This window comes from Lissotriton vulgaris, chromosome 9 (assembly GCF_964263255.1).
Source record: "Lissotriton vulgaris chromosome 9, aLisVul1.2, whole genome shotgun sequence".
Taxonomy (NCBI): domain Eukaryota; kingdom Metazoa; phylum Chordata; class Amphibia; order Caudata; family Salamandridae; genus Lissotriton; species Lissotriton vulgaris.
The window spans coordinates 877,715,841-877,860,019 of record NC_141697.1 but is presented as its reverse complement, the minus strand read 5'-3'; the positions used below and the strand labels follow the sequence as shown (position 1 = coordinate 877,860,019).

At 44.3% G+C, this 144,179-nt stretch overlaps 1 protein-coding gene across 1 annotated transcript; it reads left to right on the top strand.

The window, feature by feature from the left end:
- The first annotated feature begins 46,762 nt into the window (after positions 1–46,762).
- Positions 46,763–129,275, top strand: LOC147692415 (uncharacterized). The gene is made up of 2 exons (XM_086939528.1): positions 46,763–46,939; positions 128,775–129,275. The coding sequence occupies exons 1-2, from the start codon at positions 46,763–46,765 to the stop codon at positions 129,273–129,275; spliced, it is 678 nt and encodes a 225-aa protein (XP_086795654.1).
- Positions 129,276–144,179: the final 14,904 nt, after the last annotated feature.

Sequence of the window (144,179 nt, the reverse complement as noted above, 5' to 3'; positions counted from 1 at the left end):
TTGCAGCCACGCGGACCAGAAGGCGTCGAGGATGACCAGGTGCTGGAGAGGAGCTGTCCCACAAAGGTTCTCGCAGATGGAGGGGCCGACTTCAAGATCAGAGCCAACAAGCCTAAGCAGAGGCAACCCAAGCGGGATACACAAAGGGTCTGAGGTACTTTACCTTTTCAGGGAAGCAAGGGCCAGTCTGGAGCAAACAGACCAGCAATGGATTTTCAAAAGGATCGTCGCCACAGGGATACTAGCCAACTGGCCAGCAACCGGACAACGCGTCGAGCAGAACACAAGCAGAAGGGCCCCACGCAAATCTCGTGGAGTGTGGAGGGCTGGTCTTCGGTGCAGGTGGAGCTCGGTGTCGGGGTGTCTCAGTCTCCAGTGCACAGCTTCGAGGATGCCTCAGGAGCTGCGCTGTTAGCAAGTTGCAGGCTTTCCAAGATGTCCGGTCCCACGGGTCTCCATGCCTTCCACGGTGCTCAGCTGTGCTGGAGTCGTGCAGTGGGGTCAGAGAGGTCTGGGAGTCGGGGTCTTGTCAGGCTCTGTGCTCGGGTTCCAGCGGGAACAGGGACAAAGCAAGCCGTCAAGTTGCTGATGGTGCCTGGTTGCCCAGGGTGGTCACTCCTTGGCCACAAGGGAGATTCTTCAGTCTTCAGCTCTGGTGAATGTCGAAGGGTCCGGAGTTTCGTTTCAAGTCGATACCAGGATTAATCTAAAGTCTCCGGGGTCAGCTCCTACCTTTATACAACTAAAGGGGGCTGGTTTTGTTTCTAGGTCCCTCCTATGGGTGGGACCAGGAAGGGGGGTGGTTACACCCCCAATCCTTTCTTCAGTTTTGTGCCAGAGCTGGGGCTGGAGTGCTCCAGCAACCGGTTTGAACTGGGGTATGCATGAAGCACCAATGTGCTCCAGGCAGTGTCTCAATCTATTCAGCCCTTCCTGTCCCAATACACATCCTCCTGTCTGGGGTGGTGCTCGCACCTCCCCAAGCAGGAAACCTATTGTCCAAACCTCCGTGACTGGAAGGACTCCCAGCAGCAGGAGGTCAGACTTGTGTCTGTGGCAGCAGCATCCATATTGTGATGCTGGGGCTCTGGTTAACTTTAACCGGGTACAGTAGTTTCAACATGTCTTCTGCCTCTAGAAGGGTGGAATGCTACCCCCGTCGCCAGAATTGGCGAGGGGGTAGTATTCCAAAGCGTATGACACCTTACACGACATCTTTGGATAAAGCCAAACCAAAGTTAGCATTAACCGCGAGGATTATAATGCACTTAAAAGTATATGGTATGGGAATATCATAGAACAGCTATAAGGACATGGTTCCGAAAGCTGCAGACAGGCTCAGCTCATGCTAGAGCACCATCTCACACATAACCAAGCACTCTGCCTCCAGGATTGTTAAGGCCTGTCATAGGAGTGACTTATAGGTTACTATGTGTCCATATAAGGTTAGCTATAAGAATACTATATCTAAGCAAAGGGTGATTACACCACCTTGCCCCAGCTGAGTGATCAGCCAGTTGTGTCAATTTGGATGGCCAGCCAGGGTTGGCAAAATATATGCTGCAGCCCCTGGTATGCCTTGGATGCACCTATTCCCTGGGTATCTATAGTAGACTCTACAGGGGCTCATAAGGTGACTCAATATCCAATTGGAGATGTACCTTAGGTACATGGAGTCCATTTTACGAGAGCAGATAGCCTGGGGTCCTGATTAGCAGGATCCCAGGCCAACTAAGTCGAAGTACAGAGAGAGCAGATAGCCTGGGGTCCTGATTAGCAGGATCCCAGGCCAACTAAGTCGAAAACCAGCTAAACACTAGGCAAAAAATCTGGGGTAACCATAGTCAGGTATCCACCTTCCTACACAACCCCCCTCCCCCAAAACGAAAGGAGATAAGGCTATCCTTGTCCAGGTAAGCCTATATTGCCTGAGTGGCCATATAAGGAAGTCCTTGCACCAGCATGGTTACCCCCTGTCTCATTGTCCACTAAGCAATCCCTTACCTAAGGGTATCATAGGGTCTCCACCATAGGGAATCTCTACCTGTGGTGTGTTTTGGCAAAGTAAAAGGCTGGTGTTGAGATGGAGTACTGAAGTCAGGCTCCTCTAAGGTAGGGCTCAGCTTCCGCCAATCATCTTCCACCATGTATGCCTTTCTTTCCTTGACTGAGTTGCACTGTGCTTTCAGGGTCAACCTCTGGCTGCCTACAGCTGGAGGCTGGGTCCCTTTTGTTGGCTTACTGGAGGGACAGGTCAGGATTGGGGCCCTTAGGTCCCAGGTTTGGCTGTGCCCAACAGAATCCATCTGGGGGAGGTTCCTAACTAAGTGTAAAGGAGATCCCTCAGGAGTTTTGGAAATTTTCACCTTGCTAGGGCTGCTAGCTTTGGTGCCCCTAATCGGCTGATGGGGTGGTTCTTGTGGACAGGGGGCCCTTTGGGGTTCACCAATGGCCTCCCTGACCTCTGCAGCCCTGGGCTGACTGAGGCAGGGTAGAGAGGGGCATTTTACCTGCTCCAGACTGGGTCCCACCTTGGAAGGGTCCACTGACATCCGGGGTTCTGTCAGGCTAGGCCTGACTTCATCTGGGGCAGTTCCTTCACAAGGGGTAGGGTCAGTTCCCTGAGGAGGCTGACTCTCACCTAATGTCTGGTGGGAGGGAGACTTTTCCCCAATGCTCTCTGTCTGAGTGAAGTGATCCATTGTTTCAGGCTTCACAACACTAAAATCTGTTTGAGTTTGGGCTGTGACCATCACAGTCCTACCAAACCTTTCAGGAAGGAACTCTGTTTGGGTGTGGGCTGTGACCATCACAGCCCTTCCAACCTCTTTAGGAAGGAATTCTGCTTGGGCTGGGGCTGTGCCTATCACAGCCCCACTAACCTTTTGGGGAAGGCCTACCATTTTGGAATGAGTTTCCTGTTCTACCTCAGCCCAGGCTGAGGTCTCTAGATCATTCCCCAGTAGACAATCAACAGGCAAGTTCGTAGACACTGCCACTCTCTTGGGGCCAGTGACACCTCCCCAGCTGAGATTTACTACTGCCATGGGATGATCTTTCTGCACTCCATCAATGTTGATCACCTGGTAGGTGAACCCAGGTAAAAGTTGTCCTGCGGGAACTAGACTGTCAGTCACCATAGTGATGCTAGCCCCTATATCTCAGTATGCTTCAACTTTCTGGCCATTGATGTAGGGCTCCTGCCTGTACTTGCCCAACGTGTTGGGACAAGCAGTGAAGTTGGCAAACCCCATGCCATTTTCACAGACAAGAGTAGCTGTGGTAGGGGACCTGGTTAGGCCAGAGTCCACCTGAGTTCCCCAAGTAAACCCAGCCAAATTCTTTTCTTGTAGGAATATTTATCTCATTGCTGGCCTTGGGGCAACTGCTGTCAGTCTTCCAGTGGCCAGGCTTTTTACAGGCATGGCAATAAGGTTTCTTAGGGTTAGAGGAAGTGTGTTGGGACCCACCCCCATCATTGGAATTTTGTGGCCCTGGGGAAGTCTTGTCTTTAGATTTATCCCCACCTTTCTCTTGAGGCTTGGCAGAATCTTTCTTCTGGTCACTACCCTTATTCCTAGGCCTAATCCTGGTTCTGACCCATTTATCTGCCCTCTTACCCAATTCTTGGGGAGATGTCAGATCAGAGTCCACAGGTGCTGGTGTAGAAGCTGGTTTTGACAATTACTAAGGAGCTGCTCCTTCATAATCAAATGATACAATCATGTATAGTCATGTACTTTGCTGCCCAATAGCCAGCCCTCCAGAGCCTTAGTAGGACAATCTACAAAATCAGTTCAGTCCTGAGTCTGTGTCTTCTGGGTATCTATGAACAACAACCTATATTGTTCAGAGGTTAGGCCAAACCCATCAATCAGAGCACTCTTCAGGACAGAGTAGTTGTTAGCATCCCCATCACTAACTGTGAGGAGCTTGTCTCTACCTTTTTCTGAAAAAGAGAGCCATAAGATTGCTGCCCACTGACTTTGGGGTACCTGCTGTACTTTGCAGGCCCTCTCCAAAGCAGTTATCCACTTGTGGATGTCATCCCCTTCTTTGTAGGGGGGCACAATCTTGCTTATGTTTCTATTCTCATAGGGCCTATCTGTATCCTTAGGGATATTGCTGCCACCAGTGAGTTCTAACCCACTCTCTCTGTGCTCTCCAGCACAAGCAAGCTTCTCTTTGGCCAAGGCAACTTCTAATTCTTGCCTCTCAATCCTTAGAGCAGCCTCTCTCATTTTTGCCTCATGTTCTGTCCTTTGAGGGGAGGTCATCCCTCTCTGAGTAGGGCCATGAGAGCCATTTGAAGCCTGAGACAGGAAAGATTCCCTGGAGTGGGATCTTCCTCTTCTCTGCCTCTGGTTAAGCCCACTTGGGGGTCTGTATAGGGGCTGCCCATACTGATTCCCATGTATGCTTAGGTTAGCCCGGCTAAGTCTTCTGACTGGGACCTGGCTGTTTGCCTCTAGATCAGAATCTTCCTCTTCTACTCCCTCTTCTTCTTCTTCCTCTGGTACAACAGAATTAGCATTATCATCTGAGGAGGGAAGGACTTCATCTGCACTACCTGAACCACCTGGCTTAGGTGGCTGTTGAGCATCATACTCTTCTAAGAGCTCAACCAGGAATCTGAGGGTAGGGTTTGAACCCCGTTTTAGCCTTCTAGAAGTACACAATTGTCCCAATCCTTGGAAGGCTAAGGCTTCATATCTTGAAGCAGTCATCAAGGGATCTACCCATGCAGGCAGAGAACCACTGGGGTTCCCTGTCTGAGACATGGTTTCTAGTGAGGTGGGGTGTTGCACCTAACTACACTATTTGTTTTCCTACAGAACCTTTCTAGGAGTTGTAGTCAGGGTGTGCTAGCCCAGGCTCTACAACAGCTAAGTTCAATAGAACTTAAGTATACTAAGACTTGTTTTTATATGTACCTATGGGTACCTACGTGATCTTTCAAATGATATCTCAAGATTACAAGTGGTAAAACAACAGCAAGCTCTAATTCCAACCGCTGCACACAAATGTGAGAAGTTGGCCTGGTATATGATGTTCACTATTCTAGTGAACACCGTGCACCAGTCCAAACAACCCTTATGGTGATGGTTGTAAAGTCAACCTTATAGACCAGCTATCCTAGAGGTTGCCTGGACAGAACAGTCTTAGGCTAAGACTCTTGAGGGCGTGTAAAGCCAGCTGTTTTACCATATGTAACGCCTTGAATACCAAATGAAAGGGCACCACACAGGATATATATAAAATATATATGTATTTATTTACTAACACACTCCTCTGAACTCTTTATGAGGTCAGAGGCAAAAGCACATAACAAGTTACTCTCAGAAATACTTTAAATAGCACAATTTACAATTAGGCCCTAGGGGCGCGTAAAACCATATACTAAGTAAGTGGTATAAGAACCACAACTTGGGAAAGGAGAAGGCCTAGGGCCTAGGGAATTGCTGGGGCTACACTATCTGACCCTTAGGGTAGGAGTAGGAGGCCCACAGGCGGCGCGTGCAGTGTAAGTACACTCACGCGAGAGTCAATAGAAAGTCAATGGGTACTTAAAAGGTAAGTAAATGGAGATTTATGACACTTCCGGTCTATCTAGGAAGATACAACTAACAAAGCTAGACACTAGGATAGTCAATCCCTACAGGAGCACCGAAGTACTCGCGTTACCTCACTGACGGGCTGCGGATGCAGAGGTGTCAAAGTGTGTCGGGTTTTCTCGTTGATTCCTATGGAGCCTTGGAAGAAGATGCTGCAGGCGACCAGGAGGAAGATGTCCGGGTGGATCCAAGGGTGGATCAGAGTTGAAGAAGACCTGAAAGCAGAGGGGACAGAGTCTAGGTCACTAGCCAGTGACCGGGTGGAACCAGGAAGGAACCAGACGTCGTCGAGGAGCAATCAGGCGCGGTCATGAAGCTTGTCTTTGCAGCCACGCGGACCAGGAGGCATCGAGGACAACCAGGTGCAGGAGAGGAGCTGTCCCACGAAGGTTCTCGCAGATGGAGGGGTCGACTTCAAGATCAGAGCAAACAAGCCTAAGCAAAGGCAACCCACGCAGGATACACAACAGGCTTCTGGTGCAGACCAGGAGGGTCTGAGGTACTTCACCTTTTCAGGGAAGCAAGGGCCAGTCTGGAGCAAACAGACCAGCGATGGAATTTCAAAAGGATTGTCACCACAGGGCTACTAGCCAACTGGCCAGCAACCGGACAACGCGTCAAGCAGAACACAAGCAGAAGGGCCCCACGCAGATCTCGTGGAGTGTGGAGGGCTGGTCTTCGGTGCAGGTGGAGCTCGGTGTCGGGGTGTCTCAGTCCCCAGTGCACAGCTTCGAGGATGCCTCAGGAGCTGCGCTGTTAGCAAGTTGCAGGCTTTCCAAGATGTCCGGTCCCACGGGTCTCAACGCCTTCCACGGTGCTCAGCTGTGCTGGAGTCGTGCAGTGGGGTCAGAGAAGTCTGGGTCTTGTTAGGCTCTGTGCTTGGTTTCCAGCGGGAACAGGGACAAAGCAAGCCGTCGAGTTGCTGGATGGTGCCTGGTTGCCCAGGGTGTACCTCCTGGAATTTTTTCACAAAGATGGAATACCCTAGGCGTGATTTCACTGGTTCATTTGATTAGTTGAGATTACTCCATCTTCTCCTATACAGATACTTAGTTTGTTGTTTCTTTTTTATTGACCCACTGCTACATTTCGTTGGTGTAACTGTTATGTTAGGGGCGGTAGCAATGTTTGGTCGTTAAACATCCCCTAGGACCCTCATCTCTCCTGTTGTGTTCATGTTCTTGTGCAGCCTTGGCTGCGGGTCCTTTTAATTTTTTTAATATTCTGACCCTCATTGGCACTTTTAGTATAGAAGGGCCTTGGGACTCACTTCATAGCTGTTCATAGGAATGACTGACGTGTGGCGTAATTTCTCAATTGTGGCCACCAATTCAGGTTTGGCTTTTGATGAAGCAGAAATTCAATCTATTCTATCTGAGAACCCCAGTATTCTAGATCTAATACCATCTACCCAGGTTAACAGCGATGAAGGCTGGGCAAAAATCTTAATCCTTAAAAAGAATCAGGCCAGAGTCTGTGTTCACAGTATTTCCATGGTGGAGTACGTGCGTGGCAACTGTGCCCCGAGTGGACTTATCGTTACGAACGCTCCCCGTCTGTTCCTAGATGATAAGGACTTCTTGCGAGATTGGTCCTTAATCGCTTAGAAATATACTCGCGACTGGCTTGTACTCATTATAAAAACAGCTAAGAAAATGGCGGACAAGATTCTAGTGGAAATCCAAGACCTTGATGGCCAGATCAAGACGACCATTTCAAGCAAGGCCTTCTCTAAGAATCAGGATGAGGGAAATAAATCGAGCAAGGAATTCAGAGACTCCATCCTCTTTACCAAATTAGAAACATTTTAAAAAGATCTTGCTAAATTTTCAATGGAAAAGGTTTATCCCTACACAAGTGACACCTATGTACCTGTGCCATTCAATAAAAACGGGCGGAACGGAGGTTCAACATACGGCACCTCCAGCTCAGAAGATGGGTCAAGCGACTCAGATTCATCCAACCCTGGGAATGCACGGAATAGATACAGAGGGAGGGGAAACAACAGGAGAAACTGGAGAGGTTTCAGCCAGGGCTTTGGCCAACCCCCTTTTCCACCCTGGTGGCAACCAACCCCCTGGGAAGCCCCAGCCTACCCTCCACCAGCAGGGCCCTATGGTCCACAACAATTCTACTCAGACTATAACCAACAGCCTTTTTTAGGGTTTGGTCGAGGGAGGACAAGGGGACGGAGGCAGACACAGCCACAAGGCCAGGTCCAGGGGAATCTTCCTCCACAAACGATGGACCTGAGGAATGGGAAGAAGATCCCCCAGGAACAAGCGGGGATATCGGCAGGGCCAGCCTCGTAATCAACTTGAGCTCCCTTGTGCTGACTGATACTGAGGAACAGGTCCTAAACAGAGGGTTAGGGTTTGTTGCTACCAATACCGGGGACCCATTTCTCACACAGATTGAGATGGGTACGTTTTTCAATAAGATCTGGCTACACTTTCTGTTCTCTAACAAAAATGGAGAAATCACAGATACTTTGACTACTGATGAAAATACAGGTCTCAAGAGACCATCTACTTTCAATCCCACTACTGTAGGACTTCCGGCGAAGGTTTTGACCTTCGAGGAAGCAGTAGACCATGACCTGAGAGATTTATTCCAACAACATCACAAGCCTTTTATCAATCTGTGTAGAAGAGAACAGGAGGCCCTGAAGGGCTTGGCAAACAATGAATCAGTGGTAGTCAAACCCGCGGATAAGGGCGGGGCCATAGTCCTTTTGGACTCTGGTACCTACCGCGATGAGTGTCTACGGCAACTCAATGACACAAAGTCCTACAGAAAACTGACAACTGATCCTACAGAGAGGCTTTCAATTGTGATTGGGCATATTGTGGAGAAGGCTTTGGCAGAGGGATGGCTTACTGTGAAGGAGGCCCACTATCTGTGTGCAATTAACCCAGTAATGCCATACTTCTACGTACTGCCTAAAGTACATAAAACACAACGGCCACCCCCAGGGGGCCCCATCATATCAGGCATAGGTTCACTGTTAGAACCTTTGTCAACTTTTGTCGACTTCTTCCTCAAACCAATGGTGAGAGCGATGCCGACTTTTTTGAAAGACACCAAAGATGTGCTCAGGATCTTACCCGACATTGAGTATGACAGAGACCTAGACCTACTTGTATCCTTTGACGTAGAGAGTCTATATACGTCTATACCTCAAACCGAAACCTTGGAGGTAGTAGAAAGTCTCCTTGTGGCCAGGAATTGGAATTCTATTACACCAGTCAGACTAATCATGATGCTGGCTACACTGGCTATGACGGAAAACTTTTTCCAGTTTGAGGACTCTGTCTACTTGCAGATTAGCGGGACTAGTATGGGCAGCGTTTTTGCCCCTAGTCTCACTAATCTGTACGTACACAGGTTTGAACAAGATCACATCCTCACTGACATTAATCCCTATCTTGAGTGTTTGCGTCTCTGGAAACATTATATAGATGACGTGCTGGTGGTATGGCGAGGGACAGTTGAGGATTTAAAGAACTTCCATGCATGGCTGAATGGGAGAAACCAGTTTTTTAAATTTACCATCGAATACAATAAACACCAGTTAGCATTTCTGGACCTATTGATCACGTCAACATCGACTGGCTTACAATCAGAGCTATATCGTAAGCCCATGGCCAGAAATTCCCTACTGAGCTATGAAAGCTGCCACCTGAAAGCATTGCAGGATACTTGCCCTACGGGCAATTCTTGCGAATACAGCGGAATTGCTCCACTACATATGCTTTTGAGAACTATGCCAAGACTCTTGAAGCAAACCTGGCAGAGAAGAAATATCCAAAATGGTTGATCCACAGGTCCAAGAAAAGGGCTTCCAACAACAACAGGGAGAGCCTGCTCGAACTTCTGCCTCCTAAGCCAAAACAAGAGCGTATCACATGTGTGAACACGTTTTGTACACAGTCAAATCAGATACAAAAAATCATCAGGAAACATTGGGGAATCCTAAACACCGGAACAGACACACTACCACCTCCACTGATCGCATTCAAACGAGGGCAAAACCTGAAGGACCAATTGGTCCATACAAGACCCAAGGGGAGCATCCCCCGAGCAGTAGGGACACTCTGGGATATGCCAGCCGTCATGGGTCATCATCCCTGCGGCAATTGTGCAGCCTGTCCCCAAACAGCAAAAACACCCAGCATTGACATTGGCACCAATCGCACGTGGCAACAACGACGGTTCACTAATTGTAACAGTCAGAACCTCGTGTATTTAATCACCTGCCCCTGTAATATGAAATACGTAGGGATGACCACGAGCAAAGTGAAAGTGCCGCTCGCTAAGAGGTTTTCTGATCGTGCGTCCTGTGTCCTGCTTTCTGCTACAGGAGTAGCTTTGGAGACTGTTTGCTGCCCTTTTGTTTCCAGCGAGGAGGAGACCAGCTTTGGCCGCAGTGGAGGCGAGAGGCGCAGCACCCGGGACTGCGAGGACCAGCATACAACACCTTCAGCTGGGTCCTCTTCCCGCGTGAGCCGCGCCCCCTCCCAGTGCCACGCCTCCAGTAAAACACTCTTTACCTCTCGCGGCCCCCGCTACGCGGGAGCCGCTCGCTAAGAGGTTTTCTGATCGTGTGTCCTGTGTTCTGCTTTCTGCTACAGGAGTAGCTTTGGAGACTGTTTGTTGCCCTTTTGTTTCCAGCGAGGAGGAGACCAGCTTTGGCCGCAGTGGAGGCGAGAGGCGCGGCACCCGGGACTGCGAGGACCAGCATACAACACCTTCAGCTGGGTCCTCTTCCCGCGTGAGCCGCGCCCCATCCCAGTGCAACGCCTCCAGTAAAACACTCTTTACCTCTCGCGGCCCCCGCTACGCGGGAGCCGCTCGCTAAGAGGTTTTCGGATCGTGTGTCCTGTGTCCTGCTTTCTGCTACAGGAGTAGCTTTGGAGACTGTTTGCTGCCGTTTTGTTTCCAGCGAGGAGGAGACCAGCTTTGGCCGCAGTGGAGGCGAGAGGCGCGGCACCCGGGACTGCGAGGACCAGCATACAACAACTTCAGCTGGGTCCTCTTCCCGCGTGAGCCGCGCCCCCTCCCAGTGCCACGCCTCCAGTAAAACACTCTTTACCTCTCGCGCCCCCCGCTACGCGGGAGCCGCTCGCTAAGAGGTTTTCTGATCGTGTGTCCTGTGTCCTGCTTTCTGCTAGAGGAGTAGCTTTGGAGACTTTTTGCTGCCGTTTTGTTTCCAGCGAGGAGGAGACCAGCTTTGGCCGCAGTGGAGGCGAGAGGCGCGGCACCCGGGACTGCGAGGACCAGCATACAACACCTTCAGCTGGGTCCTCTTCCCGCGTGAGCCGCGCCCCCTCCCAGTGACACGCCTCCTCGCGTTCAAACAGCTCATAAGCAAGCCTAGCTACGCGCACCGCGGGACGCGCGCGGGTCGCAGCCCGGGCTAAGCCCGGGCCAAGGGCGGGCCCGTTGTTGCCCGTTAGTGACCGGTAGAGACCGGACCGGGCAACCCCCTTTGACTGTTACCCTCAGTTCGTTCCCCACTTTGTATACGGGAATTTCTCTATGTCCACCATGCCTGGAAGAACCAGAAGTAAAACAAAAAACGCGCAGGCATTAGCCCGAATCACCGGCCCAATAGATCAATTTATCTCAAGGACCACCGAGGTAATTGATCATAGCATATCTCTTCTGGAGCGCAGAGTGTCTCTTGACCTTATGAACGCTAAACGTTTGTCTCTCGATCTTATGAAAGTCAAACGATCGTCTCTGGGCCTTTTAGCATCTGCAGCTTCCCCCATTCAGCAAACTTTATCTACCTGTTCCCCGGCCCGACCTGTTACCATGGCCGACATTAATACAGTGCCATGTTTAGTTGATTTATCTGTAACACAATCAGAATCACTATTATCCGATGGTCTAGAGACTACCCCGGACCTAGAAGCCTGCCAAAGTCTAGAAACAACTATAGATAAACACCTTCGAGGTATAAGGGAAGGAGCCATCCCCAAACAAGCTAACCCCCATTCACCAGCAAATACACTAGTTCCTGTTCCTTTTATGGGTCCAGAGAGGGAACCTGGGAGGGATCGTTCTAAACAGTCAACACAACCCGGGCGATCAATGACTACTACCTCAGTAGAAAACAACCTTTTACCACTTCCTATCTTCGTTGAGGACGCAGATAACCCCTGTAAAACTTGTAAAACTTCATCGCAATGATTTTCCTTAATCAAAGACCTACTTTCACAACAGCTTAAACCTATACAAATTAGTATAAGAAATCTGGAAGCCCAATTAGCAATTCTATCACAAACACATCCCAGCACAAATAATAGACGATCACCTAAGCAAGGGACACAAAACGTCACTCATCCCCCAAAAGTATCTCATCAGCAACAACCAGCTGTAGCAACCAAACAATCTGTCCCGACTATTCCACCTTCCAAAAAACCAAAATCCAATTCTCAAGTACAAAACCGGCAAGCTTTAATGCCTAGTGCACAAAAGACCAAATCCAATACGGAGCTCCCCCAACACGCCTCTACTACTGGCCGGGAAAAAACAGGTAAAACTGGGAAACTACCAGATAACGTAACCATAAACCATTCAACAAACAAACTGGCATTCACTTCCCCTAAATCAATAGTGAAACAACCTCCGTTGACATCCAAAAAGACATTAAGATTTAGGCGCCCGCTCCATCTCCCACCAGAGGCAACCCCATATACAATCATTCTCACAGGTGTACCCGAATTAACGGAAGGCATGACAGAAACTGCCTGGTCACTCAAAAACAAGGTAATGCAGTGGCTAAGCATAAATAGACCACTAGAACCATACCACTCTGGAGGGATTTCCACTGTCCGCAGAGTAATATGGATAGGGGATGAACCCAAGTCGATCCACGGAGACTGCATTATAGTAACTTGCAGGGATCCATCTACCGTGGACCACATTTGCTCATGGCCCGCTTTGGAGAAGAAAGGCGGAATAGATGTCCAACACCTTTCTTTCTTTTACCCTCCATTGAACACTTATCAATATACCTCTATCCCGAATTGGCAGCATCCTCAAGAAGATCAATGGAAACATGTGGGACTTAGATACGGTCGTGGAAACAGAGATAGAACTAGAGAATGGCACAAGCAGCCTTGGCAAGGTAGACCCTATCATCCATTGAAGGGCTGGCAGGGTATCCCAACAAGAAACCGTTACGACTGTCTTGAGATGGTCGATTGACCAATAGGATCCCAAAAATTCAAGAGTAAGAATGCCCAAGCCCACAACAAGCCCTCTCCATCAAACCTCAGACCGCAGCTATCACCCCCCAAACCCGGAAGCCAACCACAACAAATTTCCCCGACTACTATCAACCTCTACCCTGAGACAACTGTAGATACCTACCCTATTATTTCCAACGGACGGATGCCCATAACCAAAATTTTGGCCATCCCTACGGACAGCATAGATCTAACCTTTCACCAATCAATTGATCTGAGAGACACAACTAACCCTCCTCTGACCCCAATAGAGAGTCTTCCAAGTGAACCCCATGTTACACAACTACCTCCTGTCCCCAATAAACTGAACCTCTCTATATTGTACTGGAACGTTGCAGGATTGCTTTCTAAATTAACGTTAGAATCATGGTCCGAAACAGTAACGAAACACCAAGTATTATGTTTCCAGGAAACATGGTCCACCACTGCAAATCATTTAACGGGATATAAAACTTTTTTCACCCCAGCAGTACAGGGAGCCCTGGGAAGCCCTAAGGGGGGTCTTGTGATCTACGTCGCTAACACTCTTCCCTTTACATCCATCAAAATGCTAAAAGACTTCCCATCATATCAAATCATCCAAATAAAGTTCAGTAATGACTCTACTTACATACTTATCAACTATTACAACAACCTAACTACAACAGACTGTTTGACAATCCTAGTGGAGATTGCCACTTTCCTATTATCCCTGCTAACTGAATCCACTTCCAATACAGTACATCTATTATGGGGTGATGATTTTAATCTTCCACTCTGTCCCAACCACAAGAATGGCAACTGTGGATTGCACAACGAACTTGGTACTCCTATCCCTCATTTTGCTCATTCGACCTGTGGAAGCAAGTTAAACGAAATTCTATTTTCTCTAGATCTGGACTTTGCAAATGAGATAGTAGAGCCACAGAAGGACTTTTCCCCCACTTTTCACGGAAGCGGATTTTCAACGACCATAGACTATATACTATCCTCCCATTCACTCAAGGGACAACTAACTAACTTTGAAACCGGGACAAATCTCTTGAGCGATCATTATCCAATTAGCGTAAGAATCACTCCAAAATTGACTAAAGTACATTCTGTAAAAACGAGTCTTTTAAATCAAAACTTATTAGCTATGAACAAATTGAATGGCTACACAGTCAAATGGGCCACGATTGACCCGGTGGCAGTAACAGAGAAAATCTTGGAAAAATCTAAGCCCTGGATACTAGAATGTCTATCCCCAGACACCACACCCCGGTCAATTATTAATAACTTCAAAAACATCCTGGAAGAAATCGGTAAAGAACTCTTTGTCAAGGTAAAGAACGTGAAGGCCCCTACCACGAGATGGTTCGATTCAGCTTGCCGCAAAGCTCTTTCGAATTTAAAAGAAGCCCTACATAGACCCACAAGAAACCAATTGGAAATTTCCAACCTAAGAAAACTTTATAACTTAGCCAGAAGGGAACGGAAAAAAGAAATTTAGAAAGATCTATGGTCACAACTCCATGACAGTTCCCAAAGAAAGGATAGTACCCTATTTTGGCAAGTCCTGAGATCCCCTTTTCTGGCCGACAATGCAAAAGGACAACATCTGGACGTAGCAGTCACAGAAGATGACTGGGTCACACATTTCTCTAAAACCTTTGGCCCATCCTCACAAAGTGCCACAGAAAAAGGAACAGATCCAAGTGAATCCAATATATCGGAGAACAACATCTACCCTATAAGTATTCATTTCCTACATAGTGAAGTTGTTAAAGCAATTAAGGCATCAAAATCAGGAAAGGCTCCGGGCCCTGACGGAGTTCCAATGGACATTTTTCTACACAATATAGAACTTTGGTCACCGATAATTACACAGGTCTTGGCAGCAGTAACATCGGATGGACTTTTTCGATCCTGGTCTACGTCAATCCTACTGCCCATCTTTAAAAAAGGTGACCGCAACGACCCAGCATGCTATAGGCCAATCTCCCTTCTGGACTCCTTGGGCAAAATTGCAGGTCGAGTGCTCCTGGACCGATTGCAATCCTGGGCCTGGGAAAACAACATCATGACTGACCTGCAATACGGTTTCCAGAAGGGGCTCGGGACCGCGGAACAGGCCCTGAACCTTGCACTCCTGACTGGGAAATATGCTGGCGCCAAAGGAGGTAACATCTTCCTCGTCTATGTCGACCTGAGTGCGGCATTTGACTGTGTCCAACATGGTAAACTCTGGAAAATCCTCAGTGATCTCGGAGTCGATCCTCCCTTAATAGCTTTCCTTCGCGAACTATATTCTAATGCCTCTGGTCGAGTCAGATTCGGCACTAACGGTGAGCTGTCTCGCTCATTTCCAATAACAAAAGGAGTCAGACAGGGTTGTGTACTGGCTCCCTTCCTGTTCACCCTTTACACCAATGGACTAGAGCAGGCTATGCTGGAAGGGAGCCAGGATCTACCCCAGATAAACCACCGACAAATACCAACACTCCTATATGTGGACGATTGTGTCATTCTGGCCCGCACACTAAATCAACTCCAGAAGCAAACCAACAAATATAGTTCTTTTATGGACTCACTAGGCCTGAAAATCAACATAAAAAAGACCTTTACAATGCATATTGGCCCCAGGGTTAAAAATCCTAAACCAATACTGGTGGATAATACAAAGCTGGAAAGAACATCTGTGTACCCTTACCTGGGAATTCTTGTGGATGACGCTCTGAATTGGCGTCAAGCTACGATTACCAGAAATCTTCTTTTTCGGCGCACAACATCGGCCTTGATGTCTTTCTCGAGAAAGCTGGGGAAACCTGCTCCATCAGAGCTTCTGAAAGTTTACTACGGGAAATGCCACAGTGTGGCCACCTATGGAGCAGGCGTGTGGGGGCATGGCCATATTGATCATCTACAAATAACCGAGAACATTTTCATCAAATATCTGCTGGCCCTCCCGCAAAGCGCCCCGAACTTTGCTTCCCATACCGAGCTTGGCATGGATTACATCGTAGACACTATCCGTTCCCAACCTATTTTATTGTGGCAACGAATATGGTCCAAACCCGAATGCCACTTGACACAATCTTTGATCACTGACTGGTTAGCTTTAACAAACTGGCATAAGATCCCTTGGTTGGTCTATGTACGGAACTTTTTTAACGACCTTGGCCGTAAATCCTACTTCGATGATCCCCCTACTGTTGAAGACATTTCCAGGCAACAGCTAAAATTGATGTGCTTGACCCACCTGAGAGAGTTGCGAAATCAGTCTGAGATCATGAAATTTTCCAATATCCAGATCTGCGCAATACAACCCCTTACAGGTATGCAACCCTATTTGTCGTTTTTTCTGTCAAATCAGGAAAAAAATTTATTAACAAGAATCCGCTTCAATACCTTTTTTCGTTTGGTCTCTTTTCCCGAAACTCACAACTGGTCCCGTTTGCTCATGAACTGTCCATGTGATGGTACATCTCAACAAACAACAATCCACATCATTTTTTTTCTGTAAATACTACAAAATTCCTCGCAAATCTTGGATACTTCCACTCCTTCAATCTGCTGGTCATAGGCAGTGCTACCCTGCATTCTTGTTTTTGCAATGTCTGAACTCTCCGCATGTAGCTAAATCTGTGGCAATGTTCTTAAAGGCCTCCATTATAATCCGTCAAAAACTCGCATACTGAACTGAAGTACCTAAGCAACAAGATCTCTCTCAAGCACCTCTTAAAAGTTCTTCTTTTTCACTTTTATGTATGTGATGAAATGATTTTTTAAATATGTACTTTTTATGATTATAAAAATTGTAATCGAATAAAAGTTATTGAACATGAACATGAAAGTGCGCATTTCGGAGCACAAAAGTTCAATTAGATGCTGTAAACAAGCGACCAGAATGACTAACCATTTCATAGAGGTGGGACACCAGCCCACCGACCTGAGATGGACAGTTATTGAACAACCACTAATCCCCCCTCATGTGACTGACGTCAGCAGTTTTCTGTTCAAAAGAGAGCAGAAGTGGGTGTATAGGCTAAACTCAGACAAGAATGGGCCTAACGAAGATATCCCATGGATGTCGCTGTGAAATCATACGGAGATAGGCATTCATGCTTGTACTCTGACATCCTCTGGTGCACCTCCATCGTCTGGAGTCGGTCCTCTGCCCTGCCAAATTCTGTAAAACTATGAAGATCACTGACTGATCGGCATTATCTGTAAGTCCTATAAGGAGAATACCTCACTACATACCTTTGCCCTCATTGATGCACTATAAGTAAGTAGTTGGAGACTGTAGCTCCATGCACGAGTGTCCTTGGGCACTTATTTATGCAGAATGATCTTGTAATTTTTGATATACGGTAATCATGATGTCAAGCAGGGTTGGTACGAACGTGATTTAAAGTGCCTTACATTAGGAGAATATGCACTGTTCACCAACCTCCCTACTACACTATTCTAGTAGTTAAATATCATTGATGCCGAAAGCTATCCAATCTGAGAGGAAAACAGCTGCGTCCCGTGGTTTTGTGCACCTTTAGTGTAATATTACGGACACCCTCTTTGTCCACAACACTTTATTCTAGTGGCCTCCACTGTACACAATTGCAGTTGCTAAATATCTTTGGTGCTGAATAAAGTTTTTCAATTTGAAAAAACAGCGACCGCGCTCCGCGGCTCCACGCATTGAGAGAGCAGTGAGACAGACACCCTCTTTTACTGTTTATTCTGGTGGTAGCAGGAAGTCAAATGAGTCATGCCACTGAGTAATCTTTATGTATAACAATATTACACTACACACGATCGGGATGTGGTGTATATACGGGCCCAACAACGAAGGGGACTATTACCCACAAGACCTTCTACGGCACAGGCCAGTGCCGCGTCATACGCGACCCGGACCTGGAAATGAGTTTAAAATGCCCGACAGTTCACCGCGTCGGTACCTCCCCAAAGACAGCCCAGAAGGACGTCTGGAGTACCGACGGGAAGGTGAGTACGGGCGAGAGCATAGTTTTAGCCTCGTGTACACTTTTGAATACCGTTTGCATGCGTGTTGAGTACATTTGATTAAGCAGAGCTGCGCTGCTAGTTGGCTAAGCCTGCGCCAGCAGAATAGCTGTAATGTGCCTTAATGATGATATGCTCGCAGGAATGCTGTTATACCCCTAGAGAGCGGGCAGCGAGTATGTGCCAGAAGCACTTGTGTCAGAACGGGCAGCGAGTATTTTCCAGAAACACTTGAGCCTAAGAATTTGATACACTGTCGAAACCTCTGGCAGTGTGCTGGGGTCTCCGGCGAAAATGTGCACATGAATGCGGGGTGGGGTTTGGTTGCTTGATGGCGATATCGGCACCCATGGAAATAGAATCACCCACGTGTGTACCTACAGAGGCACGCTCAGCGTGTTGTTTGTAATCTAGGGAATGGGCAAGAAGCATATATATGGATCACGTGATTAAAAGCATACCGAATGAAAACGAGCACATGAGGGAATTGGTAAACAGTATGCTGCCACTGATCAAGACTACCCTGTGACCGTCTAGGGTCAGGAGGATTTATAATATGAGTACTGATGAAAAACTGTTAACAACAATAAGATTTATTGAGACTAGTTCACTGCACTACTTGTTGCCATGGGCGGTTGTGTGAAATTGACAATCTTTACGTCCCATATTAAAACCCCTTATTTTCTATATTTGTCTATCAGAGCGGTGCTCCCATTACCTGCGCTGTGGCCAGGTGAGGTGGAGCTGTTCTCTCCTGCCACATAGGTGAGTGAGACTGTACACTCGGTGTATATGTTTGAGTGTATGTGTGTCTATCGAATGAAGGTATACATATAACCTGCTCTAAATAGGAGCATTGATCCTAAAGGGCTTGGACGCAGCAATCAAACTATGACTAATTGTTGTGTGTTTTCTTTCTATGTATCTGTTCATGTGCTCCCTGGGAAATTTGGCGCACTCTTTGGACCATGAAGTCAGGGGAAGGATGATCAAAATCACATTCAGGTGATAAAAAACCTTTTTACACTTATTATATAGCAGTAGCGCTAATGGTCCTGATGAAGCAGCAGGATACCTCTTGGCTCCATTTAGTCTGCAGAAACATGTTGACCTAACACACTCACTAGTAGTCATTTGTTTATACTACTATTTTCTCACTCTTTTAATGATTTGGGAGTGAAGAGGTGCACATTAAAGTTCCTTACCCCTTCACCCTTTCACTATCCAATTTTACCTGCTGAAACACATTTTCTCACTTATTGATTTCTCCACGTTCTTTGCACTGCTATTCAGTTGTCACCTGACACCCTCATATACCATATAGTTCACTGGGACTCAAAGGGTAGATTAGGCTTATACATCTGCCAATCTGCTGTGGGTATACAATCTTACCTTCACGGCGTGAAGGATACCAGATGATGAGGGGCGTTCTCGGTCGATGACTGATGGGAATTTTTTCACAAAGAAGGAATACCCTAGGCGTGATTTCACTGGTTCATTTGATTAGTTGAGATTACTCCATCTTCTCCTATACAGATACTTAGTTTGTTGTTTCCTTTTTATTGACCCACTGCTACTTTTCGTTGGTTTAACTATTATGTTAGGGGCGGTAGCAATGTTTGGTCGCTAAACATCCCCTAGGACCCTCATCTCTCCTGTTGTGTTCATGGTCACTCCTTGGCCACAAGGGAGATTCTTCACTCTTCAGATCAGGTGAATGTCGAAGGGTCCAGAGTTTCGTTTCAAGTCAATTCCAGGATTAATCTAAAGTCTCCGGGGTCAGCTCCTACCTTTATACAAATAAACGGGCTGGGTTCGTTTCTAGGTCCCCCCTATGGGTGAGACCAGGAAGGGGGTGGTTACACCCCCTATCCTGTGTTCAGTTTTGTGCCAGAGCTGGGGCTGGAGTTCCCCAAGAACCGGTTTGAACTGGGGTATGCATGAAGCACCTAGTGTGCTCCAGGCAGTGTCTCAATCTATTCAGCCCTCCCTGTCCCAATACACATCCTCCTGTCTGGGGTGGTGCTTGCACCTCCCCAAGCAGGAAACCTATTGTCCAAACCTCTGTGACTGGAAGGACTCCCAGCAGCAGGAGGTCAGACTTGTGTCTGTGGCAGCAGCATCCATTTTGTGATGCTGGGGCTCTGGTTAAATGTAACCGGGTACAGTAGTTTCAACATGTCTTCTCCCTCTAGAAGGGTTGAATGCTACCTCCGTCACCAGAATTGGCGAGGGGGTAGTATTCCAAAGCGTATGACACCTTACACGACATGTTTGGATAGAGCCAAACCAAAGTTAGCATTAACTGCGAGGATTATAATGCTCTTAAAAGTATATGGTATGGCAATATCATAGAACAGCTATAAGGACATGGTTCCGAAAGCTGCAGACAGGCTCAGCTCATGCTAGAGCACCATCTCACACATAACCAAGCACTCTGCCTCCAGGATTGTTAATGCCTGCCATAGGAGTGACCTATAGGTTACTATGTGTCTATATAAGGTTAGATATAGGAATACTATATCTAAGCAAGGGGTGATTACACCACCTTGCCCCAGCTGAGTGATCAGCCAGTTGTGTCAATTTGGATGGCCAGCCAGGGGTGGCAAATGATATGCTGCAGCCCCTGGTATGCCTTGGATGCACCTATGCCCTGGGTACCTATAGTACACTCTACAGGGGCTCATAAGGTGACCCAATATCCAATTGGAGATGTACCTAAGGTACATGGAGTCCATTTTACAGAGAGAGCAAATAGCCTGGGGTCCTGATTAGCAGGATCCCAGGCCAACTAAGTCGAAAACCAGCTAAACACTAGGCAAAATATCTGGGGTAACCATAGTCAGGTATCCACCTTCCTACACCCATTCTGCCTTCGCTCAAGGTAAATAGAACATCATGTGCTATTTACAAATAAGATCACAATTTACTTTTTTGACGTGATCTAAAGGCTTCTCTGAAGAAAGAGTTTCAGTAAATGCAAAGCGCCAAGACATTGCTTTGGGCCGAAGGACTGCATTATTTACATTCACTATTAGATTAAGACCTACCAATTTGGAAATCATTTCCACTGTGTGGCTGTATGGGCAAGAAGGAAGTTGTTTCATGGAGAGGCCGTTCCATGGGAAATGGTGCGGTTTTGCAGCCACAGGACTGCTGCATCACAGCAAACTAGAAGGGTCATATTTACGGCCACGTCACTCAGTGCATCTCAGCAAATCACCTTGCTGTGCTTCACTGGGTAACGGGGAAAGGGCAGGAGAATGTCATCTTTAAGTCAATACAACATATTTCTACCTTTTCCCCAATGCTGGTGCCCTTTTGGCTGCCTAGTGCCAATGCAGGCACACTTACACCAAGGTGCAAAGTTGCCTGCGTTGTAAGGAGGTTGTTTTTGTGCAGGAATGGGCACAAAAACAATCCCCTGTGTCTTTTTCCACTTTCTGTAGAAAGAGGAAAAAGGAGGAGAAATAAGCATATATCTCATTGTTATGCCTCACCTGGGGAGGCATAGGTTTTTGGCGTGTTCCCATGTCTACCACATCTGGTAAATCTGTGAATGCGTCAAAATCCTTGGATGTTGCATGGGAACACCCATGCTACACTCACAGAAATGCCTCTCTGGCACAGAGTGCAGCAACACAGCGATTTGTGCTGCATTGCATTACTCAAGATTTATGAAGCCACTCAAGGCAACGCAAGGTGGTCTTGTGTGGCTTCATAAATCTCCTTTTTAGTTTTCGGCGCTCGTGCACCACGCAATCCTGGTGCACGAATGAAGCAAAGGGGCTCATAAATAGGCCCCCAACTCTTCTTGAGCAGCTCTCAATGCATTGGGGAGTTGTTAACAGGCGCGCCCGGCATGGCTCACGGGTGGGGCGGGTGCGGGGTGGTGGTGGATTGGGTTTTTCATGGGGATGTGTGGGGGTGGGATTCGCGCAGGGGTATGGAGGGAAATCGGTAATAAAATAGCTTCCCTCGAGGCCCGGTACTGCATCTTCTCTGGTCCTGCTCTCCTTCCTCCACCCTATGTGGGAAGGGTATGCCCAGACGTGGGTTTCGTGCTCACTACGCCACTGGAGTCCAGCTATCCTGCCTGAAGATGGCTGATAGCCAGAAACCGGTCCTAGGATGCTTGATTCCGGTCCAGGGAAGACATGGCTTAGCAGTTCGGGCTATACTGTTCCCATGAGGCACAGGGTCAAGACTGATTTGCATATGGCCATGTCTGAACTGGGGTGGCTTGGTGAGCAAAATAATGATGGATTAAACCCAGATCAGACTGGAGGTGAATGTTTTGCCATTGTGCAACATTCCGTCCATCATCTTGTGTGTTTTGCTGTTCACCCTATGTGGGAAGGGTATGCCCAGACGTAGGTCCCGTGCTCACTACGCCACTGGAGTCAAGCTATCCTGGCTGAACACGGCTGATAGCCAGAAACCGGTCTTAGGATGCTTGATTCCGGTCCAGGGAAGACATGACTTGGCAGTTTGGGCTGGACTGTTCTCATCAGGTTCAGGGTCAAGACTAATTTGCATATGGCCATGTCCGAACTAGGGTGGCTTGGTGAGCAAAATAACAATGGTTTAAACCCAGATCTGTGACTGGGGGTGAATGTTTTGCCATTGTGCAACATTCCGTCCATCATCTTGTGTGTTTTGCTGTTCACCCTATGTGGGAAGGGTATGCCCAGACGTCGGTCCCGCGCTCACCACGCCACTGGAGTCAAGCTATCCTGGCTGAAGATGGCTGATACCCAGAAACCGGTCCTAGGATGCTTGATTCCGGTCCAGGGAAGACATGGCTTGGCAGTTCGGGTTGGACTGTTCCCATGAGGCACAGGGTCAAGACTGATTTGCATACAGTCATGTCTGAACTGGGGTGGCTTGGTGAGCAAAATAACAATGGATTAAACCCAGATCTGTGACTGGGGGTTAATGTTTTGCCATTGTGAAACATTCCGTCCATCATCTTGTGTGTTTTGCTGTTCACCCTATGTGGGAAGGGTATGCCCAGACGTGGGTCCAGTGCTCACTACGCCACTGAAGCCAAGCTATCCTGGCTGAAGACGACTGATAGCCAGAAACCGGTCCTAGGATGCTTGATTCCGGTCCAGGGAAGACATGGCTTGGCAGTTCGGGCTGGACTGTTCCCATGAGGCACAGGGTCAAGACTGATTTGCATATGGCCATGTCTGAACTGGGGTGGCTTGGTCAGCAAAATAATGATGGATTAAACCAAGATCTATGACTGAAGGTGAATGTTTTGCCATTGTGCAACATTCCGTCCATCATCTTGTGTGTTTTGCTGTTCACCCTATGTGGGGAGGGTATGCCCAGACGTGGGTCCCGTGCTCACTACGCGACTGGAGTCAAGCTATCCTGGCTGAAGACGGCTGATAGCCAGAAACCGGTCCTAGGATGCTTGATTCCGGTCCAGGGAAGACATGGCTTGGCAGTTCGGGCTGGACTGTTCCCATCTTGTAGATTTCACTGCGCCACCACAGCAAGCCTTTTTTGCTGGGGAATGCCCACCCTGCATACATTATACCTGACGCAGGTATTATGTAGCGCAGGGGTTTACAAAGTGACGTATCTGCCTAGATGCATCACTTTGTAAATATGGCGCAGTGTGGAGCATATTTTACACCGAAGCACCGTCACAAACAGAGATGCAACAGTGACGCAAAGGGCTCATAAATAAGCCCCAAGGTTCCTTGATATAGCATGTCATATAGTTTCAGTGTTTTTCCATCTTTCTTTAGGAAACATGCATCAGGTTGGCTGAATAGATTATAAAAACCCAAAACTGGAACATTCCTTAAACAAAGAAGCAGGACTGGAATTATCTATCAACCTGAAGAATATTGTATTTTTTGTACTGTAGCATGTGTATAGTGCTTACTACCCCTATGTGGGGATCTGAAGCACTTACCCAGTAACATGACAAGCTACCCGTGTCGGGTGTGTATTTGGGAGTGTGTTAGTTTTTTTTGTTGCAAATGTATTACTCAAGCATCGGGCATTAGGACTCGGTCATTTAAGGTCAGCACATTTTCTATTGAAATAGCCACAAAATTCCTACTGACAAGCAGTTTTACTGATAAAACTTTATAGTACATAAATATTGTACACGTTTGCGTATCACAAAATAAAGTGTATTCATTTGCTTCGATCATATTACAATTTCGGTTTCCAAAACACGTCAGAATTACAAAAAAATGTATTTTCATTTGTGCTTTCCTAACTGTTGGCATATTCAAAATATTTTTACAGTTCAGTTGCAGGTATTTAAAAGTTGTGCGATGAAAATAAACGACAACCTACTGCCTTTCCTTTCACGCTCCCTGTAAGCCAGCAAGGTTGCCAGATAGTCACTGTACAAAATCCTTTCAATTTGTAGTCAGAGAAAGAAAAGTAAACACCCTGTTAAAAGTACAAGCAGCATTTTGTCAAAAGACATAGCCTGACATTTGACTTCAATCCTTGATTGTACAGCAAACATAACAGGATGAAAATAACATTTAAAAGCATGTTTATTACTCATTTGCCTTCCAAGCAACCGCATGGTCATTTTGAGGATGCTGTAGCACCCCTACTTCCAGCACCTATGCCATCTCGAGTTAGGCTGAAGGAAGCCAACATTTTTAGCAGGGGTTCAAGCTCCAGAGCCCCTCTCAGGCTCTCTCATGCTCTCAAAGGTCGACGAGCACCAGGGCCGGACTGGGAACAACAACCAGCCCTGGCAGATTGCTGCTTGACCGGCCCTGGGAGCGGGAGGGAGGGTCCTAGCAAGAAGCACCACTCCCGCTTTTGTTACAGGGGGCTGATATTTCAGCACTACAGCAAAACTGGCCCCCAGTGACAAAACCTGCCCCCACGGGCAAAAAACTGCCCCCCAGCCTTCTGACCCAAGGTGAAATGGCCTTTGCCCGCTACGGCCAGTTTAGCCCTGACAAGCACCAGACAGGTGAGCCCTAGCTGGGATATAGCTCATACCTCAGGTAGATGGCCACACAGCTCAAGTGAGGATGAGAGCCAAAGTGCTTCATAGGTTGATGCTCTTACAGCGCAAGAGGGAATCTGCTTGCCTTGTGTTACACTTTGGTCCTCACTGCTCCATGTGCTCCAATACTTTTCTTGGACCCCAGAGACCCTTGTTCTTTCTAGTTTACATAAGGAGGCATCCTCCTAACCTTCTAGTGCTTCCTCCCAGAACCACTTCCATGTTTATTCTTAGTTGTGATTGACACTTCAAGGTAAAAAAAAGAGACTATATGGAGAAAGGAGACTTACCCTGTTTCTATTATTTCTCTAGGACAACATCATGGCATCAATTTGGCAGTTCTCAGTTTGTTCAAGCTTAGTTAGCTCTTCTCCTCTGTGCACCTCACAAAAAACACAAAATATCGCAGAATTAATGGAGTGCATTTTCGGTGACAATAGGTCACAATTGATAAGGAAATCCTGTTGCACTGAATCATAAAATGAAAGAATGCGTCATAGAAGCGGCAGCATTCAGTGCTAATCAGATTTTATTTCCATAAAACACTGGAAAAAGGAGGAGATAACCGTAATATCACCAAATGTGTCAGTGTTGTGTGTGACCTAGTTAACTTCAAGTAGTGAGTGTATAGTGTTCCAACAGTAGAGATCTACATGCTTCAAAACAAACCACTGAAACCGTTGAAATCTGACAAAATTGAAGGCTGTTTTCAGTGTTTAATTCATGCACGAGTTTGCAGGTGGTGGACACCAGCATTCCTTTTCAGGGACCGGTCCTTATTTTTCAACATCATGCTTGTACCCAGAGTAAGGCACAAAAGGAGAATGAAGTAAAAGATAAAGTTAGGAACACAGAGTCAAAGGGAGAAAGTAGGAATGAAAAGTGACCTGCATGAGTAATATAGAGAGGGTGGAAGTGTAGGGTGATGGATAGAAGAGGCATGAGGCAGAATTACGACTAGAAAACCTCTGTATTCTTTACTTCCAGAAGTTGTGGCAAGTTCTTCTGAAATCCTGGGCCTCTGCAATTTTTACACATTGAGCACTGATTAAGCACTGATTAACCTGTGAGCCTAGGACATACATTCATTGATGATGAGCCACCAACATGTGAGTGTATAGTGTAAGTTTTACCAGCCTTTGACCTCTTGATGACATCACAGATCCAACTATGCGGTCCGGAGGTTGCAGTGTAGGTGAATAAGCCAGCGTATCTTATGAGCAAATTCAAGAGATACCAACAACTCTTCGCGACCATGGTGCAAAGCTAGGTGCCCATTAATATACTACGTGACTATCAATATACGTATGTACTAACGCATGCTTTACTGTTACAGCATTTAATTATTAAGAATTTACCTCACTTGAGCACAACTAGAAGTGGCGAACACAGGGCTGGTCCCTGTGTAGTCCTGACGAAGAGCTTGGGTGAACGCTCAAAACATGTTGACTCGAATTACTAGGTACACTTAACTCATTGTAATTAGGCCCCCTAGTGTTCGACCCCGTTTTTAATCATACCTTCTAGGATCAAGAATAAATCATTGTCGCCCACTAGATAGGTAGTTTTAACTCACTTCTAAACCCACTCCACTTCACTACACTGACTGCACTACACATAGTCCATCACTTCAGTGCTCCTACGTAATTCTGCAAGTCGTAGCACGCCTCAGTCCGTAGAGGATTGGGATGGCCCCAATGATGAAGCATGTCACCGTGGGGAAACCCTGGTGAGTGAGGGGACTCAAGAAAGAAAACATTTTCTTTCTGACACTTAACTATTCCAACTACAGTGAGTGTTGTGAATACCAGTCATCCAAGGGCTAGGTTCTTGATCCCTAGATTCAGGGATTTGCAGGTCTACAGACCTTTTGAAGGGTGAGCCTAGCCGTCTTTCCCTCTTTCTCTCCCTTCCTTTTGAGTACATCACAGATCCAATCCCATGTCCCAACCTTGACCGCTCAACAGTCTTCTATTCCCTCCTGGGTGGCCAATAAAGGGGCAAGGATTGGGAACTATAGACAGTAAACTGGGCATTCAGAGCCTGTCAAAGGCGAATCAAGTCTACCTGCTTCAAACACATGCTACCCTACTTGGCGACCATGCCTCTACATGGCTTGGTGTCATGCCATTTCCCTCTATACCAGGGCATGAGTCGGGGGTACATGGGGGTGGACGGCGTCCACCCACTCTTTTCACTGTGTGGACGCCGTGCACCCTACCAAGAAGTTGGGTCCCTCTGAAAAAGAGGCTGAATTTGTTCCGGTGTAATTTCCAAACATCGGAAAACTTTCAGCAGTGCCTGCATGTTGTTATCTGCGTTCGATCTGCAACAATGTGCAGGCGGGGACGGGACAGGATGGGGCTCTCTTATTTATAACTCCTGCTGGGCCCATAACAATGGCCGAATCTGAGGGTCATCAGGCCTCCTTTTGTTGGAGTCTCCTGGCTGGCAGCAGTCAGGAGCCTCACACCTAGTAGAAAATACAGCAGAGGGGAAACAAAGGCTCACACCGTGTTAGCACTTCACACATACCTAAGAGAGGAAGTTTTTCACTTTGTTCAGTCCCTGTTTAGGAGATGTGCATGCACAGTAAGAACCTCAGATGTGTTAAATAGCATTTAAGTAGCGCATTCTTCCTCTGAGAAAGCCTTGAAAGAATTTAAATATCACTATTTTTTCTTTTAAAGCACTATGGGTAGAGGAAGCTTTACGCTGACAAAAGGTAACATTGGTTCATATGAAGCTTACAAAAGTGTGAATCTTCTGCCTAAATCAGGAGGGTTTGCAAGTAGACTCGAAATGTGCTCAAATGTACTCATGACAGACCTGCTAAACATATATGTGAGGGCTTAAGATCTGATGTCACTTCCTGTGATGTCACTTCCTGTGATGTTAGGCGATGTGATGTCACCCGCTTCACGTGTCGCTATGTCACACGCCGTGAGTGACGTCACATGCCCGTGATGCCACTTGCATACTGATTAATTAGGCTAGTCCCCCCACTTCTTTTTTTAGGACTTGTGCCCTGCTCTATACCAAATACATCCATTTACTCAAAATGATTCCATTCCTATGAAGGACGTGCATACAAAATAGTCACACTAACATAGGGTGACCAGGTTTTCAAAAGCAAAAACCGGCCGATTTCATAAATAAAAAAGAAGGACTACAATTTTGCACCAACTGCGGAGCACAGAAGGAACGCGCTCATCAATTTAGACAGCACAGACAACAAAGCACTTATGGTGAATTATATGTAATCTTTACCCACAGTATCACCTTTGTAAATTGTATTCCTCTCTTAGGGATACTAATAAATCTCGTACTGGAGCACAGAAAACACTTGCTTCTGTGTTCAGTCAATCCTCACTGAAAACCGGGACCTGAGCTACATTTATACATAGATGATCAGAGGCCAGGGCTGTCCCAGCAAATCCTGGACGCCTTGTCGCCCCAATCTGATTTGAATGTGACGCTAAGGAACAAAAGCGAATACAATTTTTGGTGGTTACATTGTACATCCTCAGAAACCGGAATGTACCTCCCCGCCTCACATGGCAGTTGACCAATTGACGAAAGGGCTCACAGAGGACTCCTCCCGGGCAGAGAGGTCACAAGGATGCAGCTGCTTCCGGTTTTTCCGGTCCCCAGACAGCGACGCTCTGCACATTGAGGAAGTGATTTCTTTCTACAGCGAATCGGCCTCATTTTATGACCTCCCCAGGGTTTCCCTATTCTCGAAATGGAAAGTTGTCAGGCTCGAGTCAGTGGGGGCTATAGAAGGGACCGGCCGCGTTGTTACCTGTAGCCCAGAGTCTGGAAGGAAAGGGATAACGAAGGGCAATTATCCGTCCTGGACAAGTTCTGACAAACAATGCCTGGGAGGCCGCAGATAAGCATCAAGGAAACAGTTATTCATATTGACTCAAAGCCAAAGATTGAACAAATGGGAGGCAGATTCTGAGAAAACACATTAAAAATCTGGATGAACACTTGGCAAGTGGATGGTGGGAGGCAGTCCTTTATTTGTGAATGAATAAGTGCAGGGGCCCAACGTTTAAGCCTCTAGCTATTCAATATGTCAGCATCTCACACCTCGTTAAGCCACCACCAGACACTCCCTGTCCCTTTATCTTACTCACGTGGGTTCTTTCTCATCCCAGCGTTCCCCTGTGCCATGGTTTTATTTATTTTTCTCTTGTCTTTCCACCTTGTAAGTTGTTGTCTCTCTTGCCCTGTGTCGAAGTCTGATGAGGAAATAAGGAATAGCCCCCAAAAAGGAGTATGGTGGTCCCCATCTGCACCCACCAGCTCAAATTAAGCACCCATGGAGGATATTTCAGACCATGGAGGATATTTCAGACTTAGAGAGAAAGAACGTGAGACACAAGAAGGGAGCCATTTATATGGAGAGAGAGCAGGACAGAGAAAGACGAGTGATTTGTCTGTGCACATAGATGTCTCAAAGTACACGCACATATGAAAGCACACACGTTTGATGAAAAGTTACTAGTAGCAGTTAGTCATTCATCAAAATCAAAAAAGTAAAGAAATGGCAAGGTCAAAATTTGCCCCAGTAAACTTCTCCTATCCTCAGACATGGTTTCAAAGATGACAAGAATGTGACTTAATACAGAAAATCACTGTCATCCTGTATGACACCTCCAATCATCATTAGTGACTTCACTGATGACATCACACCCAAAAAGCCACAGGATCGTTTTTGAGAAGTTTCTGAAGCTGTGCATTCAAACTAGTTACACTAAGGTTCTGCTTGTGGTGGGCCCAGAAAAGGGGGCGATATTCATCTAACCATTACAGGGTTCTCCAAAGTCAGTCCTGGAGGGCCGGATCCATGCCAGATTTTTAAGATAACTACATTTATCTAAATGGGCATATGCTAAAAAATCTGGCATGGATCCAGCCCTCCGGGGCCGACTTTGGAGAACCCTGAATTCTAACCAGATATATTTAGACACTGAAGGGATATAAATTTATCGGGCATGATAAATAGCAACCAATTACAACACTGCCCTGACCATCGGGCATAACATGAGGATTTTGGTGCTTATGGAAAAAAAATCAACAAGTCCTTTTATTCATCAGACATGCTTCCTATTATACATTGTGGCAGGTTTAACCTTCCGAAATGGATGCTGGGTATTTGTTGCTTATCATACGTTGGTGTGTAATGTCGAAGTTGTTTTTTAAGTATAAGTGTGTCAATACTTTCAATGTTCTGATATAAAACGTTATAAATAAATAATAAATAAATCAAACAACTTGTATGATGTGTGCAGTAACCGATGTTACTGCATACTTTGTCATTAATCGAACACACTTTAATCTGGGCCTAATTTGTCTTCATGACACCGATCCATATTTTGTAGACAAACAGACACACACACCAATGACACCCATAGTTTGCATTCACATAGCCCCTCCATACACACATTAAAGGTAATCACAGAATCCTCCTAAATATCCCTGTTTTCGAGCATTCAGTCAATCAATCAAGGTTTGTAAAGTACAGCTACTCACCCATGAGGGTCTCAAGGCGCTGGAGGGGCAGCTGATTCGTCTGAGCACTGGGGTTCAGTCGAGGACCAAGGTCTTGAGTCAGCGACGGGGATTGTTAGCGGTGGCGAGGCAGGGTGTTCTAGGTCTTGGCGGCGAGGCAGGAAAAAGGATCTAACTCCGGTTCTGGTCTTGAAGATCCTAGGGACTGTGGTCAGGGCCAGCTGGGCAGAATGGAGGTATCTGGTGTGAACGTGGTTCAGGTATGCTGGTCATGCATCGTGGAGGGCTTTGTAGGCGTGCAGGAGGAGCTTCAAAGTGATTCTTTTGTTGACTGGGAGCCAGTGGAGTTCTCTGAGGTATTCAGTGATATGGCTGCTGCAGGGAATGTCGAGGACCTGTTCAGCTGTGGCATTTTAAACATTCTGTAGTTTTCTGGGGGGTTTCTGGGTGACGCTGGCTTAGTGCATTGCCGTGGTCGAGTCTGCTGCTGATGAGTGCGTGGGTTTTCCTGGATTCGGTGGGGATCTATCTGATTGTCGTTGGATGTAGGCAAAGCGTGTGGAAGCATGATGAGGAGATGGCGTTGATCTGACGGTTCATTGTGAGCGAGGATTGCAGTATATTGCAAAGGTTTTGTGCATAGTGAGAGAGGGTGGGCTTGGTTCCCAATGCAGAGGGCCACCAGAAGTCATGCCAGGCTGAGGGGGCGGGTCCCAGGATCAGGACTTCAGTCTTGTCCGAGCTGAGTTTGAGGCAACTGTTTTTTAACCAGGTGGCAACGACCTTTATCCAGCTGTAGAAGTTGTTTCTGGTCATTGTGGGTTTGTTGCTTTGGGAGAGGATCAGTTGGGTGTCGTCGGTGTAGGCGACAATGTTGATTCTGTAGTTCCTGAAGATGGCTGCAAGAGGAGCTATGTAGACGTTGAAGAGGGTTGGGCTCAGGGAGAGATTAGCATTCTTGACACACACCACGCTGGAACTTGTATGTACTCAACACATCAACATAGCATACGTGAGTGCTCGAAACACGATGCATTACATGCAACCACACACACTCCCACCTGTTCTCTGTATACACAATACAGTGAGTATAACCAAAAACCTATTGACAGAAAAACAGAACCAAAAACCTATTGACAAAAAAACATGGCAAGTACAGATATAAAAAAAGACACAGTGACAATCTGGATCCTATCTCCTGTATCTCTGTGGGGGTACAACCATGACAATTTTACAGGAAGTGATATAATTTCTCATCAAGCAATAGACACTTTGACCAGTCGCATAACACCATGTTCAAATAGTGTTGTTTGCTCTCACCTAATAAGTCATTAATTGTGCCAATTGTTTGATGCAATATGTATTTGTTTTGTGTTGTGTTTATATAATGCCTTGCAAAGGCTAACATGCTTTTTGAATTCGTTGAGCAAGTCTTTCCTCCATATCTATCATGTGTGAAACAATTAGTGGTACGACGAGGTATTAGAAGCACTCCAAATTTTATTTGTTTCCTTGTCACCATTTTGGTATATGGTTGAAAAGAGGTTGGTAGCAGTTTGGCAAATGTGGGGAAAGCGCGATACCGTGTGCAAGTTTTGGAGTCAGGGTAGAAGCGTTGCATAGGGTTTTTTAGCTGTTATTCATGAAAGTGCCTTTAGTGTCATTGATTGGTTCAAGCACTCAATAAGTCATCATGCATGTACTCAGTAACTCATGTTGAGACTCACACAATTATTCATCTATCCACTGACTCATTCTTGCATTCACCCGGTGACACAAACGCAATAAAACACATACACACTGAACAACATATGGAAGATATATTAAAAATATACAAGTAGAAAAAAGAAAAAAATGCTGCTGTCTAAACACCCATCTCCTTGTGTTTGCTTTGTTTGCCCTAAGTTGGCAGGGTATGCCCAGACGTAGGTCCCTTGCTCACTTTGCCACTGGATTCAAGCTAACCTGGCTGATGAGGGGTGTTACCCCGAAACCAGCCCCAGGATGCTTGTTTCTGGTCCATGGAAGACCTGGCTTGGCAGTTTGGGCTGGACTGTACCCATGAGTCACAGGGTCAAGACTGATTTGCATAGGGCTGGGTCTGAACTGGGATGACGAAGTGAGCTACAGAATGATCATGGATTCAACCCAGATCTGTGACTGTCTGAAAAGTTTCAGCACTCCGTCCATCATCTCCATGTGTTTGCATTATAAAAAGAATACATCATTATTAGCCATTTGCCTTTAACACATGCTTTTCCCAATTAGTAAGTCAGGCCTTCTTGCATTGCCATAATGTTTTTACAAACAGATCACTCCTAAGGAATCTGACATAACTTTTCAGAGTGAACAGACAAATCCTGTAGCATACAGTTAGAACATTACAAATATGTACAGAGTGACAGTTGTCAAAACAATATACAGCTTCTCTAAACAGAGCCTAACAAGAATAATCACAGTCAAAATCTAATCCTTGGGTTTGTAAGAGAGGGTTGTTAACACCAAAATACTCGAATACTTATTAGATTTTACTAATACTTTTAAACAATCCACAATTAGAGATTTATCAGATTTTACTAATACTTTTAACATTAAATTATCGACGCCCACTGCCTGTGTCATCATTTTTCATAATACACAGACCAGACTTATGGCTCCTTGTGTACATTTTCCCTGAATGCCTATCATACCTATATGTGATTGGTTTTTCACCATAAACAACTCAGGCATACTGTACTAAGCATAAGCTTTCCCACAAGGCAACCATCAAGCATAAAGTCATACAATTACAAATGTATAAAAGATTACAGTTGGCAAAGTAAAGTACTATCTCTGATAAGAGGTTTTAGCACAGATTGTTACAGTGCAAATCGTCTATACCTGTGGTTTGTCAGAGGGGGTAACCAAAACCATTGCCTACTACGGTGATCTGTGAGATTATATGCAACAAAATACCTATCTGTTGGCTGCAGTACACAGTAATAATAACAATCCGCTCTTAAATACCTAACAATTTTAATCAAGTTTTTGAAAATTAATATGTTAGGCCTACTGCCTTTATCCTAAATTTTCATAATAAACAGGCAGGCTTATATAACCAACTCAGACCTACTGTGTTAGTCATAAACATTCCCACAAGGCAACCTCCAGGTAAACTGTAATAATATTAGAAATATGTACAAAACTACAGTTGTCAAAAAATATAAAATCTCTAGAAATAGTATCTATTAAGGATTATCATACTGCAAATCTTCTATCGCTATGAGTCTTCCAGGTGGGTCACCAAAACCCTTGCCTACTACGGAAATCTGTGAGCTTTTGTGTAACAGAATACCTGCCAACAGGCTTTAGCACAGCGTAATAAGAATCCACTCCCTAAAACCTTTTGCTTTAACCATGTTTTTCACAATAAGTAAGTCAGACCTACTTGTTTTGTCATACGTTTTCCTCATTAAAAAATCACTACTAAGGAATCTGACATAACTCTTAAAAGTGAGCTGATAAGGCCTAGTGCCTTTACCATTTGCTTTACACAGTAACTAACAAAAGCTTTCTGTGGTGCACATCAGCTAGCAACCTTTATACATACAGTTAGAAAATTAGAAATATATACAGAATAACAGTTGGCAAGACAGTATACAAGACCTCCCAATAGGGGACCAAGAATCATCATAGTGAAAATCATTTACTCACAGGATTTGGCAGAGTTGGTGGCCAACACCAAATCACTTGCTACTATGGGAATCTGTGACATTACGTGTAACCAAAACACTGCCTGCAGCCTGTAACATAGTGTGTTAACAAACACTTTTCTATAACTTTTCATTATATACAGATCAAGCCTTAAGCAATTGTCATTGCCTTGCCATCAGAACCAACTCAATCCTGCTTTACTGAGTACAAGTTTTGCAACAAGCCAAAAGTGCAATACACGGACTCTTTTTTGATTAAGCACACAACTTTGTCCCAAACAAACCTTCTACTCAGGGCAACCAATATGTGGGTGGTGTTAAAGTCCTTCTCTCAGAAGAACTCTGAAAGCTCATTTTTGTTGATCATGTGAAATACATCAACAACTACACTGTCAAGGCAGACTTGAAAATCCACGTGGATTACCGTAGCCCTGGGTATCTTGTATTGCTCTCAAACACGCAACTGCACTCTAAAATCTAAAATTAATGATGTCAAAGGAAGAAGGGGATCTGTTCTGTTACCAGAAATAAAAAACAAATATTGTAAATTATTTACTTATCTAAGATATTTTAATAGATCCATGTGTGGTGCCTCTGAGCGTTCAATCTCCATTCCATTGTAAGGTGGATATTTTATGTGTTAGTGAGCCTTCTGTAGGTGGCCATATTGCTGCTGCTTCATGCCACTAGATAAACAAACATATCAATCAAAGCTGTTTGCAGGGAACATACATTTGTCTGTGGAAGCACTTTTGCCTATACAAAAGTGGATCTTTTGGAGCAAAAGATCCTCAATTTAGTACTCCTGAAATATCTTTTTTAGGTTGATCACTTAAGGCATGGCGGCAGCTGCACTGACGAGCCGGACCTAAAGTACGGTTGTGGATAGGTAGTAACCTTTCAGGAGGTTCAATAGTCTAACTGTCATTGTCTTATCAATGACCACTGTTGATTAAATATATTCACAACTAAAAGAGGAAGACTGCTGGGGTAACGCAGTAGGGCAGTGTACTGGTTATCAGGAAGAAGATGGGTTCAGATTATTGGGACAAAACAACTTGTAAAGGCTATTGTTGGTCACAAAAGAAGCAATAAGCACTAGTACGTATTACACTGTAATAGTGCAATATGATGATCATATGAATAGGAAGGCGAACTTCCAGCCAAATTAAGCCGCCCCAAGAGAATGTTGTTAGGTGGATAGATTACACAGTGTGCTGTAATTAATCAGAACTACATTTGCTGCTGAATGGGGATTACAGTAATATTTGTAATGAGGACCTATTGTGTTACTGAGTTTACACCATCATTCCTGGACTGCCAGTTTTATTTCAACTGGAGCATTTGGAGACCATTTTGTTAGGGCATTGGGACGCTGTTGGCATCTTTGTCAGCTAGACTGCTAAACTTTGTCGGCTAGGCTGCCGACTTTGGTCCTGGAGACCAGGGTTCGAGCCTCGGGGTCGTGTCCACATCCTGTGATTCTGGGCAAATCACGTAATCTCCCCATGCCCGAATGTGTAATGTAAATACGGTGCTCATGTAAAGCTCTCCAATACCTTTGGTTCGAGTTCGCGCTATATAAATATGCAAAAAAAGAATCCAGGTAATTACAGTAGGCAAGGAGCATTTTTTTTGGGGGGGGGGGGCGTAGTGGAGCAAACAAAGCTGCTTTTTGAAAATTTTCCCTGGGCTACTGTGGTTCTTAGTCTGGCCCCTACATTGTTCCCAAAGCCTCCCAGCTGTTGCAGAGTTTCGGTCGCTTGGAAAACAATTCAGATAAGAAGTCTATTCAAAATGGTCTGTTTTAAAACTATCAACTAGACAGGCGCTGGTTATTTGAGAGAGATGATGCTCTGGTACCGCCTGAGTAGAAATCGAATGCGTCAGGGCCCCTGTTAATGACAGCCTCAGTTTTCTTGCTGACACAGAACATGGAGAATTACATAGGGGCTTTCCTTTGCTTACCTGTGGAGGACTAATTTCTATTAAACTTAAAATAAAGTATGTTTACGGGGCACGCAGCGGCGGTGACGCAAGATGGCTGCCCCTGGAGACGCTCCGCGTCATCGAGCTCCGCTTGTTAAAAATGATTCTTTTTCCAATAGCGGAAGCGCACTAAACGCTAAACGCATGTTTCCTGGCATCGGAAGTGGCGAGGCACATTGAGGCAAATTTTGGGATTTGGAAAACGGTCCTTTTCACTAGTTTTTCTTCATGTCCTCAGTAACCCTGCATATTGTGGCTGCCATTTTGTTCGCTGTCTGTCGAAATGTCTCTCTTACAGCCTTGCCTAAATGCACACTTTTTTGAGTCTGCAGCACATAGCTCATTATTAATCCGTTTATCTGGCATTTATTTACCAACATGGTTCAGCCCCCCTCTGCATAATGGACTATAATGTCATGCTGCATAATGCTTGAGGGCAGGCACGCGATGATAAAGGCAACTCATCACATATATTTTTTGACACACCCTGACGCTTTGCTGCTTATTTTTTAGTCTCATTTTTGAGAAAACGCTCAGCTGTCTGGTCAGTGCAGTTTTAGTCATTGTGTTTGGCAGTTACAAACTTTATCACGTCTGAGAACTGTTTATTTTCTTCTTTTTGGATCCTGTTGTCCTTCACGTCTTTAACATGGATTCCTCTCCTTCTAATAAGTCCTTGGGAGCATCTGGTTCTACTGTGTCTGGTCGAAAAGACTCTGGCAATGCAAATAAACGTCCCAAGAAAGACCGGTCTTCTCATACAAAATCACCTCTCTCGCTGTCTTTGGAGGATATTGTTGATGAACTTTGCAATATTCTACCTTTTTTTACAGAAACCACTCCGACACTTCAACAAATTGAAGAGAAAAAGGGCCTAGACTTGAGGGTCTCGGATGTCGAGCTAAGGATTAGTGATGCGCAAGATGTTGCTGCCAACGTGGTCACTCTTTCCCGTGAGGTGGAACAGTTTTAGAAAACCACTGAGGATTTAGAAAACCGAAATAGGTGCAACAACCTTCGTGTTTCTGGTGTTCCGGAGGGTTCTGAAGGTTCAGGCAGGATTTCCTTCCTGAAGATTCATATCCCTCAGATCATCGTTTTGCCAAAATCTACGGATTTTAATATTCAACGGGCCCACAGGATTAGTCCTCAGCATTCTGCTTCCTCTAGCAAACCAAGAGGAATTATTGCCTATCTCCTCTTATATTCTAATCTTATGGCAATTCTTAACATAGCAAGACAACACAAACATATGTTCTGGTCTGGTCATAAATCTTTTTCAGTTCTGATGTCTCTAAACTCACCGCTACCCATCACAAGGAGTTTCTCAACCTTAGACCATCATTGCCCTCCATGAATGCTTGCTACAGCTTGATTCACCTATGTTTCTTCAAGGTGACATACAAGGACTGCACTTAAGAAATGTATTCATACTCACAAGGAGGATGCCATGAAATTGAGCAAAATACGACTGTTCTCTTTTATGTTTATAATCCATAGGCTTCCTTTCTGAGGTATGTTGGATGTTTCCGCTTGCCATTATACTGTTCCTTTGCCCTGTTTTGTATGCTTATAGAGCGCTTCATGTTGCCTGTTTCATGCATGTTTCTTTAATGGTATTCACACAGATTGCCTTCGTATACATATTTATTTTCTCAGGCAGATTTAGCTGAATTGATTATAACTTGTATTGTTTTCTTACGCTTTCTTTTTTTTTCTTCACAGGCTCCCCCCCTTGTGTCTTGTTGAGTGGTGCTGTTGCATGTCCCTACTGTTCATTGATTTTGTTCTGTAACACTCTATTCATTGTGTTACTCCTTTCATTGTTCGGTAAGTTCCCTTTTCTTCTATATGTTTTCATCTCCTTTTTACAGTTTTTGGAATACTTTTGTAGTTATTCCATCTATTCTTCTTGATGTCCCTCTTGGGGTTTCCTCTATATTCCTCGCCCCCCCCACCTACTTCAATGCTCTTCCTTTTTTTGGTCATTGTGACTGAAGTCTTCTGGCTTCCTGTCATGTCCTCTTTGACTATCGTTCCGAGGAGATCATGTTCTCCTCTCACACTCCTTCTCTTCTCCTTCTTTTCTTCCCTTTCTTCTATATCTTTTGCTCTATACTTCGTTGCAGCTTTTTTCTGGTATTTTGTCTCTTCCGCTGTTGTAGTTCTTCATTCCTCGTTCTCCAATATATTTATCTGGTTCCTTCGGTCTTGCTTTTTCTTTCTCTTGTCTCACTTTCAGGTCCCTTTTTTACCCATTATTGGCCTGCTTTTCTTCCTCTACTTTTCATATCCTTTCTCATTCGACGTCTATACTTCTCACTATTATCCTGCTTTTCCTTTTTGTTTTACTTTCTTCCTTTTAATTTTCTTATCCTGTTTTATTCACTTTGGAATAGGCTTTTTTTATTGACTGAAATGCGCATAATTTCTTGGAATGTTAAATGTATTCGTAATCCAATTAAAAAACAGCATGCCTGTCTCATCTTGCTAAATTGAAAGTCAAGTAGCGTTACTGCAAGAAACGCATCTTAAAGAACAGGATATATATTTTTTACGTAAACAATGGGTGGGTGACTTTTTTTGCTCCCCAGCAGTTAACCACAAAAATGGTGTAACAATCCTGTTCCACAAATATTTATCTGTTAGTTTACAACATGAGGCCAAAAACAACAATGATAGATGGCTCCTTATGAATGTTACTGTAATAATACTCCACTTTTTTTTTGTAATGTGTATGGTCCCAATGGTATTGATTTAACTTTTTGGAATGATTTCTCCAATCTTCACTCTTCTCATGACAATAAGGACTTGAATTTGGGTGGTGATTGTATTCAGTTGATGAACCCCTTTTTAGATCGTAATTCCCAATCTAAATTTATCTCCAACAAAATGCAAAAGCCTTTTCACAGAGCAATTACTTCTAGAGGGCTGTTGGATCCTTGGAGAATTGCCCAACTGGATGATTGGGGATTTTCTATTTTCTCCCCTGTCCACTAAATCTCATTCATGAATTGCCTATCTTTTCCTTACCCAATCATCTTTTCAATGTATGACACACATTGAAATTGGTTCTCTTCTGATCTCTGATCACGCCCCTATTATCATGGATATGGATTTTCCCTCACATACATCAACCACATGCAGATGGTGTTTCAATAATGCTCTTCTGTTGGATACTCTCTTTGTTCAACAATTCTCACAATACATGCAGGATTTTTTCGATAATAAACTTTCCTCTGTGACACAATTCCACCTTATTTGGGACACTTTTACAGCCACCACTAGAAAGTTTGTCATAGGCTATGTGTCCCAACCTCCCCCCCTGGACACCAGGACACTAAGGTTAATCGAGGATTTACAGCAACCTACCTCTGCAGAGGAGAACCAGGGGTCCAATGCGCCATCCGGACCTCTGGACTGCCCAGGCGATCAATGGCGGTGATTTTGCTGAAGACACATGAAGGAGAGTGATGACTGAGGCCACCGGGAAATACGCCGGACCGATCGCAGCGGGTGACGAGCGAGGAGCGGAGAGCAAGGACCTATTGTGTGTCAGGGGTGGCGAGATGACGAGGATTGAGAGCGGAGGAGGAGCGTCGCCGACGAGTGCATGAACCAGAGGGGACCAGCCGATCTATAACGCAACGTAGGTGGCGATCGCAGGAAGAGAAGGAGTTAAATAATTGTTACTCGGGAAATGGTGTGGAAGTGCTCGGAGCGGCGCGCCTGACCCTAAAATGGCGACCGCTTAGGACGTAGGGGCACGGGAGCGCGCTTGACAACGAAGAAAGCGGAGGGGACCCACTGCACTTCACTTAGAAGCAGGGGGTGGCCTCAAGGAGAGAAGGAGATAGACAAATACGACAGTAGAAGTGCTGTAGAAGTGTCCGGAGCGGCGCGCCTGACCCAACATGGCGGCCGCTTAGGACATTAGGATGCTGACTCACTTCTATGCCCTGACAACGAGATAAACGAAGGAGATCCACTGCACTTCAGCTAGAAGCTGGTGATGGCCTCAGGAAGAGAAGGATACCAATAACTACAACTGTGGAAGTGTTCTGGAAGTGTTCGAGGCGGCGCGCCTGACCTAAAATGGCGGCCGCATAGGACATTAGGACACTGATACACTGGAATGCCCTCGAAGTTCAACCATAACAGCGGACATCTTGGAATGGTTAGCTTTGCGCAATAAGAACACATTTAAGACTAGTCCTACTACCCCTATCTAAAACTGCAACTCCTAGGCGGCTTCTTAAGTATATTACTCAAAATAGATAATTACATATTTAAACATACAGCTTCAGTACTGCAACAATCTAGGATTCTAACGGAGAAAAGTCAACACATATCCCACAACGCAGAGCAAACATGGACGTAAGAGACCGGGAGGCTCTTGGCTCGAAGGCTACGAGCATAAAATATCCAACTAAATTATCCAAAAATGCAGCAAAAAAGTATAAACATAATACTCTAAGGAAAACCCCTGACACTCTGTTCTCTGACCCTTACTTTAATATAGATAAAGGCATTATAATGAATGACCTAATATTCTTCTCAAATAAAACGGCTAAATGGCGCAATGCCTTCACAAGTATGCTTAACATAAAAACTATGAAAAACATCCCTCATGGCACAAAAATAATGACCTCACCCTCAAGAAATTGTGAAGCCGAACTATGCATTACAATATATAAAACTGGTATAGTGCTGATACAAGCAGCGAATAGCGAGCAGCTAGATAAGTTCGACAAGGTATTCCTAACCTTAAAAGAGATGCTAGAGAGCCCAAGATACCAACTACATCTGACCTCTGCAGAAGTTCCTCCTGTCAACAACAATACCATTACCAGAGACGCCAATCGAATTAGAGGTCACCAGGATCAAGCCATTAACTCGAGACTTAATAGCGAAACAGGCCTGACAATATCGGAGAATGAGACTGAAAGGACAGGATGGTCGTCTAGTTATGAGAACAATGAACAGGACCAACCCCAAAAGGAGGAGTCGCCGCCACTCCCAAATGTTAAGATTTCTTGTACGGAACACACATCAACCTCGAGTGAATCACTCAATGAGAATCGGGAAACAAAAAAGGTCGAAGGTATCAACCTCCCTTTACCTACACTGGAACCTCCTGAGGCTCAGCCGGGAGTAGTTTGTCTTAAAACTTGTCCGAATTTTAATGCACTTACTTAGTTTGTAGGCACCCAATTTCACTGGTGCAGGCACCCTCACAACAGCGGATTTTAGCGCTGTAGAGGGAGAATCGCAGACCAACTTCTGCCACCATCACACACGCCCAGCTACAGGACACGCCCACCGGAGGCCACGCCCACCTTAACATCTACAAAAGCGCGCTGAATACAAACGTCGCTTATTAACACTGGAACCTCCTGAGGCTCAGCCGGGAGTAGTTTGTTTGCGCTTGAAATATCCACCTTATTCTTAAAACTTGTCTGAATTTTAATGCACTTACTTAGCTTATAGGCACCCGATTTCACTGGTGCAGGCACCCTCACAACAGCGGATTTTAGCGCTGTAGAGGGAGAATCGCAGACCAACTTCTGCCGCCATCACACACGCCCAGCTACGGGACACGCCCACCTGAGGCCACGCCCACCTTAACATCTACAAAAGCGCGCTGAATACAAGCGTCGCTTATTAACACTGGAACCTCCTGAGGCTCAGCCGGGAGTAGTTTGTTTGCGCTCGAAATATCCACCTTATTCTTAAAACTTGTCTGAATTTTAATGCACTTACTTAGCTTATAGGCACCCGATTTCACTGGTGCAGGCACCCTGTAAACAGCGGATTTTAGCGCTGTAGAGGGAGAATCGCAGACCAACTTCTGCTGCCATCACACACGCCCAGCTACGGGACACGCCCACCTGAGGCCACGCCCACCTTAACATCTACAAAAGCGCTCTAAATACAAGCGTCGCTTATTAACACTGGAACCTCCTGAGGCTCAGCCAGGAGTAGTTTGTTTGCGCTCGAAATATCCACCTTATTCTTAAAACTTGTCTGAATTTTAATGCACTTACTTAGCTTATAGGCACCCGATTTCACTGGTGCAGGCACCCTCACAACAGCGGATTTTAGCGCTGTAGAGGGAGAATCGCAGACCAACTTCTGCCGCCTTCACACACGCCCAGCTAGGGGACACACCCACCTGAGGCCACGCCCACCTTACCCTTCCTCCGCCCTATAAACATGTGTATCTTCCGGAAGCGCAGCGGACAAGCGCAGCGGGCGCGACGATTGCGCGCCGAAGGTGCGCTTAAGGCAAGCTCGTCTGCGCCGAGTCCGGGCCCAGGGCCATACCCCCTATACCTTAGTTACAAGAGCCCAGGTACTACAGCGCCGAAACCCTTCATAACCTCAGGCCCCTGAACACGATCTGCCGATTGCATCCCCATCATGCTGAAAATATCCCACAAACCTGTTTAACATGCAAATCCAGCCTTAAACCTAAACCCGCCCCGGATCTGATACATGACTACCATATGCTTTTGTTAAACTGCAGATCTCTGCCAAAACACAGAGCGGAATTCGCCTTACTTCTAGAAGAATACATGCCGGATATAGTATTCCTGACGGAAACATGGCTCACCACAGACTCTGATCCCGCATTAGTAACTGCCCTCCCGCCAGGCTTTCAAATTATTCGACAGGACCGACCAGAGGGGAAAGGAGGCGGCCTAGCAATTATCTATAAAGACCAGTTTCACAGTCGAGTCATCTCTGAAACCATTCCCGATTGCGAGAGCTTAGCCTTCAGTCTAGAACTTTCCCCCAATAATTGCTTCTCAGGAACACTCATTTACCGTCCCCCAGGCCCTTCCAAGCAATTTCACAATCAGCTCCCCTCAATCGTGGCGGAACGCGCCTGTACTACATCTAACTTCACCCTGTTAGGTGACCTTAACCTTCATTTCGATGTTGCATCGAATCACATTGCCCCTACACATGTAGATGACCGAGCTGCTTTGCAACTAACCCAACATGTTAAAATGCCAACTCATGTTAAGGGCCATTTGCTGGATCCCGTGTTCAGCAATTGCGCAGACTTTGAAGCCGGATCTCCAATCTCTCTTCCATGGACGGACCACCTACTGATCCCCTTTATTTAGACCACACTTAAACCCCATACAAAAGGGCCTACGACAAGAGTCACGAGAGCCTGGTCGCACCTCCCAGTCAATGAATGGTCCATCAAACTTGTCAGTAACCCACCTATCTATAACGAGGATCCATGTCTAGCCAATCAGGCTTATGAAGACTGGATCACTCATTCTCTCGAGGACACCCTCCCAAAAAGGAAAACCACGCTGAAACGCTCCCACAAAACAGCCTGCTGGTATTCAGAGACTCTCAGGGAAAAAAACCCCAATGCAGACAAGCCGAAAGACGATGGCATCTAGACTATTCTCTAGGGAATAAAACTCATTACAGAGAGTCAATTAATAAATATAAAGCAGAAGTCAAAGCCGCTCAAGCTGCCTATTTTTCGAACCAAATCATTGTAGCAAAATCAAAACCAAAAGAAATCTTCCAAATTGTTAAAAAACTCACTAAACTCCCATCGAGCCCGCATGAATCAAAATCCACAACCCATTGCAATAAAGTAGCTGAATTTTTCCATCAAAAAGTTAATAAAATATATTCATCCTTTCCCTCCATTAATACTCCCTCAGTCCATACCAATACAACATGGCCACCCCCCTCTTCAGCCTCATCCGACTCTGGATCATTTCCCTCTCCTTGATCTGGCATCCCTGGAATCTGTGGCTCGGAAAGTCAAATCCGGCTCTCCCGATGACCCAGCTCCACCTGATATCTTATTAACAGCATCCCAGATCATTTTGCCAATTATCAAGGATGTCCTGATTGCATCTATTATCTCTGGCACTGTCCCTCCCGCCTGGAAACGGGCCATGGTCCGAGCGTTACTAAAGAAACCCAACCTGGACCCTTTAGATTTTAGTAACTACCGGCCTATCTCCCTGCTACCGTGGGCAAGCAAAATTCTGGAGAGATATATCAATCAGCAATTGGTGAACTTCCTAGAGAACCATCAACTGCTAGACTCCACCCAGACGGGTTTTAGACCCAAACACACTACTGAAACCGTCCTCCTCTTGGTTACCGAGGAATCCAGAAAGATCCTGGATCCGGGAGGATCAGTGGCAGTGATCCTCCTTGATCTCAGCGCAGCATTTGACACGGTCAGCCATGACATCCTGCTGAACCGTCTGGCTAGTGTCGGAATCAAGGATAAAGCCTAGCTTTGGCTTAAATCCTTCCTGGAGGACAGATCCTTTTGAGTTTTCGATGAGGAATCTGTGTCCACCAGTAGACCACTAAAGTGCGGAGTCCCTCAGGGTTCCTCACTAAGCCCTGCCCTTTTCAACGTCTATATGAGGCCACTGGCTGAGGTTGTCCGTCTGTTTGGGGTTAAGATCATTTCCTACGCGGATGACACCCAGCTGGTGGTCTCACTGGCGCAGGAGGCCAATACGCCAATGAATGGCGGACTCAGAGAGTGCCTACAGGAAGTAAAGCGCTGGATGTCTTCGTCATCTCTTAAGTTAAATGGCGACAAAATGGAGCTGATGCTCCTGGGCTCCTCCGATCCCAGCTTCTTCAATTCTCTGTGGCCCCCCTGTCTGGGCACCCCCCCTGCACCCAAGGATAGCATCAAGAGTTTAGGAGTGTGGCTGGATAGATCCCTTTCTTTTAACATCCAGGACACAAAACTTCCGGCCAACTGTTTTGGCTTTCTCAGGATGTTAAAGAAAATCCTCCCCCTCCTACCCATGGAGGCCAAGCAGGTGGCCATCCAGGGTTTAATACAGTCCCGCTTAGATTTTAACAACGTGCTCTTCCTTGGCGCCCCTGATTACACTTTACGCAGATTACAAACAGAGCAGAACTGCGCGGCCCGCACCTTGCTGGAGCTTCCTCGCAGGCAATCAGTGAGAGCCGGTCTGATCAGCCTTCACTGGTTGCCATGTGCTTTGCCCATCAGGCCTTCTGGGACACAGGTCCTGTGATTGCCCGGGACTTAATCACCCACTACCAACCCAATAGAAACCTCCGCTCAAGCCAGACCTGGCCGCGATTCCAAGAATAAAAAAGTCTAGGTCTGGCGGCAGGACGTTCGCCTACAATGCCTCCAAAACCTGGAACACTCTCCTCCTTCAGCTTAGAACCAACCCCAATCTCTCCTTAATCCATAAGCAGCTAAAGACATTCCTTTTCAACTTCCCTCTCTAAATCCCCTGCCAGTCACTTATGAGGTCTCCTCTGTTACTACCAGCGCTTGGACGCCCCCGGGCAGCAATTCGCGCTCAACAAATTCACATCCATTTCCATTCCCATTTCCATTTCCTTCTAGCACGGTACTAGAATCACTCAGATCCTCACCGACAGAAACACTCCCAGCATCTCAAAACCCAGATAGCACTACTGTCATTTCAAACAGAAACGGAACAGACAATCAAACAGTGGACATAAAGAAAAAGACTGCGACATTAAGAACTGACCAAAAACAGAGAAGAGGAAAATGCAGAACACGGATCGACAGATTAGCCGTTTCTAAGAAGTCACGCCAAAATCAGAAAGATATTAAAGAGCTCCAGAAACTAATCGGCAACATGGCACAAGATACAATTAGTTCTCTACAAGCGATTGAAAGAATACTGGAAATGACGATGAGCACTCACTCCAAGGTCACGCACATACAAAATCTGGTACACTCCTCACAAAGAAAGAGCAACGAGATAGCCATGCCATTAACAAAAAGGCACAACAGACCATAGAACAAAATCCTTGTCGAAGGAGGAAACTCTTGCCTTACTCCGAACTTATGAAACCGCGGACAGTAAGAGAGAGGAGAGAATCAAAACAGTACCAGTCGACTCTAATAGATCATCCAGAAAGAATGATAGGAAACCTGACCTCAACAATTTACAACAAATTCAGCTTATATCTGAAGCCGAAGAGATGAACCATAGTAACTCTGGGAAGTCAATGACCTGCCTCTTACTCAATTGTCGATCGGCAACCAAACATGCCTCAGACATAGCAGACCTCATCATCAAAAAGGAAATTGATCTGGCAGTCCTTACAGAAACATGGCTCTCAGAATCATCTTCGCCAACAATGGATCTATTAGTACCTCCTCAATATAACATTGTGAGACTAGATAGACTAAAAAAGACTGGCGGAGGGATAGCCTGCATTCACCGAGCGGATATAGAGGTCAACCAAATACATTCTGATCCACTAGAATCTTGTGAATACCTAGGTCTTAATATAAGATCAGCAACTAATCAAAGATGCAACCTACATGCGTTCTACCACCCACCCGGAGAGAACGCAGAGTTCACAGAGCAGTTAATGGAGATCGTAACGGCCAACTCTAACACTGATGCTAAGAATATATTCCTAGGTGATTTCAACTTACACTGGGAAGACCACATTGACAAACTAGTTAACTCGCTTAAAGACTTCCTCACCGAGCTAAACCTCAAACAAGCATGCAACGTTAGACTGGATTATTTCAAGAGACAAGGATACATCAATCCTCGCAATAACACCATGTGATTGGTCAGATCACCACGCTATAACATTCATGATACCTGTAGTGAAAAAGGGCAAGACCACCCAACCCTACAAGGTCAAAAAATGGATTTGAGACACAAAGAGGCTAATATTGAGCTATTCGTAGAAAGCTGTGAAAGAGACCTAAAGACACCTAGCAACCTGCAGAATGTAAATGAGATGACAGATCACTACATAAATTCAGTCGGGAACATCGTCAATGACACCATGCCATTAAAACTGAAAAGAATCACGGAGAAGGTAAAAAATCCATGGTTTAATGAATCACTGAACGAAGACAGGCGCAAACTGAGGATGGCCGAAAGAAAATGGAGACAACACCCATCATCACCGGAGCTGAAAGCCCTCAGAAACATCAGAAACCAATATAACAAAAAGGTCATCAACTCCAAAAAAGAATTTATAAGATCTGAACTGGACAGTGCCAAAAACCGACCACGGAAACTCTTTGAAATCCTAAAGCAACAATCAAATAAACTAGCCAAAACCGCCCATGAGAACTCAAAGACTCCTCTAAGCTGCGAGGAAATCTCGACATTCTTCTCGGAGAAGGCCAAATCGCTGGAAGTAGAGTTAACTAGCGCAGCGGCTAACATTCCCATCCAATCTCTGGCTACGAACAATTTCGACTCGACAACAGAGGGTAGCAAGACGAAAAACAAAGCATACTGGGACACTTTCGAATTATATGACCAGGACAAGGTTGCCAGAACGCTCTGCGTAATTAAGCCTAACAACCACTATCATGACCCCTTACCCGCGAAGTGCTTAAGAGAAATTAGCCATATTGTAGTCCCAATCTGGACCAAAATAATAAACGCATCACTGTCACAAGGGATCCTCCCCGACTGTCTAAAAACAGGGCAAGTTGTTCCCATAATCAAAAAACCTACAGCGGATGCAACAGATCCGAATAACTTTCGCCCAGTAACCAACATCCCTATACTGGCCAAACTAATTGAGAAATGCATGCAGTGCCAACTGAGCCAACACATCACCAAGTTCTCCCTACTAGATGAATGCCAATCAGGATTCAGATCTGGGATTAGCACGGAAACAGCGATCCTCCATATTGTCGATGATGCACTACAGGCCCTAGACCAAAACCAAGCATGCTTACTGATTCTCCTGGACCTGTTGTCGGCATTTGACACAGTAAATCACAAAGCTTTGCTGACCAGGCTGCAGGACAGGATGGGACTAGCGGGAAATGTGCTGAAATGGTTCGAGTCTTTCTTACGGAACAGATCTCACGATTCCTGGTCAACCAATCAATCTCATCTATATGCCCTAATTCAATTGGAGTTCCACAAGGATCAACACTATCCCCTGACTTGTTTAACTTGTATGTCGAACCTCTCACAGAAATTCTCCGAAAATCACAGATATCCTATCACATGTATGCGGACGACACGCAGATATACATAAAGATCGCCTCCCTTGAAGACATTAAGCTAATGAATGGGACTCTAAAAACGGCATTGCAATGGTTAACTTCCAATCATCTGAAGCTAAACGCCCACAAAACAGAGTTCCTTCTGATTTCACCAACAAGGAGCCAGGCAGAAATAAAGGAATGGACCAAGCTGGTGACGGCGCTGAACTGCACCCCTACTCTAGTCAATTCAGCGAAATCGCTAGGAATCACTTTAGATGAAAACCTTGACATGAAAGCTCACATTCATTAAATGGCTAAAAGTGCCCGCTTCCACCTGAACTACTTAAGAAAATTGAAACCATTCCTCTCAGAGACAGATCTCAAACTTGCAATCCAATCCCTAGGATCGAATATGGCTGCACCTCCCTAGCTGGCCTACCAAAAACGTCCACAGCACCTCTAAAAGCTTGCCTCAAAGCAGCTGCAAGACTCATCACGGGTTCAAGAAAATTTGACCATATATCCCCTCACCTGAAAGCTTTAAACTGGCTACCCGTTGAAGCCAGAATTCATCTAAAGATAGCGTGTATCACCCATAAAGCGCTCCACTACAACACGCCAAGATACCTAGCCAAAAAGATTAAGCTATCGGGAGGTAACAGACCAACAAGCCTTTTTCAGAAAGAAATAAACTTATGACAGAGCGTTCTCAGGAGCCGCCCCTAGAATTTGGAACTCACTCCCTCCAAACATCAGGAAGATTCAAGATATTGGAACATTTAAGCGAGAAGTGAAGAGCTTCATGATGTGTAAATATCTTACATAGGTTTATTGATCACGGTTACAAACAAGTGCAGCTCTACTTCAGAACATTCCCGCCATCAGTAAAGTGAAGCCTCAACGGGAATAAGTTGTAGGATTCAACGATTTGAGACTGGCTTCATTACTGAGGCAGGCATCACTACCTCATGTCAATGTTAATTTACATATTACCTCACATCGTAAAGCCATATAATCTTCTACCTCATACTGATTTGCTTAAATAGATGTGATGTAAGTTAACCGTAACTGACCTCATAAGGCATAATGTTCATACTGAGGTATTTATATCTATACGCTCCTCCCAAAGCCTTATAATTATCTACCTCTTACTTGTGTGATGTGGCTATCTACCTCAGTTCTATGTGATGTTATCTATATGTCTTTATATGTTAATCATTAACATGCTCTCTTTTTGTATGTGAAGCGCTCTGATACCCATGGGTCTTGTTCGCGCTATACAAAACACTATAATAAATAAATAATAAATAAATAAGAAGGCACTTTCAGTCACCAGTTTACTCCTCAAACAAATTAGGACCCTAGAACATGAATATTTTAACACAAATTCTGTCACTACTTTGTCTACTCTTATTCAAACTAAAATGCAATATAACAAACATTCCTGGGATTCCGTATGTAACAACCTACTTAAATTCTTTATTTTTTTTTTTTTTTTTTATTTGGAACCAGTATTTAGCAGAGGGTAATACAAAATACAAACTTAATATAATACATCGATTGTTTACATTTCAATTCAGAAGAAAAAAAAAAAAATAACAAAGAGTACATATGAATCTTCAGATTTCCATTAACCAATTCCACTGGGACAGAGCTCTTCTTTCCATAATGATATAGGGTGCCACAATTCTTTACCACGTAATTTTGTTTTGATTCCGCTAGTTGCATATATTGCAAATTCAAAAGAGTAAACTGCAAGAAATCGAGCTAGCCACATTTGAAAGGTAGGGGGAAGAGTATCCTTCCAGCGCGCGGACAAGATTAATCTCAGTACAGCTGTACCTATAAATAAAAGTTTTTGTTCAGATTTACTTAGTTTTAGCGAGCTATCATATCCCAACACAAACAGGGTATCAGACTCTGGAAGTTTGTGATGGAAGACTTTCTCCCAAAAAGTGGCAATCATATTTTTTAATATACGTAGCTCGGGGCAGCTGCTAAAGAGGTGAATTAAGGTCGCTGGACCTTGTGAACAACATGGGCAATGATAATTTTCCCCTTTCCCCCATGCAAAAAGTTTGGCAGGGGTAAAATATAAATCATAAATGGTTTTGTATAGTTGTGCCTTTAAATTACTAGCCATAAATAATTTCTTGCTCATTTCAAGTGTTTTATCTATATCAATATCAGGATTATTTAATTTTACCATCCATTTAGTTTCTGTTTTCTCGAGATCATCGTTGATATTAGTTAATAAGATATTGTATAATGTTCCAATCCTAGTTTTTGCAAAATGGCATGCTTCTATTAAATCGTTCTTCTGAAGATTAATAACATCTTTTTTTGCTTTTAATTTTGCCTGTAATTGTGCAAATGTAAGAAATTCACCTTCTGGGAGATCAAATCTTATTTTAACATCTTGAAATGTAGTTTGTGGCCCATTTATCCACACTTCGTTAATTGTTTTTATGCCTAGACTATACCATTCTTAGCTGTATGTTCAAAATCAAGATCAGAAGTAATGGTAGAATGGAAAATGGGCGTATATCGGTTGATTTTGCCGATCTGTGTGTGTTTAAGTATCCTATTCCAGATCAGCCAGGCACTTTTAATAATTTCACCCTTAGTTTGATTATAATAGGCTTTTTCAGTTTTTCTTAGTAACAAACCTTTCGCTTCTTGCCCTAACATTAATTCATAAATTGTGGGTATAGTAATGTTAGAAGTATCCAAGGTTAAGGGTGTTTCTAAAATCATAGGTTTTAGGTGTTTTAAAAAAGCTGCCCAGTAGTATAGAGTTAAATTCGGAGCAGTGAGCCCACCTCTGTTAAGCGGAGTGGATAGATAAAGTAGAGATCGTCTGATCTTCCCATTTTGCCAGACAAATTTGGAAGTAAGTTTATTAATTAAATTAATTATGTTAGAATCTATAAGTAGAGGAATGGAACGAAAGAGATACAAACATTTCGGTAGTATATTCATCTTTAAATAGTTCACTCTACCTATAATGGAAAGATGCAAACCATTTACCCTATCCAAGTCGGTCTTGATTTTATCTATTAGTGGTTCAAAATTATTTTTGACTAATTTCTTTATGTCGGCAGATAATATCACACCCAGATATGTCGCATTGTTTGCTCTTCTCGCATCTAAACAAATAGTGTTGTCCGTGCACAGCACAATGGTCTTTCCCCTATTCAAAGAATAACCCGAATATTTACCGTATTGCAGAGAGAGTAGTTCAATTTTGCGTATAGCTTCGATCGGGTGAGATGTTAATACCGCGATGTCATCAGCATAGGCTAGAACTTTAGTTTCAAAGGGATTATATACAATTGGCTTTATATTATTACTTTCTAATAGTTTTAAAATAAGAGGATTAATATAAAGAGCGAATAGTAAAGGAGAACAGGGACATCCTTGTCTTGTGCCTCTTGTTATATTAATAAAATTTTAATCCAATCCTGAGATTGAGACTTTTGCTTTGGGTTGGTGGTACATAGATTTTATAGATTTAAGAAATTTGGGGCCGAAATTAAGACGTGTCATGGCAACCCACAAAAAGCTCCATGAGACGCGGTCGAAGGCTTTCTCAGCATCAAGCAAGATCATAGACATCTGATCCCCCGTGGCCGACATGGCATCGAAAAGAGCGATGGTGCGGCGAATATGATCCGTTGTCCCCTTACCCGGAACGAAACCATGCTGCCACGGAGAGACCAGATGCCCAATGACCCCGCTGAGTCTGAGAGCCATCACTTTAGCATATAATTTAGAGTCTGAATTTATCAATGAAATGGGTCGATACGAAGTTAGCTGTTCGGGCGATTTTCCCTTCTTGGGAAATACTATAATACTAGCCTCATCCCAAGAAGGTGGGGGAATGCCATTGTACTGTACACCTAAAAATAAGTCCAGTAGTAAAGGGCTTAGTAGGGGGCTAAGAATCTTATAAATCTCGATTGGCAATTTATCCGGGCCTGCAGCTTTGCCCGAGGATAATAGTGATAAAGCTTCTCTAACTTCATCTATAGTAATCTCAGCTTCAAGTATTTCTCTCATCTCATCATCTAACAGGTTAATAGTTGCCGTATTGTTAAGGAAACCCGCCAAAAACATATCTATATCTTGTTCGGAGTTAGTCCCTTCTTCAGAATTTAATTTTTGATAATACTGGTGAAACTGGGCAATGATATCTGAAGATTGAACATAAGTACGTCCACCTTCTACAATAGAAGTAATATTATTATGCACATTTTTCTGGCGTGTACGCAGGGCCAGTTGTTTGCCAATTTTTTCACCCGTTTCGTAAACCTTCTTCCTATAAGCTCTGTATGTTTGGGCGGCCTTTTGACTTAATTCAGAATTAAGCTCAGTTTTCAGGATCGCCACCCGGAGCCATTGATTATGAGAATCTTTATTCTGTTCTATTAAGCACATATGTTCTATTTCAGCTTTCGTTAAGTCATTTAACTTTGTTTCGTACAGTTTCCTAGCTTTGAGGCGTGCTGCATGTTGGAAGCTAGAAATCTACAACCTACTTAAATTCAATGCAAAAATGTACGGTGGTCATAATACATTCGACAAATCCCTAGCCACTTACCTTAAAATTAAAAAACGAAAATCCAAGATCGCCGCTATCACTGACAGTAATGGAACTAGACACATTACAGATACAAAAATTCTTGAATGTTTCACTGATTATTACTCCTCCCGTTATACCCCTGAAACAATCCCTTCTACTGATCAAATTGATTCTTTCTTTCAGTCTATTTCTAAATCCTCTGATAATCAACAAGATCTCGCATCCTTAGATGATCCATTTCAGAACAAGATCTTATCACTGCTATTCTCCATCTTCCTAATGATAAAACTCCCGGACCGGAGGGATTTACTGTACGTTTCTTTCTTCAGTTTAAACAATCCTTGGTCCCTCACTTGTTGTCCCATATAAATCATTTCGTAGCTTCTGGTTCTGCTCACTGCTCTTTCACTCAAGCTATGCTATGTTTATTACCTAAAATGGATAAGGACCCTTCCTTGTGTAAAAATTATCGACCCATTTCTTTAATTAATACTGACTGTAAGGTTTTTGCCAAGTTACTAGCCCTTCGTATCAATTTGGCCATTCCAGATTTAGTCAACACATACCAATCAGGATATGTTAAGGGGCGGTCCATTACAGATAATTCTCGTACACTCCTCAATATTATTCGTTTGGCTTCCAAGGTGGCCTCACCAATTGCTGCGGTTGCGTTGAATGCTGAAAAAGCATTCAATAGGGTAAATTAGGATTTTATTTTTGGAGCACTCAAATGGCATGGTTTAGCCCTACTGTTCTCAGATACATTCAATGTCTTTATTCTACAACTTTCACTTCCATTTGGGTCAATGGTTGCCAATCTAAATATTTTCCACTTCACAGAGAAACCAAACAAGTTTGTACCTTGTCACCCCTTTTATTCATTTTGACTCTGGAACCATTTTTGGAGAAATTGTGTCGCTCTCCCCAATACACAGGTTTTCAGTTCAAACATACAGAAATTAAATTTAGTGCTTACGTTCACGACATTTTATTTTATCTCTCCAATCCCACACTTCTTTGTCGACCTTTTTTTCTATTTTAGAAGAATATTCTCTAGTTTCTGGTTATAAACTCAATCTTGACAAGTCCGAGGTTATGCCACTAAACAAACACTGCTTCTCCTATTTTTGTTCATGACACTGATTTCAAATGGAGCCCTAAACATATCAAATGTAGGTGTCCTCCACAATAATAAATTAAAGAAACTATTAAAATCAACCTTGCTGATATCCTTAAAAAACTCTCTGCTCTTACTGATAACTGGTCTCCACTTTTTTTGTCTTGGTGGGGCAGACTGGCTACGATTAAAATGATGTTACCTCCGATGATTAATTTTTATCTTTCCATGCTCCCAGTAACTCTCCCACTCTCCTTTTTTAACCTCATTAAGCGTTCCCTGACCAAAGTTATTTGGAATAATCGTAAACCTAGGATTTCCCTTGCTAGACTTCAACAGCCCAAAGATTCATGCGGGGTACATTATCCTAATATTAGACGTTATCATTCTGCATTCACCCTTAAACAGGTGTGGATTTTGGAATTCACTGGAACAATCTCAATATGCCCCATTCTCCTTCCCTGTTTTTTCTCATTTATCTCAACCTCCCAGACGTATTATATCACCTATTCTCACACACTCTATTTCAGTTGTGAATTCTCTGCTTAAAATTCCTCCTTCCCATTTCAATACTTTTTTACTTACTTCTATTTGGTACAAGAAACACTTAAAGATTAATAATCAAGCCCTGTTCTGGAAAGAATGGATCGATGAAGGCATTTTTATATTTGAGCACATCATGTGCGATGGGTCTTTCATGAATTTCGCGGAAGTTAAACATAAATATGACAAATCTTGTTCCCATTCTGCTCCTCATTCTACCCTCCTATCAGTCCTTGCTCATATCCAATCCCAACACTCTTCCTCAATCTCTAATTCTCAGCCATCCTCTCTCTCCCTGGACTTCTCTACTCAATTTAAGGGCTCACACATATACAAGATGCTGTCCCATCCACTCGTTCCTAGAACCAAAACCAGTGTTAAACTATTATGGGAAAAAAATCTTGCACAAGAATTCTCGTTTTCCACTTGGAATTTTAGTTGGACAAATATTCACACCTCCTCACGCTCTGCAAGTACCACGCAGACCCTCTATTATTTTTACAATAGGTTTTTCCTCACTCCCACAGAACTGCATTAGTTCAAATTATCTGATACTCCAAAATGTTAGTCTTGTACTCACACTATCAGCGATTTGTTTCATATGTTCTTTATTTGTCCCATGGTTTAGACTTTTTGGTCTCTCATCTGGAGGAAGTTGAATGAGATTTTATCCACTTATGTTCCTTTTGTGGTTGTTCACATTTTTCTGGGCAGCTCATCTCCTGTTTGGGACTCTCAGGGAAATCTTGGTAAGTTCATTGATTTATTTATAGCCATTACTTTTCAGAATATCACCACCAATTGGAAGGACACTTCAAGAATTTCATATCAAGCCTGGTGGAACCTGCTATGCAATCACCACAGACTGGATCGTGCGTTTGCTATTTCTACACCCCTATTGATGAAAAAGAAAATTCTTTGGTTACCACTTACTATGTATCTTTCAAGGTCACATGTTTAATTTTATTTTTACTTATACTGTTAGGAACTGTTTTAACAAGATTATGTTCTATTTATTTCGTATTGAAATGTTCTTACTTTACAACTTAGCTGCTGTCTTTCTTTTCCATCTCTCTTTCTTTCTTTCCTCTCTTTCCCCTTTCATTTCCTCTTTTATAAAAATCCTAAAATTGCATTTGTCTAGGTATTAGCTTTGATAGTATATTTTGTTATCGTTTTATACTTCTAACATTGTCATTTTGTCCTTCTTGCTACTCCAAATTTTTCTGATTATGTCCTACTTTGACCTCTGATGTTGTAAGATATTTTGTTCTTTATACCTTGTATTTCAATGTAATAAAGCATTTTAAACTTAAAAAAATAAAATGAAGTTTGTTAGGAACTTTTTACATGAATGTGGTTTATTACTTCATTAATTCAGTCTTTATAAAATTGTTTATCAAAGTATACCAGGGCAGCAGAATACATTTTGCATTGTATCAAAGGTCCTAGCAGGTTTCAAAGTTTGGATTGGACCAAAACACGTGCAGCTCCACAGCAGTAGAAGCAACAGTTTGGTCCTCAGAAACAACTATCTTTTGCTAATACTGCATTCTCTCCCACCGTCACCCAAACCTTTTCTCATGTGTCAGGAGGTGCTATTGAAAAAGTAGAGAGGAACTTTGGGGTAGTGCCAACATCTGGGGTTGTATTATAGAGAGTGCCCCAGGGCGCAATGGGCATTTTCACCCGCTTTACAGAAGGGGCAGCAGACGCTTCTGCGTCCCCTTCTGTAATACCGATAGCGCTGGCACACATGAAGCGCCAGCACTGTCTGCAGGGGGGCCTCATTGGTATGGGGGCCCATGCAAATGAGGGAATCTCTTTGGTCTGCACCCACGATGTATTACCAACGCAGAGGCAAAGAAGCCAGAGGAGGCGTACTGACAGTGTGCCACCTCAAAGGTGACGCACTGTCATGTCGCCCCCTGATGGCAGCCCTCTGGGGGGAGGGGGTCCTGTGGACCCTCAAGCATCATTGACTAACATCCTAATATTCTGCTGTATCTGGCCAGAGCAGATCAATCACTTGCCTGACTGTAGGATATCTTCCGGATATATGGTACATACTCTGGCTTCACGATAAATTGTGAAAAGTCCCTGCTCTTCCCTTTAGAGGAGTAGGTGCAAGACAGAGGATTGCCATTGCCTCTTAGGATAGAACCCCACAAATTCAAATACTTGGGCATATGGATCACCAGGTAGGCCGCGTCCCACTATGAGGCACATCCGCTGCCAATGGTTAAGGGGCTGGAGGGAGATGTAAAACTTTGGAGCACGTTGCTGTTATCTATCCTTGGCAAATTCACATTGTTTAAAAAAATTATTGATCTCCCCAAGCTACTCTATATTCTTAAGAACAGCCCAAATAAGATCCCAAACTCCTTCTTTTGCCAGAGTCGACACACTCATGAGAATACTGCTTTGGGCGAGGGGGGGACGGGCCCGAATTCCAATGCGAGCTGTAATGCTCCATTTATGAGGGTGGTATACCACTCCAGAATGTCAGGAAGTATTATGAGGCATCCCAGGTTAGCATTGTAAATGACTGGTCTTACGCGGCCTGGGACGACCTAGCCTTTCACATGGACAGATGAGGAATGGGCATCCAGAGCTACATTCTTGCACTATATGGGTGGAGACTGAGTCCCACGGTTAGGCCGACGATGGCGACAGTAATAACAATGTGGCACAGATTGCATAAGGAGAGATGCAGTGGAATAAGGAACTTACTCCTAAAATTGCCATTATGGGAAGGGACTTGATTGGGCCAGTGGTGGCACTGGGAGGTTTCTGTTTATGGTACAACACAGGCCTCTCCACATTGGCAGATGTCTGGGAGGCAAATGGCATTTTCCCATTTTGAATATCTGAGGAGATAATATCAGATACCTGCATTGCAGTGGCTGCAATGTGGCCATTTGAGGGATCTATGATGTTACAACGCGTTATTTTACAACGCATGCTGTAACATCGCAACTTTTACAACGCAGGTTCCATTACAACGGATGTCATTACAATGCAGGATATTACATAGCAGATGGTATTACAACGCATACCATTACATCGTAAGTATAGGTAAGTTTAATTTATTTTAAAAAATGAAATTAAGTTAATTTTATTAATTTTATTTTACTAATATAATTAAATTAATTTAAAAATGTAATTAATATAATTTATTTAAATAAGTTTAATTTAATTTTAAATAGGAATTAATGTAATTTAATTAAATTAATATAATTTTATTAATTTAATTTAATAAATTTAATAATAGTAATTAATTAAATATAATTAATTTAATTAAATTAATATAATTGTATTAATCTTATCTTTATTTAAATAAGTTTAATTTAATTTTAAATAGGAATTAAAGTACTGTAATTAAAATAATATAATTTTATTAATTTAATTTAATAAATTTAATAATAGTAATTATTTAAATTTAATTAATTTAATTTAATAAATATAATTGTATTAATCTTAAAATTGTAATTAATTTCATTAAATAAATTTAATTAATTTTAATTTAATTAATTATTTTAATTTAATTAAAGTCGTACTTTAAAAAAAGAAAGCCTAAAAATACCCCTGAACCCCAAAACCCAAACTCAGCTCTAAAACCTAAAAATACCCCTGTACCCCAAAACCCAAACTCAGCCCTAAAACCTAAAACACCCCTGTACCCCAAAACCCAAACCCTGCCCTAAAACCTAAAAACACCCCTGTACCCCAAAACCCAAACCCTGCCCTGAAACCTAAAAACACCCCTGTACCCCAAAACCCAAACTCAGCCCTAAAACCTAAAAACACCCCTGTACCCCAAAACCCAAACCCTGCCCTGAAACCTAAAAACACCCCTGTACCCCAAAATCCAAACCCTGCCCTGAAACCTAAAAACACCCCTGTACCCCAAAACCCAAACCCTGGCCTAAAACCTAAAAACACCCCTGTACCCCAAAACCCAAACCCTGCCCTAAAACCTAAAAGCACCCCTGTACCCCAAAACCCAAACCCTGCCCTAAAACCTAAAAACACCCATGTACCCCAAAACCCAAACCCTGCCCTGAAACCTAAAAACACCCCTGTACCCCAAAACCCAAACCCTGCCCTAAAACCTAAAAACATTCCTGTACCCCAAAACCCAAACACTGCCCTAAAACCTAAAAACACCCCTGTACCCCAAAACCCAAACCCTGCCCTAAAACCTAAAAATACCCCTGTACCCCAAAACCCAAACCCTGCCCTAAAACCTAAAAACACCCCTGTACCCCAAAACCCAAACCCTGCCCTGAAACCTAAAAACACCCCTGTACCCCAAAACCCAAACCCTGCCCTAAAATCTAAAAACACCCCTGTACCCCAAAACCCAAACTCAGCCCTAAAACCTAAAAACACCCCTGTACCCCAAAACCCAAACCCTGCCCTAAAACCTAAAAACACCCCTGTACCCCAAAACCCAAACCCTGTCCTGAAACCTAAAAACACCCCTGTATCCCAAAACCCAAACCCTGCCCTAAAACCTAAAAATACCCCTGTACCCCAAAACCCAAACCCTGCCCTGAAACCTAAAAATACCCAAACACCCCAAAACATATACCTCAGTACCCCAAAACATATACTCCTATACTCATACTTATTTTAAAAATTACTTAAATTAATATATTTAATTTATACATTAAAAAATATAAATAAATATATTTATTAATAATTAATATTAATTAAATTAATTAAATAAAATTAAATAAAATAAAAAAAAAATTAAATACTTACCAATACTTACGATGTAATGGTATGCGTTGTAATACCATCTGCTATGTAATATCCTGCGTTGTAATGACATCCGTTGTAATGGAACCTACGTTGTAAAAGCTGCGTTGTAACAGCATTACGACGTAAAAGTTGCGTTGTAACAGTAAAGCACCCCATTTGAGGCATGTAATCAAGGGTGGACATCCAGGGTTTAGAAGACCCAAGATAATTCCCCGTTGGAGGGGAGGATGCTGGATGGACACGTTCACAGAAAGCTAATCTTGGCGACATACGGAACATTAATGAGGAACACACAGGGACTACTGATGAGACTGCAGGGATGCTGGGGGTAAGATTTGGGGGAACTGGATGAAGAGGGCTGGCAAACAGTGCTCGGATCCCTATAAAAGTGCTGATCAAGGGGAGCGACTGATTGATCAAATTAAAAATGCTCCATAGAATATACTACATGAGAACTCTGTTACATAAAATAGGAAAGGTAGGGATGCACTCTGCTTATGGAAATGTGGGTGTATGTATATGATATGGCTTTGTCTGAAACTGCACTGCTTGTGGGAGGTGGTCACCACAACACTGGAGGAAGGCATTAGGGTGCGAATAGAACTTTAACCCAAGTTCGTGCTACTTGGAATTTTGGGGCCCTCAGTAAATCCTGGTAAATATGGGGTGCATTGTAGCAAAGAAGAATATAGTCCAGAAATTGAGTGGCGGGATTCCCCCTTAGTTCCGGGGCTGAGAAACTGGCATGCAATGCTACAATCTAGTGGAGAGGGGAGTATACAAAGGTAGAGGCTGCCTACAGAAGTTTGATCAAATTTGGGGGAGAAGGGAAACAGACTGTAAACACTATGGGCAGACTGGAGTGTGGAGGGGTACGCCCATCAGGTTGGGGGGTGGGACACTGGGACAACACTAGCATCAGAGTGTCAGGAGGAGGCACACATCTCATCTGCGTGGGGCAATGATGATAAATGGAATAACCAGTGACAGGAACTGCATATGGGTTAGCTGTATTGGTCCAGATTTATTTTTTGCTGCGGGGGATAGGGCGGTTCAGACCTGGTCCGAGCAGGGGCCAGGTCATTGTGTTTTCACATGTTTGTACTGCTATTTGTTCCTATAAAATAATAAAACTATTTTTTAGAAAATAAAATCACACAATGAATATGAAATTAAAGGTTCTGGAAACTTTGATCCAGCAACTCCTTTTGGTTGAAACCTGTATGTTCTCATCACCAACCAAAGAGGCACACAGATGCACATCCTTGGAAAAGTAGAGATGTACCGGTTTGTCTGCTACAAAAGGCTCTTTCACATCCCGCACGCTGCATGTTCACAGCAAAGTTCTAATTACTATTCTAACTAACAAAGTAGCTACGACACCTGAATTTGAAAGACAACATGGGATCGGCTCAAGAGCAATATTTATTCAGAATCAGAAAAAGATCTTTAAAATATCTGGTGAGGCTCAAGGCCTAACCACTGTAACGCTAAGGGTTAGAAATCTCCATTATAATTTCAATCAGGTTATAATATGTTAATTATACTTTTATTATATGAGTGCTACCTAATTAAACCATTATGCTGCCACACATTAACACACAGATTAACATATGAACACGTTGATTAACATATGATTAGGAATGGGGTGGAGCTCTTAATTATGGTGCTCCACACCTCAATTACAGAAAGGTACATGTCTCCAGTGCATCCCTTAGCCATGCTAAACCATCATTTTAAGATCTTTACAACTTATTTCAGTAACATTCCAGACCTAGCAATAATGAGCAGAGTTACTGTACAGTTTTGCTTCCCCACACACAGTGTAAATTTGGGAGCACATCACATTACAGTAGATATTTTCAAGGAGATTTAATCCTGGCCCTTTGTAATATATATATTACCCAGACGTGGTCACCACTGGGTAGTTATAGTTAACACCTTGGCTGCTAGAGGTTTTCCCCTCCTGTGCTGCATATGCATGATCCCCATTGTTCATGACGAGCTCAGCTCGTCATAAGCACACGACCAGTATACTGCATGACAAGCTGAGCTCGTCATGAGCAGCGAAGGGGTTAAGATTGTGTTTCCATAGAAAATACACTTTTTATGTTTTCTTAATAACTTTGGCACCGCTGGACAAATCTTCATGAATCTTTCTCCCAAAAATGTTTCTTCTACCTCAGCTCCTTCCTGGAAAGTTTTAAGGTGATCTGTCAAGTGGGGGCTGACAAAAACACAGAGACCCGTAAACATGTTTTCCCCATTTTTTTATCCATGGAAAATTAGACACATCTGCAGCCCAAACGACTGAATGGATTTACAGCAAATTCGGCAGAAAGCTAGATTTTAGTATAAAATGCATGCGTTTTGTGATTTCATGTAAATCATTTCAGTAGTTTGTGAGACCCGTAGCCTTGAAAACGTTGTATATTTATTGCTGTTGAGGATTGGCAGGGTCGGCAGATTCCGAGACGAGATCTGATTAGCTGTCACAACATCAGTAATGATGTGGTTGCAGCCATCTTAGGACTCAGAGTCCTGAAAAGAAAGGTACCAAAAAATATATATGGGAGCAGGTTAGGGATACTTTTCCCCACTAGACCCAGTATCGGGATACAATTGGGAGCCTACTTATTTTTTTATTTTTATTTTATATTTGTGGTGAGTCCGTGAATCTGCTGTAAATTTTATTTCATAAAAAAGTGCAGGCTTCCACAGTATGAAACAAAGAACCACAGGGTGGGCCAGGGGTCAGAGCTTATTGGTAAATGAGTGGAGGGTTACATGTTGCCCCTTCCCCTAACCTTGCAAAGACCCCATAGACCTCATCCACTGGGTCTGGTTCGATGTGGAGGAGGGCATGCGGTTCTCTCATCCCAAGTCTTTTGCAAGCCCAGGGGACCCCACCCCCCAGGTCTGCATTGAAGTTTAAGGGAAAGGGGGAATGTGGCCCACTTCCCCAAGCCTTATACATGCCCAGGGGACCCCCTCCCCCATAGACAGTAATTTAGAAGAGGGGAGGAGGCAGTGCGCCCCTCCCCAATGTCAATGATCAACCCTGAGGACCCCACCCCATGGGCCTTGTATGACTGCAGTGTTATGGTGACACAACACAGATGTTTTCTGCCTGGCAGAGTACGGACAGACGCTACCTTCTCTCTCCAGGGTAATATGCTGGGAGCAGCAGAAAGGTACCAGCTCCAGCAAGCACCTCTGGCTGGGGAGCTGCCTACTGCCACAGGGCTCTGTGGACGGCCCCCAACAACCCCTGTAATGTTGGGCCCCTGGTGGGCAAAGAGCAAAATATTAAAAAATTTCCAGCTCCCGCCAAAAGAGACGGCAGGGGCCCGGGGCTCTGGGTTCCCTATGCACCCCCCATCAAAATCTAGAATGATGGTGCCCGGGATTGGCACCCACGATAAAATAACAAAGTGGCTGACTCGCACGACAATGGTGGCTGGGGAACTGGCAGAGGCTGCCGGTCTATGATATACTTGATAGTATGACTGCAACATTTGAAATGACATCATTGATGCCAAGAACCCGCCATGCATAATTTTGCAATGTCAGCAAAGGTGATTTTATTAATAGTGTCATAAAACATATCATTAATGATGTGATAAGTGAGATAATTTGAAGTGCATGATGAGGGCATGAGTTATAGTTAATTTAGGGCATGAGTTATAGGCACTTGAGATAACTATAACTGGTGAATTTCATTGGTTTTGTTTGTTTAAAACAGTATGTTTTAACTGACATTTTCATCTAACTATAACGTCCCTTTGTCAGTGAACATATCTATCTATCTATCTATCTATCTATCTATCTATCTATCTATCTATCTATCTATCTATCTATCTATCTATCTATCTATCTATCTATCTATCTATCCATCTATCCATCTATCTATCTATATATATATTCACTGAAAAAATCAGTGATGTCATCAGTAATGTCACTGACCATGTCATGAATGATGTAATATGTAACATCATCAGCAGTGGATTGCGGGTGCGCGATATATAGTTAGTGCAACTAACTATATATGCGAATTTCAATGGTTTTGTGTGAGTAAAATAAGGTTTTGTAAATGCTAATCCCTAACTATAAATGGTCTATAACCTATGTTTTTTTAATTGAATTTTCAAGATTTTGTAAATGCTAATTCCTAACTATATATGGTCTATAACCTATGGTTTTTTCAGTGAATTTCAATGGTTTTTTAATAGCAAATATCAAAAGCTGTAAAATGTATTATTCTTTTAAATGAAAAATATATTTTATATGTTTTTAATAAAATAAAATTATGCATCTGCCACACCCTGACCTCTTAATAGTGCACTGTGGTGGAAATGATTTGGGCACTATGACTGGGGTTGGTCTGGAAATGCTTTTAAAGAACACCTTTCATCAATTGATGACACTTTTTCCCCAAACTGCCTTGGTATATTCCAATATATGCCAAAGACAGAAATGGAAGTGGTCCAACCAATTTTTTCCACAATTTGAGAAAGCACGGAAACGTGAATAAATCTGTTTCTGCTTACATGAGAGACTATGGAATGGGTTTAATATACAACAATAACTTGCGTTACACTTCTCCGATGAAGGGAATAGAATATTCGTCCTTTATTTAAAACTGTGCATTGTAACCTACTTGTAGGTACCTAAATTAGCCACAGAACCCAATAGGTCTTTTCAGAGCTACCCTACCTCTGATCATTCAAAACGTTTATCTTTTTCTAACTTTTTTTTTTTCACCAAAGTACGCTCCCCGGTTCGCTTACCGGTGCGCGTACCGGGCGCTCCCCCCGCGAAATTTTCCAATTTTTTATTTATTTTACATATTTCAGCGTCCTAAGCCCCCCTCAGAAAACCTAGAGGGTCACAAAGTGTCTACCGTGCCCCCTTCTACCCATTCCGAACATTGTTTGTCCTCCATCTTGTGTCTCAATTCTACCGATACACAAAATGGAGGACTCCCGTAACGCTGCCGGTTCGCGTACCGGGGAGCGCACCGGTAAGCGCTCGATAAAAAAAGGTGGGAAAGTAATTTACAGAAAAACCACTACAGACACTTTCATCAAATATAGAATAGGCCCTACTACATAGCAGTCCCTACCATTTACCCAATTCCATTGAGAAAATTATGCTGTAAGCCTGACTAAATATCCTGAGGTAAATTACCTAACAAAAACACTTATGAAGTGTTAGAATTGACAACCAATTAAAATGCTACTTTCAATATCTTCTATTATTTCATTACATTTGATTGGTTATGTACCTGAATATATATAAAGAAAGAGAGAGAAACACAGCCATTTTGACTACTACTTCCTGAAGTACATATCAAGTGCATTTCAACTGAGAACTTAAACTTCTTTTTGAAAGGTAAGATGTTATTTTAAAAACTGAAGTATGTTCTGCACTTTAAGTTAATTAGGAAAACATTTTCTGATAGGTATATACTATCCCTCTGTAATAGTTATAGAATAAGATAGACTTCTCTGTTTTAGTTATGGATGGAGTTAGGCTTGTCTTGTATAATTAAGAATTTACTTAGGCTTTATCACATACATTTATTTATATTTCTACTTCCAGTCTGATACCATACACTGCCCAAAGATAAAATCACTGTTTAAAAAACCAAACTACCTGTCTGTACTTAAACCCAACAGTGCCCTTTCTGTACTGATATATTTTTTTTAAAATTCAATTTACAGCACAAAAATGGAAGGAGAGCAAAAAAATACCATCGAAATTGTTCTGGAAAGCAACAAAGATACAGAAATTGAACCCAATGACTCTGAATTCTTTGATGAATCACAGGACTTTGAACTTCTGCAATGTGTACAATCAGTAGATTACCTGATTGAAAATGAGAACATTTCTGACAATCAATTATTAGAATTTCTTTTCAATTTTGAAAACGAATCAGAGAAATAAATTTATATTTAATAATTCAAACATTTTTGAGACATTATTCATTTTTATATGTATTTTTTAAACTAGTACCAAATTGATTATAATGTAAAATCAGACTTTAAATATACTGTGCAACTTTTTTGTGTTACATAGTAAGTTTGCTCATAGTTACTCCCACTATATTATCTCCAATGTGTATTTAACATCTCTTTATCATCTCCTGCCTCCATGGTGTTTCTGCTTTCCTGACAGACTACGCTATGAATTCCATATACCACAATAACTTCTGAAACAACATGCAAGATATCTACAAAGGAAACGGTGTATTTTTATTTTTAGACTCTGCATTAGTACCTACATGTTGGTAATTAAATAAAAAAAATAAAAAAAAAATACAACAAAAAGAACAATCAATATACATACATTATTTGAACATTCTTTCATCCTATTTTCCCTATATTACGCTTCCCGGACCGCTTCCCGGTGCGCGTACCGAGCGCTCCCCCCGCGAAAAAAACGATAATAATTTTTTTTTTTTTCCCAGCGGGGCCCTTTTAAAGCCCCCTCATCAAACCTAGGGGGTCAGGGAGGATGTACTCTGCCCCCTTATGCTCATTTCCCCCTTTGTTTTTGCCACATCTTGTGTCTCGATCCTACTGAGACACAAGATGGCGGCCGCTCCGGACTGTTTAGAATGTTCACAGTCACCGGGGAGCCAATCCGCTTCTCCTAGCGAAGTTCCGTTACGCGTTAGGTACGCGAACCGGGGCGCTAACCGGGACGCTGTCACAGATATATCTGTTTTTTAAAAAATTAATTTCTCAAAATCCACTGGAGCACATATTTTAAGACATAGCAAAGGCACGTCGGGCAAACCATATCTACAATTTTGCCAAGTTTCGTGTAAATCCATTCAGCCGTTCGAGCTAAAAGTGATTCCAACCGCCCTATGGAAAAATGAATGGTGCTTTCTCGGATTTAAAGGGGTAAGACGAAACCACGTTGAGGCCCGCCATTATCAAAGAGGCGCAGGCAAGAACTTCGTCAGCATTTTGGAATAATGTATATATATATATATATATATATATATACGCTCCAAATATCCCAGGAAGATCAATCCTTTAGGAAAGTAGCACACACAGGGGAGGTTCCACAAAGATTTTAATGAAAGAACCAACAGCAACGACGCGTTTCGCCTTGGGGCTTCGTCAAGTTGTGCAGAGAGCCGAGGCGTACGTCGGATTAAAAAGACGTCATGCAACTCAATGAAAGCAAAGTAGGACTGTGCAGTGCTTACATGGCCGCCATTACGGAACGGTGTTCAAAACATGTCATTTACAGGCAGTTGAATTACATTTCAACATAAATGAGTGCACATGTAAACGATTATGTGAGATATATAAATCAAGCAATGCATTTGACGATATCCATTATCCTCCGTGAATCGAGAATGCACAGTCACATACATATTAATGCGAAATGAGAATAATATTGCCCTGGATGGGCGTGCGGTTAGAACTAAATATAACTTCATAATGCTAAATAGTAGCTTGCAAGGAAGGGGCTATCGCAGCAAAATGCCGCCCGATGTGCATGCCCCGCACCTGTCTATAGAGTGCATATATATGTATATATGTATATATATATATATATATATATATATATATATATATATATATATATATATATATATATATATATATATATATATATATATATATATATATATATATATTACCTACTGGCGGTCGCCAGTAGGAAGTTATAGTTAGGATTATTTTGTATAGGGAATGTGCAACATTCTATTGGGAATAACTTTGGTGGCGGTTGAGGAATCTGCCTGAAATTTTCCTCAAATTTGCCTCGAGAAGCTCCGCTCCTTCCTTGAAAGTTTGGGGGGGATTCGTCAAGTGGGGGCCGAGATAAAAGGGGGTCCCAAAACATGTTTTCCCCATGTTAATTTCCATAGGGTGGTCAAACTCACTTTTAGCCTGCACGGCTGAATGGATTTCCACCAAACTTGGCAAAATTGTAGGGACTGGTAGCCCGATGTGCCTTTGCTATGTCTCAAGATATGTGCTCCAGTGGATTTTGAGTAATTTAGGTTCAAAAAAATATATATATCTATAGGCGCGCCCCGGTCATGAGTGATGTAATATGTGACATCATCAGCAGTGCATTGCAGGTGCGCAAGTTATAGTGAGTCCAACTAACTATAACGTGGGAATTTCAATGGTTATATGTCAGTAAAATTTCCAGCTAACTATAACTGGTGTGAAACCTATGTTTTTTTCAGTGAATTTAATAGGTTTTTTAAATGCTAATTCCTAACTATAACTGGTGTGAAACCTATGGTTTTTTCAGTGAATATATATATATATATATGTATTTATATATATTACCTACTGGTGGCCGCCAGTAGGTAGTTATAGTTAGGACCTAGTTACCACAGGAAAATCGCAACATTCTATTCCCAATAACTTTGGCTCCGATTGACAAATGTTCACAAACTTTTCAAAGCGTATGGCCTGCTCCGGCCCTCTCCTATCTTGGGGTGATTCGATAAGCAGGGGCCGAGAAAGGGGGTCCCAAAATATGTTTTTCCCATGCAATTTTCCATAGGAATCTTTAGCCGTGGCTATAGCCCGAACTGCTGAACGGAATTCCACTAAATTTGGCAAAAAGGTAGCCCTTGGTTCAAAAAGAACTCTTTTTTTTAATGGTGTAAATCCGTTCAGTAGTTGCTGAGAAAATCAAAATTAAAAACAAATACCGATATCTAGAGGCGCCAGGATCTGCGCACCCTCCCGGTCATGAGCTGCATGCTAATTGGCGGTCAACACTCCGAACCAGGAAGTGTTGGCAGCCATCTTGTGCCTCGGTAGAACCAAGGCACAAGAAAACAGAAAAACAAACTCAGAAAAAAAGAAAAGGGGGCAGGGTAGAAACACCCTGACCCCCTAGGCGTGCTCAGGGGGTCCCACAAGGACCCCAAGGGCCAAAAATATACATATATATATTTTTAAAAATCACGGGATGCGTGGAGGATCCACGGTCCCCAATGGATAGGGCTGGCCCCGGGGGATGGTGTCCCCGGGACCATAAGTGGTCCGGGAGGGAGGCCACGCAGCCCCTCTCCAATAATTAAATTACATTTAAAAAACTGCCCATGCCCCGGAGGATGGGGTCCCTGGGGCCGATTATGGCCTCGGGAGGGGGGCCACCTGGCCCCTTTCCAATTTAACAAATAAAATAAAATAGGGAGAAGGCCCTGGGGCCATTAAAATAGGAAAAGAAGGGGGGCCACACAGCCCCCTTCTTAAAAAAATAAATGTAAAAAAATGATCGGCATCGTGCCGGAGGCCCCGCCCCCTCCCGGCAGCACTCTGGACACTCTGGAAACACGCCCCTGCCCCCTGCCGCGTTTCCAAATGGGGAACTAATTCCCCTTGAATACTGGGGGTCCCTGAGGGCCAACTAGCCCACCATGAACTTCCAGTATGCGCCAAGGAGCTGCATTGCAGAGAGGTGTTCAGAGGCCATGCCTCTTTTTACATCTCTTTGCAACGCAGCGCTGTGGCGCTTAATGGAGGTACCTGGTGGGCTAGTTGCACCCCAGGGTCCCTCAGGATTCAAGGGGAGTTAATCCCCCAACTTAAAACGCGCCATGGGGCGTGTTTGCACATTGGTGAATTAATTCCTCTTCAATCTTGAGGTCCTCTGGGGGCCAGCTAGCCCACCAAGTACCTCCAGTAAGCGCCACGGAGCTGCGTTGGAGAGTGTTATAAAAAGGGGAGTGGCCTCTGAACACCTCTCTGCAATGCAGCTCCTTGGCACATACTGGAGGTACCTGGTGGGCTAGTTGGCCCCCAGGGACCGTCAGGATTGAAGAGGAATTAATTCCCCAACTTAAAACGCGTCACAGGGTGTGTTTGCAGACATGTCACGTCAGGCCGCGCCCCATTCCTTCACCTATGTGCAAACGCACCCCCTGGCACAGTGGTGAAGGGAGGGGACAGGGCCTGGGGCCTGGGGTGACGTATGAAAACACGCCCTGTGGTGCGTTTTAAGTTGGGGAATTAATTACTCTTCAATTCTGGGGGCCAACTAGCTCACCAGGTGCTGCCAGTAAGCGCCACTGCACTGCGTTGCAGAGAGGTGGTCCAGGCTGTGCCCCCTTTTACACCTCTCTGCATCAGCGCTTACTGGAGGTACCTAGTGGGCTAATTTGACCCTAGGGACCCTCAGGATTCAAGGGGACTTAATCTCCCAACTCAAAATGGCCACAGGGCGTCTTTACACAGTGGTGAAGGGAGGGGACGGGGCCTGAGGTGACATATGCAAACACGCCTTGTGGGGCATTTTAAGTTGGTGAAATAATTCCTCTTCAATCCTGAGGGCCCCTGGGGGTCAACTAGCCCACCAGGTGTTTCCAGTAAGCGCCACTGCGCTGCGTTGCAGAGAGGTGGTCCAGGCCGTGCCTCTTTTTACACCTCTCTGCAACAGCGCTTACTGGAGGTACCTAGTGGGCTAGTTTGACCCTAGGGACCCTCAGGATTCAAGGGGACTTAATCTCCCAACTTAAAACGGCCACAGGGCGTGTTTACACAGTGGGGAAGGGATGGGGTGGGCCTGAGGTGAAGTGTGCAAATACGCATTGTAGGGGGGTTTTAATTTGGGGAAATAATTCCCCTTCCATCCTGACGGCACCTGGGGGCTAACTAGCCCACCAGGTGCTTCCAGTAAGCCCCACTGCGCTGCGTTGCAGAGAGGTGGTCCAGGAGTGCCCCTTTTTACACCTCTCTGCAGCGCAGCTCTGTGGCACCTACTGGAGGTACCTAGTGGGCTAGTTGGACCCTAGGGATCCTCAGGATTCAAGGGGACTTAATCTCCCAACTTAAAACGGCCACAGGGCGTGTTTACACAGTGGTGAAGGGAGGAGACGGGCCTAAGGTGACGTGTGCAAACACTCCCTGTGGCACGTTTTAAGTTGGGGAAATAATTCTGAGGGACCCTGGGGGCCAACTAGCCCACCAGGTGCTTCCAGTAAGCGCCACTGCACTGCGTTGCAGAGAGATGGTCCAGGCTGTGCCGCTTTTTACATCTCTCTGCAACGCAGCTCTGTGGCGCTTACTGGAGATACCTGGTGGGCTAGTTGAACCCAAAGGACACTCAGAATTCAAGGGGACTTTATCCCCCAAATTAAAACGGCCACAGGGCGTGTTTGCACACGTCACCTCAGGCACCCCCCTCTCTTCACCAGTGTGCAAACACTCCCTGTGGCACGTTTTAAGAGGTAGTTTTAATCCCCCTGCCCTATTACGCAATGGGGTTTTACAGAGGAGGTCATGGTAATCACAGGGGTACCCCAACGCATCAGGGCTAACAGGGGAGCTCCTAAACAACGCTGGTGGGACGTGGCATCGAAGACCACAGTATGGTTTTCGCAGGGACACGTGATCAATTGACACGGATGACCCGTAAAGGTTTGTGGGTATGCTGTAACTTCGCAACCTCCAGGTGTTGAATATAAGCACAAAGTGAATGAGTGAGAAGATGAACCCCTGCTAGCCCTGATGAAGTTGCATATTGGCAATGAAGTATTAGATTTGGTGTAACAGGAACCAATTTTAGTTTGGAAGGCTTGAGCCCAGAATAAAATTGGAGTGGCCAGCAAGCATTACAATTTTAATGGAGAGAATTACACTTATTATTTCTCACTGGGGTTTTTTTTGGTTGACTATTGCACGAGTGAGCCTCACTAATGGTGTCTTTCGATAAGGGGAACAAGTACTGGTTCCACTTACTTTTCTTTCCCTTTTCTCTTTTCCTTGTTCACTAAAGAGAGAGAGTTACCAATGATGATAAGTGGGTAAACTGGTAATTGTTAGCCAGTAACGGCGTTGGCGGTTCTACCGTGAGGTACTCTCTCTCTCTCCTCACATTTTTTCATTGAATGAAAGGCGGGGACGGTAGATGGTAGCGGACATGGTGTTTCTTTCTAAATTTGACACTGTGACCTAAATGAATAATTGAATTCATATACATAAGGGAATGGAATAATATTGAAAACCCGGGTGTGTCATGTTTAATGGGAATAAGTGTCTATAAGGTGGGGCCCTGTTTTGTTTATAATGGTTTGAGTGGTGGGTTGCCTCTTCCTTTTTTTCCCCTGGGCTCCGAGTAGATTGAAGTCTAAGCCTGGTTAGTCAGATTCAGTTAGCATCAGTTCCCGTCAGAAAAAGTTGTGGTTACTGGAGGACTTTCTCCTCCTCTGTTGGTTCTTTCTGTACATCTCTTATTCTTGCACTTTTCTTCGTCTTTGTGGACTTCTGTTGGTTCTTTCTGCATTTCCTTTTTTTTGTTTCTGTGCATTTTTTCTTCTTTCTTCTCATGTCCTACCTCTGTAGGCATAGCTAGAAACTAGCATTTAAAAAACCTTTGGAATTCACTGAAAAAAAACATCGGTTTCAGGCACTTTATAGTTAGCAATTAGCAATTTAAAAACCTTTGAAATTCACTTAAACAACCATAGATTTCATGCACTTTATAGTTAGAAATTAGCATTTACAATACCTTAGAAATTCACAAAAAAACATAAGTTTAAGGGGCGTTATAGTTAGTTTGACATTTCACTCACATAAAACCGTAGAAATTCCCCTGTTATGGTTAGTTCAGCTAACTAGAACTTGCGCGCCCACAATGCACTGCTGATGACGTCACATATTACATCACTCATGAGAAGGTCAGTGACATCACTCATGACATCTCTGATGACATCATCGTTGTGATAGAGTGGCAGACATCCTCTCACCCTAATATAACCTTTGATACACACACTCAAATATACAAACTTACATTTTCAAAACAATGGACATACCAATACCACTTACAACACACCTATTCAGTAATTCCAAGATCTATACACACATCCACTCATTCACCAACAGCCCTATACAGTCACTCATACATGCACTCACTCATCATGTGTACTCATACACCTATACATCCTGTTACATACCGACAATCATCAATAGTTACTCACACACATAGTCACACATGCAAACAAAGTATCAAACATTCATTTACTTGCGTATACAGTTATACACACACCGCCACACTTACTTATACAGAAACTTACACATACTTACTCTCTTAAGCAATCACTTATAGAAACACATACTAATTTATACAGGAACTCTTCCAATCTCTCACTCTCACATATACTCACTTATAAACACCCATACTCACATATACTAGTTTAAAACATATGTAGTTACTCATAAAGACACTATTGAGACAGTCATTCACTCACTAACACACCCATACACACACTCATCCACCCATACAGTCCTGCACACATGCTGTGTTCAACACATACAAACAGTGAGTCACTTATTCATACATCTATGCACTACGTAATACCCCCACCGAACCATATAGGCACTCATTCTTATACTCAAAAAACCAACTAATAATCTATATAGACACTCGTGTAGCTACTCACCAACCCATGCTGCCACTTATACACAAAGTGAGAGACTGATACAGAAATGTACATATTTAAACATTACTCACTAATCCATGTATTCACTAAGATACACTTAATCAGACAGTTATACAATCAATTTTTCAACAAAAAAATCATCAATTAAGACACTTATATACCCATTTATTCTTCCATCGACCTTGAGATATACATATATAAAACATATTTAATTTTCAGAAAAACACACATGCGCTGGATGATGTCATCAGTGATGTCATTTGAGATGTCATCAGTGATATCACTGACCATGTCTTGAGTGATGTAATATGTGACCGCATCAGCAGTGCATTGTGGGGGCGCTCGAGTTATAGTTAGCTGAACTAACTATAACAGGGGAATTTCTATGGTTTTGTACGAGTGAAATGTCCAACTAACTATAACGCCCCTGAAACCTCTGTTTTTTCCAGTGAATATATATAAATATACACTAGTGTTTTTTTCACGTTACGTAACAAATTAATACCACTCCTAACTATAATGTCACCTTTGTTTTTTTCCAGTGAATTTCTAGGGTTTTTTAACGTAAAGTAAAACATTACTAACATACCTATCAGTACGCAGTAGGCGTTTCACTACGTAAGGAGGCTTGAGTATGTGGCGGTAGTGAGCTCACTATGAAGAGCTGCACAAAGAGTGCAGCTTCTCCCACCTAATTGGGTGTCTGTTGGGAGTGGGCTCTCCATGAAGAGCAGTGCAGACTGCTCATGCTGTACATAGTAGTGGGTTGCCCATCTATTGGGGCTTGGGGGCCTGAAAAGGTGACTCTGTGCACAGTCTGTACACGAGCATAGACTATGCATGGTAGGGGATTCCCATCCAAATTGGGCTTGGATCTCTGGAGTAAGTGGTCTCTATGCACAATGAGCACAAACTGTGCCTAGTAGGTACTCCATCACTTAGTGGGGCTTTGGTCTGTGGAGGGAGTGGGCTCTATGTACCTTCTGCACACAGAGCACAGACTGTGCATAGTAGAATCTTGCTCACCTACTGGGGCTTGTGTCTTTGTAGAGAATGGGCTCTATGCACAGTCTGTGCACTGAGTGTAAACTGTGCATAGTGGGAGTTTAGCCACCTAATGAGCTTGTGTTTCTGAAGGGAATTGGCTCTATGCACAGTGTCTGCACAGAGTGCAGACTGTGCGTAGTAGGGGCCTGCCCACCTAATAACTCTTGTGTGTCTGGAGGGAGTAGACTCTAAAGACAGTCAGCACTGATCACAGACTGTGCATAGTAGGAGCTTGCCCATCTAATGATGCTTAGGTCTCTGGAGGGTATGGGGTCTTCCCACAGTCTCCGTACTGAGCACTTACTATGGCTATTACGGTCTTGCTAACCTAATGGGACTTGCTTGCCTAGTGGGAGTAAGCTCTCAAACAGTCTGCACAATTGTTTCAGGTTGTGCGTAGTAGTGGATTGCCCACACAATGAGGGTTCATAGTGTTTTGGGAATGCACTCTCCGTAAACAGTTGATTACTTTTTGTGTGTCTCATAGTTCTGCAGGACTCCTGTGGGGTATTACTATAACTTGTGCCCAAAAGTAACTATTACTCGCAACCCTCCCATGCATTGCTAATTACGGTACATAAATCTCTAATGACATAGTCTGTGAAATCATTGATCGCATCACTGCAACATCTGAAATGACATCTTTGATTACAGTGCATGGTGGGGCACGAGTTATAGTTACTTTAGGGCACAAGCAGCCACGGCCCGTGGATGGAGTTCCGTGGGGCAGACAGGCGGGACTGGGGAGGGGCTGTGTGGGGGGTGGTAAACACCAGAATATGGATGATTGGAGGTAAGTAAACAATTACATAAATTAAACGAATTTCGTTGCGCTCCCTGCATTCCAAAATGCGATGCGGGGCACGCTACGAAATTCGTTTTATCAATGTAATTGTTTACTTACCTCCAATCATCCATATTCCGGTGTTTACCACCCCCCACCTGGCCCCTTCCCCGCTCGCCTGTCTACCCCACGGATCTCCATCCACGACCTGCGGCTGGACACAAGTTATAGTGACTTGAGATAACTATTATAACTGGTACATTTCAGTGGTTTTGTTAGTTTAAAACATGTTGTTTTAACTGACATTTCCATCTAATTATAATGGCTCTTTAACTTTTATTTCTTTCATTGAATTTCTAAGGTTTTTTTATGTACTGTAAGATCTTATTTCAATTCCAATACATAACATCACTTTAACCTTTGGGTTTTTTCAGTGAATGTCTATGTTTTTTAATGTAAAGTACAGTGTCTATCACTTTTCAAACCCCATGCAGCTGCCAAAACTCCCAAGCTTATGATGCGCTGCACACGGCCAAAGGTTGTGTATGGGGTGGGGTGGGACACATGGCCTGGCCAAACACCTGCGGTCACCCAACACCCCACCATGCATGGCCTTTGGCCATGCGCAGCACAGCACAGGGTTGGGTGCAGCCGGGTGCCTGGGAAGCCAGCCAATTGTATTGCTGCCAAGGATGTCACAATGCCATCTGGGGCTCACTCAACTTCGTTCAATGTTGGTGGGTGTGGGGGGACCTGAATGCCCCTTCGGTCCCTGCTGGCTCCCGAACTAGCACCCATTCATATTTTACCAATGCAGAAGCTCCACAGTCGGAGTAGAGAACTCCACCCATAAAAAGATAGGCCTGTCATATCTTTCTTTGTGCATAGTTCTCCATCACGACTGAGGAGTTTCTGCTGTCGTACTATTAACTCGTAGTTTGTTTTGTTTACTGAAAAAGAGAAAAGTTACACAAAAGTGTAAATTTACCTTTCTGAGTCAGTCCCTCTGTTGGTACAGGCCTCACTTTACGGGGAACCAGATGGCCTCTAACCGTGGAAATGTGTCTAAATACTGGCTGTGTTTTCAGTCTTGAGAGGAGTCTGTTGACTGATGCTCTCCGTCTGTCAACACACTACCTCAGCGTGTCTAAATAAAAGTGTATTCTGGTATTACCAGAGAAAAGGTTTTTTTTTCCACAAGAAGACCCAAGTAGAATGTGAAAGTTGGTGGGTTCAAATAAGTTGATGAGCTTGTCAGGGTCCTCTAAGAGAGATCAAATATTATCTGTTGGGTATGTGACCTCTACAGAATTAGTTTTAAAAGGGACACAGGTAGAGGTAGAAGTGCCAACTCCATCGCCTTTACTGTCAATTAGTGATGTGTAAGAGAAGAAAGCATTTTCTGAGTATAGAGCTGCTAGTGAAGAAGAGTCATTTGGTTTATCCATATCTTTGTAATGGTTGTGAGGTGTAGTCCATGACCTTATGGCAAGGACAGCTCAGGGCCTTCAGAAACTGCTAGATACCTTTGTTTCTTTCAAGTCCTAATTGGGACTCTGCACGAATGCATAAAAATGTTACACTATGGTCTCTGGGTCGCCGCAGAGCAGGATTCTCCCTTTTCACATCAATGCCATGATTCTTGGGCGTATCCCTACTTTTACATACTTGGGGGTGCTGTCTGACCAGAGGTCCATGTGGAAGCATTCGAGGGTGGTTAGATCAATGCAATTTGAAGCAGCTAACTCCTCTCTGTTTAAATTTGTCTCCAAGTTAGGGTCTATGCCAGTGAATGCGGCAATTACTACATACAAAGCTAGACCTGTCCCAATTCTTTCACATGGTGCGTGCATTTGGGGCTACACTGATCATTCACAACTTGCGACTGGTGAAAACAGATTCCTGCGGAGATTGCTGTCTCTTCCTCACACTGTGTCTGCCATTATCGAATGCGAGGAACTAGGTTTGCGCTTCTTGGGGGTTCAATTGAGGATGGCGCCCACTTTGCTCTGGTCATCTATCTTGTCTAGGCCTGACGCATCTCTAATTCAATCTGTAGTTTTGGATTGTATTAATCTATCAGGAGCCCACACAATCAGATGGCTAGTCCATATTTGAGAAGACCTGCTTGGTAGGATTAATCTATATGACTCCCCGCAGTCCTTTAGCAGCAATGACAAACCACCGGTGAAAGCGGACTTATCAAAGTGCTTAGCAGAGAAAAGATGGGAGGTTGAAATGTGAAAGAAATGGGTTGAAGCATATTTCCCTTGCGTACCTCCCTCTCCATCAATCCATATCTGCTTAGGGCACCTCGTAGGCAATGGTTTTACTAAATACGATGCCGGCTTGGAATGGCCCACTACTTGGTGTCCTATCCCTCTAATGTTTGCACGAGCAAAGATCTGATTCCATGCACTTGCAATTCTTTAGCCCTACAATCACAACCACATTTTTTTTTTGTATGAGTTGTATACTGCAATCATAACACAACCAAAGAACCTGGGGTCTAAAAAGAAATGGATCTATTCATCCATTCAAAAGGCACTACTGTAATTGCATCAGTAGAGGATACAGAGATTCCTTATTAGGCCTAAATATAAAACACACGACAATGACAAATGATCGTGAGCACAGGTGATTGTAAGCAAGACTCAATGAGAACAGAGGATTCCCATCAAATGTCTTGTGATGATCTATATTTTCATTTGGTCATCCATGGCCGTGGGGCGGTATGTCTCTAGATCATTGAGACCGTTTCTGCACCCACTTTCTTACAATAGTTCATGAGTCTTGTTGCCAATCATTGTGCTGACCATGAGGTAGAAAAGAATTGCTGTGGGAATTAGTGCAGTGCAAAAAATTATAAATATGTGGTGAATTAAAATAGGGTGGCAAAAACAAAAAGACGAAACATTTTATTCTGTGGATTGTTTTGCCCTCTAGTTAAAAACAGTGCAATGAAACAGTAATCTCAAACAAATATCTGACTACCAAAGAAGGGCCAGCATGTTTCAGCCTCTGGGGGAAAGACGTCCCTAGGCTTTCTTCAGGGCCTCTGTTCGTATAGTTTGCTACTGCTGATATAAGTGTAGAAATGAGAAGTGAAATATTATTTTTATAAAGGATATAAATAGACCCTGTAGTCCATGATCATTTTCCTCCGTGTCAAAACTAGTGTGTCTCACTTCCAGATTAACCAGGGATTAGACCTCACCTCTCCTGGACCCTGCTCAGGAAGATTGAGGCCCCGCTCTGTCCGTCGTTACCTCGTTACAGACGCCGAGTATGTAACGAGGTAACTAGAGGGCAACACAATCCACAGAATAAAATGTTTTGTATTTTTGTTTTTGCCACCCTATTTTAATTCACCACATATTTATAACTTTTTGCACTGCACTAATTCCCACAGCGATTCTATCTACCTCATGGTCAGCACAGTGATTGGCAACAAGACCCATGAACTATTGTACGAAAGTGGGTGCGGAAACGGTCTCAATGATCCAGAGACATACCGCCCCACGGCCATGGATGACCAAATGAGAATATAGATCATCACAAGACATTTGATGGGAATCCTCTGTTCTCATTGAGTCTAGCTTACAATCACCTGTGCTCACGATCATTTGCCATTGTCGTGTGTTTTATATTTAGGCCTAACAAGGAATCTCTGTATCCTCTACTGATGCAATTACAGTAGCGCCTTTTGAATGGATGAATAGATCCATTTCTTTTTAGACCCCTGGTTCTTTGGCTGTGTTATGATTGCTGTATGATGATACAAACCAAGGCAGGTCTTTAAATATCCCTTGGACCCCCTTTCCTTTATGTGTTGTTATGATGAGTTGTATACTGCTCAGCGCAGCCCCATTATAAAACAACTTTTAAGAAAATTGCAGGTTAGGAAATGCAGGAGGCAATGGAATATTTCCAGCTGTTGCAATCTGATGCTGTTTGTCAAACTATGTTTGATTTTTTTTATTGCAGCAACTAACCAAAGGAGGAGGGTGGGGAAATGAATTGTTTTTATATGTGTATGGCCAACTTTTACTGACTGATTGTTTTATGGCATATGTATCTTGGGAAGGAACAAACTGGACTGATTGTTTCTGAATGCATTGGGTTCCCCGATTTTATTTGATTGCTTGATCTATTCATAGTCTGCTGAATAGTAATGCTCATATGCCTGGCTTTGCCTGTGTTTTATATTTTTAAATGCCTTTTATGGTTTAATATAAACCAAATTTACCTGTGATTTATGTTTTTAATGTCTTTTATGGTTTATTAGAACATTGAAATGTGGAGCACTCCATTGAAGACCATGGAGTGCTCCGTGCTTCTACAGGCCGGTAAAGGCCTGCAAAGCAACATTCCAATGTTTTCACAAAGGCCTCTCGGAGCTCAGGGGATTTAAATCCCCTCTGGTTTTGAGGTGCCTTTTTTTTATTTGTTAGAAAATTCTGCCGTCTAGTGGAAGAATGTTCTAATAGCCCTTCCTAACTGGGCTATACCGGCTATTGAAGTCCTGCTCCCTTTTTAAAGGCCCTCGCCTTCGGCTCGGGTCTTTAATAGCCGTTATAGCCCGCTACGGCGGGCTAAACGGCTATAATAAAAACCAAATACAAATTCTTTGAATTGAACTGAACTGACTTTGGGGCTCTAAGTGGTCTGTAATAAAAATGCTTTTGACAGTGAGAAAGACATGGTGTTGGTTCTGATTAATGTAAAGACCTACCTAATATCGAGTCTAGGTAAAAAGATCAGACAACTTGTTGAAAGCTTGGTGGGACCTTTACTATGGGCCCGATTCCGAGTAAGACTGAATGAAATTATGGCATAGGATTTTGCTCCACCTGACTCAGAGTCGATAGGTTTTCCCGCATGTAATTTTACCAGTTGTGGGAGAACCATATTCGTTTTTGTGGCCAGAAAAATTGCATTAGGATTTGGTTACAGCAGCTAACCCCCCTTCATACTTGCCCTGCTAGACAAAAAGCTTCCACTTCCTTACTCTTCCCCCCACCCTCTCAATTACCCCATCCCATTCACAGACCCATACAAACATTTACCACATACTCAGAGCAGGTGGTAAACATATGTGGTAAAATCCCATGGAATGGCAAATTCTTTGTGGATTTTATAACTGAAAACATCAGTCCCTCATGGTTTTGACCCCTTTTCTTGGGGGTGCACTCTTAAGTGCACAGTACTGATGTAAAATACCACCCAATAGTGGTACAATCACATACAACCTTCACCTCAGTACTGTGGAACTTTGTGTGTGACTAAACATTGTGTGGAGAGCAGGTGGAGGTGGGCAACAATAATTAACAATGTGTGACCGCAGTTTTAGGAATTGTGAGATGTAAGAAGAGAATAGACAGAAATGGTGCTTTAAGCGGTTTGATAGTGAACTTGTTGGAGAAGGGTAGCAAACAACAGAGATGATATTGTATGTAAAAGGCAAAGTGCACTTACCATAATGTGCACAGAAAACATTGAGGGTTCATGTAATTAGAACTATAAATTAATAATTCAGTTTTTAGAGATTCAAACTAACCCTGGGCATAGTTTGCGTAGTAGCGCTACGCGTAGCTACGCGTAGCTACGCGAAGTGCACTTCGCACTATGCAAGCTACACGTAGCTACGCGAACTGCGTAGTGCACTGTGCAAGATGCTGTTTGCACTGCTTGCACAGTGCCGGATGCTTGTCAGCACTGTGCAATCAGTGCAAACTGCATCTTTCACAGTGCAAGCGGTCATTTTCTGCTGCTCAAGTAGATTTGTACTCGAGCAACAGCTTTCTCAACGCGGATTGGTAGTTTCACATTGCGAGCGGTCGCAAGCATACGCGATCATTCACAATGAGAAACCTGACCTCCCTGCGTTGAGAATTTCACCGGGAGGTTTATTTTCCACGCTAGCGATCGGCAACTTGATGTTGCGGATCACGAACGAGGAAAAAGTCTCGCCGGGATGTTATTTTGCCTTCTCACGGTTGTCAACTTGCCATTGAGGACCGCGAGCAAGCATAAAATGCCCGCTACGCATTTTTGCACTGTGCTACGTGCAATTCGCGTAGCGTGTAGTTGCGCAAACTATGCGAGTGTAGCGTAGTCCTACCCCCGACACATAGAAGGCATTGGTTTTGAAAATGTGTTTTAAACAATTAACAGCATACTTTTACACTGCCTAAGCAGATACATGAACATTGGTATAATAGGGAAGGATCCACACAAGAGGATACACAGGAGCTGAGGGACACTTCGGCTGGAAATGCAGACACAAATGTAGACACTTGACGAAGGAGGCACGGGCACACGCACACTAGTGCAGGTAAACATGGATATAATGACTGCGAATGGAAGACACAGACAGTCGATGACTGAAATATGGACACGGAGGAGAAAAAAGGAAATACATGCACTGTGAGAGCATAATACTGATATGGACAAGAAGAGATGCTGAGACTAAAGATACAGGACTTCCCTAAGCTAAATAAGGTATCTAAAGTGGCTAGGGGGAGGTTCTAAAAGAAAGTTGTGAGCCTCTGTCGAACCAAATTAAGGGTCAGGAGTGATAGGTGCAGATGTTCAAGCATGAAGCTCAACACCACAATTAGGTGAAATCAGCAGAGGAAAAGTCTTCCCTTATTGAAGTCAGGTCAGGCTCTGCTAAACTATGCTAAGGACCACGCATTTGGGATAGTGGTCTGACCTGCCACAGAGTCAGACATGTGCCTCTTAGCTCCTGCCTGTGACAGGGCCTCAGAGCCAATATTCCTGCGGTAATTGAAGGTTAGCTCCCCGGAGGGCACTGACCTTGGAGGCGGAAAAAGCGATTGAAACACCTTTCTGCCCGGGGCTAGCACCTTGAGACCCGGATTCTGGCGGAGAGGGAGATGTAACCTGCGGCCAAGATGGCGGGAGGTGGGCCAGGAAGATGCTATGAATGTTGGTGAGAGCGTGCGACGGCCTGAAGCTGCTGCTGAGATCTGGCCCCAAAGATTATAACCCTGGAGGGATGCACATTGGCACAATCAGCACTAGGCATGGGCAGTATGGGCCTTGCACTCAGCCCACCAGCATTGGGACCCACAACAGTGCAACACACCACAGGACCTCTTGTGCACCAGCCGATCCCATTAAAGAAAGGTGTCTGTTTGCAATTGGGCTTACAGGAGGGGCCCCCCACCCAGGGCCTCTCAGGGATGGTATGGGGAGGTCTAGGGAAGAGGGATACTTCATCTTGTGCCAGTTGCAAGGATGCCTAATTGCAGGTGTGTCCTGAATGACCCATCAGCCCCTGCTGACTCCCCAGCTAGCACCCATCCATATTTTACGACTGCAGAGGCTCCACAGTTGGAGTACAGAACTCCAACTATAAAAAGATTGGCCTGTCATATCTTTCTATTTGCAGAGTTCTCCACCCCGACTGCAGAGTTTCTGCAGTCGGACTATTAACTCGTAGTTGATGAATAACGAAAAAGAGTAAACTTTCACAAAAGTGTAAGTTTACCTTTCTAAATCAGGCCCTATGTTTGTACAGGGCTCACCTTACAGAGAACCAGATGGCCTCTAACCATGGAAATTTGTATAAATACTGGCTGTGTTTTCTTTCTTGAGAGGAGTCTGTTGACTGATGTTCTCCATCTGTCAACACACTACCTAAGCGTGTCTAAATAAATATCTACTCAGCAGAATGAGGGATCCCGTTAGGGGCCCTAAGAGGGTAGAAAGGTTCTCACTGAAGATGATGGAAGGGATACGTCCTCCCTATCGTATACTCACCAAAAAGTATCCCCTCTGGAACCAAGATGGTCCCTAAAGAAGAGGTAAAATGCAAAAAAGGGGGGTTGGACCGTACACCAGTTGATAACCGACCCACTGTTGTGGGTGGGAAGGGAAATAGACCCTTTTCGTAATAGGACTCTCACTCACTCTAGTAGTGACATGCTTCATCATCTGGTTCACCCCAACTCCTAAATGTCAGGGTGGGCTCAACCATGTTTCAGGGAGCACTTATAAAGGCTGTGTGTATGAGGGTGTAACTTTAAAGATAAAATTCCTTTCCCACTCCTAAAGTATCCTTTATTAGCGGTGTGAGATGGAAGGTTAAAAACAAATGTAGGGCCCTTTTTTGTACTTTACCTCTTCTTTCGGAAACATCTTGGTTCCAGAGGGGATACTTTTTGGTTTCTTAAATAAAAGTCTGTTCCGGTATCACCAGAGAAAGGTGTTTTTTTCCACAAGAAGACCCCAGTAGATTGTGAAAGGTGGTGGGTTCAAATACGTTGATGAGATTGTCAGGGTCCTCTAAGAGAGATCCAATATCGTATGGTGGGTATGTGACAGCTACAGAATTAGTCTTAAAAGGGGCAATGGTAGAGGTATAAAGGCTAACTCCATTGCTTTTTTCTATCAGTTAGTGATGTGTGAGAGATTAAAGTGTTTTCTGAGAAGAGAGCTGCTGTTGAAGCAGAGTAATTTAGTTTATCTATATCTTGGTAATGTTTGTGAAGTGTAGTCCATGGCCTTATGTGTAATCCATGTACTTATGGCCAGGACAAGTCTGGCCTTCAGAGACTGCTAGATACCGTTGTTTCATTCATGTCTGAATCGGGACTCCTCACAAATACATATAAATCTTACACTATGGTTTCTGGCTCACCACTGAGCAGGATTCCCCCTTTTCACATTGATGGCATGATTCTTGGACATATCCCTATTTTTTAATACTTGGGGGTCCCGTTTGACAAGAGGTCCACGTGGAAGCTTTTGAGGGCGGTTAGATCAATGCAATTTGAAGCAGCTACCAACACTTTGCTTAAATTTGCCTCCAAGTTAGGGTATATGCCAGTGAATGCTGCAGTGACAATCTACAAAGCTAAACCTGTCCCAGTTGTTTTACATGGTGCAGCATTTGGGGCTACACCGATCATTCACAATTCCAGACTGGTGAAAACATATTTTTGTGGAGATCGCTGTCTCTGTTCCTCCCACCGTGTCTGCTATTATCCCATATGAAGAACTAGGTTTGCGCTTCTAGGGGAAGCTCTGGTTATCTATCTGGTCTAGGTCTTCACCAATGTCATAATCCAGAGGTCGCTTTCAACTCCCCTTGCACCTCTGAACCTATTCTTCCAAAGTCCCCCCACCAGGACGTCCTCATGTTAACGCTAGCCTCAGCCTGCACATGCTGTTTTCCTCCCACCTTGTTCCACCGCCATAAGAATCCCGGATGCCAGTACCTACTTGCGGAGTCCACATTTCTGCAATTGGTTATCCCGGGCACACCAGTTCGGTATTGCTGTCCTCTTTATCCATCCACCTGGATTTCCTGCATACTATACCTTGTGTGCAACCCAGGTAGTGTCCTTGGTTGCACCAGACACAGCTCCTATAATTTTCCATGTAGCCCGGCCCTGTAGATGAGCTGAATTGATCACAGGTCGAAACACCGTCGATATCCCAGCGCAACCTTTGGCTCACTTTTAGTTCTTTAACTTGTTGATTACTTTCATTTTCAATTCCAATTTCATTTGAACTCCTTTAGTATTGCAACCATTTAAGTGACTGTATATCTTCCTTGCATCTTGTTAGCAGTTTCCTTTACCTAACTTGTCACTTGCCCGGTTCACTTATTCACTCAAGCACTACTGTGCACAAGATTCTATGGGTTACACCCACATTTAATGTAAATAGTGCTGATACTGATTTATGTATCCTATCTTTTTGAAATAAAGACTATTTCCTTATAACTTCAAATAACCAGTGATGTTTCCTTGTTTCTTCCTTTGCTAAATGTATTGTATATGCTCTACATAATTGTCTAAAAGAATATTACCTGTTGGGACGTTGTTGGATGCTTTAAACAAATAACAGCATACTTTTAAAATGCCTAAGCAGATACATGACACTGGTATGGGGAGGTAAGAATCCGCACAAGAAGTTACACAGGAACTGAGGGACACTGTGGCGGGAATAGCAGACACAAATCCAACACTTGAGTGTGGAGACATGGACAAAAACACTAATGCATGGAGACATGGATCTAACAACTATGAAAGGAAGGCGTAGACATTCAATGACTGAAAAATGGGCACAGAGAGGAGGGAAAAGGAAATATATGCACTATGAGTGCATATAACTATAATGGACAAGAAGAAAGAGATACAGAGACTAAGATCCACGGACAACAGAAATGCGAGACATGAGCATTTGATCTGGCACCAACTAGTTTTGAAGAAGGAAGACTAGGGACCTGAAGTAGAGAGTCACAGATTCTGAGGCAGACAGGCACGGGTACTGGGAGAGGGAGACAGGGACACTGGACTGGGAGCTGCACACTGGGAGTGGGACACGGTCTGGGATATGGCGGCATGGACATTGGGCTGAGAGATAGAGACCCTTGGACAGGGAGATGTTATGGAATTTATGGGAAGCTGTGTGGTCATGGAGGATGGACATAGGATGGAGACTGCAGTGCATCATGTGGGAATATATGATGTTACAACGCAAACAATTACAACGCGTGCTTTCACAACACAGTTTTTACATCGCGACTACCTTTACATCGCATGATTTTACAATGCATACCATTACATCACATTTTGAACAAGCATTTGCAATGCAATAGGTCTCGCAGCATTAAAGTTTGAGTTACTGACATTGTAAATGACAATGCTTTGCATTAATTTTTTTTCTTTAATTTGCAATTGGTATGTAAACATTGTTTGTGAATGGTTAGCTGTTGCTTATGCTTAGCAAAGTTGGCAGTAATATAGAGTGCTAGTCTTGCTTGTTATAAGCATGCTGATTTAAAGCGCTCTTATACCTGCGGGTAAAGTTTGCGCTATATAAAAGTGAAAACTGATAAATAAATAAAACAAGCAGAAGCAGATTTGTTACTGTTTCTGCATCGCTCTGTACATTTACCAAATTAAGTCTGCCTTAAGAAGCCATATGGTCGAAATTAGAAGGAAAGTACAATTTTTTTCTCCACGTCAAAGTTGTGGTTTTCATTTACGAGGACCTCAAGAAGCAACAAAACTGCTATGTATCTGAGGCAGCGAGTCACTGAATGCCTGTTTTTAAGCAGACCGTATTTCTTTTCACATTGCATGCATTTTTAGCACCTTACATACACAACGTGTAGCAAGAAATAAAGAACAAAATGCATTTGAGTCTGGGAAGAGTTGTACACGCTGTATGAAGGTATGGGGCAATTAAAAGAACAGCCTGCCCCTGTGTACCATTACAGTGAAACTGCACCCTAGGCCCGACCCTTTCCAATGACAGAAACAGCAAAATACAAGTCGGCCGGCACACTATGCTAAGCACTGATTTTAAGCTGACATGTTTTTTAGCCACGCCCTTTATTACATTGCCCACGCCCCTTTGAGAGGCACCCCTCCCCCAGTTTTTTCATCCCTTTTAAAGCCCTGCTCGTGATAGACCTACTTTGTGTATGCAATGAAAGTTATCACCACTGCAGTCATTGCTGTACTTGCTCAGTGTAAGTAAAGCTGACACTGAATCTGACATGCCGATGTTTGTGGTTGCAACAGTGATTTGCATGAAAGAGCGCGCGGGAGGCAGATGTGAAGAAAAATAACCGTTTCTGTCCATTTTTTCACGCCTCAGGCCAAGTACTGGTTGTGTTACTGCACGGAGGCTTTGTTTATGTGTAAATAGTGATGCCATTTTGTCATCGGGTACGTCTTTAATGCGGGAAAAGAATTAATGGCGGGTGTTTATAAGGTAACGCCTAAAAGCAGTGTGGCTTTAGCACGTTGGAGCTGGGCCCATACCCGCGACACACAACTATGGCGGGGTGCAGGAGCCAGCTGGTTTCCTGCAAAACGTATGGAAGGGCCTGGTTTAATAGCACCAGGTGGTACAATGCGCCAGGTAGGTGAGGGCAGCTTTTTCAATGGCACGCCTTGCTTAACTGCACCAGAGGGGGCGCTGTGTGAGAGTTAGGTGCGCACCTTACTTATTGTACCAGAGGGGGGTGCACGTTGTTTCAGCCATGGCAAGGGTACTGTTACAGGTAAGGGGTGCCACGTGTTAACCGATATCTGCGCGGCACTATGCATGAGGTAAGGGCGGAGCAAGGTGACGGTCATCAGGGTGGCACTGTGCAAGAGGTACTGGTAGCGCAAAGGTTGTGTGCAGGAGGTGAAGACGTAACTTGTTTTGAGGCTCTGTGCAGTGCAAGAGATACGCGGCGATTGAGGGGCACCGTGCAAGAAATCCACTAGGGGTTGAGGGATCCCTACGTAGAGTGAGAAGCGGTGGCCAGGGTAAGGACACTGAGGCCAAAAACAACGTGCGGGTAGAAAGCTACAACTTAAAAAGCGCTCGTGAAAACTCCTCGAAATAAAAGAAGCAGCAAACGCGGAAAACAACGAGCGGGTAGAAAGCTACAATTTTAAACAAGCATTACCGCTTCCTCCAGCGCTTCCCCGCCTCTGTTGCTGCTCATCGTTGAGTACAAAGGAAACAGAAACCTACAAGGCGCGCGTCGTAAGCTGTCTAAGGTAGAAGCTCACGCGCGCGACCCAATCCCAAGGCGCACGTCGGAATCTGCCTCTGCCATGCTTCTCAATGCTCCGCGTGGCATCTCTTGTCCCTCTGCAGACTCCACCTGCTCCCCGCTGGACTTCCCACGGATGCTGACTAAAACCGAAACCTAAAGCATTCCAAAGTCAGTCACGTGAACTGTTCACGATGCGCGCGTCGTGATCCGATTCTTTCTGCCATGCTGTCTACGGCAGAAGCTCACGCGCGCGACCTAATCCCATTGCAAAATGCTGCGCGTGGCCATCTCTTGTCTCCACTCGTTGTCGGCTGAGCCGACGACTATAGTTCTCGCGGCGAGAACGCGCTTTTGCGCACTTTCGCCAGGGCAAGACCTAAAAACTACCATTACAACGCATTCCATTAAAACGCATACCATTACAACACATAATACTTTTAGGGCAACAGTAGGGTAAGTGTTGGATAGTGTTGGAGTAAAAATGACTATTCCCACTCTAGTGAGTGCAACAGTGGGGTAAGTGTTGGATAGTGTAGGAGTAAAAATGACTATTCCCACTCCAGTGAGTGCAACAGTATGGTAAGCGTTGGATAGTGTAGGGGTAAAAATTACTATTCCCACTCCAGTGAGTGTGACAGTAGGGCAAGTGTTGGATAGTGTAGGGTAAAAATTACTATTCCCATCTACCCTAAAACCCATACTCACCTTAAAACTAAAAAATCTCTATTACTTAACTTATAATGCTTTGTAATGACATGCATTGTTGTGACATGTGTTGTAATAGCAGGCGTTGTAATGGCATGCGATGTATAGGCAGTTGGTTTGTAACAGCTGCATTGTAAAAGCAGTGCGATGTAATGACTGCGTTGTAGTGGCATGCGTTGTAATGGCATGCAATGTATAGGCAGCTGCGTTGTAACAGCTGCATTGTAAAAGCAGTGTGATGGAATGACTGTGTTGTAATGGATGTTTCCCATCAGGTGGTCGTGCTTATGGTGAGGTGGATCAGAAAAGTGTAATTCAGTGATGCTGAGGAGTAATGAGAAGTTGTGGTGTGGTCAAAGGGTTGCAGTGAGATAGAGAGAGTGGTTCAAAAGGGGATGTGGTGATGGTAGCAGTGGATGGGTTGGTTTGGAAGCCACTCTTGCAAGGACAGCTGATTGTGGAAGGTTGAGACGAGCATCTGACCTTTCAGAAAATTAGAAGTGGGGTTAACAGCCAGGCCCGTAAGATATTGTTATGATTCTTGTGTAGAACAGCCCCATACTTTAGGCAAATTGGTTCTGATTTACAGTTTGGAGGCAGGTTACCCTGTTACTAATGTGATACCCTATCCACCTTTTTACAAGAGCATCATATCCTATTGCTTAGGGGCGTAGCTTCCATTGATGCAACAGGTTCAGTGGCACCGAGGCCCAGGCGATTCAAGGGCCCACTGAATCCGGATTATTGTTGTAATTTATAATTCAAAAAGCAGCCTCAGAGCCCATTCTCCTCTGAGGACTAAGGCCGATGATACACTGGATTTACTACTGCTTGAAATAAGGGGAACAAGTTATTAGTCACATTAGACAGAGTATCTCACCTGCCAAACTCTGAATCTGGCGCATGTCATTTCACACTGGTTCTGTTGTTCTATGTTCTTCATGTTGTCATTTGTTTTATACAGTTAAGGATAGGCAATGTGGTGTGCCTTTAAGGTGTTCCAGGGCCATGTGTGGTGCTGGATTCTAAAGTCTGCATCTGTGTGATTTTTCCATTGGTATCAGCTGGTGAGTTGGCTGCCGTTGATAATGCTATATTTCAAGGTATATCTACAAGGGGATAGCGCCACCAGAACATGCCCTTCTCCATATTTACAAAGCGGCGCTAGGCCACTTTTAGGGCCAGATGTAGGAAGGCTATTACCGGTCGGTAACAGCCGAAATCGGCCGTAACCGACTGGTAATAGCCTTTTCCTATGTAGGTGGCCAATATACCGATTCGGTAAATAACGAATCGGTATTTACTGATTCGGTATTTACCGAATCATCATTTACCGATTCGTTATTTACCGAATCGGTAAATGACGTGTAGGAAGCACTTCAAAGAGTGCTTCTGTGCTTTAAGGATTCGTTATTTACCACCAACTATTAGTTGGTGGTAAATAACGAATACCTCTGTAAATGCAAATCTGTGAAGTGCTTGTGTGCCATGTGACAGACATACATGCCCTTAGGGCATGTATGTGTGCCACATGTGCACACAAGCACTATTCAGGGGTGCAACAGGGTGTCAGGGTGACACCCTGCCACCCTTGACTCTTTCCCTATTTTACCGAATCGGTAAATACCGATTCCGTAATTGACATTCATTCCTATGGGTCTCCAGGCCCATAGGAATGAATGGCAAATACTAAATCGGTATTTACCGATTCGGTAAATACTGAATCTGAACGATTCTGTATTTTTTACCAAATTATTATCTACATAGCATTTACCGATTTGAAAATACCGAATCGGTAAAATTTGGTATTTTCGAATCGGTAAATGGCAATTACCTACATCTAGCCCTTAGTGCCTTATACATATGACCACTTTACATGCATTACTTTGCGTGAAAGGGACCTGCAGTGGGTGTTGCTGTCCACAGCAACACCCATTGCATTTTGTCGCTGCCTCAGATTTCCAAGGACTTGTAAATCTGAGGCAACGCCAAAAACTAGCTTCATGCAATAGCAATCATTAGAATGGCACAACGAGAAGAAATACTTTTATTTATCTTTATGTTTGCTTTTTCTATGTGTGGTGCAGAACCAGCAGAACGGCATTAATGATTGTTTATGTACACATATACAATCATTAAATAATGACGATTTGCTACTTCTTTGTGTGCTGCAGAATGCAAGTCACCATTATTGATGGTTTATATGCAGGACGGGACATCTTCCTGCATATAAACAATCATTCCATTCATTGCAAGCACCCTCGCACTATGGTTCAAAGGTGCCTGTGTTGACTCTATGCAGCTAATTTTAGTGCCAGCGCTAGGGAAAACACAGGGGTGCCCATTGTTGTAAATACAGCGCATCCCTGCGCTTTGTAAATGCCAGCAAATTTGGCGCAAGATTGGCCAGGGCACCCTGGGTGGCCCTGGACTTTCAAAACCGACTTCAAAGGGCCCCAGACCACCAGAAAATCCCTGGTGGAATAAATGGCCTGTTCCACCCTTTATCAATCAGACAGCCCTCAGCTTCAACAGACCCTGACACTGACAGACATTCCTCTGACATAACATGGAGTGACATGGCATAGCATGTTTCCCTCTAGAATTGTATACCATTATCCCAGAAGTGATCAAGAATAGAGGGGCAGATTTACATGCCCCTTGCTCCACTTTTGCATAATTTTCCCCATGTTAAAAATGAGGCAAAAGTGGCGCAAGGGACTAGTAAATCTGACCCAGAGTGCTTTGCAATGACCTGATTCACAAAAAGCCTCTGTACTCATGGCGGAGGTCTCGCAGTCGCGGGAGAGTATCCGCACTCCGGGCGGCATCTTGGCAATAAGAATTCTCATTGAGGAAATTCCGCCCTAAGAGCAGAGATTCCCCGATAACTGCGGGGCCTCCGCTACCAGTGCAAGGCCCTTTGTGAATCAGGCCCCAGGTTTTCAGAAACTACCAGTGAAACATGATCGTTTACTGCATAGTTGATAACCCCTGACCTGTCTTCCTATTTTTCTTTGCAGATTTTTTAATATGGTATGAACTTGACCAAAGGTATTGGAACGCTTGACATCAGCACCAGTTACATTACACAAGGACACATTCATTTTTGGTAGGCACGGGGAGATTTCCTTTTGTGACCAGAATCACAGGATGTCGAGCTGATGCCGAGACTCAAAGCCGGTTCCGTAGCTCCAAAGTCGGCAACTCTGGCCGTTATGCCACAATTATTTCCCTTTGCAGCCCTACGAGCTCACAGGCTCGGTTCTAGAGGGTGGGCCGGGTGGGCCAGGCCCACCCAAACATGAGCCTGGCCCACCCAAACATGAGACTTGGCCCTCGCAGTGAACCTGCTACTGACGTACAACAACAATAACAACTGTTCAGATAACTGGTGATTTACGATACTGCTGCAGAGTAACCATTTGTCTTTTAGTAGTTTTTAAATGCAGATAAACTGAATTTTATGGGAATAGCTCAGTGGGTTACTACCTCTGTTACAGAGATCCTTGTGTAACTTGCAGTCCAGAAATTACTATCCTAACATAGGACAATGACCTATGAAATGTCATCAAGGAGCTGAATACAAACTTTGCTTTTTTGTGTTGTGATTTAGTTAGAGCTTCTACATTCTTTCCGCATTGTAATGTTACTAAAAAGAGTTTGTTTGGGCAGTTGTACCTTTTAATCAGTAAAGCCAACCCCCAACCACTGGGGTACTATTTAAATCCTGATTTTTTGCTTCCCCAGACCAAACCCTTGTAAAATATATTGCCCACCAGTGTGGATGATGGAATTTCTATACCTTGAAATCCTCATTGGCTTATGTGACATTCTCCGTAGACTGATTTATTGTCTCTGTATAATGTGTGCTGTTATGTAAAGTACTGTGACACCCTACAAATATGAGTAGCGCTATACAACAAATGGAATGGATATGAGAGAGGGGCTATGGCGAGATGAGGGACACTAGTGGAGGGTGGCAGTGAGGGAATCCATGTAGGAGGTCATGGGGTGAGGGGCTACGGAGAGATGAGGGGCGCTGGTGGAGGGTGGCAGGTAGGGAAGCCAAGTAGGAGGTCACGGGGTGAAGGAGAACTACAGAGAGTTGAGGGGCACTAGTGGAGGGTGGCAGTGAGGGAAGCCGAGGAGAAGGTTATGGGGTGGGGGGGAACTACAGGGAGATGAGGGGCACTAGTGGACGGTGGCAGAGAGTGAGTCCGAGGTGGAGGTCACAGGTTGGGGGGAACTATGAAGGGATGACGGGCGCTGGTGAAGGGTGGCAGTGAGGGAAGCCGAGGAGGAGGTCATGGGGTGGGGGGCTATGGAGAAATGAGGGGCATTAGTGGAAGGTGGCAGTGAGGGAAGCCGAGGAGGTGGTCATGGGGTGGGGGAACTACAGAGAGATGAGGGGCGCTGGTGGAGGGAGCAGTGAGGGAAGCTGAGGAGGTGGTCATGGGGTGGGGGAACTACAGAGAGATGAGGCGCACTTGTAGAAGGAGCAGTAAGGGAAACTGAGGAGGAGGTCATGAGGTGGGGGGCTACAGAGAAATGAGGGGCACTTGTGGATGTGGCAGTTAGGGAATCCGAGGAGGAGGTCACGGGGTGGGGGAACTACAGAGTGATGAGGGGCGCTGGTGGAGGGTGGCAGTGAGGGAATCTGAGGAGGAGGTCATGGGGCGTGGGGGAGCTACGGAGAGATGAGGGGCACTGGTGAAGGGTGGTAGTTGGGGAGTCTGAGGTGGAGACCATGAGGGGGAGTGGTTACAAAAAGAAGAAGGGCACAGTTGGAGGGTGGTAGTTGAGTTATCTACAGAGAAAGAGGTAAAAAAAGAGGTCAAAAAGACTTTTACACCAGCACTAAAGCCGGACGATTAGGAAACTGTGGAGCATAGTTTAACACGCATGCTAATTACATTCACTGTTATATTCAATGTTTCAAGTTTGAAGGTGATTTTACTATTGTTTTTTTTCTGGGAATAATGAAAGTGGAACTGAATGGAGGCTGATATGGGGCTGGGGCCCAAGGTCAGCTGTGAAATAAGGTGTAATGGAGAGGGGTGGTAGAAAAGTGGATAATCAAGCCTGTAGGGGAGTGTGCTGCAGAGTCAGGGGCCAGGTAGATGTAGTAATAAAGAGGGTTTCTCCTTGAAGGCTCGCACAGAGGGAGCCCGAGTAGTGCCACTTGCTTGATACTCCCACCTTAGAAACCTCCTCTTCCCATCAAAGGGACATTACATGGAAGAAAAGCACTTTTGAGAGTGGTAACATGGTAACATTTAATAAGAGACTTTGAAAAGAGTGTGTTTTACTGTGCCTTGTAAGACTAAGGAGAGAAAGGGGGGCCCAGAAACAGGCCTGGCTAGATATATAAGCGATAAAGTGGGCCAGCTGTGGCCCACCCAAATGTACCTTTAGCCCACCCAAATAAATATTCCTGGAGCCGGGCCTGCGAGCTCATATGAATTGTGGGCTCACTGGAACATCCATTTTGTCACAGTTAATACTAGCCTGGTGGCGCAGGCCACCAAAACATCGAAAAGGCTACAAAGAAATGTGAAGGTTCTTTGTACCATATAACCGACCGTGTGACAAAAGGATACGTAAAACAACCTTACAATTTATTGTATCCCTGTTACTGCAGCTGTGTTTTTATGGAACCATTCAAATAAAAAAAATACTTCTATCCAACTTAGTATTAGTTATTTTAATGAGATTGGAAGGATGAAAGGGTGAGTCGTCCATACCGGAAAGTGAACCTGTGAACGAGAGGTTTATGATGCCTAAGAATGAACCCACTGAGCTATCTTGTCTGCATTTGTACTTTCTTTGCTTTCATGGAATGGAAGCTTTCCGGAAAACACATCAGTATGCCCTTCATGGAGGCGTCTTGAAGAAGTGCAATCGCTGTGGTGATGATGATAAATCTTGATGCCAGACCCCACGCTGACTCACGGTGTAATCTGTGTGTCAATGTCCCGAGGCACTAATTGTATGCGGCGTCGGTTACTATGGAATGAAAGAGAAAGCAGAGAAAACAAAATCACATTCTAACAACACGAAAACAGGGCAACACTATTTGAGAAGCAGACTACACAAGTTAATGCGAAAACGTTAGACTGTCTGACAGCCTGGGGGTTGGGCAGAAGTTAAAACATAGCAAGAGTCACTGTGATGAGGCAGACAGCACAGGGAAGCAACCGTCTGACATCTGGGAGACAGATGCAGGTAACTCCAAACTGCTACCAGATTGCTACAAAGTGCAGATAGCGCTGCTCACCCTGGCATCGACGTTCTTAAATCTTGAGCTGGTTATCAGCTGGGTTTTACTGGATCCCAGATGCCCAGACGATGAAGACAGCAGTTTTGAAAGTGGAAACCCGAATTCAAAAATTCGCCCAAGAGCTACAGAGTTGAGAAGACAGGTTATTAGCTGATGTACCCCTATCCAGGGGTGGCTGGGACAGGTAAATGCGGTGAGGCGGGGCGGGGTGGGTCTGTGGAGGGTTGGGCGGGGTCAACAGATGACAGAATAGGCATAATGAAATAAATAAATACTATCTTTTCCATCGTCTGTTGGCTTCCCCCCCAACCCCCCCCCCTTACCCACTCCAAGGGCAAAAGTCCTAAAACAAGAAGTGGGGGGCGCTGACGTCCCAACAGGAAGTGACGTCACGAAAGGTGGCTTGCACCATCAGACTCATTGCCTCCCCTCGCTCACCCCTTAGATGCGATTGCATTAGAGAAGCCAGCGCGTGAGCAGCGTTCTGAATGAGCTCCAATCTCGCCCCGGAGAGGCCAAAGAGTGAATGTGTGGCTCCATTTGCTCCAGTTATCGAGCTCCCAGTAAAAAAAGTGGGGTGACGCCGTCCACCCACGTGGTACCCCGACTCGAGCCTTGCCCACCCCGAAGTCCTAGAGATAGAGACCAGGGGTGTAACTAGACTCACACTCTGCGGAGGGTTAACAATTCAACCATTAGTGGTGGGGCTAACACTTCAAACACTGAGGCGATGCTATCCTTAAGCACAACAAAATAGAGTGATAAATTGTACACTGTAAACATATTGATCAAACGTGACAGAGCAAAATAAACATGTTTTAGTGGATTTGACAATGTTTATAGTCTACTGACAAAGATCTTTAAAAGGGCAATGAGTGATTTGACAGCTAAAAATCAGCTTTTACGGAATTCAATACAAAGCACGTTTTCTCAACGCTATTGCTAGATATTTACCCGTTTTTGGCAATTTTCGGAAAATTCCTTCTGTCAAATGACAATTAGCCCATGACATTTTTTTTTTGAACGTCAGAAAGACCCTCCTGTCTGACTGTTGACCAAAGTTATGCTTTCAATCTACTCATCGGGACGATGCAACATATACTTTTTTTGAGGCTCCACACTGAGCCGTTGACTTTAGGGCAACACCGGTGCGGCTGCACTGGGGGTTGACCTGGAAGGGGGGGGGGGGGGGCACTGTGTTTAGAAATAAATTACAATTTAAAAGGCTGCTGCAGAGTTCCTTGTGCCTCCAGTTTTCAGGCAGCATTAAAAATATCAAGATACCTTCTGAGATTAATGTTCCTGATAGAGAGAGAGAGCTAGAGGTTTGTCTACGGCAGTTTTCACTCACCACAAAGTAGTGCGGAGGGTTAATATGCCTGCTGCAAAGAACAGATATGTATTTTATGAGGATAGCTGAGTTGATTAATAAAGCCAGCCTTTACCAGTGCTTTAAAACAAATAAAATGCATGTGAGAGAGGGGCTATGGAGAGACGAGGGGCATGTTTGGAGGGTGGTAGTGAGGGTATCCGAGGAGGAGGTCATCAGTGGGGGCGCCAAAAACGACTGTTGCAGGGGGGGGGCATCAGTGCTAAAGCCAATCCTGCATGTACAGGTCTGGGAATATTGAGATTAGTGGGGTAACATACCTTACTATTGAATATCTGTCTTGCAGGTCTCTACTCTGATTCCTAATGCATCATCCATTCTTCCTGAGACTTAATAAGTGAGTGCCAATCACATGGCAATATTAACACCTGCTAATTACTCAGCCCGGAAACTGTGCTATTCTAAACCAAAATTATATACTAATGGCTAGCACACAATGTTGAGCAGGCTCATTTGAGATGTAGGAGCAACATCCACCAGGCCTAAAGAAAAGGCAAAAGAGGTAGTTTCCTTAAAACCACTTTGAAACAAATTATGTTCTAGCATGCAAAGGATGGAAAGCAAGTATTCCTTCAAGCTGCAGCACACATCGAATGTGTGGTCCATGGGAAGTGTGCTGCAAAGAGGTCACTTCAACAGAAATCATGCCTGTTAATAGGATATGTTATAATCACAACAACTATGCTTTTAATTCCTTTCTGAAGCCTTCAGCACATAAAGTGTCAAATTCACTAAAGTATCAATGTTATTTTTAAATTCTGTAGAGGCAACATGTTTTGTAAAATGCAACATTTGCTCTGACTTTTTCCAAAATTCCTTTACAAAGAATGAGCATATTCTCCCAAATGTCTATACTAATTATAGCAAGTAGCCTGGCCTACGTGCGAAAAAGGACCACTTTAAATGTGTCTCAAGAAGGACATCAGACAGGCAACATTGTTACCAGTTTGTCGTTGTAACACTGGTTCAAGTAGTGCACACAGTAGTGTTTTCGCTGTACTGTGCTTTTGCATAGGACATATTATACACAATATCAAAGCTATGCTGCTTTTGACAGACCCAGACTTAGTTTGACAGGAGAAAAAGGTTTCATGAGCATTTTGCTGCCAAACTGCACTAGTTTGAAAAGGAAGGGCATAGTGATGCAGTGTTTAAACGAGGGGGGTGCCGGTGTCCTCCCTTTCAAAGACACCATCCTAGAGAAAATCCATAAAAAGCATTTGTTAAAGCAAATTCTATTCCTTTCTTACTAATCACTCTGTGAAGTTGATTATAGAGGAGTTTGCTTTGGGCGACAGGGGTATGTCTTTAGCTCGGCATAAATCCTACATTCAGATGTCACAGAGAGCAATCTCTCAGTCTACCCATAGGTCAGGTGCCAGACACCTGAGCTTTCTCTCAGGTGGCAATGCTCCAACATAATTTCTGCTTGATTTCTCCTAAAGTTGCCACTGGCCCTGTATTTAGTGCTTGGGGCACCCACTAAATATACTGAAAAACTATACATTCAAGGTAAGAGTTGAGCTGTTACTTATATAGTGCAACGAATGCCCTAAGGCCAAACTGACTAACAACATCAGGAAACTTATGAAGATAATCAATAAAAGAGATTACTTTTAAGAGCCTTCCTAAAGATATGATGGTTCTCTATTTTGCATAGGCCAAGAAGAGATCATTCTCAATAGAAGAAACAAAACAAACAAGCATTTGCAATGCAATAGGTCTCGCATTAGGAAAGTGAGCTATTGGTATTGTAAATGACAATTTTTTTATTTATGTGTTGGTTTTGATAATAGCCTTCCTGTCTGGATTCCCCTACCCGTCTTGCAGAAATCTACCTGATTGCTACCCCACTAATAAGTGATATGGGCAATACCACCTCTCATGGGCAGATAATAGAGATTCACAGAAAGTTAGTTGTGAGTCTAGGGGACATATTTTATCCAGTTAGTGGGACTAAGTTGCGTAGGACCAAAACACATCCCTGGCATGACCACGCATGTAAAAAATCCAAGAAAGACCTTCTTATAGCGATTAAATCAAAGGACATCCTAAAAATTCGAGCATCAAGACTACTGTATAAGAAGATACTCACCAGGGCCAAGATTGAATGGGAGGAATCCAGATGGGATGAGCTGAGACAGGCACTCCTCTTAAAAGATTCTAAGACCTTCTTGGCCATTGTTACCTCCTCGGCGGGAGGTGAGAGAGACGCTGGGGTCTCGAATATTGCGCCCATAGTGTGGGAGGCACATTTTAAGTCACTTTACACAAGTCCTGAGATGGAGGGAACTGCGTGTCAAGGTCGGGACAAGTTGTCCAAAGTGGCTTTGTATGGCCCAGGATCTCCGACACGAGAATCGACTGCGGGGGGTCCCGGGGCCCGGGGTTGGTCCCCCGGACCTGTATGGCCCAGGACCTCCCGCACGAGTATCGACTGCCGGGGGTCCTGGGTCTTGGGGCTTCCTCCTGTCAAAATCAGGACACCATGCGAGTTCCCGGGATTTCCTCGGCCCCAGACCCCCTGCATGAGTACAGACTGCCGGAGGCCTTGGGTCCTGGATTCCAGATAGGGCAACTGGATGCCCACAATAGGACCGCCACTAATAGTTTAGACTCCATTTCCCTCAGGGAAGTTGAAATGGCAATCGAGAGACTGCTTCCAAATAAAGCCCCCGGTCTTGACAAGCTCCCGGGAGATCTTTTTCGTTCCCAGCCAAAAATCTGGGCTCCGTACCTGGTGGTCTTGTTTAATGCGGTTCTACAGGGTTCTGAACTGCCTGAGACCTGGCTGGGAGCTGAGATTGTTCCGATTTTTAAAAAGGGCTGCCCGCTCGTCCCATCCAACTACAGACCAATCAGTTTACTTGACACCACCCAGAAGCTGATGGGCCGAATCCTACTTGATAGATTACTAGGTTGGATGGAGGAGAATAAAACTTTGACCATCCTCCAAGCTGGATTTAGAACAGGGGTCTCGACCTTGGACCAGATCGTTCGGCTCCAGGTCCTATACTGGAAAACTACAAGAGTAGAGGGTGGCAGCCTCTACCTTGTCTTTGTGGACCTGCGGGCCGCATTCGATCTGGTTCCCAGGGAGAGGCTCTGGACGGTGCTGGAGGAACTTGGTCTCCCTCCCTATTTATTAGATGCCCTAATCAGACTTCACACGGGGAATTACGCACAGGTGAGGTGTGGGAGGAACGGGGAATTATCAGCTCGCTTTCCTGTTACCCGGGGCGTATGCCAGGGTTGCGTACTGACCCCACTCTTTTCAGCCTGTATGTCAATGGTCTGATAGATAAACTTAATTGCGTTAGGGATAACGATGCTCCGTGCCTGGGCACTGGTAGGGTGCCCGCTCTGATGTTCGCGGACGACACTTTGTTGTTGTCGCGGACATCCTCGGGCATCCAGCGGGTCTTGGACGGGTTTGTTTCCTTTTGTGCCTCGCGGGGATTGGTGGTCAACTTGGAGAAAACCAAGTTTATGATTTTCAATCCCTCGAGGCACACCCGCCCAAATCCCACACTGAATGGAACTCCACTAGAGCGAGTCAAGACTTTTATATACCTGAGGGTCACATTGACTGAGCACTTTGCATGAGACCACCAAGTTTCCAAATCTTCCCTGAGACTTGCACAGATTATGGGAGGCTAGGCAAATTTCACAGAGCCTCAGCTTTTAAACCAGTTACCCCAGCCCTTGAGATATATAAAACACAGGTTAGGTCTGCAGCTTTGTACGCTGCAGAACTTTGGGGACACACGAACGTATGCAACTTACTGAAGGTTGAACAGGCCTTCATGCGACATCTGGTTGCCCTTCCCCAAAGCACGCCCCTCGTACCATTACGCTTAGATCTGGGCTTGGAACCCATTACCGAACTGGTAGCTGCACAACCTCTGCTCTACTGGAGAAGGCTCTGGTCTGTGCCGGAGCTTGCATCCTTTAGAGCAGAGTTCAATACCATCTGGGGGCAGCTAAAGAATAAGAACATACCCTGGCTGGTACATACAAAGGCTCTCCTCTACAAAATTGGCCTACCCCAACTATGGGACACACCAGAGGATAGCTGTATGAGGACGCAAAGGTCTGTACTAGTGGCGGCCGTTAGGTCATATAACCTCAAAATGCTACACTGCTCGACTTCCCTGGGCAGGCTGTCTACTGAGTTCCTACTGATGAAAGCCGAATCCAGGACGGAGGTGTTCTTGGACTTAGTGCAGCCTCCACTTGCAAGAAAACTTACATACAATTGAGGCACGGCTCTATACCGATTGGGGCATTGACATCTAGATGGGCAAAATTGATGGAGGCCAACTGCCCTGCTTGTAACTACTGTAGGGAAGACATTGTACATATCTTCTTCTTTTGTCCGGCATATAGCGAAAACCGGAAATGCTGGATTATCCCATTGTGCAAAAACCTGGGTTTTAGACAATGTGTACAAGCTTGCAGAGTTTTAACTTACGATACCGCCCCTCCCATTGTCTTTGCTGTTTCCCGATTTTTACTTGGCATGTGGCGGAGAAGATCTGTTTTTACAAATAAGAAATATTGGACTATTGCTTCTCATTTCTTCTCATCTTTGATAACTAATGTTTAATAACTTTTTACATTTTTATGTATTCATGGTTTTATTTCTGTGCTTGTATATATCTTATTGCACTTTTTTGGTCATTGACCGAAATAAAGTTATCAAATGAATGATAATAGCTAAATTAATAGCTTTGTCATTTACAATGCCAATAGTTTTAACTTTCGCAAATGTGACACCTATAGCATTTGTAATGCAATATGTGTTGTATTTACGTGACTTAGATGTATTGATATTACAAATAACAATGGCTTTAAAATTCTTTTTATAATTAATACTTAAATAAAAGCTATTGTAATTTATAATGGCAATAGCTTAAACTTTTGTAAATAACTTTTTTGAAGATTATGTTCAGTGTATTTTATTGTGACAAAAATCCAAGAACAGAAGTGAAATATTAACATCTTTTTGTGACATTTGTAATAAAGCTTGAAACATTGAGAGAACATATTTGAACCAGTTGTTGTTGAATGGTTGCACAGATTGATGCTGTGGTAGCGCTGATTGATGTTGTGGTGGCGATGAGTGATGCTGTGGCGTTCAGTGATGCTGTGGTAGAGCATAGAGATGTTGTGGTGCCCCTGAGTGATGCTGTGGTTGTGCTGAGTGATGCTGTGGTGATGCAATAGAGTGAGTGCGATAGATAGAGTGAGGGTGATAGATAGATAGAGGGAGGGAGGGCGATAGATAGATAGCGGGAGGGCGATAGATAGACAGCGGGAGGGCGATAGATAGATAGAGGGAGGGCGATAGATAGATAGAGGGAGGGCGATAGATAGAGGGAGGGCGATAGAAAGAGTGAGGGCGATAGATAGAGTGAGGGCTATAGATAGATAGAGTGAGGGAGATAGATTGAGTGAGGGCGATAGATAGAATGAGGGCGATAGATAGATAGATAGATAGATAGATAGAGTGAGGGCGATAGATGGATGGCTTAGGCTCGACCTAAAAACATACATTTCTGCCCATTTCCTAACATACCTAGTCCCTGTCAGACCTTGTCAGACCTCTCATTCAGGCACACAGGCCGAGAAAGATAAAAGACGACAAATTAACTCCATGTGTAGGAAGCCCAACTTGACAACCATAAAAGCCACAAGGGAAACATTTGGGTCTTGCTGCCCCGCCCCTCCCCCTCGACTACTGTTGTAGATCCTGTTTCAGGCTTAGAGATAAGGAGATAGGGGGAGGATTGGAAGAAGCTGTTGTTTGAGGGGCGCGTGCGTGCTGCGGGGCATGTTTCCACCACTGACTAGTGTAAGAACATAAAACACCACCGCCCTGACCTGCAATAAAAGAAACCCCCATAAAGCCTAGGCTGCTTTAGTGATAGGTTTCTTGGATGTGCAGCCAACAGTGACTTGGCTGATGCCGCCCACAACAAACTGGACACATCAAACCAAAACCGGCAACATCATAAAATGTTCCCAAATAAGTCTGCTCAGTGAGACAAATGGAGCAGGGCCTCAGTGCGCTGATAAAATGCTATCATTTAAGTTACCCGGTAATTTTCATGTTGGTAAGTGCAAAATAAACTAATATTTCCTCAACAAAAATCCGGATTAGGATTAATACTATTCAGATTTCAAACCTAGGGTATTTTTGGAAAGCACTGGCCACAGATTTCTTGCATAGGTATCCTATCCGGTCACCACGATTCCTTCTGCCCTTTCAAGTAGTATGAAAATACATTTGCGTTTACCACTGCAGCTATCACGCTAAATTTTAAAGAAACTAAACTATACGTAAAATCTGTTTTCTAATACATTACCTAGGAGTTTTATATTAGAAAAAATGAGCAAGGCCATTGTTCCTTTTTTTACCAAATTTCTTCAATCACTTTTTTGTGTGTTTTGAGACGGTGAATAGTTGCTGTCTGTCGCAGACCATTAGTTTATTTATTCAGCACTATGCTCTCCTCTAACAACCAACGAGGCCAGCTACTGTACACGCACTCTGTATGCTTGGCGGGCTCGCCCCCCGAAAAAGCTTGGTCTTGATGCCGAGGTCTTGGCCAATTACAGGCCAATCTCACTTCTCCCGGCCCTGGCCAAGATCACTGAGAAACATGTCCATGGCGTCTTGTCGAGCTTCCTAGAATTCAACAATTTGCTCCATCCATCCCAATCCGGGTTCCGTCCGAATTTTAGTACGGAAACGGCGTTGGTGGAGGTCTCTGAGATCATCAGGGAGACCTTGGATGTGGGTGGCAAGGCCATGCTAGTCATGTTGGACCTGTCGGCGGCCTTCGACACCGTCCCCCATGAGGCGCTCCTCGCCAGGCTTTATGACATCGGCCTAAGGGGGACGGTGTTCAGATGGTTTACATCTTTTCTGGAGGGCCGCCGCCAGATGGTCTGGGTTTCCCAGAGCTCCGCCGAGATGCCGCCATTGGGAGTCGGGGTTCCACAGGGTTCTGTGTTGAGCCCGACATTGTTCAACATCTTTATGTCCCCCCTGGTGGCTGCGGTGGAGGCTTACGGAGCCCAGATCGTGTCCTACGCCGACGACATGCAACTCCTCTTCACATGTGCAAAAGACCAGCCATTTGATGGGGAGAGAATTCGGGACTGTCTGGATATGGTCTTTGGCTGGTTCCAGCAGAATAGTCTGAAGGCCAACTCCAGTAAGTCGGAGGTGCTATTCTTCGGCTGTGCCATCGATCCCGAGTCGCGGCAGTGGTGGCCGGCTGCCATGTGTCCTCCGGCACAATCCTCCTTGGTGGCCAAAAATCTTGGCGTTAAGCTTGATAACAAGCTCTCTCTGAGAGCGCATGTTCTTGGCCTGGCCGGCACCTGTTTCGGCATTCTGAAAATGCTCCGTAAGTTTCTTCCTCTACTATCTGCGGAGCACAGACGGATTACGGTGCAGGCGCTCATTGGATCCAGGCTAGATTATGCCAATGCCCTTTTTCTAGGCCTTCCAGATCACTTGGTCCAGCGTTTGCAGGTGGCACAGAACTCTGCAGCCCGCGCGATCTTTGGTTTGCATAGACGCGCACGGGCTTCTGGGCTTCTGCAGACGCTTCATTTGCTCCCGATCCGGAAGCGGATTATGTTCAAATCCCTGACGGTGGTGCATAAAGCTCTGTTTGGCTCAGGCGCAGGATATCTGCAGAAGAGATTGGCTTTCTATGGCCCTGCTTGCTCACTGCGTTCGGAATCCCTTTTCACTGCTGTAGTTCCACGCGTGAGGAAGGCTCGCATTGGGGGGCGCTCCTTCAGCCTCAAGCCCTCCCAGCTGTGGAACTCGCTCCCACTGGTACTTCGCAGTACTCCCAATTTGCTTCAATTCAGGAAGAATTTGAAGACTTGGCTTTTTAATCTCTCTGTTTAGGTGGGTTTCTTTCTTTTTCTTTTGGGTTCTGTTTTTCTTGTTATGTTGTTATACACTGTAGCTGCCTGTGGAAAGCGCCGGGACACTCTTTTAGAGTAGCCGAGCGCTATATAAACGCATTTTAACATAACATAACATAGTTTACGGAGTGGGCGCTCCGGACTCAGGAGCTGTAAGGCCCCCAGCGCAAGTGCAGTGTTGGAGGGGGCCCTTGGATCCCACCACCATGCCAGGCTATTGTTCGACCACTGGCCTGCGGGGCCCACCGAACCCTGATTATTGCTGTTATCCCAAGTGATACAGCGGCCCAGAAGCCAATTTCCTTCCCTGCACTAAGGCCCATGACGTACGGGCTAAGACACTGGCACCGAGGGGGCATCCCTCCAAAAGCAGTAAGTTCTTGACCCGGATCAGCTTTATAACTCTCACATTTTGCAGCGCACAAGGAAATGGCCCCTCATGTGCACAAGATCAAACAATTCGGCCAAGCGGAGAAGCCGCTGTTACACCACGGTTCTGCCCAATATCTCACAGTTTGGCAAATGGGGACAGGATATAGCGTACCGACCAGAGCTGCCTTTTTGGGAACAGAGTTCGAATCTCCGCGCCGGCTCCACATGTGTGAATCTGGCCAAACCACTTAATCTCCCTGTGCCTACACAAAAAAACAAAATATGAATGTGTCCTTGTAACTGGCGCTCATGAAACGCGAGCATGCCAGGGTCTGCAGCTCAGGCTCAGCGGGTGGACGGGCGCCGCAGCAGCAGTGTGTGCAGGTGTCCTACCAGGCCCTGATGCCCTGCAGAGTCCCCTGGCAGGGCAGCACGGAGGCCCCTTGGTGCCTCTGCAGCTGCGCTGCAGTGTTCAGCTGGCCCAGGTTGCTCATGAAGGTGCTGCCCCCCGCGCTGCCCTGTGCGGCTGGAGTAGTTGCATTTGTACTGGGGGCTGTTGCTGTAGCTGTAGCCTGGGTAGGTATTGTAGGAGAAGGGGATGCCGCCCACGGTGTAGGCTGTGCAGTAGCTCTGAGAGCCTCAGAGGCAGGGATTGCCACCCCGCACCAGCACTGATACGGCAATCACAGTGCCCAGACTAGAAATTACATTTTTCAGCTCGGTGTACTTACCCTGGGAGGGGGGAGAGGGGGGGAGGCAATATTGTTCCTCAAGCTCAAATGGAGAAAATGAAAGAACGCATGCCCCAAAAAAATGCTCGCCAGTGGCAAATGGGGACCGGATATAGCGTACTGACCAGAGCTGCCTATTTGGGAACCGAGTTAGAATCTCGGCGCCGGCTCCACATGTGTGATTCTGGCCAAACCACTTAATCTCCCTGTGCCTACACAAAAAAACAACGAGGTTGAGAATCCAAAATAAATGTTTAAAAAAAAAGGTATGATGGATGGTGGTGGTGAAAGAGAGACAGTGACTAAGATAGACCTGAAAGTGAAAACTAAGGAGTGTGAAAAATGTTAGATTAAAAAGCAACAAACAACGAGCAAATGGGGACCGAATATAGCATACCGACCAGTGCTGCCTATTTGGGAACCGAGTTAGAATCTCGGCGCCGGCTCCACATGTGTGATTCTGGCCAAACCACTTAATCTCCCTGTGCCTACACAAAAAAAAAACGAGGTTGAGAATCCAAAATAAATGTTTAAAAAAAAGGTATGATGAGTGGTGGTGCAGAAAGAGAGATGGTGACTAAGATAGACCTGATAATGAAAACTAAAGAGTGTGAAAAATGTTAGATTAAAAAGCAACAAATGATGAGCAAATGGGGACCAGATATATAGCGTACCGACCAGAGCTGCCTGTTTGGAAACAGAGTTAGAATCTCGGCGCCGGCTCCACATGTGTGCAAATGGGGACAGGATGTAGCGTACCGACCAGAGCTGCCTATTTTGGAACAGAGTTCGAATTTCAGCGCCGGCTCCACGTGTGTGAATCTGGCCAAACCACTTAATCTCCCTGTGCCTACACAAAAAACAAAATATGAATGTGTCCTTGTAACTGGCATTCATGAAACGCGAACATGCCGGGCTTTGCAGCTCAGGCTCGGCGGGTGGACGGGCGCCGCAGCAGCAGTGTGTGCGGGTGTCCTTCCAGGCCCTGATGCCCTGCAGAGTCCCCTGGCAGGGCGGCACGGAGGCCCCTTGGTACCCCTGCGGCTGCGCTGCAGTGTTCAGCTGGCCCAGCTCATGAAGGAGCTGCCCCCGTGCTGCCCCGTGCGGCTGGAGTAGATGCATTTGTACTGGGGGCTGTTGCTGTAGCTATAGCCCGGGTAGGTATTGTAGGGGATGCCGCCCATGGTGTAGGCTGTGCAGTAGCTCTGAGAGCCTCAGAGGCAGGGCTTGCCATCCCGCACCAGCACTGGTACGGCAATCACAGTGCCATGACAGAAATTGCATTTTTCAGCTTGGTGTACTTACCCTGGGAGGGGGAGAGAGGGGGAGGCAATATTGTTCCTCAAGCTCAAATCGAGAAAATGAAAGAACGCATGCCCCAAAAAAATGCTCGCCAGTGGCAAATGGGGACCGGATATAGCGTACTGACCAGAGCTGCCTATTTGGGAACCGAGTTAGAATCTCGGCGCCGGCTCCACATGTGTGATTCTGACCAAACCACTTAATCTCCCTGTGCCTACACAAAACAAACTCTTGGCATTACTGTGGGGGGCGGGGCGGGAGCGCATTGCTTTGAAGTCTGATGGCGGGGGAGCAGTTTGGGAGCGCATCCATGGAAGTCTGGTGCGAGGCTGATGGGTTTGACGTGCACGCGCGTTTCACACGACTGGATCACATGAACTGCACATAATCCGCGCTTGGTCAAGAGTTTGTTTCGCCTACTATATACTCGCTATTAATCCCTGCGGGATATATTAGCGAGACCTAAAAAGGAAGAGCCCTATTTAACCTCCACCAACCAAGGCAAGAGGGAAGATTAAAAATGAAGGGATTACTTATATTTGGAAGCAAACACATGAGCGCCATGGGCCCTGTTTCATAACAGGCTCTGTTGGTATAGTGGACTGTATAGAAACTGACAACTAGTGGAGCTTATGGCGAGCCTTGAAGAACCTCTGGAATTCATAACAATTCATGCTGCCACGTTCTAGTCACTTTGAAGCTCCTAAATAACTGAGTTAGGAATACCAACATAGCAAGCATTGACATAGTTCAATGTGGTACTGATATTAGCATTAACGCAAGCTTTCAATTGGCAAGGAATAAAAATAAGGTTTTGTAGACATGGTGGGAAGTGATAACCGTTATTTCAGCCCTGGTGATCTATCCCTAGCCACTTTAAGTAGCACACCATGGCCCCGGTTACATGTTAGACAGTACTAGTAGGATGCAAACTCCACACCAGTAATTACCAGTACTGTGCCGTAACAGTCCATCAGTGCAATTATGAGTAACATCCAAAAGAATGGGGAATTACTGTGAGGCCCTGGATTTACCAGGTAGTATTCTACATTGTAATCGTTTTTCCATGAGGTTTAACACCCACATTTAGTACCTGATCTGAGCTGGTGGTTAAAGTGTGCTGGGGTAAGAAGGGTGAAGAATGTTAGCTGGCCAAGTTAAGGTAAGGACTTCAATTCACTCGGCATGAATCTGTGGCAGCAGTCAACACTGCTGTCGGAAACATATTCAGTGGCAGCTCTTCCGCTATGGTGGAGAAGCATCGCCCCACTGGCTTAGCGCTAGCAGCTGATAAATAAAACAATATTTTATGATTGTTTTATTTTTTCAGCTGCTGGCTGAGCCAATGTGTGCAGGGACGGGTGGGGCTAGGTCATGGGAGGGAGGAGGAGGAGTGGTAGGTGCACTTATAAGTGCGTAAGTCAGTTTGGCCAGCCATCTTAGGCCGGCCAAACTGACATGTACGCTTAGGGTTCTCCAACCCAGCTGTACAGCACAGCGGGTTGGAGAAACAGCACAGACTCCCAGTGCCTGAGCGAGCGTTAACCCAGCCCGCTCAGACCAATCCCCACACTGCTCTCACGGTTGAGATCTAGGGCATGTTTAAATTTAATCTATCTATGCTTCTTGTCAGCTGGATATTGTAACCATAGCAAGGTACCAGCTCCATTGAATCTGGATTTCGTTGCAATATCATAACTAGCAGATAAAGTACCAGTGCCCATTGTGCTTGAGGAATGTACTTCTGTGTTAATTGCACAACCACACAAGACATTCCAAAATTGATTGCATTAGGTAAAAGTCACCAAGAGATTATGGCCTGCTCTGAAAATCTCTTTTATACCAGGTGGTAGCCTTGTCTCATTTGTGTGGATTCATATTGTGTGATTTTGTTTAGAGACCGACCCAGCAAATTTGTGCCTAACTGCCAAGTACCCTTATCTCCGACCCAACATATAATTTGTGATGTATTACCCATATAATCTTGGCAAAAACTATAATCTTTAACTTGTGCTTTTCTAGACTGATAGACTATGACCTCCTACAACCTTTACACATTTCAGTCATGCATAGACTGCATTACAGTAGTTTTGCATTTTCATAATGTTTGCCTATATTTACCAATGTATGTGTGGTCTGGGTATATATAATACAGAGGAAATTATTGCTCATGTTCTCACCATATGTTTCTCACACATGCATTTGCACAAACTCCAAGGGACCAAGAGCTTCTGCTCATGATTTAACCGTGTGTGAACCACAAAAAAAGGCCTTGTTATTCTTGTCATGGGCAGTGAGGAGAGTCTTCAATTGGGGAACTGAGCTGAAGAACATTTGCCAGTTAGCAGTAGGTGGCTCATTAACTGATGTTGGCTGCCCCAACTAAGGTTGGGATCAGCCTAACACAGGTATGAGGGACTGCTACTACATGTCTTGCTGACTCGAAGATAAGTTCCTTGTAGAAAGTATCTATCTACCTATGCAAAGATTGTCATGTTTCATCTGTTTACTTTTCCCCTGTTCACCCTTTCTAATGCCATAACCATATTCACTATAATCATACTAGATATATTCTGTCAAATTATAATAAATAATTAGGATCTCTAGATACAAGATTGTGTATATACTGATTTAGAGAAATAGAAAGGAGGTGCACACCTACAGTTTCCCTCAAAGATCTTTAAATTGACCATGGTCTTTGAAACCCCTGTCCATTTACTCTAGGCTATAACTGCAACCCATGTGGCCAACGAAGACCTATCAGATGTGAGCAAACTGTTGCCACACATCACAGTTGCCTATGAGGGTGCAACTGGTCAGCCATTGGCCCTTTTCTATTTTCATGTCTCCATTGAGGTTTGTGAGACCTGTGCTCAGGGCCGGACTGGGAACCCAAAGCAGCCGTGGCCATTTTAATGGCAGGCCCCCCTGCTGCGTTTGTTAGTGAGTGCTGATATAGCAGCACAGTAACAAAAAAACAGCCTCCACCACTACAAAATCGGCCTCCACCCTTCCTGCCTCCCAGGAAAATGTCTGATGCCCGCTACAGCCAGTCCAGCGCTGCCTGTGCCAACCCCTTAACGCAATGTGTGTGCCTTATGAGGTGCCAGACACTTTCTAACACTCCAAATTAGGAGAACGACAATGAGAAAATTGTGAGGATCACTGCTGCAATCTGTACTCGACCTGTCGGACAGTACTGTCCTCTGTGACTGCCAATTCCAGTTCAGTTACCTATAGTAAACCCAGAACTTGTCATCCCAGCTGATAAGCCCTGTTCTTCAAGTGATATTTTCTCATGATTTGCTTCCTATGTAGTTACAAGTGCAAGTGACTTTAACAGAGACTGTTTCCACTACTCTAGAGCCATACAATTTTTAATGTCCCTGATGATGACTCAGCGATTGCTCAAATGGGTCCCATATTCTTGAATAAGATTGTGGGGCTAAAATCATATCTCTGTAAATGAAACTTTGCATCATTGTTTGATGCTTTTTTCATTTGCACTGAGCACCTTTGTTCACTATTACATTACTTGATATACTATATACGGACTGTTTCTTTCATCTTATCTTCATGTTTAAGCGTATCCACTTACTATTTATTATCTGGCCATTGTTTACCCCAAATTGTTCTCTATGCTTTCCTGAGAGCATCACTTTTGTTTTACATGTGTACCCAAGTTCTTTTTATACTTGGGTTTGCCCTGTTCCCATTTCCTATAAAAATAAGTGCACTGTTACCATTTGACTTACAGAGATACTTCAATTCCTGAAGGCCTTCGATTTATCAAGTAGGATGTTTTGTCATCACAAAAATATGTTGCTCAGATCTACAAACTCTTTGCTTCAGGTTTCCGTTACTTTTTTAAATGCAAACCCGATGCAAAGTGCTGTGGTGGTATTTACAATCCAACGCAAAATACTACTCGCATTGGATTGTGACACAAAGCTTTGCAATCCACTGCTTTGCAACACTTTGCGTCAAAATCGAGAAATACACATGAACGAGAAATGTATTAATTTCCCTTCATTTTTCCCACGTTTAATTTGTGCTGTGTTGGAAAGCACACATGCAAACTGGGAACGACCTTAAAGCACAGTTTGTATGATCTGTCTTGACAGCAGAGCTGTTGCCAGACAATTATGTGAGTATCACTAGAGAAGGGCTTTAGCTCCACCCACATGTTGGGAGTCAGTAATAAATGTTTTGATTGGGCAGAAAATGTGTGATTCCACAAAAAGTACCTGCCCTCCACACTGCTGTGATAATTTAGTCCATTTATCCAGCAGCCTTAGTTTGAACTTTCAGGGGCACACACATGCTATTAACATGTCTAGGATAACTAGATAATTTATGTTGTTATTCTCTAGTAGCAGCACAGATGGGAGGAGGGCAGTCAAATTCCTACATGGTTTTTAAGGTCTGGCGTGACAGTACAACTTTCACCTGACCTTTTAACTTACACCAATATTATTCTACAGTTCTTTTATCCACACATATCTCTTCCTGTTCTATCTCATTGTAATGCTTTACATTACCATACACCATTCTTTTAAAGCCAGACTGATTGGCATTTGCAATGCTTGTTTTGTACTATAAGCCCCAGCCCCAAACCTATGCTTCCCAAGCGTCTACACCCTTGCACTTTGGCGCAAGGGTGCCAGCGTTGGCATCCAAAAGTGCGTAGATATGGTGTTTCCAGTAATACGTGCTATCCACCATAAGCAATGTATATGCTTTATGAGGTCTCCAGACATTTTCTAAGATGTTAAAGTAGAGGAAAAACTAACCAAAACTTTACACACAAAAAAAACATTGAAAAAGTCTTGGGTCCAAGAATGTATTTGCTAAATTCCTAATGTATCCATCTACTTAAATAAAATGATTTTAATCACCAAGCTTCACTCCCATAGACTCTAAGAGGCATTTGTAAAAGGACTGGCAAAAACTACCACTAACGCTAGGTAGCAACAGTTTTCTTACCACTGTGTACCGCTGAAAACTATTGCCTTGTTAGCGACGTGTGTACAAGACGTCGCTACATGGCGATAACTTCAGGGATCGACTGTGAAAACTGCTGCTAAAATTAGCGTGATGCCGATAGGAATTCCGGCGTTAGCAGGCGAAAACCAATGAAAAGGGCACGTTAGTCAGCCCAACGTGAGTTTTTTTGCCTCTATTAGAAAAAATAGCCTATCAGTCGACCTCCAACAGAAAATAGGCAAAAAACCAATGAAATGCAGAATGGAGCAGCCAGGGCCAAGTGCAGCACACATCAACAACCCCCTCAAGCCACCCAACATCCAGGATGACCAGGATGAAAGCATGGATGCCTTGCAGGACCCTCGCCTTGAGCCTGGATGCCTTGCTGGACCTGCGTCTGGAGCCTGGATCCGTCGCTGGACCTGTGTCTGGAGCCTGAATGCCTTACTGGGCCTGCGTCTGGAGCCTGGATTCGTCACTGGACCTGCACCTGGATCCTACATGCCTTGCTGGACCTGCGTCTGGAGCCTGGATGCCACACTGGACCTGCATCTGGAGCCTGGATGCATCGCTGGACCTGCGTCTAGAGCCTGGATGCCTTGCTGGACCTGCGTCTGGAGCCTGGAGTGGGATGCAGAGGAGCTGTGGAATCGATGGTCCATGGTGGTAGACATCGAGGTGCGGCGTTCGCCCGTACCTGGTGGTGAAGTCTGGCTGATCCAATGGAGACATGTTGCTGACCTGTGTGGGAAGACCACCTCGTCACAGGCGGGATGAGGATGTGCTGGCTGGATGCTGTGGAGGGTGAGGCCCCTGATCTGCGCCAAACTTGTGTTGCGGGAGCACTGCAAGTTCACGCCTTAGGGGGTCCTGCTGCATCAACTGCATCAGGAGGTTCGTCAGCGGACTTGGCGGCGACTGCTGTACCCACGCTTGTGAAATCCCACCTGGCTGAGGTTCCTGCTGGCTTAGACACAGATTTGGAGAGAGCTTAGTCGATTGCGCCACGGTGTCCATGTCCAGGTAAGGAGAAGGTGGGACACGTAGTGGAGAAGGCCCGGGGGTCAAGCCGCCGAGGCCTAGCACCTGTAGATGACATACCCCCAATGTCGGCTCATCCCCTATGGCGGAAGAGAGTCACCCCCTTGCTTCCAAGCAGTGCATGAAGAGGAACAATCATCACATGATGATAACTTCCTGATGTTATTTTGCCATGTTTCCGTTGCAGGCGGGATGGTGAGTAGGGCTGCTCCACTCACAGAGCAGGACAGGGGCAGAGTGACATGCCCACTTAAGTGCGCAGTGACTGTTTGGTTGGCCTGCTCAGGCTGCAGAAAGAAGTCATGTGCACTGTCCAGTTCGGAATGCCGGGTGCATTGCAGCCTGCATGGAGAACAGGCCCACACCTCCAGCCCCTGGCTGAACGCCTCATCCTGGTGCCAATGACCAATCCCAATGCCGCATTGCAGCGTTGTGATTGGCTTAGGGGAGGGAGCCCGGCTGCCTACTTCCTGTTCTTGGAAGCAGACTCAGGAGAGCAGGAGCCACAAAGAACCCAGGACCTGGCCTCGAGGTAAGAGTTCTCTCATTGAAATAATTACAGCACCCGCTCACATACACATTCTCGCCGTCCACGCCCCATCCAGTGTTCTTTCTGGTGTTTCCCACCTTCCAGCTGTCCAGTCCCCCCGGAGCACTTCTCAATGGCCGCCCCTGTGCGGCCATGCGCAGCGGGCGTACCACTGGTGTGCCAAAGGTATGTATGGAGTTGTATTGCATTCCATTACAAAGCATACTAATACTAGGCATATTGCAACAGTAGGGAAGGTGTTGGATTGCAGAGATGTAAACATTACTATTCCCAATTCGGCGAGTGCAACCCTAAAACTAACCCTTGCACCCCAAAGCAAACCCTGACCCCTAAAATTCATCTCTGAGTGCCCAAAACACACCCTAAAAATCATATTTGACCCAAATGCATACCCCAATTTTCATGATTGACACCAAAAACACCCCAAATTTCACATTTTACCCCATAAACACCCCACATTTCATCTCCGACCCCCGAACCCCATACCCACCCTAAAAATTAAAAATACCCCATTACGGACCTCACAATGCGATGTAATGGAATGAGATGTTAAGGCACCTGAATTGTTGGATTTGCGTTCTAAAGGCATTACGATGTAATGCCTGCATTGGAATAGACGCCTCCTGTGCCAAAGGCAACACATAGGCCAGCCCATCTGCGTCCATGTCCCTGGACCGCGCTCAGCACCAAGGAACCTTCCTCTCAGACCCTCCACCCCTATAGGCGCCAGCACCCTCCTCGCCATTAACCCTGGAAACCACATCGCCTGCCAGTACCAAATTCTGCTCCGGACCGGACATCGCCATTGCCATCACTGACGGCTACTAAATCACCCCTAGGACCACCCGTACTGTCCAGGAGGAGGCATTGCCATCACCTACAGAAGCACACTCCAACTGACCGCGCACTCTAATGACCCAACGGTGACCATGAAATACCCCACCTTCCAGGTCCGGACCAACCCCAACCCCATCCTCTGCAGCACCCTCATCTGCAGGCGCCCCGGGCCATGGACACCCATTCTCCGATACCATTGTAGACCTCATTGCACCCCAGGCTCTTCCATCCACCGACAACATCCTACTCGGCGAACTCAAGTTCCACCTGGACAACCCCAGTGACCAGAACACTACCCCCTCCTGGAATAGCTCAGACTCAAGCAGCTAGTCACTGCAGCAAGCCATATAGCTGGACACACGGTCAAGCACGTCTCCTCCGCCAGTGGGACCTTCAACTACATTCACACCACCGGACTCTCCTGGACCGACCATCATTGTATACATCACGTCTTCACCATGCCCACCGTGCGCAACCGCCATCATCGTCTCACTCACACTGGATCAAGAACACCAAAGTACATCTCGTCAACTCCCTCAGCACCACCACTCCGCCAATGCTTACAGACGATGAAAAAACAGCAGCGCACAACCGTCACCGATGGCTCCAGGCAGGAAGTGGGACTTGGAAAAAGATTTACAAAACCATTTGCTTGTGGAAATTCAAAATACACATTCAAATAGTTTCCCTTAAGAGTACAAAATCACTTCTGTAATTCACCACTTGCACATTTGCACTTGTAAAGGGATATACCCATGAGTAATATTACCCCAATATGGTGTAATACTGCACATGAGTGAAGTTTCTCCAGTTGGTGGGGAGTGACCATTCTAGGGCATGGAGATTATGTAATATTTGGGAACACCCACACATCCACGAGTTTGTGGATATTCACAAATTTCTCCATTACCCAATCTTACTCTGGGAACTTACTCTGGTCAAAGGTTCGAGTAAATCTGTTTTCAGGATGGGAATGGTAAAGGAGCACACCCAAAATTGATGGGGGTGTAGGGGAAGAGGTTTTCTTTATGGGGAAAAATGCCTTCCCCATAGACAAAAAATATGCAGATGCATTTATGCACAGGAATTTTGCATGCACAGTTGTTCACTATGTAGAAATATGCATGCACACAGCTACTTTTGGAAACATTTGTAAATGTTATAAAAATGTGTATAACTGCAACCAAGCGTGGAAGTACAGCTATGAGCACAGGTTTATCAACTGTGACCCAAGTGAGCAAGGTGGAGAGAGGCTTCAAATTATTTTTGGGTGAGCTAATATAGGAAAGGAAGTAAAGGATAAAGGAAGGGGATGGAAGAACGCATGAAAAGAGACATATAAATGGTAGATGAGGGAAGGAGGTAAAGAGAAGGGTAAGATAAATGTGTATCAAAAGTGCGAACAAAAATATCAGAGGAATTGAGAGTAACAGAGAAATGAAAAAGAGACAACAAGGAAGGGGATCATAGAGATGGAGGGGGGAGTTTTAGTGGTGAAAAGATGAGGGGAAAGAAAGAAAAGAAGTGTGAACATGAGGGAGGCTAGATGAAGTAGAAAGGAGATGTGAAGAGAGTGAGGAATTGGAAAGTATAAAAGGTGGAGGGAGAGTTACATTAATTTGCTGACTCACATTGCGGAGCACAGGGACTGGGTAATGATGGGTAAACTAAACAGCAGTATGCATACATGGCTCTTTTGAACAAAGAGATGTTTGTGAAGAAGTATGGGAAATCAGCTTCTGAAAGGAAGTTCATATAGAAGGAGTCAACACAGCTCGGTTAAGTCAGATAATTACATAGCTATAAAATTGCACAGGAATTCGAGCTCTGGGGCTTGGTGATTGAGGATGTAAGAGACCGAGTTTAATGCCAAGAAAAGCTGTCTGCCACAGGCAGGGAACAAGAAGCAACGTTTATTTATTTTAGGTTATTTATGGTATTTTTAGAGCATGAACCGTGAGTAAATATAACAGATCACAGGGCACCAGCATCTCATGCCACCGCATTATCACAGCAAAATCTCCCAAGGATCCTCTGTCTCTCTGTGTACGGCTGGTAGGACATTGACGGCTTGCAGCAGTGTGTGTAAATGCCAGCCCCTTTATATAGCCTTGCCGCCCCCGCGACATGCCTCCGCCATAGTGATATAGGTAAACATTGCCCAGATTTCATATGAGCGAGGGGAAAGGTGGTGGGAAGATTGGCCTATTATCATCCCAGAAGAGGCAGTAAGTCAGCCTTATCACTGCTGGCTCAAATGCTTCCAATCTATTTTCTTCTATGTCCTGGCAAGGCTGGCATGGGGGTATAGATTGGATTGCATGTGGAGAGGACTAGGCTGCATGAGGAGACGATTGGTCTGCATGTGGAGAGGACTAGGCTGTATGAGGAGACGATTGGTCTGCATGGAGAGAGGACTAGACTGCACGAGGAGAGGATTTGTTTGCATGTGGAGAGGACTAGGCTGCATGAGGAGAGGATTCGTCTGCATGGAGAGAGGACTAGACTGCACGAGGAGAGGATTTGTCTGCATGGAGAGAGGACTAGACTGCACGAGGAGAGGATATGTTTGCATGTGGAGAGGACTAGGCTGCATGAGGAGAGGATTCGTCTGCATGGAGAGAGGACTAGGCTGCATGGGGAGTTGATTAGATTGAATGGGGATATGACTTGGCTGCACGAGGAGAGAAGTGGTCTGCATTGAGAGAGGATTAGACTGCATAGGGAGTGGACTAGACAGCACAAGCAGAGGATTGGTCTGCATGGAGAGAGGACTGGACTGCATGAGGAGAGGACTGGTCTGCATGATTAGAGGACTAGACTGCATGAGGAGAGGACTTGTCTGCATGGATATATGACTAGATTGCATGAGGAGAAGATTGGTCTGCATGGAGAGAGGACTAGACTGCATGAGAAGAGGATTGGTCTGCATGAAGAGAGGACTAGACTGAATGGGGAGTGGACTAGACAGCATGAGGAGAGGATTGGTCTGCATGGAGAGACGACTGGTCTGAATGATGAGAGGACTAGACTGCATGGAGAGAGAACTGGTCTGCATGAGGAGTAGACTAGGCTGCACGAGGAGAGGATTGGTCTGAATGGAGAGAGGACTAGAATGTACAAGGAGAGGACTGGCTTCGGGAGGGATGTAGACTGCATGAGGAGATGATTGGTCTGCATAGGGAGATACGTAGGCTGCATGAGGAGATGATTAGTCTGCATGAGGATGGGATTAGTCTGCATGGGAAGAGGACTGGACTGCCTGGGGAGTAGATTTGACTTCATTGGGAGTGGATTTGACTGCATGAGGTGAGGCTTGCTCTGCATGGGGGGTAGAATGGACTGTATTGGCAGTGGATTGGGCTGTATGGGATTGGACTTCATGGGGAGTAGATTGGACGGCATGCGGTGTAGACTGACTGTATGGTATATTGATTGGACTTCATGAGGAGAGAATTGATCTGCACGAGGAGAGAATTGGTCTGCATGGAGAGAGGACTAGACTGCATGAGGAGAGGATTGGTCTGCATGGAGAGAGGACTAGACTGCACGAGAAGAGGATTGGTTTGCAAGTGGAGAGGACTAAGCTGCATGAAGCGAGGATTCGTCTGCATGGAGAGAGGACTAGGCTGCATGGGGAGTTGATTAGATTGAATGGGGGGGTGACTTGGCTGCACGAGGAGAGAAGTGGTCTGCATTGAGGGAGGATTAGACTGCATTAGGAGATGAGTGGTCTGCATGGAGAGAGGACTAGACTTCATGGGGAGTGGACTAGACAGCACACGGAGAGGATTGGTCTGCATGGAGAGAGGACTGGAGGACTGGACTGCATGAGGAGAGGACTGGTCTGCAGGATTAGAGGACTAGACTGCATGAGGAGAGGACTTGTCAGCATGGATTGATGACTAGATTGCATGAGGAGAAGATTGGTCTGCATGGAGAGAGGACTAGACTGCACGAGAAGAGGATTGGTCTGCATGAAGAGAGGACTAGGCTGAATGGGGAGTGGACTAGACAGCATGAGGAGAGGATTGGTCTGCATGGAGAGACAACTGGTCTGAATGATGAGAGGACTAGACTGCATGGAGAGAGAACTGGTCTGCATGAGGAGTAGACTAGGCTGCACGAGGAGAGGATTGGTCTGCATGAGGCGAGGACTAGACTGAATGGGGAGTGGACTAGACTGCATGAGGAGAGGATTAGTCTGCATGGAGAGACAACTGGTCTGAATGATGAGAGGACTAGACTGCATGGAGAGAGAACTGGTCTGCATGAGGAGTAGACTAGGCTGCACGAGGAGAGGATTGGTCTGCATGAGGCGAGGACTAGACTGAATGGGGAGTGGACTAGACTGCATGAGGAGAGGATTAGTCTGCATGGAGAGACAACTGGTCTGAATGATGAGAGGACTAGACTGCATGGAGAGAGAACTGGTCTGCATGAGGAGTAGACTAGGCTGCACGAGGAGAGGATTGGTCTGCATGAGGCGAGGACTAGGCAGCATGAGGAGAAGATTGGTCTGCATGGCGAGAGGACTAGAATGTACAAGGAGAGGACTGTCATGGGGAGGGATGTAGACTGCATGAGGAGATGATTGGTCTGCATGAGGATGGGATTAGTCTGCATGAGGCGAGGACTTGTCTGCATGGATAGATGACTAGATTGCATGAGGAGAAGATTGGTCTGCATGGAGAGAGGACTAGACTGCATGAGAAGAGGATTGGTCTGCATGAAGAGAGGACTAGACTGAATGGGGAGTGGACTAGACAGCATGAGGAGAGGATTGGTCTGCATGGAGAGACGACTGGTCGGAATGATGAGAGGACTAGACTGCATGGAGAGAGAACTGGTCTGCATGAGGAGTAGACTAGACTGCATGGAGAGAGAACTGGTCTGCATGAGGAGTAGACTAGGCAGCATGAGGAGAAGATTGGTCTGAATGGAGAGAAGACTAGAATGTACAAGGAGAGGACTGGCTTCGGGAGGGATGTAGACTGCATGAGGAGATGATTGGTCTGCATAGGGAGATACGTAGGCTGCATGAGGAGATGATTAGTCTGCATGAGGATGGGATTAGTCTGCATGGGAAGACGACTGGACTGCCTGGGGAGTAGATTTGACTTCATTGGGAGTGGATTTGACTGCATGAGGTGAGGCTTGCTCTGCATGGGGAGTAGAATGGGCTGTATTGGTAGTGGACTGGGCTGTATGGGATTGGACTTCATGGGGAGTAGATTGGACGGCATGCGGTGTAGACTGACTGTATGGTATATTGATTGAACTTCATGAGGAGAGAATTGATCTGCATGAGGAGAGAATTGGTCTGCATGGAGAGAGGACTAGACTGCATGAGGAGATAATTAGTCTGCATGGGGAGTGGACTAGACTGCATGAGGAGAGGATTGGTCTGCATGGAGAGAGGACTAGACTGCACGAGAAGAGGATTGGTCTGAATGAAGATAGGACTAGACTGCATGATGAGAGGACTGGTCTGCATGGAGAGATGACTTGACTGCATGAGGAAAGAATTGGTCTTCGAGAGGAGTAGACTAGGCTGCACGGGGAGAGGATTGGTCTGCATGAGAAGAGGACTAGGCAGCACGAGGAGAAGATTGTTCTGCATGGTGAAAGGGCTAGAATGTACAAGTAGAGTACTGGTCTGCATGAGGAGAGGATTGGTCTGCATAGGGAGAGATTTGACTGCATGGGGAGTGGATTTGACTGCAGGAGGTGAGGGTTGCTTTGCATGGGGAATATAGTGGAATTTATTGGCAGTGGATACGGCTGTATGGGATTGGACTTCATGGGAATAACTTTGACTGCATGGGGTGTAGGCTGGACTGTATAATGAATTGATTGGACTGCATGAGGAGAGGAGTGATCTGCATGAGATAAGATAACTGGACTGTATGAGGATAGATTTGAATGCATGGGGAGTGAATTGAACTGCATTCAGAGAAGATTGCTCTCATGGGGAGTAGAATGAACTGCATGAGGTGTGGATTGGGCTGCATGGGGAGTGGACTGGATTACATAAGTAGAAGACTGACTTCATGGGAGATCACTGACATAATATAGAATACCAAAATATAGACTTACCAAAATATCGTTGACAAAATATAGAATGCAAAATTATCGAATTCCTATCTACAAACAGGTAAGTACAAAAATATCGAATCAAAAATATCGTTGTAAAAAATATAGTTAGTCAAAATATCGAATTTTTCTAAATGTCTTAAAAGTAATTTAAAATTAATAAAATAATAAATATAATTAACTAAAACATACTTAAAAATACTTAACCTTAAAATTAATAAATTATTAATTTAAGTTAAGGAAATAAACATACAATTTTATTTTTTAATACACACATATATATATATATGAAAGCATAAGTATGTTGATTTCAATGTATTGAAAGGATGTATCTGAGCGCATACAACCAGGCTATCAATGTATTTCCTTTACTGTTAGGAATACAAGAATGATGCATTAATGCAAGAAAATGTTGGCATATAATTACAGCATACGTTGTGAGAAATGTTTACAATGTAAAACAAATGGGAAATTTATATCCCGAAATTTATGTTTTCTTACACTCCAATTCATAGTTTGTTTGAAATACAGGCGTAACATAATAGTCTATGTAATAATGTATAACATGAGGATACTTTTAATGTTATAATAGCAGTATTGTGCTGTGGATACTCCTTTCTAAGATGGCCGCCAGGTTCTCATGGCAAAATAGATACCTACAATGCCTCTTTTGTGTTTACTCACCAAAATCACTTGAGATCTTTATTTATGCACGTAGCGGTAGACATGCAAAATCGTGTGATCAAGAGACCGGTGGGTCTCGAAACGCGTAGCGATTATTGAAGAATAAACTTGGTGTTATCTACTCTTGCTCTGAGTGCGCATTTAATCCTTTCTGGGAACCTTTGAAATTTGTGCACAAATTTACCGGCTTTGGGGTCCTGCCGGCACATGCGCCACCTGACTACGGGAACCGTTCAAGAAGGATCCCTTTTGGATTAAGGATATATATATATATATATATATATATATATATATATATATATATCAGGTGATCAAGGGGCGGAGGTCCCGAAACGCGTCATGGCGTCGTGTTCTATGCACGAAGGATGGAATAAATTATAAACTTTTGCAAATTATCCATTTGGGTCCGGTTTCGTTATTTTCCTGGAGTTTTTCTTTGGGACTTGGCGGAGTTCGTGGCATATATATATATATATATATATATATATATATATATATATATATATATATATATATATATATATATATATATATATATATATATGTTTATATATATATATATAGACAACGCCAAGTCCCACGATCCTCGGGACTCGTTCTTTGAATAAAAGAGCACTCAAAGCCGCTGTAGTGTGGTTTCGCCAAGTTATTTAATAGCAGAAACTTCTTGCAGTTTATCAGCCAAGGTTACAAACGCGTTTCGGCGTTGCCGCCTTCGTCAGTGTAAACCAGCACTTTTTTTGTTAGGTGATTTAAATAAAATCAATGGTGACGACCTGTCACATGTTCTAAAAGTGTAAACATAAAAAACGGCACAAAGCTTGTAATTTCATCATTACTTATGGCGGCCATCTTGTAATGGGTCAGTACTGCATTGTATCAATCATTTCAATATCACTTTGTACCATAATGTTATACATTCAACATATTTATATACATAATTCATATAATTATAACAATCAATTGATTCATTCAATAATTCATGTGTGTGTGTAGATGGTAAAGCGTGTTATCATACATATTCGTGGACGCCTGTTTTGACAGTGCCGTTAATTCGCAAAACCCATAACGATCCTGTTTAGAGCTTTGTCGAATAGTTCACGTTTTTGAGATAAAAGGAACAATTGCCTATCTCACGTTTAGTGCAATCAAGCCCTGAATGGGCTAATTTCATGTTGTTCATGTTGTGTACTTACACAAGGGTCATTTCTAATTGTTCCTGTATCTTTTAATATGTGTATATTATTTTCAGGGATTGGGCAGACAGCATTTTCATTTTCCTCTTCATTCTTTATCTACTCTTACAGGGTTTACATACTTGTGTCGCAGAGGGTCAAGGATGACAACGTTTTAGATATGTGTCCACATCTCTTCTTCGTTGTTCATCCCGCCTGGGGTCTTGGTCTGGAGCTGGATAATGAACCTAGATTCTAAGGTTCTTCGTTTTTTTACCCAGTTCCCCCCTCTGTCAGTTCTGACTAGTTGGTCCAGTATGAAATAGGTCAGTAAACTGCTGTTGCTGTTATGCATTTGTTCGAAATGCCGAGCTACAGGATAGCTTTGGTCCTTTGAGGTGATAGCCCTCATATGTTCAAGGACTCAAGGGTTGGAAGATTCTGATGATTGTAGGGGTTGTTGTGACGTTTCTGTTCATGTGTTGTCTTTGTGTGCAGTGTGGTCCTGCCTTATGTGGCCTCTGTGCTACAACGTGTATAAGACGGCCATCTGTTACCAAAGAGACATTGATGGATAGAATAATGTTCCAGCAACAACTGAACGATCTGATGAATATCGAAATCGATTCTGATATCGACTAGTGCTTGCCTACATGAGGGCAAAAGGAGCGTCCGAGGTTCCGTAAGAATCGTAATGACGTTTTGGGCTTGTTCGAATATGGACGAGTTTGGTATCTATGAACCGCAAATGACGAGTTTAGTGGGTGTACGCGTTTTCGCTACCCTACTTTGCAGCGTTCGTCCTATTCGTGGGTTTCTCCATCTGAACCCACGGGTTCCATTTTAGATACAGCATCCATTTTGTTTCTTGCCCTCACGTAGCCGGCGAACGGACAATGTCCGTTTCATGACCCTGGGTTTCCCAAGCTCTTGCGGAAGACGCATATCCCTTTGAGTGTGTCTTTATGACTAGGGGAATGACACGGCGAAGGCAGATGGCTCCGCTCAAGGCTCATCTTGCCGTGCCGGTCTATTGCTTCAGCCGTGCATGCATTAGGCTCGAATCCTTTGATCCTGCGATCACGCTTCCGATATTGCCCCTACACTCTTTTCAATCTGTTGTCTGTTTTTGTCTTCCTTGCACCTGTTTCTGTCCCTTTTTTCTTAACTCGTTTACAGCCAGAATGGAATGTGCTTAATGTGGGATAACGTGCTTTTACAGTTGGGAACCGGCGATGCTACTGTAATTATGTTCCGGGCTTCTGAAAACATGAATGCAACCCTTTTGAAGTTTACTGTGGGAACTGAGTTGTAACCTTTTGTTCGCCATGTTGTGCAATGACGAAAATGTGTATAAAAGGAGCGATCCACTTTTGCAATTCGAAGCAGACTCTCAGAACCTACACTTCGTTGTACTTCTTGCGATCTCTGTATCCCTGCAGTAAATAAACGTTGATCTTTGACGCCGAAGGAAGTGTCCCGTGTCTCTGTGATTTGTACGCCGGAACAGGTAACCCACGAAGGTTTCAGGTGTTGTCCCCTGGCACCGCTGGGCCTTAGAATAGCCCAGTCCTTCAGTTGGTGCCCAACGTGCGACGACATCAGCGGTACCGGTCCAAAGCCCGACGATCGTGAGGAACTTCGTGTGAAATCTCCGAGGGAAGGTGCACCCCGCTTCATCGATCCTGTTGTCGAAATAAGTGGTCCGAAGACTTTTCCCGCGAAGATTCCCGCCTCCTGACGGCTGCGACGGACTGATGCCCTGACTGTCGACCTGTTTTGGCGCCTGGCGTAGTCCTTTGTACGGCGAGACGATAGACGGGCCTTCCTGGTGACGCCATTGTTCTCTCAGTTAAGTATTTGTGGGTCGCTCCCAGAAACCTTGGTTGTTGTTGTTGAAACTTGGTTGTTTGCATGGTTCCATTGCATTTGTGGTTCTTAGTTGTTGGTTCTTAGTTGTTGGATTTTTATTTGACGATTGCAATTGCCAAAAACCGAGGGTCTTGCATTTTTGCGAGGACATCGTAATTCGATAACCCTCGAAGTTTGTAAACTCGGTTAGTGTGCACGATGCCTGGCCGCAGTTCTTTGTTTGGTTTCCTTAAATGTTGCAGCACGGATTCCCGGTTGGAGGACTCATGTCCGATACCTTCAGTTGGAACTCCAATTTATGAGCTCTATAGTCGACACGGAGTGGGCCCTATCGAATATAATGAATTTTGGATCCGTTATACTAAAAACAATGGTGTCCTTAGTTGGCCACCCCATGGTAGCTTTGAAACTGAGATTTTAGATAATCTCGAAGCAAAATTGTTTAAAAAGAAAGCTAGGCCGGCCATGTTTGATTCCTTTCGGTTATGGCGCAAAGAGTCCAAGCAGAAAGAAATGAAACAGAGTAAGAAAAATAAGAGAGAAGGTATCATTACGGTGATGCAAAATGCAGAACAGTATCAGCGAGACAAAGATGAGAAGGAAAAGGAAGTTTTTACTAGGTTGCATCGTATGGCGGTGGATAAATGTTTTCCGGTTTTACCGCCAAGTTCTGATAAAAAGGAAGAAGAATCGAGAGAGGATCCTTTGTTATCTTATTTATTAAAATCACCACCTCCTTATGTGCAGGGTACTGCAGCCCCTGTTGTTCCTCCTGTCCCTCAACCTGTTGTTCCGGCGGCTGCTGGTCAGCCTGTCGTTGGTCCTGTTCCTCCGAATCCTCTTGTTCCTCAAATTGTCCCTGCTCCCTTACCTGCCCTTCTTCCTACTGCTCCATTGCCTATACCTTCTCAGTCTATTGTTCCCACTACTTCTGCTATCTTGGCTACTCCTACTGCTCCTACGTTCATTCCTCACGTTGTTGCCCCTGTACTTCTCTCCTCTTCTCCTTCTGTTCGTAGTCGTATACCTAGTACTGTTGCTAATCTAGTCAAATTCCTGGTGGCAGGGAAAGTGAGACGTTAGTGACTATGGCGCGCAGGTGGATTGGACATCCTGCTAAGTACACTCCGCGCATAGTGTTAGATACGTTTTCTCAGTTCAATGAACCCACACAAAGATTCGTGTTCGAGGAAATGTGTAAATCCTTGAGAGAGGAGTGGGATAATGATGAGGTAGATAATGTACCGCCCGAGATGACTGAACTTCAGAATCAGTTCTCGAGCGGCATGATTGTAGGTGGTAATGTACGACGTGCTTTAGAGCGTTTGTTAGCCTTTAGGACTACAGTGCCTCCTCAAGTGTTGTTTGACAACGACTCTGATGATTGGAAAGCACAACCTGGTCAGTATCCTATGCGAGAAGTTCCCCCAGTATGGATACCGGGTGATGCTGCTCAAGTTCCACCCATTTTGCCACACTTCCAGAGAGTTTGGATACACCTCCCATGGAAGCGATCAGAAGTTTTGCAGGTGAAACAATCTTTACCTGACCCCCGGAAAAATCCGGCAGGTTATTATAAGGAGTTATCCCAACTTGTGGATGCTACTGTTATGAACCTTGCCGATATTGACATGTTGTTTGGTAACGTGGTACCGCAACCGATTTGGGCGAAAATCCGTCAAGAGAATCACGCAGCTGAGTTAGGCGGTGATTGGGCAGCCATTGTAGCGGCTGACGGACTACAAGTTGGTGGGGCTCAGCCTGAACAGTTAATTACGGCTCTACCCCAAAGGATCATTACGCTCATGAAGACACTTATGCCAGCAATGAGGGTGAACTGGGATAAATTGTCTGCTTGCAAACAAAAGAAAGACGAGAGTGTCTCCGATTTCTTTACTAGATTTGAGGAGGCATTTATTGATCATAGTGGTCAGGATATGAGCACTGAGGGAGGTCAGCGACTGTTTGTCGATAAATTTGTGTTGAATTTGTTGCCTGAGCTATGCAACAAATTGAAAAATTCTGAAAGTTCATGGGCCGTTTCTACCACTGCTCAAATATTAGCAACAGCTCAATATTATGAAAATAGAGAAAAAGAAGAAAATGATCGTGCAGATAAGAAAACGAAGGAGCTTAAAACTAAGGTTTTGTTGCAGCAAGCATATCCTCCGCGCTCGAATCAAAATGACTCACAACAGCAAAATCGATCACAATCGCAGTCTTCTAGGTCGCAGTCGCGTTCTGACTCTTCTGCATCCAGATCTATGCTTGGGTATAATCAATGTGCATATTGTAGGGGTGAGGGCCATTTAAAGTTTAATTGTCCTGTTTTACGTGACCAAAATAATGGTGTTTCGGCCCGAGGTGGTCGTAGTGGTCCTCAACAGGCGTCTCGAGGTAGAGGTCGTGGCACCTCTCAAAATCAAAACGAGCGTTCTACTTCTTCATCGGACTCGAACAATTGTTTTGATCAGCGCGATTCATCGTCCGGTAGATCTGCACAGTATCATGTGGAGGACTATTACGTCGAGCATGACATTGATGCTGACGGTAATTACTAGGACAGCCATAGAAAAAGAGAGGGAGTAGTATCAGTTCCGGTTGATCAGAGAGGGCCTTACGTCGCAGTTGCCACATCAGGCGTAGTTGAGCCTTTTCTGTTGGACACTGGTGCAGCAAAAAGTTCCATCATGCATTCGAAACTCCCTGGCGCACCTTTGTCTGGCTTAACAAATGTTTCCGTTGGATTCTCTGGCGCCCCGGTTAGCAATCCAGTTTCTAGCCCTTTGTCCCTTACGATCGGGCCACGTGAGCTAGAAGCTCCTTTGATTTTGACTACTGGTTGTGGTGAGAATCTTTTGGGTCTGGATTTGCTGAAGCGGTTATATGCGACTCTGTATTGTTCTCCTGTGGGAGTGGAGCTTACATTAGGTCAGAGAGTAATCTCTCCTATGTACTTGTCAACTGATAAGCTCCCACCGGACTTGAGTTCTCTTCCTGAGTCTTTGTGGGCAACAGGTCCCAATGATGTGGGCCTGCTGGACATATCACCTTATGTTGTCCAATTGAAATCAAATGTGCGATTGCCACGTATCCCCCAGTATCGTATCTCTCTTGATGGCGAACGAGCGCTATTAGCGATCATTTATGATTTGATTAAAAAGGATGTTATCGAGGAAACTCGGGGAAATGTGTGCAACAGTCCGGTGTTACCTATTTTGAAACGGACTGACCCATCCAAGCCTCCTGTGTACCGTTTTGTCATTGACTTGCGAGAAGTCAATAAAATTGTGGTTCCACAGTTTCCTGTGATGCCTGACATTACAGCTTTGCTGACTCTGATTCCAGCCTCTGCCTCTTGGTTCTCGGTAATCGATCTGAAGAATGCTTTCTTTAGCATTCCGATTGCTGAGGAAAGCAGAGATCTATTCGGCTTCTCATTAGGTGGTCGCAGCTTCAGGTTTAAACGCGCTCCTCAGGGCTACTGTGAGAGTCCATCGATCTACAGTCAAGCTCTTAAGAGTCAACTTGATGCGTTTGTGTTACCGGCTGGCGCGGCCTTGATTCAGTACGTTGATGATCTGTTAGTGGCTGCTGACACTAAGCAGATTTGCAAAACTGCTACAGTATCGCTGTTACAGCATCTATGTGACTTACATCACAAGGTGTCACCTTCTAAGCTACAGTATTGTTGTCAAGAAGTAACCTACTTAGGTCACTTATTGTCAAAGGAGGGAAGAAGGTTGACCCCAGAAAGAATTGCAGCAATTGCTCGAATGACTGTGCCAACAACTCAGAGAGATGTGCGTGCCTTTTTAGGTATCACGTCATACTGCAGACAATGGATTCCAAACTTTTCATTGTTAGCGAAGCCATTGTTAGCTCTCACGTGCAAGGATGTTCCGACTCCTTTGCCATGGACCGAAGAGTGTCAGAAAAGTTTTTCTGAACTGTGTGATGCGTTGTGTTCGGCTCCTGTGTTAGGTACTCCTGTTTACAGCAAGCCGTTTACACTATACGTTCACGAGAGAGTAGGTTGTGCGTTGAGTGTCTTGACGCAACAATTTGGTGGCAAACAGCGTCCATGTGCATATTTTTCCTCGACCTTAGACCCAGTAGCTAGAGCATTGCCGAGTTGTTTAAGAGCGACAGCGGCAGCTGCGGTGTCCATTCGACAGTCCGCAGGTCTGGTCATGGATAATATGCTCACAGTGATGGTCCCGCATGCAGTTGACACTCTCTTGAATCGAACGAAAACTCAACACTTGACGAGCGCAAGGTTGTCCGGTTAGGAGTTGACACTTTTGGCAAGTCATATACAGATCAAGCGTTGTAATGTGCTGAATCCGGCGACATTGTTGCCGACTAATATGGAATCAGATGATGTAGCACCACATGACTGTTATTTAAGAACCGAAGAAGAGACGAAGGGTCGTATTGACCTGAAAAACACTCCATTGGTAGATCCCGATGGTACTTTGTATGTTGATGGTTCATGTTTCAAGTTGCCGAATGGTGATGTGACGACCGCGTATGCTGTAGTGACGTTGAGTACGGTTGTGGAAACTGCGAGATTGAGTCAGAATTCAGCGCAAGCGGCAGAGTTGATTGCGTTAAAGTGAGCGTGTGTTTTGTCTAAAGGGAAGCGAGTGAATGTGTTTACTGACAGTCAGTATGCATTTGGCGTAGCTCATAGCTTTGGTCGATTGTGGAGAGAAAGAGGATTTATGACATCGCATGGTACAAAGATCCAACACGGACAGCTCGTGAACGATCTTTTGGATGTACTTACATTGCCTAAGCAGGTGGCAATCATTAAATGTAGCGCGCATCGAAAGGTTACTGATGATGTTGGTTGTGGTAATGCGTTTGCGGATGAGATTGCTAAGGAAACGGCTAAGAACACGAATAACTCGAATGTACGTTATGAGTTCAGTAAGGTGGCCGACGGAGACTGGTATGTGTGAGGACACTGTTGAGAGCTTGAAAGCGATTCAGAATGAGGCTACCGAGATTGAAAAGATTAAGTGGAAAGAAAGCACGGGAAAGTTAGATGCGCATGGATGTTGGGTTGATTTGTCGGAATGTCAGAGGTGGATGTTACCGGATGCATATGTGCTTGCCGTTGTTACTATGGCTCACGGCTTGTCACATATTAGCGCGAAAGGTATATGTAAATTGTTGTCTCCTGTATGGAAGAATGATGGGATTGCTAAGTGTGCTGAGAGAGTGGTTAAGAATTGTATGGTATGCTTGATGTATAATCCTGGCAAGGGCACCCCCACTCCACCTGGTCATTTTGCTCCTCCTACATGTCCCTTTGAAGTTATCCAGTTGGACTTTATCCATATGGAGAGATGCAATAACCTGAAATATGTTTTGGTTGTGGTTTGCGCGTTCTCCAGATGGATTGAGGCCTACCCTCTTAAGGATAATACTGCCCTGTCCACAGCAAAAAAAGTCCTACTGAAGGAATATTTTCCTCGGTATGGAATGCCACGGATCGTATGGTCGGATAACGGAAGTGAGTTTGTGGGAAGTGTGATGAAGAGTGTGTGTAAGGACCTTGGAATACGTCAGAAATTCCATAGCGCCAATCATCCTCAATCAGCGGGTTTAGTGGAAGGGTACAATGGTACTCTGAAACTGAAACTTGCCAAAATTCAAGCCACAACTGGTTTGTCTTGGCCTGATGCACTGCCTCTAGCTCTCTTATCGACCAGGGCGACTGTGCACTCTCGAGTAGGGCTTAGCCCATATGAGATTGTGTTCGGCCGTCCTGCGAACATTTGGGGAGTTCCGAGGCCTAAGGCATTTGACAGTCTCGAATATCCAATGTTGATTGACTATCTTTATGATCTGACTGCTAAATTGAGTTTGATTAATCAACAGGTTTTTGAAGCTCTGCCGGCACAAACAGAAGGTCCTGGACATCGTCTCCAACCTGGTGACTGGGTCGTTACCCGAAATTTTGGGAGAAAGCGTAATCTCGAGCCAAGATTTGTGGGACCTTATCAAGTTCTGCTGGCAACAAGGACTGCAGTTCGGTTGGAAGGCCGGAAGAACTGGGTGCACGCCACCCATACGAAGAAGGTTCCACTTCCCTTGCCAGCAGATAACTGTGTAAAAACTGGAGTTGCCCCAACAGAGACCGAGACCCCTCTACGTTATGTGCCATTCAGTGATGCTCAACCTGTAGAGAACGATTCAGTTCAGTCAGACACACCTCTTGAATCATCTGGAACTGTACCTTCGTCTTCAGCATTGGAGAATTCGAGTTCTGAATTGTCACCTGAACGATCGAACACTGTTTTGTCATCTGAACCGTTGTTTGAAGACCAAACTCGGCCTGGAAAAAGTCGATACTTTCTTCGATCGCGTGACAAGGACTAATAAAGAATTCCTTTTTGTTTTTAAAATTTTACATTACCCCCCCTTACTGTTGCTATGAACATTATGAACAATTGCATTTTTTATTGATTTATGAGTTCTCTTTTTCATGTGTGTTCCTTTTCTGTACAGCTAGAAGACTTGTATTAATTTGAATGTTTATTTGATTAAAACCTATCATCCGGGTTGACCGTAGGGCCGTGCGGGTACTTCCTTCTGTTTAGCAGGTTTCTGACACTAGGTCGGTTACTTTTGTCGATTCCTGGGAACTCCTGGGAATTGATAATCGCTACTCAGAACGAAGTGCGTCAAGAACGTTACGGACGGTTTTTAGAGGATGGAGTTCTCTAAGCTGTCGGAAGTAGAGAGGATGTCGGTGCAAAGATCTAAACTGCATAAGGTTTTGCGAACAAAATGTTTTTTGTTTCAGGTTTTCATGCTGTTCCTGACTGTTTCTATGCTATTGGTGGGTGGAGTGTATTTTGGACTTCAGTCGTTATTGCCTTCCACTTCACCTACTCCTTCTTCTCCTGATCTGAATTCTGTTCCCACTATTTCTCCACATTCTTTTCATCTTCTGCCCCAACACGAACAGGTTAGACGTGCGGAATTTATGAACAACTCCTTTGTCCAACTTCTTCATCAACATCAATTGGTGATGAATACTACCAACTGTTGGGTGTGTGGATTAATGCCACATACCATGGATAAGGGTATTCCGTATTTGGTTCTTCCTTACAGCTCCCAGGGGTCAGCTCGGGCATTCCAAACTATGTTCCGTAGTGCACTAGATTCCTACCCCCGTCGAGAGCCACGCTCTGCAGACCTTGGTCCCGGCCCGTACCACAAGTCTTTGGCAATAGCGATTGCTGACTTAGATAGAGATATTTTTGATGCATCGCTTATTCCGGAGGAAGAGGTGCGAGCATACAAGGATCTGAGTGAGGCTGAGTATAGTGTGTCAGTGGGTGATAGACAGCTTAAGAGCTCGTCTCCGATCTGGATCGTACCCCACCTTGGTCGTTTCTGCCTGCAAGGTCTTGGTCGAAATCCGAGAGCTCAGCTTGGGAAGAGTGCTTGTACTGAAACGTATGTTTTACCAATGCTCTCTTCCCCTGTTTTCCTGACTGCCAAGGGTACCTATTTTGTATGTTATGATCGCGCATATACGTGGTTGCCCCGTGACTTCTCGGGCACCTGTTATATTGTGAATCTTTTGCCACCGACTTTTACAGTTGCCTCAGACTATCACAAGACCAGAGTTGTGAGAGGTGTTATTAGCGAAGAGGACACTGTCGGTCAGGAAGCAGGAGACTTCTTTAAGGGTTTCCTGCCGTTTTGGGGACCTATGGTTAATAGTAGGAACCTGAGACAGTTGACTCGTGTGGTAGAATCGACTGCTAACATAACTGCAAGTGCTCTTGGTAATCTGACAGCAGAGCTTCAGGCGGATAGACTTATGACGTTGCAGAACCGTATGGTTCTAGACGTTGTTCTCGCAGATAGAGGTGGTGTGTGCAAGGTGATCCATTCGAGCTGCTGTATTTTCATTCCTGATAACGCTCCAACTGTATATCAAGCCATCTCGAAGTTGCATAAAATCTCCGAGTCCATACACGTGGACGAAGGTAATTGGACGCTTCTAGGATGGTTTTGGGGCCTGATGTCGACTTGGGGTTGGAAGATTCTGATGATTGTAGGGGTTGTTGTGACGTTTCTGTTCACGTGTTGTCTTTGTGTGCAGTGTGGTCCTGCCTTATGTGGCCTCTGTGCTACAACGTGTATAAGACGGCCATCTGTTACCAAAGAGACATTGATGGATAGAATAATGTTCCAGCAACAACTGAACGATCTGATGAATATCGAAATCGATTCTGATATCGACTAGTGCTTGCCTACATGAGGGCAAAAGGAGCGTCTGAGGTTCCGTAAGAATCGTAATGACGTTTTGAGCTTGTTCGAATATGGACGAGTTTGGTATCTATGAACCGCAAATGACGAGTTTAGTGGGTGTACGCGTTTTCGCTACCCTACTTTGCAGCATTCGTCCTATTCGTGGCTTTCTCCATCTGAACCCACGGGTTCCATTTTAGATACGGCATCCATTTTGTTTCTTGCCCTCACGTAGCCGGCGAACGGACAATGTCCGTTTCATGACCCTGGGTTTCCCAAGCTCTTGCGGAAGACGCATATCCCTTTGAGTGTGTCTTTATGACTAGGGGGATGACACGGCGAATGCAGATGGCTCCGCTCAAGGCTCATCTTGCCGTGCCGGTCTATTGTTTCAGCCGTGCATGCATTAGGCTCGAATCCTTTGATCCTGCGATCACGCTTCCGATATTGCCCCTACACTCTTTTCAATCTGTTGTCTGTTTTTGTCTTCCTTGCACCTGTTTCTGTCCCTTTTTTCTTAACTCATTTACAGCCAGAATGGAATGTGCTTAATGTGGGATAACGTGCTTTTACAGTTGGGAACCGGCAATGCTACTGTAATTATGTTCCGGGCTTCTGAAAACATGAATGCAACCCTTTTGAAGTTTACTGTGGGAACTGAGTTGTAACCTTTTGTTCGCCATGTTGTGCAATGACGAAAATGTGTATAAAAGGAGCGATCCACTTTTGCAATTCGAAGCAGACTCTCAGAACCTACACTTCGTTGTACTTCTTGCGATCTCTGTATCCCTGCAGTAAATAAATGTTGATTTTTGACGCCGAAGGAAGTGTCCCCTGTCTCTGTGATTTGTATGCCGGAACAGGTAACCCACGAAGGTTTCAGGTGTTGTCCCCTGGCACCGCTGGGCCTTAGAATAGCCCAGTCCTTCACTCTAAGCTTGGTTTGATTCACTGTGCTCCCTATATACTTTTTCCCGCACGGGCATGTTAAGCAGTATACAGTATAGTCAGAATTACAATTGAGCAGTTTCGATATTTTGGTTTTGGTTTTCCTCCCTGGTACTTGATATTCTTTGACCTTTTTCGAGTTTTTACAGGCCTTGCACTTCATACATGGGAAGAAACCAAAAACAGTTGATTTCTTCTTTTTTCTGCTCTCATAGTGGCTGTCAACTAGATGGTCCTTGAATGAGTTTCCCTTCCTGTATGAAATAAGAGGATGGTTGGATAGGGATTTCCCTATTACAGAGTCTGTCTTTAAAATTTTCCAGTTTTTTCTCATAATGTTAAAGACTTCTGGTGACTTCTCTGAATAGTCTGTAATCATTCTGATTTTTGATTCGCCAGATTTTGGTTTATCTATTAGTAGGTCATTTCTCCCAACTAAGTTGCTTCTAATCTGGGCTTGATCTAGAATCCCTTTGCAGTATCCTCTTTGTAAAAATCTCTTCCTAGATTGATCCTTTGCCTTCTCAAACTCCTGTTGGGTCGAGCAGTTGCGTTTCTTCCGCAAAAACTCTCCCAGGGGGATATTGTTAGTTACGCTGCGGGGATGATAGCTTTGTGAGTGCAGAATTGTGTTTCCCGCAGTGGGTTTTCGATAAACTGCAGTTTGAATTGTGCCATCCTCCACATAGACCCGAAGGTCCAAGTAGAAAAAAAAAAAATATATATATATATTTTCACTCAAACCTCCTGCACAGCAACGTGAAGGAATCACAAGCCACACCAGCCGGGTAGATTAACAGGTATTTATTTTTGGGCACAAGGAAGACGCGTTTCGAGCACACAGGCTCTTGGTCACATGACCACCACGGACATAGTTGCTCTTTAAATAACGTAACACAACATAAAGTAATGAAAATGAAAGAAAGACTCATTGTTTACATCACATCGAGCTTTCTATTGTGCTTTAGAAAAGGTTAAACTAATTCATGTAAATACATGAAAAGAAAATTTAAGTAAAGCACAGTTTCAATATATTTGTGGTTCGCAGCAAAACATTGTACAATTTTTAATACAATTAGTACAAAGTTAAGGGTGTAGTACCCGATTAGGTTTATAACTGGAGGTTTAACAAGGGGGTAGGGGAGAAAGAGATATCAATTGTTCATCCAGATTTTCAAAAAACGACTGTAATTAAGAAAAAATATCAAGTAGATAAGAAATTAAGTGAAGTACATGAGGCTATGACGGAAATAGGTATCGATGTGATCGAGCATGGGGTGACTATAGTTCAAAATACCGGGTATAGTACCCATAGTTGTGTAGATAAATTCAGAGCTAAAGTTGCAGTTCATTAAAGTAAAGACGTTTGTATCATATTAGCAATATCATTCCATTGCGATTGACCCATTAATTATAAATGAACTAATTAGCACTAGTGTACCGTGTCTATTCAATTTCCTCATGCAAATCTGTGCTCATATCATATTATCAATACAAGTCGGTGAACGTAGTCGTGCTCATATCAATATCTTATATCCGTGAGGTGGTTTATTCACAGTGTTGCGTCCATAGCCTGTATTCTGGAGATAAGATAAAGACAAAGAAATATTGGTCATTATATCGTTATCACATAAACATTTGTACAGTCTTTTCATCATATCATAATTCATTGGATTCTGTTCTCCTACCCTTCATCAAGAATGATTTACAACTACACACAATTATATACAAACAAAATTATAAGTGGGTGTTTAAAAAACCATATGGTCAAATATTCAGAGTCCCTAAAGGTAGACAAAGAAGTTCTCAGATCAGAAAACAATTTACAAATGAACGTGCATTTCTTCGTCAACGTTCATCCCCATTGGAACAATACTGCCTGCCTGGAGGATGAATTTTGATTCTGCTCTGTGTAGTGCTGTCACTCTATCACCACCTCTTGCGTGTTTAGGTATAGAGTCAAGGACGAAAAATTTAGCCTTTGTCCAGTCCCCATCATGATGGTTATGGAAGTGTTTGGCTGTGCTGTATGTGAAATCTTTGTAAGTGATGGCACGCCAATGCTCCAGAATTCTCTTTTTGGCTGGAAAAGTGGTAGACCCTATGTAACATTTACCACATGGGCATGTTACAACATAAATTACAAATTCTGTATTGCAAGTGATTTTCTTGTTTATCTTCCACTTTTTGTTGACCCTGCTGAGTACCACCTCCTTCACATTCGTACTGTACCTACAGGCTTTACATTTGCCACATTTCGAGAATCCACCCTTTGGTTCTAACCATGTCTTTTTCTTCTCCATGTGGCTTTGTACGATTAAATCTTTGATCGACTTGTCTCTCCTGTAGGTTATTGATGGGTGTTTGTCTAGTTTGTCTTTCAATATTTTATCCTGTAAAAGGATATCCCATCTTTTTCTTATTATTTTACTGAACTCTGGCGATTGAGTGTTATATGTGGTTATAAGCCTAATGGGTTCAGTCGAGGGGTCCCGTTTGCACTTTGGTGCTTGAAACAGGGTGTCTTTTCGGTCTATTAGAGAAACTCTAGCCTCACTTTTCTGGAGCATATTCTGATGGTAACCTCTTGTCACAAATCTCCCATACATAGCTTTCTTATGTTTCTCAAACAAATTGGGAGAGCTACAATTTCTTTTGGCGCGTAAAAATTCGCCAAATGGTATTGCCCACCTGAAACTCGGGGGGTGACAACTGGTGGAGTGTAACAATGAGTTTCCTGCTGTCTCTTTTCTGAAAATTTCAGTTTCGATTTTATTTTCAATGATAATTATTCTAATGTCAAGGAAGTCTAAGGTTTTTTGACTATGTTTCATTGTAAATTTCAAATTGAGACAGTTTGAATTCAAAACATTCACAAATGTGGTTAGTTCGTTCTCACCTCCCTCCCAGACAAAGAAAATATCATCGATGAACCTTACCCAAACGTTCACATTTTTAGTCCATTCCTCAAGGGCATCGTCCCTGAGCACCTGTTCCTCCCACCAGCCTACCAATAGATTGGCATAGCTGGGGGCAAAACAGGTGCCCATCGACGTGCGCTGTATCTGTTTGTACAGGGATCCATCAAACAAAAATACATTTTCCTCGAGACATAGCTCAATCATTTGTAACAGCATGGTAGAATGAGCTTTCAAATGTTTACTTCTGGTCTGTAAGAAGTATTCACACGCTTTAAGGCCATCTCTGTGTCTTATTGACGTATAGAGACTCTCCACGTCTAAAGATACTAGCCAAAAATGATGCTCCCAGTTAATGTTTTCCACTTTCTGGAGAAAGTCCTTAGTGTCCTGTATGTGAGAAGTTAAGCCCTTCACATAGTCTCTCAAAAAATAATCCACATAGTGAGATACATTCTCCATTAGGCTATTAATAGAGGACACAATGGGCCTTCCTGGGGGTGTTGTGGGGTTCTTATGTACCTTGGGTAGTAAATAGAATGTGGGTGTAGTTGGATTCTTATTGATCCTCCACATAGACCCGAAGGTCCAAGTAGAAAAAAAAAAAAAAAAAAAATATATATATATATATATATATATATATATATATATATATATATATGTATATATATATATATATATATATATATATATATGCTGTGATTAATTAGCGCACATTGCGTCTCTGTCCTCAGTTTTCAATTTTGATGGCAGGCTCCTGGCCTGGAAACCCCTCGCCAGCCAGGCGGCGCCATGGTGTTAGAGCAAGGGATAAGTATATGTTCATATCCCAACAAGCTGGATGCTCGCCGTTTCTGGACTCTTTCCATCACGTCGTGTGGCGGTACTCAGAGAAATGCAGTTCCTCTGCGACGCTCATACCCCATCCTCATTCCGTGATGGAAAGAGTCCAGAAACGGCGAGCATCCAGCTTGTTGGGATATGAACATATACTTATCCCTTGCTCTAACACCATGGCGCCGCCTGGCTGGCGAGGGGTTTCCAGGCCAGGACCCTGCCATCAAAATTGAAAACTGAGGACAGACACGCAATGTGCGATAATTAATCACAGCCGAAATACAAGTACCACAAGGCACGGCGCCCATCTAGGGGCGTGTCATGAACATAAAAAAAGGTCCTTCCTGCAACTATCCTGAAGATTACTTCGTCATTCTCTGAAGAAGAAGGCAGCCGCCTTCGAAACGCGTCAGGACAAAAGACGAATCAGGACTTATAACGAACCTTGCTCCTTTGTTTTCAAGCTATCTAGCAACTTGTTGGGAGAATAAAGCCCTGAACAGAAGCCCCGCGAGTGTGGTCGGTGTTTTCAACACATGAGCGTGCGCATATATATATATATATATATGAAAGCTCGCTGGGGTGACCAACAGTAAGAAGCACTCGACCACACACCGGCTTCCCCCCAACAAAAGCCTTTATTGAGACGCACAACTTCCATCTGGGTTTCGTCTTGCAAATGACAGCAGCCTGACGCGTTTCGTTTCTCACTTCCTCAGAGGCTGTAATCAGAGCGTAGCGAGCCACACCTTCTTTCATCCCTCTTCGTGCGCTGATATGCAGGTGCTCCAACGAGACCACATGCATGAATTCTGGGAGATGTGGTTTGGATTCATAGTCCATAGTTCGTGCCCTTTTAGTTGCAAAGTTCAAACTCTGGATGAGCCCCGAGAGGATGCAGCACTAACTTCCCTCTCGGGGCTCATCCAGAGTTTGAACTTTGCAACTAAAAGGGCACGAACTATGGACTATGAATCCAAACCACATCTCCCAGAATTCATGCGTGTGGTTGAGTGCTTCTTACTGTTGGTCACCCCAGCGAGCTTTCATATATATATATATATTTATATATTTATATATATATATATATATATATATATATATATATATATATATATATATATATATATATATATATATATATACGTAATATTAATAAGAAATATACAATATTTTTACCGTAGGATAGAGGGAGGGAAACATTTACTATTACCACTCCAGTGAGTGCAACAGTAGGGAAAGTGTTGGATAGCGTAGGGGTAAAAATTACTATTCCCACTCCAGTGAGTGCAATAGTAGGGAGAGCATTGGATAGCGGGAGGGTAAAAATTACTATTTCCACTCCAGAGTGTGCAACAGTAGAGAAAGAGTTGGATAGCGTAGGTGTAAAAAATACTATTCCCACTCCAGAGAGTGCAACAGTAGGGAAAGCGTTGAAAAGCGAGAGGGTAAAAATTACTATTCCCACTCCAGAGACTGCAACAGTAGGGTAAGCGTTGGATAGCGGGAGGGTAAAAATTACTATTCCCACTCCGGAGAGTGCAATAGTAGTGAAAGCGTTGAAGCGTTGGATAGCGGGAGGGTAAAAATTACTATTCCCACTCCAGAGAGTGCAACAGTAGGGAAAGCGTTGGATAGTGTAGGGGTAAAAATTACTATTCCCACTCCAGAGAGTGCAACAGTACGGAAAGTATTGGATAGTGTAAGGGTAAAAATTACTATTCCCACTCCAGTGAGTTTAACAGTAGGGAAAGTAATGATTTATTATATTAATAAAAATAAATTAAATATCAATACAATTAAAACATTTATTAAAATTAATTACACATGTAATATTATGTAATACTTAATTAATTAGAAATACAAATAAATATTATAAAAAATAATTACCTATTCATAATTAATTAACAACTAATTAATTTTCAATAACAAAAACTAATTAATAAAGAAATTTATAAAAATTAATAATTAACAGTAAATTAATTATCAATCAACAAAATGTATTTTTCATTTGTAATTAATTACAATTACATTCCTTCCCACCCTATTCCCCTATAACGCCACAACCGGCTACAGAAATTAAATTAATAAAATGATCATCATTATCAAATATTTAATTAATAAAAAATTAATTACCAATTATTAAAAGTTAATTACCAATTAAAAATTAATTAACAATAAATGAAAAATCAATACCAATAAATAAAAAAGAAAATATTTACTTAATTACAACTAAATTACTTCCCACCCTATTCCACTATAAACTCTGAACCTGCTACGGAAAATAAATTAATAAAATTAACATAATTATCAATTAATCAATTCATAAAAATGAATTACCAATGAATAAAAGCTCATTTCCAATTACAAATTAATTAACAATAAATTCAAAATGAATACCAATAAATAAATACAAATATATAATTACTTACAATTAAATTACTTCCCACCCTAGTCCCCTATAAATCCACAACCCGCTACAGAACTAAAAAGCAAAATTAAATTAAAAATAATTAATAATTGCTAAAAATGTATATATAATTTAATATAATTAAATTACTTCCCACCCTATTCCCCTGTAAACCCACAACCCGCTACAGAATTAAGTTACGCCAAAATTAAATACCTTTAAATTCATTACCTAAAATAAATTAAACGTACATTAAAAATATAACACACACTTTTCACACATATACTAACATACAAAACACTATAAAAAATTCTATATTTTTAACAATTCGATATATTTTAATGCTTATATTATATATTTCGATATTTTGACTTTTATATTTTGACAATTGATATTATATTACTTACCTTCAATTCGATATTTTTAACCACTATATTGTGTCCGTTCGATATTTTGTCCATTCTATATTTTTACTTCGATATTATGTCCATTCTGTATTTTTTTTCTCAATATTATGTCTAGTTACCTTCATGGGAAATGGTTTGAAGGGTAGTGGACTGGACTGCATGAGGAGAGGATTGGTCTGAATTTATAGAGAAATGTCCTGCATGGGAGAGGATTAGTCTGCATGGAAAGTGGATTGGTTTGCCTGGAGAGTACATGGGACTTCTTTAAGGAGTGCATGAACTGCATGGAGAGGAGCATGTCACTGCCTGTAGAGTGGATGGGAATGCATGTTGGAAGATGTGCATACAGAGCAAGCAATAGGACACTTTTGGGAGTGGGTGGGGCTGTATGAAGAAGCACATGTTACTCCTTGGGGCGTGACTGGAATTGCATGTGGAAAGAGTAGGACTATGTAGATTGTAATGTGACTACATTGGGAGAGGATGGGACAACATGGAAGAGCACATGCTACTGCATGGGGAGTGTATGGGAGTGCATGCTGACTGGACGGGACTTCATAGAAAGTGGATGGGATTCGTTCAGAGTGGATGGGACTGCATGGAGGAGCACACATTACTGCCAGGGGACTGTGAAGGGTTTGATTAGACTGTAAGTGGTGAATGCAAGCAGCAGAGGAGAATCTGTAAGAAAGGTACTCATTTAGACTTGGGAGGAAGCATCGCTGCTGCCAGTCTAAACGCTGCCACCACCCTACAACCCACTACCATTCCCCTTGATTGCAAGGGCAGCTGGGTTGTAAGGAGTGGTGGCATGGAGTGGTTAGACATTGGCATGGCAGGGCAAGCACAGGATTGCTGCTATCCCTGTTGCCCATAGTGGACTGACAGGAAAGGCATGCTGCTGAGACATAAATGTGCTGTAGAAGTCCCTGAGATTCTCCTACTGATGTCAAATGCATGTCTGTTATTGTTGATTTCCCAGACCTGAGGCTCAAAGGCACATTGGTAATCCCCCAGAAGTAACTTCTGGTGTGCACCAGGGCCACCTTACAAAATGGAGAATCCTGGGCTTACCCTTGCCAAAGACACGCAATTTGCTTGTTGAGTCACTAGCTCAGAGCTGGCGGTAGCCCCCAGAGCACAGGCACAACCAGCATGTGCACCCCCTCTCTGCATTCATACACAGAACCAGATAATAAAAGAGAAGTCCTGGCCATCTTTTTTTATGCCTCTACTGACCTCTGGCTGTTACTACAAACATGCTTTAATTAATGGATTGTACACAAGGAGAAAGTTATAGAGTACCTATCTGAATTAGGAATCTGCAATGCAATTGTGGTTAATAATGTTCAGCATTTGATTCAATGCCTTTTAGACTCCCCATTTGACTCTTGTTTTGATTATTGTTTTGGGTACTGGTTATTATTCCTGTATATGATTTATGTACTCCCCTTATCTCTCTATGCTCCATCGCATAGCCCATTCCTACTCGTGCACTGAGGTATATTGAGCTGTTATGTTTGTACTAGTTGATTCAATGCCCGTTAAATTTCCAATGGTAGACTAATGTTCTGATTTGTTACCTTTGCCTCAAATTGTAAAGCGCTATGATATCCTTCGGGATCAAGTTCGCGCTATATAAAACTTTATAAATAAATAAATAAATGTGGGCACCCATACACCCAAGAAATTAAGGAGAAGCTTTGACTGCATTTTGATCAATCTCCTGTCAATGTTCACAGTGTTTTCCACCTGTTCCTGTAGAATTATTAGGCTGTCAGTACTGAAGCACAATGTAAACTAGTAATCACATTCTATAGCATAGGTCTCAGGATGCTCTCAGTGCCTCAAACCTTCTTAGGGGTTGAGTGAAAGGTTGGTGTCAGTCAACATGGTCGTTTTGCCACTGTACTGTAGACACACCTTTGTAACTACTGAGCTGGATGCCAATAATTAAGGTTTCCGATTTTCTGTTTTTACTGATTTTTACAGATAAATTCAGACAAAAAACGATCTATTTTCAGGCTGTGTTTATTTTTAAAAGTGGACAAATGCAGAAAATTATGCTTCATGTGAGTGACTCTCCTTGTTGTCCTTCATGAATTCAAGACCAACTACTACGCAGATAGGCACACAGGGTATCTAAAAACAGATGAGCTTCCCTTAAATACAGGCATATGTTAACATATATTTGTATATAATAGTAATATTTACCTGTTGTAGTTTTGTTATGTTATATTTGCCTACTTAATTTGTAAAACGCGACAGGCACCAAAGTATGAGTGCATGTTGATCAGTCATTAAGGGGCCGATTATGATCGCGGACGGACGCAAGTCCGTCCGCGATCACTGAGGAGGAGGGAACGACCGCATGGGCTGCGGCATTCCCTCCTGTGCGATTAGGATGTGACCGCCACCCTGGTGGTCACATCCTCTATTTTTAACATTGCGGCGGGTGCGGCTTCAAGCTGCACCCGCAGCAATGTTAAAAATGCAGGTGTTGCATTTGTATGCAGAAAGAGGCAGGCACCGCGCGGTGCCTGCCGCTTTCCGCATACAAATGCAGGGGGGTACCATAGGTACCCCCCATGTGCACCCCCCACCCCACCCTTCACCTAGGGGGCCCGCAACGGGCCCCCGCAGTGAAGTTACACATGCTTTTTCACGGCGAAAAAGCAACCGCGGAAAAGCATGTTTCACATCCCATCCTAATCTGGCTGACGGTGTCTGAGACACCGTCACCATATTAGAGTTTTTCCGCCGCGGTTGTAAGCCAACCGCGGCGGAAAAGCTGCGGACGGAAACCAGGACCCACCAGCCATCCTAATGTGGCGGTGGGTCTTTGGTGGGTACGCAGAGGATTTTCCGCATCCTCCGGGCCGGCGGTGGCTTCCGCCGGCCTGGAGGATGCGGAAAATCCTCCATCGTAATAGGCCCCTATATGTGGAAATATACCATTTTAGATCTGAATGTATTCTCTAAACATAAAATATATATGGATAAATACCATTAAAATGGCCAAAAAATAAATATGGATAAATACAGACGGAAATGTTTAAAAAATAAATACCATAAAACTGGGAGCTTGTCAATAATGTACATGAGGTGCATGTGTGCCATTGTGGCACGGAGCATAGTGCCCCAAAACCCACACAGTTGGGTATTTATAGGTGACAGGTGATTTCTGACACCACTCCTGTATGTGTACTTTTACTGTGTTGTGTCCTGTGGGCTGCTTGCATTTATTGGGTTTCTGGCATTCATTTTTTTTTAATGTTTTGGTTGCAGGGCATGTCCTCAGCCGGCTCCCACAGTTCCACTGTTCCTGGGGCTCTATTAATTTTTTACTGCGGCCATCTGGTTCGTGCGGATTAAACACACTCCTGCACACAGGGCCCTCTGTATGATTTCTGTGGTGCATGTGTTTTTTCTGCTCAGAGCACCTACGCTGTTGGCTTTAACCAAATGTATAACGCTTTCAAGTGTTTTCTGTGCAACATTTCTGAAACAAAGTACTCACAAGGCACAGGTAAATAGTTTAATAGGTATATTCTTCAAGAGGAGTCGTAATACCAGGAGGGAGCTGCTAGCCATCTCAGTAATGGTCCCCGCACATTGCCATCAACCCGCCGCATTCCAACATAACCCAAACAGGACGGAATGCCATGTGAAGTATCAACCAAATACAACACATCTCTCTCCCTACGTTGAATAACAAAATCAGAATTAGAACAGTAGAATACAACACGCCCAAAAACAAAATCACAAAGAGCAAGGTAAAAAAAAATCAAACCAAATTGTACATTTCTAGACTTATTCATAAGTACATTTCCTCCCATCACATTGACCCCATGCCATACTGATCTAGCCTTTCCTGAGCTAGGTCACGTTCTTCCTTTCTCATCTCATACTCCCTTCATCTTCGCCCTTCAACTGACAATCAGCAACTTTCACCACATTCTTATAGTTCCACATGTTGCCATCTCCTAACAGCACCCTGTAGGGGTACACATTTTTCACTCGTAAAGGAGTCCAAAACGTTGCCAACCCTGAGACATTTTCCGCACAGTTCTTTCTTTCCATCCCTTAGGAAATCAGACCTCTTGCTTTGCTGCTCCGCATAATCTCAAAAGGTCCCTTCCCTGGCACTGTTGAGTGTTTTGCGATATACCCACACCAGTTTCTTTACTGCAACCCTTCACTGACAGCCTTGACCCAATGCCAACTGTAATCCCTCCTTCAAAGTCCTATTGCACCTCTCAAATAATCCATTGCTCCACTGGTACTCATGGTAGGCACGCAGGTCGCAAGCGGCCCGATACGCCTTCACTGTCGACTCGTGGACCTTGCTTTGCAGTTTCCACGGCCAGCAGTAAACACAGAAGATGACCGCAGGAGCATAGGTAGTAAATACGTTTTAAATAGGTATTCACTAAGTATGCTCCTGCAGCCATCTTCTGTGTTTACTGCCGACCTCTGTGACGTCAGGGCACCTTCAGAAAGCTTCCCAAAAGGCCCTTTAAAAGTCAGCTGTAAGCGCTTTCCCAGCTGACTTTTAAGGGCGTTTTGGGAAGCTTCCTGTTTGGACAGATACAGATAGAAACACAGAGACAGAGAGAGGCAGAGAGACAGATAGAGGAAGAGAGACAGATAGAGACACAGAGCCAGATAGTGACAGATAGAGACAGGGACATGCAGAGACAGATAGAGGCAGAGACAGATAGAGATAGAGACAGAGAGAGACATATAGAGGCAGAGACAGATAGAGGCAGAGACGGATAGAGACAGAGACAGATAGAGACAGGGAGAGACAGATAGAGACAGTGAGAGACAGATAGAGGCAGAGACAGATAGAGACAGGCAGAGACAGGTAGAGGCAGAGAAAGGTAAAGGCAGAGACAGATAGAGGCAGAGACAGAGGCAGGGACAGATAAGGGCAGGGACAGACAGAGACAGAGGCAGAGACAGATAGATACCGAGATAGAGATAGAGACAGATAGAGATAGAGACAGGCAGAGACAGATAGAGGCAGAGACAGATAGAGAGAGAGGCAGATAGAGGCAGAGACAGGTAGAGGCAGAGACAGACAGAGATCCATAGAGGCAGAGATCCATAGAGGCAGAGACAGACAGATAGAGACAAACAGAGGCAGAGACAGACAGAAGCAGAGACAGACAGAGATAGAGACAGATAGATAGGGACAGACAGAGACAGGGACAGACAGAGAGATAGAGGCTGAGACAGAGGCAGAGACAGACCGAGACAGACAGAGATAGAGACAAAGATAGAGGCAGGGACAGATAGAGAGATAGAGGCAGAGACAGAGGCAGATAGAGGCAGAGACAGATATAGATAGAGACAGACAGACAGAGACATATAGAGACAGGGACATAGACAGATAGAGGCAGAGACAGGGACAGACAGACAGAGAGACATACAAAGAGGGAGACGGAGAAACAGACAAAGAGAGAGGGAGATGGAGAGAGGGAGACAA

Excerpts from the sequence above, each read along its gene's own strand:
- LOC147692415 (XM_086939528.1), top strand. The coding sequence starts at position 46,763 with ATGGATTTGAGACACAAAGAGGCTAATATTGAGCTATTCGTAGAAAGC. Across the intron at positions 46,940-128,774 it reads TGAAAAGAATCACGGAGAAG|GTTTTTGAAGCTCTGCCGGC; the intron begins GTAAAAAATCCA and ends ATTAATCAACAG.